Raw genomic sequence first — 144,179 nt, 5'->3', positions numbered from 1 at the left:
GTGTACCTTTGGGTCTAGATGTTGATCTATCTTAGAACCCTTGAGTTAGATTACTTTTAGAATTTCCTAGACTTAGAGAGTACTTGTGTTATGTGATTTGATATCTTGTTTTGAACTTGAGACTCTCTCTTCAACATGGTTGGATTGGGCCATTTAGGTTCCACATGGTCGGGTGGTAGTGCTTTTTACTCTTACCAATCAGATCTGTCCATAGTTTTTGTGGCTGGAGCTTCATGGGATGCTTGTTGATTATGTTTAGAAGATGGTATTTATGAATGCTTTTCCTTATATTGATGATTAGCATGTGATAGGTGGTGTTATCTACTTTGTAGGATCATCTTATGCTTTATTCTAGTATGTTAGATTTTTTTATGCTTATCTTGTAGTATGTTTAGTAGTGGCATCCCTATTACTATAGTACCGATGATCTTATTGATGGCTAGGGCCCATGATGGTCTTATGATGCTATTGACAGTTGGGAGAAACTGCACACTTAGTTGTGTTTTATGTTGGATAGATGTGTTTTATGGTGGATGGATGTATCATGTATGGTGGATGGTTTCATTTATTTTATTGTACTTTGTATCATGGATCCAAAGAGGATGATGTATTTCTATTTCTACATGTGTATATTCTTTTAGCCTTTCATACCCTGTGACATGCACAGTGGATGATTGAGCATTCTAAATTTTATTTGCCAAGAGGCATTCACAAAAAATGTATATTATGGACATTGGACTTTCTATTATTCTTTCATGTGGATGTGGTAGTTGTTGGACTTAGTATTAGATTAAATTTAAATGTAATTCAACATCATGGGATCCTTAAGGAATGCAACCTATTGTGTATGCATATAGATGATTGTATGTTATTGCTTCTACTAGTATGTTTTTGATCTGTATGAGTTATCTTTCTTGTTTCAAAAAAAAAAATGTTTGGCAAACTTAGTAAAAATTTAGGTTAATTCTTTTGGATTCCTTGGTAGGGCATTACAGTTCTCTTGTTTCAGAGTAGACAATTCCTTCTTTAACATACTATTTTCCTCTTCCAATTTCTTCACATTTTTTCTAAAATTTTGTTCTTTTTCTTAGCATCATAAAAAAAAATTAACTTTTCTTCTAATTCTTTATTTTTCTCTCTAAGCTTGCATGTTTCCTTCACTTTTCCACTATGTACTTCTTCAACAACCTTTAACCTATCCTCTGGCTTTTCCATTATCTCTTTATATTCACTAATTTCATTTTAAAGTCTACATTTTTCTTTTATCCTCTCTCTAATCATTGCAAAAAATTTTGTCTCTAGTTTTAATAATTTTTCTTTTAAACAATCCATCTCAAGAGTCAAATTTATATTTTTCTTTAACACCCTTTTACTTTGTTTTCCCATTTTAATAAACTCAAATCTATCAAATGAAAACCTAAGCTCCCTCTTAAAACACAAATCTGAAAACCTTTGTCACCATTAACTATTAACATCAAATTTCATACTTACCATGATTTTATTCTCCTCAATGAGTGTGAGTGTGATCTCTTTTCATAGACTCAATGTGCTCTACAAAGACTTCAATGCTTTCTTCACAACAATAGTCTCTTTCACGGAAACAATAGAAATCCTCCATGAAAAAGTGCCTCCAATAAAATGCTCACTCTTTTTTTTGATGGGAGCAATGTTTTTCTTCTTCTCTAAACAATTTTCTCCACACCACCAATTCTTTAGAACTTCCACATGATATGACTCATTGGTTCAACAACAACAATCATATACTTCCCCATTTCTGAAGATATTATCTTCTCCATATGAACTTCACAACCTAGCTCTAATACCAAATTCTTAGGGGTGGATGTATTGGATCCACAATGATAATTAAATACAAAATGCACACGACAAGTACTTATAGAAATTATAAAATCATTTCGCTTCGTAATTATCAAAAACCATTGCATTGTGTCTCTTTTATAGATGTCTTTGATTTTTTTTGAACATCTAAATTAATCAACATAAGACAAATAGACTTTTCTAGAGCTATCTACACATAAATGACTTCTAGAAATTTATAGAACTAAATATTAATTTTACCTAACCCTATTTGGTAATCCATATGGAGTTTCTAGAATTCTCTAGTATTATTTTACATTTCATTTGAGGGGGAAATTATACATTTCAACATTTTGTAGATGAGAATACACTTTCTATTACTTTAATTATTTCTTAAACATTTTCTAATTGGTATTCTAAAATTTTTGTAGATACGTACTTTTCCTACTATGTTTTTTTTCTTTTCTTTTCAATGCTTTTACTGTATTTCAATTTCCTATTTGCATTGGCTAACATATATTAGTTTTCCTTATATCTAAAACACTTAAAAAGCTCTTCCATTTGAATTGCATTTATATTTTACAATGAATTTAAATTTTTTACAATAAATTATTTTAAATTCAACTATACCAATAGCAAAATTTATATAGATTATTATATTTCTAATCGATGACAACAAATTAATCTAATTATTATAGTTTTAGTATTATATAACTATATTATATATTTATAAATACAATAAGAAAACTAGATCATGTGAAATGAATGAGAAACCTCCCATCTATCTTGCAGATCCTACATGTGAAAAGACAAGAACCCTGTTGGAATATTAAATGCAATGGTTGTTTTGTCCCTGGAGCCAAATGCCCACCTACCCCTGACAGATTCCAGAACAAACATAAAACATAAATGCGGTGGGTGAGTTTTAAAATTAGGAAAAGAGGGGGGGAAATATGACAAAATGAATGTTTTCATTTCATTCATTGACTATGTGTTCAACAGAACAAAGAAGACATTCAGTTCAATGTTTAGCAGAGTAGAGAAGGAAGAAGAAGAAAGTGATTAGCAGATCCAATCTCTCCAGTTGCACATGTTTCGTCTATTCACTCTGTAAGTTCATTGTTGTTGGATTTGTCCTATTGAAGAAGTGATTGCTCCAGGCACCATTGTATGCAGCCATTAGAGCTGCAATTTTAAATTTTATTGAAGTTTGAAGTTTTTACCAGTTTAGGGTTATTTTAGGGTTTTTTGGTTGAATTCAAATGCTCCTAGATTTTGTAATGTTATTAATCAAAGTTGAATATAATGTGAGCTAGCATACTTGAATCCATTGCTCTTCTTCTATTCATTGCATTTGAGAAGTTTTTTTAGAAGCTTCAAGCATTGGCTCTATGGTTTTAATGGTGAGCCGAGCTCACTCGGCATCCATTATTTCCGAGAATTGCCTTTGAGTTCCAAGCTCTTCTTGTGCCAAGCTAACTCGACACCTACTACCTATCACTTAGCACCTTCAGATGTTGAGCAACCTATCACTCGGCACCTTTACGTGTTGAGACAACTGCCACTCAGCTCCTTAAGGTGTCGAGCAAATTGGCACTCGGCACCTTCATGTGTCGAGTGAACTTTTTGGTTTTGGAGTTGTGATTTTTAATTAAATTTTATATTTCTCACATGGTATTAGAGCTTTGAGGCCCCACATCCACATTGAGTTAGGGCATTTGTTTTCTTTGGACATTTGACATGGTAGTAGATACAAGAAAGTTATGGTAGCGACCACCACCATTCAATGGGAAAAATTATGATACATGAGCAAAGAAGATGAAAACCATAATGGTTGCAAATGATTTATGGGAGTTTCTAATTAATGGATTCAATGATGTGATAGAACCAACTCAGTATGCTACTCTCACCAATAATAAAAAGACTCAATAGAAGGAGTCAAGAAGGAAGGATGCTAAGGCATTAAGTTTGATTGAAGCAGTAATGATAGTATTCTTAAAGATTGCAGCAAACAATTATGCAAAGGAAGCATGGAATATCCTTGAGATGAACTTCAAGGGGACTAATAAAGTCTATATAGTAAATCTATATAATATAAGGAGGGAGTTTGAGAACCTTCAAATGAAGGAAAATGAATCAGTTGTAGATTTTAGTTCAAGGACCTCCAATGTGATTAATCAACTAAAATCAAATGGAGAAGACTATCAAGAGTAGAGGATAGTGAAAAAGATATTGAGGAGTTTACCTCATAAATATGAAAATTTGGTTATGATCATAAAAGAGACAAAAGACCTCATTATTTTGACAATGGATGAGTTGATGGGTACTCTTCAAACCCATGAACATATGATCAAAAGATCTACATCTTCTTCTTCCCAAGAGCAAGCATTCAAGGCTTATTCAAATCTAAGAGGAAGGGGGAGACAAAGAAATGGCTCATGAAGAAACCTTAGAGGCAGAGGCTGAGGTAATGGAGGACAAAGAAATACTATAGTAGAAAGTTCAGGAAGAGTAGATGGAGCAAGTAGCTCACAAAATACTTCAAGAGGAGGTAAGAAAAACTACAACTCAAATATGAGTAATGTAGAATGCTACTACTATCATAAATATGGGCATTATGCAAGTGAATGCTGGAAGAAGCAAAATGATTAGTTAGGACAAGCACATGTGGCTGATGTGAACATGGAAAGTGGAAACAATGCCACTGCCTTCATCATGTGTAATGTTGGTGAAGAAGGAAGCCCTAAGGTTTTGAACCTCGACAGTGGATGTAGCAACCACATAAGTGGTAATGAAACCTTGTTTTCATTCATTGACAAGAGTTTCAAAGATAAGATTAAAATGGATAATAATGGAACCCTACCAATAGTGGGCAAATGATCTATTATGGTCTGCACCAAGCAAGGTGAGAAGAAAGAAATACAAAATGTGTATTTTTCCCTTGGTATGAAGCACAATTTGATGAGAATTGGTCAGCTCATTCAAAATGGATACAAAGTGCTGATGGAGAATGACAAGTGTGTCATTCATGAAAAGGATGGGAGCAAGAACTTACATGTAGCAGTTCAAATGAAAAAGAACATAATGTTTCCCTTGAAGATAGAGACATGTTTCTCATCTCAAGTTGGTGCTGCACCTCCCACACAATCAGCTCTAAGGAGTATGATTGAAGAGCCCTCACAACTATGGTACCTTAGGTATGGTCATCTTGGCTATGTCGGTTTAAATTTTTTATCAAATAAAAGAATGGTAGAAGGTTTTCCACAAATAGGAAATTCATGTGACAAGTGTGAGGCTTGTATTTTGGGTAAACAACATAGGCTTCCTTTTAATTTTGGAAATTCTAGGAGGGCTAGATATCTATTAGAGTTAGTGCATACTAACCTAGTCAGTCCTATTTGAGTTACTTCCATTGGGGGGGAGTACTTATTTCATGACATTTATTGATGATTTTAGTTATAGGACATGAGTTTATTTTTTGAAATCTAAATCTGAAGCATTTGATAAGTTTCTTGAGTTCAAAGCCCAGGCTGAAAGAAAATGTGGACACTGTTTCAAAGTCCTAAGATTAGATAGAGGAGGGGCGTATACCTCCAATTCTTTTGTAAATTTTTGTAGGAAACATAGTATAAAGAAAGAGCTCATAGCTAGCTATACACCACAGCAGAATGGAGTAGCTAAAAGAAAAAATAGGACCATTATTGAAATGGCAAGGAGCATGATGAAAGAGAAAGGTCTCTCAACTAAATTTTGGGGAGAGGATATGGCAATAGGAGTTTACCGAATTAATAGGTGTTCTACAAAGGGAATCTGTGATAGAATTCCAATGGAAGCATGGTCACAAGGAAGAAAGATAGATGAACACCTAAGGGTGGTAGGATGTGTTGCATATGCACATGTGCCTAAAGAGCAAAGGAAAAAATTGGATGACAAAGGTGTGAAGTGCATCTTCATAGGGCACAACTCAAAATCAAATGCATATAGATTATATGACCCATTGAACAACAAGATGATTCTTTCAAGAGATGTGGAATTTCTTGAAAATCAGTCTTGATATGGTCCAACTGATGAGTCATTGAGCACTTCAAGTAAAGTACCAATTATGAGTGAAGAAGATGTTGATGAATAGCAAGAAGAAGGAGTAGATAGAAGAAAAGGCAAGCAACCTTATTCATTACCGAGCTCCTCTAGGCATGACTAAGTATCAGTGATGAGTACTAGTGAAGATCGAGCTGGTTGACAAAGTAGTAGCAATGAAGATTCTAATCCCACACTCTCCTCACTATTACCAAGAAAGACCAAGAGTCTTAGGGGGATATACCAATATGTAAGGTATGAAGATTATGATGAGAGTGTTAATTTTGCAGTATTTTCTCATAGTCATCCAATATATTTTGAAGAAGTTTTTAAGGAGAAGAAATGGTGTAAGGCCATGGATGAGGAGATAGATGCTATAGAAAGAAATGAGACATGGGAGCTAACTGAATTGCCTCCCAAGGAGCAAGTGATTTTAGTGAAATGGGTCTACAAGACCAAATGTAACACTGAAGGTAAGATTGATAGGCATAAGGCAAGGCTGGTAGTCAAGGGCTACAAACAATAGTATGGCAGAGATTATGATGAGACATATACCTTGATTGTAAGAATGGAAACTGTGTGTGCTGTCATAGTAATTACAGCTCAAGACAAATGGATGTGAAGTCTACCTTCCTAAATGGTGTATTGAAAGAAGTATATGTTGAGCAACCACCTAGTTATGAAGTTTTAGGTGAAGAGAATAAAGTGTATAGATTGAAGAGAGCTCTTTATGGGCTCAAGCAAGCTCCATGGGCATGGTACAGTAGGATTGACTCATATTTGATGAGCAATGGCTTTGGTAAAAGAAATGGTGAGCCAACTCTCTACATCAAGGAAACCAATCAAAATGTGTTGATTGTTATATTGTATGTAGATGATTTGATTTTTACTCATAAAAACAAGGCTCTAATTGGTCAGTTCAAATAGATCATGAAAACTAAATTTGAGATGATAGACCTAGGTCTCTTGAAATACTTTCTAGGCATAGAAGTAAAACAAATGCATAATGGCATCTTTATCTCTCAAGAAAAATATGCAAGGAAAATCTTGGAGAGATTTAAAATGTAGAATAGTAAGGCAACCCCCACACCAATAGTAGTAGGTCTAAAGTTGAGCAAGGAATACTCTAGCAAGAGAGTGGATCCAACACTATACAAGAGTATGGTTGGAAGTTTAATGTATTTGACTACAATTGGGGCAGATCTAATGCATGCAGTAAGTTTGATTTCCAGATTTATGGAAACACCAAAGGACTTCCATTGGTAAGCAGGAAAGAGAATCCTAAGATATGTGAAAGGTACCAAGGGATTTGGAATTTTGTATACTGCATCAAATGAATTCAAGTTGGTTGGTTACATTGATAGTGATTGGGCTGGAAGTATAGATGATAGGAAGAGCACTTCTGGATACATGCTTCATATGGGATCAGGTGCAATTTCATGGGCATCCAAGAAGCAACCTATTGGTGCTCAATCTATAGCAAAGGTTGAATACATAGCAAAAAATGAAGTGGCATGTCAAGCTCTTTGGTTAAAAAGGATCTTGACAGATTTGAATGAAAGGCAAGAGGATGGAACCACAATTTATTGTGACAAAATCTCATCAATTGCATTGTCCAAGAATCTAGTCTTCCATGGTAGAAGAAAACACATAGAGATTAGATATCACTTCATCAAAGATTTGGTGGAGAATGGGGATATCAAGATGGAATTTTACAGGTCTGAGCAGTAGCTAGTAGACATTTTCACAAAGCCATTAGGCATTGGAACTTTTGTACACCTAAGAGAGAGTCTTGGTGTAGTTGATTTGGATCAATAGTGATCCTTGTTTGTTTGGCTCGGTACAAAGGGGGAGTGTTGGAATATTAAATGCAATGGTCATTTTTTCCCTAGAGCCAAACACCCACCTACCCCTGATGGACTCTAGAATAGACATAAAACATAAATGCAGTGGGTGAGTTTTGAAATCAGGAAAAGATGGGGGAAAATATGAAAAAAGGAATATTTTAATTTCATTCATTTAGTGTGTGTTTAGAAAAACAAAGAAGATAGTTAGTTTAGAGTTCAACAGAGTAGAGAAGGAAGAAGAAGAAAGTGATCAGCAGATCCAATCTCTCCACTTGCACATTTTTTCCCTGTTCACTTTGTAAGTTCCTTGTTGTTGGATTTGTCTTGTTGAAGTAGTGATTACTACAGGCACCATTGTATGCAGCCATTAGAGCTGCAACTTTAAAGTTTATTGAAGTTTGAAGTTTTTACCAGTTTAGGGTTATTTTAGGGTTTTTTGGTTGAAGTCAAATGCTCCCAGATTTTGTAATGTTATTAATCAAAGTTGAATAGAAAGCAAGCAGGTAGACTTGAATCCATTGGTCTTCTTTTATTCATTGCATTTGAGAATTTTTTTAGAAGCTTCAAGCATTAGCTCTCTGGTTTTAATGGTGAAAGCATTCCCATTGAAATTCTTCTAAGTTATATTTATTTTTTCAATGTGAGCCGAGTGCACTTGGCATCCATTGTTGCTAAGCATTTCCTTTGAGTGTCGAGCTCTTCTTGTGCCAAGCTAACTCGACACCTACTGCCTATCACTCAGAACCTTCATGTGCTAAGCAACCTATCGCTCGACACCTTCACATGCTGAGAAAATTGCCACTTGGCTCCTTAAGGTGCTGAGAAAATTGGCACTTGGCACCTTTATGTGCTGAGCAAAGTTTTAGGTTTTGAAGTTGTGAATTTTAAATGAATCTTATATTTCTCACAAACCCTCCATCTTGTATTTTGTTAAAAAGTCATCACCACCTCTTTTGTCCTTCCTTTGTCATGGTGTTTAACTGTAAAATAAGAGACATTTCACAATTTCACAATACGAAAGGCCAATCATTCCTTCCATGCAATGTACATCCAACATGTTTATTTACACTTCAATTTCCACATAGAGGAGGACTTTTAAATCTCGTAAATATCGAATAAAGTTCACAACAAAAGCTTTTGTAATCTTTCATAATTTTACAGTTGCATTTAATCATGTGTGTTTGGTTTCCACTGATCAAGTTTATCATTTGGTTTGTTTTTAGTAAAGCATGAATTCAGTTCAACTATCAGGGACAATTCTTGGACAATAAATGTACTCCACATGAATTCTTGTTAATCTTTGAGGAAGGTGAGGCATAACAAAGTTAAACAAGAAATGTAATGAGTCACAATTTCTAAAAATAGTCAGAGATGAAAGGGAAAAAGTAGAAAGGTATGCAATAGATGAACATTGAACAATGAGAGAGGAGATTGAGAGAAATAAATTTAAAAAAATTGATAGTTCAATAGGAAGTGATTCATAGAGACATGTAGGGATATAAAAATTAAAAGTATGAAGCTTTAAAAAAATATAAATGTTTGTATCATTGTAAAAAATAATTGAAGTATAAATACGACTTTTCAATTAGTTTCTATAATTTTATAATATAGTAACTTTTCGTTTTATTTAATATGGTTTTATTTTTACAAATCAATCTTTTTACCACTTAAATATAACATAACTAAAAATATATACATACATGCCTAGTTAATAAGTGTCTAGACAATTGAAATCACCTAGTTAGTAGGCAACAATAGCTCAATAGGATCCAATGTTACACTTGCTCTTCATTTTTCAAATAGAACTTCATTGGATGTTCAATACTATATGCAATAAAAGAAAATAGCACTTGTCTTTGCACTATCAATTGTACTATAAGCCTTTTGAAATTTATAAGAAGTGTTTGATGCATCACAAGAAAATTTAATATGGTTAGATGGAAGCTTATGGTATTAGAACTAGTTGACATTATCATTATTCTAATTATAATACAATAGTAAATTAAATTAACTTTATTTTATTTTATTTTGTTATCTATCAAAGACCTAAGTCCTATAGATTGAATTATAAAAATTATTTTACGAAGTCTCCATTCAAACATGCACTCATAGGAAAGACTAGAGAAATAAAAATTATGATCTAGCTGAGGACATTAGTATATACAAATTACATGATTAAAAGGGGAATACCCCCAATTTAATTTTGTTGATACCATGCTTCATGAATTCTTTTAATATTTTATATATTATGTACAAATACCCCTTTTCCATATAGGGATTTTGGAAGCTATTCCTTCCTTTAGTTGGTATTATAAATATCTTTGCCCTAATATCCAATATAAAGTACATATTTAAAAGAGGTATACCCCAGTTTTCATAATCTACTAAAGGCTTTATGTTAGGATTAAACCATGGACATAAATAACAATTACATGAAAGTATAATCAATATAAGAAAATAATAGATCACATAGAAAAGAACACAAGACACCAAGATTTAACATGGTTCACCGAAACCTTGGGCTACATCCACCAAATAGCAAGTCCAATAGTTTACTATCCAGTGATTACAACCTAGTTACAATTAGTAATTCCTTACAGCTCAATACGACTACAAGAACCAATTTTTGTGTCACCTTATGAAACAATCCCTAACCCTAAGCCCTTTTATACATGTATTTTTACTGCTTTAGAGTTATAATTAATAATTACATGTATAGTACTTTCCTAATCAATCACCACAAACTAACACTTTATCCACCTTTTACAAATGGTTTAAATTCTTATATCAATTTCAAATTCAATTGTCTTTGTTCCTAATTTGTGTGCCCATGTTCTTTTTGAAATCTTGAGGGATATTATTTTTTTCTTTTTTTTCTTATGGAGCCCTTCTTGTTAATTTTTTGTCCTCTTTTGGGCCTCAAATGGTACCTTGACATATTCAAATTATGTGTTCTTCTCATTTTTAAACCCTTATATATGAAATGTCAAACTCACATAAAATCATTAGTCATTAGTAAAGTGACTTTCCTTTTAAATTCTCTATAGATTTATTTTACCTATTTAATTCCTTTCTTTGCAACTATTATTGAGTTAACATTTAATATTTACACAATTTTATTATAATAATAAGTTCTAGTTAGTATGTAACCTTATCTTTTGGTTTGAAACCCTTATTTAGTTTTTCTCTATCATTCTATTGCAGTCACTTGTCTTCATTTTAGCTTTAGGAAAATTACCACAAGCTTGTTCTAGTCCTACAATGCACACCTCATTTTCAACTTCAGAAATAGGGACTCGCTTTTTTTGGGCTCACAAAAGGTTGTTCGTTAGAATAGGGTATCTTCAAAGGTTCCTTAGGGTTGGAAATTTTGTAGTTTTGGTTAGGAGTCTAGTCAGTTTGCATCATTTTTAACCCCCTCACCCCAATATAATGATGTTTATCTTTTATGTAGATCATTATGAGATCATCACCATTTATAGCACAAATGAATACCATAGTATTGCATGTGCATTTTCTAAAAAGGTGCCCTAGGATTTCATATAGAAGAAGTAGAAGAAGTTCAAGTCTATGACAATGTTGGGATATAAACTAAGCCTAAATCATTAAAAAGATCAAAATAACTACACTAGAGTGCTCGTAGACCCTGTCTAAGGAAAGCTCATAAACCATTTTCAAAATTGGGAACTTTGATTTTTTTGGTTGAATTGAGCACTTTGTGCACTTCCCTTAAGGTGCACAATTGTGAAGGTGGGCAGGTAGATAATTTTATGATTAGGTGAAGGAATTTTCTCCAAAAGGTGTGCAGGTGCACATTATAATTTTGAAATGTGCATAAATTGAAAGACTCTAGAAGATGTGCAACTGAAAAAGTGTGCATGTGCAAATGTGTGGAGGTGCACAATTCTAAAGTCTTTAAGATGCCCCAAGTCCCAAAGAATCTAAGTTACACATGTGTGCAATTTTACAAAGTTTTGAAGGAAAAAGTGCATAGGTGCGCAAGGTGAAAAAATGGACCTAATTCATCAAAAATATCAAAATAAGTACACAAGAATGATATAAAATACCATTTAAGAAAAAGGCAAAAGTTGTTTTCAAAATCAAGAACATTGATTTTTTGAGGAATTTAAGCACTTCCCTAACGGTGCGCATTTGCATAGTTTGAAGATTTAGTGAATGAATTATTTCTAAAGGTGCACAAGGGTGCATATCTAAAACATCTAGAGGCCCTCATAGTTTGGAACATTACCATGGCTTCTTTGTCTTCTACAACAACTAAGATCACACTCTTACCCATGACTTTCAAGTTCCAAGGAATGCTCAAGAAGTCACACTTCATGATTTCCATAGCGAAGTGAGGGAAAAGTGTTGGTGTTTCAAAACTAATAGGATGTTAAAAACTCAATATCATGATACAAAAGATACAACAAGGTCTAAGGATTAGCTAATTCCCATATTCAAAAAAAATTATCTTATATTTATACCTGCTTCAACAAAGTATGAAGACTCTCTACACTTAGGCTTTGCAGGCTAGGGCACATGTACTTATAGATTCTATTATGTGACCAGTTCCTAAAACCATAAATCTGAATCTATATTTAGTATATGAAAACCCCTTAATCTTCTATGCTTATGCAAACAACATGGACATGAAATAGCTAATAACATGAATCATGAAAATGATAAACTAAGTAAGGGCAAGTCTTTTTAGCTATTCAACATAAAAGGAAAAAGACTTTTATTATAAGATTGATTTTAGCATAACCAAGACATGAACAACAAAATATATAGATCTTGTAGCTAATTAGTCCCTTATCTATTGGACAATTCCACAAACCACAAACATACATCCTTGGATATTAGTAATACATCTCATATATGAAGACTCCATATCTATCCTATTACTTTGTTGATTAGACATCGACATCAAGCTTGAACCTCATACTTGACCTATCCCTTCATGAACTCTGCAACCAAATTATGGTAAATCAAGCATTTACATGACTCCTTGAATCATAAGAAAAATATACAAAAACATACAACCTAAAAAAATTGCAACTAGATTTTTTCTCTTTATTAACAAACCACAAAAAATTATAGACATCATCAACATGAGATAAGAATCAAACTGAAGATAAACTTTTTGCCTCTTATTCATTTCCTTCAAACAAACACATAGGATGCATGAAAATAATTCAAAAAATAACTGAATAGACTAGAAATATCTTTGTAATTTCATTAATGGATGTTCATACAAGAGAAATGTTGGGCATGAAGGTTGGGATCATAGATAGAGCTCTACTCAATAGTCTAGAAAGTAGCCAACCATCAACAACCAAGTGGTATCACGGTAATGGAAAAGTATCCAATAAATTGGAACCAACCCTAGAGAAAGAGAAGAGAAGAGACTAAATAGAATAGAAGAACTCCTAGATTTTCTATGATGCTGTCATTTTTCCATTAAATAACTTTTATCTATTGATGTAAAACTTCTCTCTACTCTCTTCATGTAACTAAAAATTAGGTCTTCATTATTTTTGTCGAAGAATTCTTGAAATATCTTCAAAATGATGGAGAATACAATTGATTTGCATGAAAACTCAAAACTACAAGTAAAATTTAGGCCAAAACCCATGCCACATGGTTTTTAGAGGTAAACTAATATTTCAAAGAACATTTTCCCCAATCTAGAGCCAAAAGACCCCTTCGTCTGCTTTCTAACTAAATTTGAAGCTCAATGACGAAAAATGCTTGTTCTATTGAGAATGCCCCTAATTTTACAAATATGCCTATATATTTTACCAATAAAGACCTATACATATTATGAATTGAAATTTAGAAACTTATTCTTCTCCCCTTTCCAATGGTATATTATGCTCCATATTTTGGACAAAATATTCTCCTCTAGTGCCCATTTGAAAATTTAGCTCCTTGGCCATGAACAAGGCTTTTTACAAGTTGATTTTTAAAAAAAAAATCATATAGTTTTAACTATATAGTATAACCAAATCTTTTTTAAAAATGAAAATTTCAATGTGAGCATTCAGCTTTGAGAATATTTATTTTCTATTTTTCACTATATTTTCTCACTTTATTCCTCCAATCCCTAAGCACCACATGTTGAATCCCTAATTGTTAAATCACCACATTGTGGGACCCAAATATCCTGAATCTTAAGTTCAAAACATTAATTTTCCAGCCTCTAATCACACAATCCTCCCAAACTTACAAACTACCAGACTTACAATTTTTCGCAGCTTTATATCTCTAATTTTTCTATCTCCTGATCTCATGAACTACTCGTATCATCATAACTCTCAATTTTTTTCCTTTTGACTACACCCCTTCACGTAGCTTTGTAAGTCTAATTCTAAGGGATTCATGATCATAAATTCGTTTGTATCATTGTAACTCAAATTTCTTAGCTATCAAATCTCATGATTTGCCTTTGAATGGTGTGCCACATGGCCCCCTCTTACTTGTGCACTTTGTCAAAATTAGTCTTCCGCAGTGAGTTGTCTACTCATGTGGGCCCTCATGGGATCCTGTGCCTCCAAAATCCATGTGTTTCTTAAAACACTAACATATCTAGTGCTTAGTTATCTAAGAAACAAAAGTTTTCACCATGTGAGCAATGCAAGACTAAGTGATTTCACTCTCTACAAGGAACATATCTAGTGCTTAGGTATCTAAGAAACAAAACTTTTCCCCATGTGAGCAATGTAGGACTAAGTGATTTCACTCTCTACAAGGAAAAATAAGAATGACCTACAGAATGATGATGGCTCTGACATTTTGCTAATGCAAAACTCAAAAATTTGCTTCATTTTTTGGGGATGATCCCTCTCCAATGCTCACAAAAATTATGGATTCTTCAAAAGGCATCAAATGACTCTCCTACTTAGTGCTAAAAATATCACCTGATGGAGAAACTTTTGTGTAACTTAGTTTCATGGGAAATGAATTTCATGAAAGAGAAAATTACCTTAATATGTGATGTTTACAAAATATTTTAATGCTGCGAACAACAAGAGATTCAAATTCTATCTCAATTTAGTAACTCTTGCATAACATCTCACATAATCTTTCCAACAATTGCCAAGAACTTGAAATCATTTCTTCAAATTTTCCTTCCAATTGTTCTATCCTTCACAATACCTTCAACTTCACCATTCACTGGTATAGAGCTATAACTTCGAGTCACCACTCACTTATTCAGAAAATATTTACTCAGCTTGCACAAAACAACAATCAAATCTCAAATTGACAGCAAGTATTTGAAAAACTTTACACACCAACTTTGGAATTTTGTATTCTTGATAAAGTAAAAGAAACTTAATCCTTGACTCTTAAATTTATAGCAGCACTTCATGATCACTTGGATTAAAAGATGAGAACTCGCAAGTTGTCTTATAGAATTACTTATCGCCAATCTTCAAAGTTACTGCTATCAAGAATAAGGTATAATTGGGAGACATTTATCTTTAGGAAAGAGATGGAAAACACCTCACAACTTTTTTGCTATAGTAAGTTCTTCCTATTTTATTGAATCTTTTATAGAGTCTAAAGGTTTGTCTATCATATAGATTCAAAAAATGTATATATTATATTAGAGACTCTAGTACTTGCAACAATGAATTTCTTCAATATACTCCCCAATAGAGTCTCTATTTTGTTGATTTTTTAAAACAAATAGGTTGCAAAAACCCAATACTAGGATATATAAGACAAAATTTAGTCTAAAGACTAGCTAATTCCCATATTCAACTAAATTCATTTTCAGATCTGGACCAGCTTCAATAGAGCACAAAGACTCTCTATACTTTAGGCTCTACAAGGCCAACATGAGCACATCTTAGGGATTGAAATGTCTAATTATTCAATATTCTTCTTCAAAACTCATTCACTCACACTCTTCTTTTTAGATCTATCCCCTATAGTAGAAAATAGTCAACGATATTCTTGGATTTTTAATTAACTCCTTTATTATAGTACCCAACTATAACTCAAAATAAAAGCTAATACAAATAAGTAATTAATAGAATTTTATCTCTTCATTATATAAAGAAAATATTGATTTTGATTTAAATGTGTTTTATGTAACCAAATAATTCCATTAGTTTGTGTGACAACTTATGACCAGTGCCTTAGCGATTTCTATACAAAGTCACACCAGTAAATAATTGACCTATTTAATTGACTTGCAATTAAAATCGTTAGGTGTTGACCCTTGACTCCATTCTTATGATATCCCTCTCATATGCCTAGAAACCCTATCAATTTATGGAAGCATTTACTTAATCCCTTGAATTAAAAGAAGTAATAAATTGACATAAAACCTATCCCAACTGCATTAAATTGCACAAACTATTATAATTCAATCGCAAAATAATAGGTGTATAAAAATGGAGACAGAACCTAAATACATAGATACTTAGAACTCAGTCTTTGTATTAATATTATTTGAAAATAATACATCACTGGTGTAATTCTAAGAATATAACTCAAAATATGACAAATTATGTCTTTTACTTTTCATTACATATTTACTATGAAAATTTGAAACAATATACAACCGACACAAAAAATTGGACCGACTATAAATAGCATAAGCACTAAAATTCTACAAAACTTGGACCCTCACTCCACATCTTGGAAATATCTTTATAGAAGGATTGCAACAAGCTTCTAATCAGAGGATAGATGTCAAAATTTTATTAGAAAGAAAATACAAATATATTTTACATGTCAGTTTTATAAACATTCTCTGACCTTTAATGAACACTAGGATGCAATTTAGTTAATCAACATTCTCTATCCTTGTAGGTAGCACTTTTTGTAGGCTTCTTCAACATATTTCTTTCACTTTCCATACCTTTCCTATACTTTTTCTTTTATGCCATTTCATTGTAGTATTTCAACTGCTTCCTATTGGAAGAGCCTTGATTTCCCCAATTGCCTCCCAAATATATATCTCCCTTTTTGTGGGCCATTCCATTCCTTTATCTTCATATAATTTTTTTTTCCTTATTCCACATGGGACCTGTGATGGTTTTTGCTTCTATTAAAAAATATTCAAGTCTATTTCAACCTTGAACAATGATTCAATCAATTATTAAAAGGGATGTCACTATCATCTTCAAAAAATGATGTTGTGCCTACTTGAGTTAACATTGAATCAAAAGAATTTGACAACTCTTGCTATACCTTCAGTTTACTATCAGCATCCAAAATTGATGGGATACACGGCTCAATCCCTTGTGACATGATTATCATTTTTCCTTGTATTGTTTGAAACTTCTAGTAAAGAAGCCTATTAATTCTTTCACCATCTCTAGCCTAGTAAATTTGGCTTTGTTGCCACTAACATAATTAGCCTTTTTAAGGATTGTGTATATGGCTCCCATAGACTAAAATTCAGTGATAGCCATGCAAGTGTTTCATTACAAAACATGCACACGATCTTGCAAATAAATAAAGAGAGCATGATCTTGTTGAGAAATATTCTTTAGAGTTTCTACTCTATGGCCTATCATGCCTTTTAGGAAAATTTTCCTTACATCATGGGCTTGCTATGGGATTTCAGCATCAATTCTCATCCTTCTAGACTATTATTCTTGTTGCTCTAGCTTTGCAGTTTGAGTGGGCATTTCCATTGTGACTCTAGCAAGTTTTTCCTAGCTACTTTGTTCCTTATTTTGTTTGGCATCATTTAGTTGCTTCCTCAAGGATGTAACTTCCACTTCTAACACCTGATCTTTGGCCTCTAGTTCTTCTATCCTCTATTTATAAAAATGGGTCTTCATGAGCTCTTCTTATAGAGTTTCCTAACATTTATGTAGTCATGGAATTCTCTAGCTAGGTTAGTCTCTATTTCTTCCACTTCACCCTCATTCATGAATGAGAAATGTCTCATTGCCTTGGAGATTTTTGTACTTGAAGTGCCTTGCATACTCCAAACTATCATGTTCCCTTGGCCAGTACTCTATACATCAATTAACTAAGGCTTATTTTTTGCAAGAGCCATGCTCCATACTACTACAGACTTGCAATCAATATTGAATCTTGATCCCCTCTGAAGTCCATCAACTCTGAATGCTTCATAAGATATAGCATTTTCTTGTTTTCTTATCTAGTCAAGCATGAAATATTGTTCAACATCCTAGCCAAGCACTAGAATCATACCATTTCTTTGTACTAGGTTTCTTTCATTTTCAGGAGTCATCACCTCACTCTCTAGGTCATAGGAAGGAATCTTATCAACCAAATCTTGTTTCTATTCATCAAAATTCTCCTGGTTTAAGTTTCAATACAAGTTCACTCTATTTTACTTTGTAGAGGAAACTTTTAAACTTAGTTGATTTGATGAACTCATCATCCTCTATAAATTGCTGAGCTTGAATGATCCTATCATCCAATCTTGTTGCTTCCTGTAGACACCTAAATACCTTTAGAAAATAAAGTATTTTTATTTTTTGAAAAATTCCTGATGACATCATCATTTATTAATTATTTAATTATTTAATTAATTAATTTATATTTATGCCATTAAATCCCTTTATCTTAATTAAAAATATTTAATTAAGGAATCCCTCCCAAAAATCTTTAAATCTTATATAAACATTATTTCCTTATTTATTAATTATTTAATTAATAAATTCACCAAAAAATGCAAAATAAATAAAAAATTTATTTTTTGCCCAAAACTTGGCCAATTTCCTTAAGACCACTAACCTCTTCCAAAATCTTCTAATCCTTCTTTAATTTTGATTAAAAGCTAATCCCATCATTTCCTACCCCTAATCCCAACTCAAAATATTTGATTAAGATTAAATATTAATCCTCATGTTTATTTAAAAAATTTTAATAAATATCTCCTCAACCCAAACCCTTGAAATAAACAAAACTTTATTTATTTCCTAAAAATCTAATTTATCCTCATCCTAAGAAGTTCTAGACTCTTCTAGAAAGTCTTCATCCTCATCCTAGGAAGTTCTAGACTATTCTAGAAAGTCTTTATTGTCATCCAAAGTCTAGACTCTTCTAGAAGATGTCTTTAAACCTAATCCTAATCCCCTCCTAACCTTGTCACATTCTCTAAACATGGGTTAAGACTTACTAACCCAAGCCAAAGTTAACAAATATCTCCTCCTTCACCCACCCTCATTAAATGCCATCCACTTTCCTATCCCTAAGCTAATCCTAAACCATCCTAATCCATCCTCTACTCATTTGCACAATCCTAAGCAAGCTTAAAACCTTCCTAATCAAGCCCAAGTCGAAATTCCTCTCATCTCCCTCAAAATATCCCAACCATAAAACTTTATGAAGCCCACTAGGCCATAAATGACTCTTCCAAGCCCTTTTATTTCTCTTACAAGCCATTATGAGGGTCTTTATGAAGATTTTATCCCTTGAGCCTTCTTTGTTGACTCATACTTCCCCTTTCCTCCATCCTCTCACCCTGTGACATGTGTCACTCCCTGATTGGCTATAAGAAAGCACAATCCATGTGCTCTCTTCTCATGCAATCTGAGCCCTCCATGAGCTTTTTTCCATCCTTGCATCTTAGCCCTCAATTCCTCAAGCCTCTTGCCTATAAATTGGATCCTTCCCCTTTGCAAAATTACACAATCCATGAAGTAAAGTCATAATGCCATTTTAAGAAGCCATTTTACATCAAAACCATACACTCACACCCAAATTCTAACTCCATTTGAAGCCCTTTTTGAAGCATAAAGCTTGATCATACATCCTATCTATTTAGAAAAAGCTACTCAACAAGAGAGCTTCTTATTGAGAGAGTCCATTAATGGCTCATATTCTCAATTGAGATCTCATCTTAGTCTATCTTGAAGTTTATGAATTTTGTTTAGTTTGTAGAAGCTTTATTTAAATTTGGTTTCTATTAGCATACTAACATTGCTCATATACATTTTGGCACGCCCGGTGGGACCCCGCATGGGTCATCTTCATTAGCTTTTTTAGTCAAGTTTTGTATGTCATTTGCTAATTTTGGCTTATTTTGCTTTTTTTTGTGATTGGTAGGATTGTATAAATTGGTTTTGTAGGTCCACATGAGCATGAAAAAGAAAAAGGAACTCATAGTCTATCTCATAGTGTTTGCATATTTTTCAAGCTTATAGGTGGACAAAGAACTTGGAATTCTTCTTCCTCTTCTTGTCTATATTCTTCTTATTCCATCTACTTCTTCTTCTTCTTGTGGAACATCTTGGCCATTTTTTTTTAAGGAAGCAAAATCATACACACTTCTTTTTAGTGCTTAAAATGAACCCCTAAATCATACTTGAATCCTTTAAAAACTAAATATTTGCAAAAAAAAAAAAAAAAAGCCTTTTAACAAGTGAAACTAAACCAATCCAATCATTTGCATCCTTGCAAAATCAAGGTTTTAGATGCATTCATGCAAAGTTAGGAGCACTTCATTTTTTGAAATTTAAAAAGAACTTCAAGTTTCCATTTCAAAAGGTTCAAAATAAACACTATGTGTACACTAAAATGTAAATCAAATTCAAAGCATCAATCAAGGATAAAATTAACCTCATTTGCAAATATTTTAAAGTTCTTTTAAAAATCTCATAAAAACAAATTTCCTAAATGGTTGCCAAAATTGTCCTAAAAGCTTTGTTATTTGTTCCAAACAAATGTCTTGTTGCAAAATCTTGAATGTTTCTTAGGTTTTTCATGCATCAAAACAATCTAGGAATATCATTTTTGGGCTTAAAACATGCAAACTAGAACACAAAATCTTGAATGAAAACCAAAGACCAAAGATTCATTTTCACTGTTGAGTCCAAAACAATCTTGAATGATCTAAGGTTAAAACAAAGCACTTCAAAGTTCTTAAAACAATACACAAAATCTCAATCTTGAATGCTCAAAGGAAAAAACTTGAATGTTTAATCACTTGTCTTTGAATGCATGTTGCTAAAATCACTCTTGAGTGCCATGGATTAAAATCAAGTTTGTTTTTTTTATGAATGCATGATTAAAACAACAAATCCAATCTTGAATGCCAGAGATCAAATAATCATCTTTTGGGGCATAAAAAGAATCCACATTTTTGAAATCTTCTAAGTTATAAAAACTAATAAAGACGCTTTGAGTAAGTTTGTAGTTGGACTCACCCTCTTTAATCACCCATCAATTTAATCATTGGTTGCAATCTCAGTGCCATCTATGGGGATGGGTCTACCTAAGAGGGTGTTAAGTGCTCCACAAAGATCAAACTCCACTCACTTGGGTCTTTAGTGATTTTTCTAAGTTAGAAAATTCCTTGAATGCGCATTAATCTCGCTCACACTTCATTTGGGCATAAAAATTGGACAAATCTTGATGTAGAGGATCTCCGAGCGTGCGCTTGGCAATCGAGTTTCACACATCTTTGTTTTGGGCTTAAAACAAACTCACACTCAATCTTGAATGCCTAACAATCAATGAACATTGCATAGTTTGGACACATTTTCAATGACGCTTGCATTTCTTATGTTGATGATCTCTTGACTTTCATTATGCTGACAATGCTATAAAATTGGAATGAACATTGTATGCCATGATCACAAGTGTCTTCAATCATTTCTTACAAAATCTAAAACGTCAATTGGAATAAACGTGTGTCTTTTAAAGCCCAAGATCATGTATGTGGTCTTGTTTTACACTTTTTAGGACGGCCTGCTTGGAGATTTCATCACCTCTTGCGATGACCTCAACTCCAGTGTTTCGGTGGAGTATAAAAATTGGGAGGTGAATCCAAAGACACCTCTCTTGGAACCAAGATTTTTTTCACTCAGGTTAAGCCTTAAGGAACTTTATACCCTTGAGAAGTGAAAGAGGAGAAGTGGGTTACCGCTCCTCTTGGCTGTGTGAAATATTTTTGGTTTCATCTACAGATTTGGGCCTCATGTACCTTGCGTATATCGAGGACTCCCTAGCTATAACAAATTTCATCCTTGTAGAAAGCTTCCTAGGATATTGGTGTGTTTAACGTGCTTGCTCCAAAATTTTGTCTGCTTGTTTGTTCATAGCTTTTGAATGAATGTTTGCCAACTTTGGTCAAAATCCCAGAAAAGAAAAAATATCCCAACTCAAGGCATACTTAGCGTAGTCACTACCTCATCAGAATATCATCCAAGCTCCCCTGCCGCAAATGAATCTATCTAGTTCTTTTCTTTAGAAAAATCCCAAATCCAAAGTCCATCCAAATCATCCCCCTAGCCAGCTAGCAACCCAATCCAAAATCACACCCAAGCCTTTAGAGAGTTGTTGTCATTCTACTAGAATTTTCTATCCAATCAATTCGAAAAATCCACCAGCCTCACCAAGGTTATCCCTTTGACAGAGCTTTTTCTAGGGTAATCTAGCTTTGTCACTTGTTATCCCTCATCACCTTGAGCTAAAGGTTGGGATCCACAAGTGGTCAATCTCATGTCATGCCCATAGGATCATTAGTCTATCCTTAAGTTGACACAATCTCCACCAATCCAATGCATAGGAAAGAAAAACTCTCACTTTTTGACAGCATGCCCTTGAAGTCTTCCATCCATAGGAAAGCCAAAAATCTCCAGCCAATCCTCCTTAGGTTTGTCATACAACTTTGACTCTCCCTAGGAAATCCTTCATCAGCCAATCCAAAATTTGCACTTAATCCAACCATGAGATTCCATGTTCATCCATATGCAAGACCCCATCCCCATCCGACTCATCATCAAAACATGAAATCCCAAACCTATCATGATGTGTTCGATCATATTGTCCTTGCTCCTGCCACCTCCTATTCCAATGATGATGAAAATCTTGTTGACTATGATAGGTATCTTGAGAGCCTTAGAGGCCTTCCACCAACCAGCCCCCAAAATCTAAGAGTTATTCCAAACTATCTAGTCATGACATCTAATATCCCAGCTTCTCCTCCATCACCCAATCAACCAAGCTTCCAATCTTCCACCCTCATCACACTAGCTATTCCTATCAATCCACCACCTCCACTTCTGACACATGAGTCTCCAAGGAATCTCCTAGAGGAAATACAAGAAAAGCCACCTCCAACAGTCGATAAGCCATGTCATCTAATCCAACCATGTGAAGTAGTCAGTGATGAAGCTTCCCCATCTATAATATCACCCCCATCTCCCATAGCTATCATCCCCATACCATCCATCAAATTTCTTAAAATCCTTCCACTTCCTGCAAGCATCAAATTCCCACCACCCATCGAATCACTCCAAATCCCATCCACATCTCCTCCTCCAAGCATTATCCAAATCCCATATAATGAACCTCATGCATCCACTCCCATCCATTCTTGTCAAGATCTTGTCCAAAAGCATGTTGAAATATCCTCTGACAGAATAGTAGATCCCACCATCCCACTTATTCCCCTACATGATCCACTTTTACCATGCCCTCCATATCTAAATCCTACCATCTTACTTACTCCATCTCAAGATCCCTTTCCCTCAACCCACCCAACTCAAGATCCTATCCTCCCATCTCCTCTGCTTCATGATCATACATCTCCCATAATCCATGATGATAGATCCATCGAAAAAGAACTAATTATCATATCCAAAGCTCCAACTCCTTCAGCTAGTAATGGACTCACATCTTGTGTTCCAAATAATGAACATCATATTGAAAAAAGGAATGAAAATGTATTTCTAGATGTTGCTATCCCCACTATTCCTGCATGGTCCCAAGTCCTTACATCTCCACCCCAAGGTTCCCATCCATCTTATTCTGCATCTATTTTGGGCCCTCATCCTACTCCTTATCTCCAACCCTCCATTTTGGGTCCATATATCCCTTATCTAAATCCCACACCCTTTCCATCCATTTTGGGTCCTTACATACCTAATATGAATCCTTTATCCCCTCCATCTATTTTGGGACCTACACCTTCCCCGTTTCCATCTATTTTGGGCCCATATCCTTCCTTCCCTCCATCCATTTTGGGAAATTATATCCATCCATATCCTATGTTCCAATCTATCCTTCCATCCCCTCAAATCCACCATCTAGATCATCAAAGGCACTCACCCTTGAATCCCTTCCAACCTTTAAACCCTATCACTCCATCAATTGTCCCTCCATCTCCTCCATGCTCTTGTTCCCATCCCATGGCTAATAGAAGCATATTGGATGCCAAAATACAAAAGCATAAATCCAAAAATCCACAAAAATCCAAGTCTCAACATGTCCCTTCTAAAATACATGTTCAAAACAAGAAACATTTAATCCCAATCAAAGAAAAAGTCAAGAGGCCACAAAAGCCCAAGCTAAAAAAGTCAAAAATCATGTGGATACACAAGATTCTCATAAAAAAAATGTATCTCAAAGAAAAATCTCAATTGGCATCCCTTCATGCTACTCAAAAAGCCTCATCCATCCATCCTTCATCCAAATCCCCATATAAGCATCCTTCATCACCCCAATCCACTTTTAGTCCATATGCTTCTTATCCTAAATTTCCCATCCTCCATCTTCCAACTCTACTTTTAGTCCTTATCTTTCTCTTCCTCCATTTTCTCCTCAACCTCACTCAAAACCATCTTTCCCACTACTTTATCACCTCTCAAGGTGTGTGCCAATGATGATCTTTCCATTTTCCTCATCCATTTACCCACAAGCCTTATGTCTTTGGATCCATTATCTATCAAATTCCCACCCACCATTCCACCTGTTCAATCCAATGCTTTTTCATCCATCCTACCAACATCTATGAGCCAAAAATAGCTGAAGAAAGCCAAAATCATTCTAGCTAAGTCAAAAGTCAAAATTAAAAAAATAATAAAGAAAAATAAAGCATCCACTGGTGAAAACTTGGCAATTCAAGCACCTTGGACAAGTACCATGATGAAAACTTGGCAAACAAGCGTCATGTGTAATCTCGCCATCCCCAGCTTAGCCTATCACCCTCATGCTTTTGGTCATCTCTTGACATCCAACTCCATCTTCCATCTCACACCATCCACTTATCTCCTGCAGCTTCAGCCAACCATCCCAGCTATCATCCATCTCCCTAGCCCCTTCAGCTTTTTCCATCCTAGCTTCAATCCTATCACATCCATCATAAGACCTCCTTCCACATGTTATCTTCTGATTGGGGGCACTATATTCCTTGGAGATCTTGTCTTGTCCATCCTCCCTTGTCATTGGTATCTAGCTCTAGGCTATCCTCATGCAAACCCAATGTCATCTCTTTATATCCATCATAATCCTAGCTATCTACCATCCTATCTAGCCATCTCATCCTGCTCCTCTAGCTATCCTTGGTCAAAAAATCTCTCATCATCCTTGGATGCATCCTGCCAAATCCATATCTTTCACTATCAACCCACCCTTAGCTTTTGCATCTTGCACAACATCGAACCATCCCGCTATCCTATCATCCTGAGCTTTTGCCTGCTTTTAACTATCTTGGTCTGTCAGCTTGTACATCCTCTTTAGCTTAGTACCATTGTATCTATCTAGAATCTATGTCAGTTCATCCTTGATCAGCATCTTGCACCCACCGCACATCTTGCTTAGCTATTCCAATGTATCCTTTAACTAGATCTCCTGTCACCAAAGTGTTATCCTTCTTAGTTTAGCTTGCCAGATGCATCAATCATCTAGATCCATCAGCTTAGGTGCTCTCCAATAGATCCTTGTAGGATATAGCTTTCCTCATGTTTGATCTTGGTCCATTAGTGCCTTGTCCTACCCATCTCGTTGGCAAATAGTTCTCTTTTGGATTTTCACTTTCTTTCAATTTGGAATCTTCCCTTTTGGGTCTTGAAGTATCTTTTCCAAGCAATCCTTTTGTTCCCTCCTCAAGGTTGCCATGATCTTCCATATCATGGTATACTGTGAATGGGGCAATCTGAGCATAAGGTCTTGATTAGGTCTTTCATTTGTTTTTCTTTTCTACTTGTGGGTTACCCAGTATCGGTTCCACGCTGCTTCCTTTAAGAATCATGTGTGATGCTGGGGCAATCCTTGTGTGTTTGTTTTGAGTTAGTTCTTTAGTCCTCTAGACAATTGGTGAAAAGTCCTTGATGTTCTTGGTAACCTTGGCAATTAACCAACAATCCTATAGCAAGTCTAGTGCTCAACTACATGGTGGTACTTCTCTTTGAAGTATCCCCCTACTCAAAAAAGCTTCAATGGTTTTCCTTCATCTCCATTATCCCCCATCCATATCCAACATCCGTCTCTCCTACCCCAGCTTATGCATCAGTATCTCTTTGAATCACTCCTCACCTTTAGCTTTAGGGATCCACAATCCTAGTCTTAGGGATCCACCAATCCAAATCAATCCACCAAGCCTCATCTTTCGAGATCCACAATCCTAGTCCTAGGGATCTCCGAAACCCATTTTCCGCCAATCTAACTCTTTGAAATCCTATTTCATCAGTGTTTTAGTCCCCTCATCCATCTCCCCATCCTAGATTCCTTTTATAGCGCTCTGCTCCTTCATCCTCTGCAATCCCTGAGAACTTAAGCTTGCTTCCTCTTGTGCCTCTAATTCTCCTTTTATCATTCTCCTGTAGTGAGAGTTTGAGCTAACTAAACCTCTTATGTTAAGCCAATCTGAGTCTTCTTGCCCATCTCAGATTCTTGTACTTTTCAAGAAGTTGTTGAGCCTCACTTTCTCTCCCTGCCACCTTTTTGAGGGGGCATCTTGCAGTCCATTCTCTCCTCTTCTGCTCTAGCCTTGGGCATCTTATTTTCTTATCTTTGATGTCATGCCACTTGCGGCATCACATCAAAGATGGGCAAAATGTAGACACCTAAAAACCTTTAGAAAATAAAGTATTTTTATTTTTTGAAAAATTCCTGATGACATCATCATTTATTAATTAATTAATTATTTAATTAATTTATTTATTTTTATGCCATTAAATCCCTTTATCTTAATTAAAAATATTTAATTAAGGAATCCCTCCCAAAAATGTTTAAATCTTATTTAAACATTATTTCCTTATTTATTAATTATTTAATTAATAAATTGACCAAAAAACCCAAAATAAATAAAAAATTTATTTTGTGCCCAAAACTTGACCAATTTCCTTAAGACCACTAACCTTTTCCAAAATCTTCTAATCCTTCTTTAATTTTGATTAAAGGCTAATCCCATCATTTCCTACCCCTAATCCCAACTCAAAATATTTAATTAAGATTAAATATTAATCCTCATGTTTATTTAAAAAGTTTTAATAAATATCTCCTCAACCCAAACCCTTGAAATAAACAAAACTTTATTTATTTCCTAAAAATCTAATTTATCCTCATCCTAAGAAGTTCTAGACTCTTCTAGAAAGTCTTCATCCTCATCCTAGGAAGTTCTAGACTATTCTAGAAAGTCTTTATCATCATCCAAAGTCTAGACTCTTCTAGAAGATTTCTTTAAACCTAATCCTAATCCCCTCCTAACCTTTTGACATTCTCTAAACATGGGTTAAGACTTACTAACCCTAGCCAAAGTTAACAAATATCTCCTCCTTCACCCACCCTCATTAAATGCCATCCACTTGTCTATCCCTAAGCTAATCCTAAACCATCCTAATCCATCCTCTAATCATTTGTACAATCCTAAGCAAGCTTAAAACCTTCCTAATCAAGCCCAAGTCGAAATTCCTCTCATCTCCCTCAAAATATCCCAACCATAAAACTTTATGAAGCCCACTAGGCCATAAATGACTCTTCCAAGCCCTTTTATTGCTCTTACAAGCCATTATGAGGGTCTTTATGAAGATTTTATCTCTTGAGCCTCCTTTTTTGACTCATCCTTCCCCTTTTCTCCATCCCCTCACGCTGTGACATGTGTCACTCTTTGATTGGTTGTAAGAAAGCACAATCCATGTGCTCTCTTCTCATGCAATCTAAGCCCTCCATGAGCTTTTTCCCATCCTTGCATCTTAGCCCTCAATCCCTCAAGCCTCTTGCCTATAAATTGGATCCTACCCTTTTGCAAAATAACACAATCCATGAAGTAAAGTCATAATGCCATTTTAAGAAGCCATTTTACATCAAAACCATACACTCACACTCAAATTCCAACTCCATTTGAAGCCCTTTTTGAAGCATAAAGCTTGAGCATACATCCTATCTATTTAGACAAAGCTACTCAACAAGAGAGCTTCTTATTGAGAGAGTCCGTTAATGGCTCATATTCTCAATTGACAGCTCATCTTAGTCTATCTTGAAGTTTATGAATTTTGTTTAGTTTGTAGAAGCTTTATTTAAATTTGGTTTCTATTAGCATACTAACATTGCTCATATACACTGCCAGCCCTAGATTAGTCAGAGAATTCTTTACTGCATTCACTTTATCCTATATGTAACTTTACCTCAGATCAAAAAAATACTGATTTCTTCTAGGCATGATCTGAAGTGTCCTTTTTTTAACCTTTTTAGGTGTATGGATATATGAACTACATTCTTCCTTATTTTATGCTTGGTAACCCATGATGATTTAGCATGATGATCCTATTCAACTTCCAAAGTTACATCTAGCTCTAGGCTATCAGTATTTACCCTTTCTTCCTCTTTAATTAGCCTTGCAAGAATTTATGCCATGATCTTATCATGATCATTCACCATCTTCCTTATTCTTTGTGGATAAGGGATATCCATATAAAAACCTTTGAAATTTGGGTTTTCTTTATTCATCTCTTTTTCTACCCTTAAAACATCATCAAATTTAGCTCATTTTTCAGTAGCTTCCCCCTAGCTAAAATGTTTGGAATCAAGTCCTCATGTGGTAATTACTTTGTACTTGGAAACACATTATTCCTAATTTCTTTCAACATGTTCCTCATGTAGCCAATATTTCATACATCCTATAGGGACCAGTTGACAAATTATAGTGGTAGAGGAAAGAATGAATTTGGTCTAAGGATTCTTTTCCAATTGAAAAGTCTTCTACTTCAAAGTACCTACAAAGACATGTTCCTTTATGCACCTTAGGACCTAAGTACTACTTATTTACCAAAATAAATTGCCACATGAATTCAATGATGGCCAATCTAGGAGGGATATATTTGGGCAATATGTGGGGTGGCTGAGGACAACCATATGTATTCTCATGAGTGAAAAGGGTTAGGAACCATAAAATGTCTCCCCAATTATGATCTCACCTTTTAATTTTAGGAAGAAGGGCTATTCTCAATAAAATTTTCAAGATCTTAGGAGCCCTAAAGAAACTAAACTCTAACATTCTCATAATCATAGAACTAAAGTTATGAGAAAAAGAAACACAATCAAAGTAGTGATAGAATCTATCCCATACTCATGTCCACAATTGAACTGATAGCTTTGCATTGGCATTTGATGTTTGATCAATGAAATTTTGGATGATATACCCCATATTATTATTCAAAATCAATTGCATAATTAATGATTAATGGTTGAACCTGAAATTCCTCATTTCTCCTTTCTGTACCAACTCAATATTACCTTTGATTTTCTCTAGGATAAAATCTACATAATCATATTATACACTATGATATGCATCTTGTACATCTCTAGCCATAATGTCTATTGATCCATATACCATATTAGAATCATCTCTACCTACTACTTTTTGGACACCATAAACAATCTTCACAAAGTAATTTTTGAATTTGTCCAAGGGTATCATCTTATCTACCTTCTTTGGATAATCCCCAACTTTCTTGAGGTCTATTGGGATGTGTTTCATCCATTTTTTCTAGTGTAGGCTTTTTTATTTCTCTAAAACTTCTCCTTAAGTTCTTCTAAGTCTAGTGATCAACCCATTGTTTCATCTAAACCAAAAGCTTCAGAGAAAGAATCAAGATCCAGTGTGCAAATAATAGGCCCATAATGGCTATGAAACTATTTAGTGGTAGGGTTGTAAGATCTGATTAGGATTATTAAAAGATTAACATCTATAAATACCTCTGGGAAAATAAGCTTAGCTAGATTCTTCTTCCATGGATTACACATAGGAACCTTATCAAATTTATCATTGTAGAAATATTTGAACAATTCATAACCATCAATGCCAGTGCAAGTAGCATCCATGCAAAATGCATATAGATCTCTAAAATCATAGTCATTTATAGAGATAGTTTTTGATGAGTCCGGGAATAAATTTATCCATTCATCTGCAAATTTATTTGGTTTCCTTGGCCTATTTTTTCCTCCTTTGGAAGTAGAAATCTTAGTAACTTCCATATATGCAACTTGAATTTCCTCAACTTCCTTATCAAACATCTTGACTATGAATGTTGATCTCAATTTTTTTTGATATATGAGTGTCAATATATTTAATTCATTACTAACAAGTACTTAGTGCATGTCAAGAAAGTAGTTTATGCTAGGCATAATATGTTAGATATTGCATGCCAAGAAAAATATATAGTATGTGTCGAGCACTAGTATGTGCTATGTAGACAATTAGTGCTGAGTCACTCTAGTGATGATAAAACTAATTCATGTTGAGTGATTCATATGCCGAGTGAAATAGTGGATGCAAATTCATTCAAGAGATGAGTAACAACATTGAAGATATAGTGGATTCTGAGCATCAAAGATTTCAAGTACAGAGTAAACAATTATGGACATAGTTGTTTGTAATGGAACAAACTCCTATGTAAATCATTTTTGGGCTGACTTAAGGATTGTTTGACGATTCTATAAGATACATACAATGGTATATTGAGAATCCCTATGCAGTGCATGAAACTAGCCAGATAAAGGGATGAATTAAGTGGTAAAATGGGTGAATGACAATCATTAATTTCTACCTAACCCTAGCTCACCTAAGTCTTTTAAGGAGGAAAAACCCAAAAGAGTATTGTGTATGTGTGAATGAGAAGAGAAGGGTAAATGCTAAATATAATCAGAGCATTCATGGTGACTAAGGAGGTTGTGAGAGAGATATGAATTACATAATCACTTAATAAAAACATAACAGAGAATTTAAATTACAAAAGAGATACATCTAATCAGGAGGATCAAATATACATTAGGAAAGAGGAGATATGATATCTAGCAGGGAGGTCCTAATTGAAGGATCAAGGCTAAAACATTCTAATAGGTGAATCAGTAAAAATCTCTTGACCACGTAGTCCTAATAGGCTTTTGTAAATCCTTTAACTAGATGCTTACTTTATTCTATATTGAATTCCTCTAACCAAGAACACCTCTAATAGGGTGCTGGAATCCTTTAACAAAGTAAGACTTAATAGTATTTGTAATCCTTTAATAAGGTAAACATTTCACAAGGTAGATCATAGTTTATGATCAAACTTATTGTAACCTTCATTGGATACACTTTACAACTATAGTAGTATATATTTTTGGGTGGCATCCCCACTCCAGTTTTACATTCCCATTGGTAACAACCTTACTATGTTATGTGTTGTTTGATTTCATGCTACGGATGAACATGTTTAGCTTGCTATTTCAATTTACATGCAAATTGTGAGATGGATGTGTTGCAAATATTTTTGTTGTTTAAATTTTGAAGTACTAATTCACCCAACACCTCCAACCCCCTCTCAGATTTTACTTTCCCTACTATTTATTCCAACAATGAAATACAATCTAGAAACTCTACAATTAGCACTAAAATCTATGAATCCTTCACACTAAAAGCACTATAATTGCTAGAAATATTTTCTTTCTATAAGTGGTAACCTATTACTAGCCTAGAGAATATCTTTATGCTACGTGTACTTCATCAACAATCTCTATGCATTGAATTCCTACATGCATTAGCTTTAAACTCTGTCTTTTCTATCATCTCAATGGAGTGTTGACATAACTATCTAACTTTGCATCTCTATAGTTTACTCAAATTTTATTGGTCGAGAACTTCTTTCATTTTCAAGATTCTTCTTCCATACATTACACACAAGAATCTTATTAGATCTGTTGTTGTAGAAATATATGAACAATTCATAACCATTAATGCTAGTAAAAGTAGCACCCCTGCAAAATGCATACAGATCTTTGAAATCGTTGTCATTTTCAAAAATAGTTTTTAATGAGCCTAGGAATAACCTTATCTATTCATTTATAGATTTAATTGGTTTTATCTACCTAGTTTTTCCTCCTTTAGAAGTAGAAATCTCAATAACTTCCATTTTTGCAATTTGAATTTCCTCAATTTCTTTATCAACCACCTTGGCTGTGAATGGTGATCTCATTTTTTTTTGACATATGAATGTCAATACATTTAATTCATTACTTAAAAGTACTTAGTGCATGCCAAGAAAGTAGTTTATACTGAGCATAAGATGTTAGATAATGCATGCTGAGAAAAATATATAGTATGTGTCGAGCACCAATATGTGTCATGCAGACAGTTAGTGTTGAGTCACTTGAGTGACAAGCAAGCTAACACATGTCAAGTGATTCATATGCCAAGAAAAATAGTGGATGCATTTTCATTCATTACATGGGTTAAAACATTGAAGATATAGTGGACGCTCAGTATCAGAGCTTTCAAGTAGAAAGTAAACAAATTTGGACATAGTTGTTTGTAATTGTACAAACACCTATGTAAACCATTTTTGAGATAACTTAATGATTTCTTTATGATTGCTAGGAATATTTTATTTCTATAAACAATAACCAATTACTAGCCCAGAGAATGTCTTTATGATACGTGTACCTCATCAACCATCTCTATGAGTTAAATTCCTACATGCATGAGCTTTCAACTCTATGTTTTCTATCATGTCAATGAAGTGTCAGCATAACTATCTAGCTTTGAATTCTCTATAATTTACTCAAATTTCATTGGTTGAGAATTTCTATCATTTTTCTAGCTCAAAAAAAGGAAAAATGATCTTTCATGTCTTATTTTAGGGCTTGCAATCCTATTATTCACTTTAAAATTTAAACCCTTCATATCATCTTTAGTAAGGAATTTGGCCTCAACAATCTTATGATCACTTCCTTATCATATGATCCAGCGTGCCTTTCAAGTCTTCTACAATATTATGATCAATAGTTTGTTGTAACATTAGAAAATCAATCTACAATGTCTTCTCCATAGCTATGATCTTATGCTCAACATTTTATAAACCTATTCTTAGCTTCTTCTCTTTGCACATAAACCTTTACAATTATATGATCAAAACTTTGTGTAGCATCGAGCCTTGTCTTTTCTTCTCTCAATCTCTTAATTGCAGTCAACTAATATGTATCATGACTTTAAAATCTTTCCTTTAACTACTATTATTAACTCTCGATCATGCACTAGCTATTATCTCCCCTTTTTCATAACTTCAAAGACTCTTGGATTCACTTTATATTATCCCTTATGACCATACACTCACCTATATTTCATGGTTTCAAAAATCCTCACTACTTTCTCCCATGTTCTTATGATTCACTTCTCTTCATATCTTTGGAAGATTCAATTGCCACATGTTTCAATCTATTTATGCTTATGTTCCTAGCCCCACTTCGCAATAGCGTATCCCTCAACTTTGACATTTCCTTTCTTAAAATCTTGCAATCTCCTTAACTTTGTAGCTTCAAAAGTTTCTATGAAAACCTTTATACTTATATGATCTTGGATTCATTGTAAGATCATAACTGTCCATAACCTTAGTAGTTTATGTCCTACAATGTTTTGACCCTTTTCATTTTAAATGGTTCAGAGTTCCATTTTGACCCTTTATGCTTATATTCTTTGCATCTTATTGTAACATCGTATCACTTGTTATTTACCATGAGAAATTTATGATGAGATGATATGGATTGATCATAAGATTGAAAACTTCCAAAAACACACTCGTGAAGCTATGATTACATTGGTTATCATAACATTGGGAGACCCAACACTTACTTTTATTATCCTCCACTAGACTTTATTTTATAACATTAGAATAGGGAAAACTTAGGCTTACAATTAGATACTTAAAACCTCAATCATAAGATCATAATATAAGATGGAAAATATGAAAATCATGTGTGATCTCCTCCTTCAAGACAAAACCCATGGTAAAGGTCATGCCTGATCATGAATTTAAGAAATTTCTTAATAATAGGGTCAAGACATAATCCTTAGGACATAAAAATATCCTAGTAGGCCAAAATTCCTACACTGGGCTAGGAATTTTTTTTATTAGGTTAGGGTTTTAACTGAAAAATTGATAATAACATAGAACAAACCCTAATCAGTACAAAATAATTCAAGATATTTTCACCTCCACCATCTATAAAGGTTTATAAAAAAATTATAAAGGTTTATACTTGTTATCTCCTTAAAAAATCACCTCCACCATCTAAAAGTTTAAAGAGTAACATCTATTACAAGCTAGAGTTGTTGCACCAAAAGATTGATCTATTAATGCTCGACACAACCCCTAGACTTATAGAAAAAAGGAGGTGGTTAAACCATTTCATGAATCCTAAAGGGGAAGGTTGGTAGCTAGTCCAACAATTCCCCCTTCAATTTTACCTATGTCCAAGCTCTAATACCACATGTTACAAACTAGAGTTGTTGTTTCAACAAAAGATTGAACTGTTAATGCCCGATACAACCACTAGATTTATAAAATGCAAAAGACAGTTAATCCATGTCATGAATCCCAAAGGGGAAGGCTAGCGGTAGTCCAACAACATTCACACAATATTTTGGTTGAAGGTCAACAAGAACAAGATGATGGAAATTGAAAATTTGTTGAGTTCAAAAAAATGTCACTATGAAAAATTGTGCAATTAGATAAATTCTTACCTTGGAAAATTGTAGAGATAGAAAAAATTTGTCAATTTTTTGGGCCCATCATTAAGCTGTGCTTTTTAGAGGTGTGTTATTTAGAGGTGCTCTTTTTCAAGGTGCAGTTTTTAGAGGGGCACAAATCAAGAAGTGCCAACAATTTTGAAGAAGAAGTAGTGCATTGATAGTTAACACTAGTTACTATTTATGATCATTTCATGCATAAAAAACATGTCCTAACAATAGTTCAACTCCTAGAAGCACCTAGAGAAGGCTAAGCTTGCATTTTTAGAAGTCTTACTGATTCTCAGATCATCTCATGATTTCTCTCTTCTTATATTCTTCTTCTTTCATCGTTTCGAGTCATGTAAAGGCCCATACACCCATTAATTGATATAAGTAAGGGTGGAAACCTACTTAGTAGCTTTCAGAGAGTCATTTTGTATGTAATTAGCTTTATTTTATTAGTTTTTTAGCATGAGTTTGCATTTGAATAGATCTCAGGGTAAAAGCACAAACCTGTGTCACCCTTTTATAAAGGAAAAGGATAACAAAAGTATAATTGTTCATCTACAATGAAATAAAAATGGTAGTATTATTTAGAATTTGATAATGAAGTAAACTAATGAAATGTGTCAAAATGGAAGAATTTTAGGATTATTATTCTTAATAATTATTTCGAATAAGAATTGATACATTTTCCTAATTTTTAGAGACAATTTTTTACTTGTTGAAAAACGCTAAAAATTAGGGGTCTAGTTTCCACCACAAAACAATGAGGAAATAAACTTATTTCCTATTGATCTTAGATTATGTTATAGATAACACATATATCTAGAACAATCAAAAATAAAAATTAGTTTTAGATATAAATTTTATCTTTTATAATGATTCAAATTTAACTCATCTAAAATTGATAGTTTTCATCTTCCACCATATTTTTCAAATTAAATATTTTCTAACCCAAAGAAAAATTATAGATTCTTCAAGAGGACTCTCTTCTCTAGAACATCATGTGATTTTTTATTTATTTTTATATGATTTAATATTTTTTCCTTTCTCAAACTTAACATCTTCTCAAGTGATAAAATACGTACCTGTAGAATTTTTTAATTACAATATACTATAACTAATTAAAACACTATAAACTCTACATGAGAATATTCTTGACTTTGAACTCTATAAAATGGCATTGATATGTTATTTAAAAAATATCATAAAAAATAGTAAGAGTTATTGAAATGTCAATTTTCTGAAATAATTTTATTTTTTTAGTAATTGGATATAAACTAGAATAAAACATGCATTTAATAGACATTTCCAATTGGAAAAGTGTGAGAACATATATAACTTAGCTAGAGTGAATTTTTCGAGACCATATATTTGAATAAAATTCATTTTTAGGCAGAAATACTCAAATTTAGTCTTTCTAATAAGTCAGCCTGAAAGGTAACACAACTTTGTACTTTTACCCCTCACTCCTAACACAAAAGAAGGAAAGGATTTATTTTAAATACATGGATGTAATATGTACTCCGGGCCATTATTTTAATGCAATAATATATGCTATTGGTTCTCTCATTTTCAGTATAGTAAATCTTGTTGAAGTGCTATTTTTGTGAATGCATGATCATGAATAATAATAGAGCTAATGGTTTTATTATGTTATTATGATTGTATGATCTTTTATTCCTAATGTTTTCCTAATGTTTTCCTCATGTTAACAAATTCCACTATTGTGATGAATTGGAAAAAGGATCACTATTGTTCTTACTTGTTTCATGTGAGTCCACTTTCTGTGGCTTTGCAATTCGATGAGATGTGAAATATCTTTAATTTATTGTTGAATTTCACATCGATGATTGCCTCAGTGGAGTTAAGGAAGTGTTGCTCCTAATTTCATTGGTTTAATACCAAGATACTTTTGATAATTTAATTCACAGACATGTTGTTATTTGTCTTATGTCCATTAGGAATTTTTCTTTCAGTAATTTTCTTGAGATCCCTCTTTACTCTAATTTTTTTAATTTTCTTGTCAAACACTTGGTTAAAATAAGAATTCATATAGTTGCATTGATAGCTTGCATTCATTATAAAATATAAAATAGAAAAAAAATATTTCCTTTGTGGTTACATTTTAGCAGAAGTTGTGTAGATTGGTTGGTATGAGCAAAGGCCACCTTGTGGACATACACATTTATCTTCAACTGAGTCACCTAGTAGGTTGAAAAAAAGCTATCCAGAACCTTGGACTTGGTCATTAATCAACTTTTCAAGAGAGAGATTCAAAAGGATTTCTATCGTTAAGCATCATGGAAAATGATTGCTCAAAAAAGCTTAGTCTCAAAGTATATTGATTTTAACATATACTTTTTTATTCTTTGATTCAAGGTTTGAGGAATAAAGAATAATTTACTACATTCAATTTAAGAGGAGATCCCATTTGGCTTAATTTCTTTTTTATACTTTTGTTTTGTTTGTAGTAATTCATTGATTATTCAACTTCCCATTATTGTACTTTTGTATATCCTTAAACACAAAATTTTGATTTTAACAAGTGGATTGTGAGGCTTTCATTTGCCTGCTCTTAAGTTGTTATCACTTATTTTCCTTCTAGTTCCTTAAAAATTATAAAAGCACAATTAAGAACTTAATATTTATTAATATAAGAAAATGTAGTTAGTTATTTATAATATAAACATAAAATTTATTTTAATATATTGTTTCATATGCAGTATTTTATAATTAATTTATTAAATTTTTAATTAAATGTAAATTTTAATATTATTATTGTTTTATATAATAATATTTTCATCTACCTTTTTAAGTGTTCTATTATAAAAGGTCACCCAAAAATATAATATTATAATAAAGAAATTACCCAAAATAATTAAAAACCAATGATTTAATGTACGTGAGGATTGTGTGGAACAAAAGAAATAGCTACAAATGAAATGGACAACAATAAATTAATCCTATTTGCATTCATGTAGTGTTGTTGAGAGGAAACTAATTCATGTATTAAAAATATTCTTAGCATAGCCATGATATTCTAAACATAAAATAATTCAATTCTAACATTAAATTTATAGGTACTATTGGTGTAAATAAGTATTTACTTATTACACTTACTTAAGTTTACTTAGGTTTATGCATTAGTTTATTATTTTGCATTATTTTATTTCTAAAGCACTTAGGAGTTTGTGCATTCTTGTGAATTGTCTTGATGACATCACAAGGGGTCCACACCTCTTTTAAGCACATGGTATCTACAACACAAGAATCTTCTACACACTTTGCCATTCTTATTCATTCAGCTAGAATGTTGGATAAGGTGTTTAGTTGTCTTATCTTCTAGTTGTTTCTAGAGACATTCTAGGTGCTTCTTGAGAGGCCTTTATATACAAGCTCTCCTAGTGTACTCTTAAGCATGACATATTGAATACATTGTCATTTTGATCTCTCTCTCTCTCTCTCTCTCTCTCTCTCTCTCTCTCTCTCTCTCTCTCTCTCTTTGGTCTACTATGTGCTTGTGTTTGAGTTCTTAGTTCCTGGGTGAATTTTGCCCTTAGGCAAATTCTTATAGGTACAAAGGGAAGGTGTGCACATTGATTATATTAATGAATCAATTTGTAAAGAAAATAAGAAAGAAAATTAACTTTGTTTATTATAACATGATGTATCATTGTTATATAAATCGCATAATGAAAGTCATTTAATTTTAAAACTTCAATTAATCATTCAAAAAATCATAACAACTCAAGAGAAAAAAATAAGGAATTACTTCTTCCAAGCTTAATTGTTGTCTTAGCATGTGATCTTTAAAGGAGGCCAAGAAAATGTATATGCAATGATCTAGTTTGTGTATATTATTTTAATGAAATATGAATAATTGCATATTTTTAAATAAATTTGGAGGTATTTCATCTATTTTATACTGTGTGGATGTCTTAAGAAAGTCATGATTGTTGGAATTGATAGCTAACCCCTTAGCTCCAAAATCGCCTACAACCAAAGTGCATATCACATTTGAAGGGATAAAAGTCATGATTTTAATATTGTAAAATATTGAGAGAGAATTTTTTGAAGATGGAAGTAAATTGAGATAAAAATCTAAATAAATTGGTTAAATAACAAGAATTTTTATAACAATATTTAGATGAAAATTTGGATGGAACCTAAAGGGAAGATTAAAAGAGAGTTGTATAAACGACCACATCAAAAAAATTAAAACAACCTTGTTAGGAAAATGTTGTCTTGAACTTGCATTTACATTAGGATACTATTTATACCAAGTTTACATTTGACCATAATTTTTTGTTAAACATTAGCCAAAATTTTGGATGGAGTACATAAGCATGCAAGTAAATATTTTTGCAAGATCAGGTCCATATTTTATGATATCAAGGTTTATGTATTTGAAGCTACAAAAGTCAATGCTTAAGGTCCAAGAGTTCCCAAATTTCTCAAAACATTCCTTAGCCTTGTGACTTCTCTATGTTTCATTGGGCTTTATATGCTTTTTATCAGCCTTGGTTTTTGTATTAACTATTGGGTCTCAGGATCGCTATAAAACCTATTTTTCTTATCAAAAACATAGGTGGTTCTCACTAGATAGAACATACCATGAGATATATAACACTTCAAAATATTCATCAATTGTAAACTTAATTCAAAATTCATTGTCTTTAGAGATTGAGTCTCTTAAATTACAAAATATAAAATGTGTTGGACACATATGAATGAAGTATAAAAGGGGGTTGTTGAGTTTTTATCACCAATAGAGCTTTGGGATAAATTCTCTATTATAAGGTTCCTTTACATAGCATTAGCCCTTACAAAATTGACCAAAAAGGCTAACAAACCCCTTCAAAAATATTTTTTTCTCCAACATGCATTCACGTGTCTTACATTTTATATGTAAATGGTGATCACTAGTCACAGTAACATAAGGTGACCTCTAGGTGGTGTGTTTTGGGTCACTATTTCCTTAGTGTTGGTTACTGATGGTGCTAGATTTCTTTTGTTGGTTGGTGGTTTCTGGTTTGGTTTGTTGTGCCAGTAGTAGTGTTAAATGGCTATTGGGATCATTGATGCAGATGATTGTTGTTGATTAATTGTTTTATCTTTTTGTTTGTGCAAACATGGTCTCTTTTTGGTGGTAGTCAATTTTTTGGCTCATAGCTTGGTTAGTGGTTCTAGCTGGTAGGTGACACTTCTCAAGTGATTTCATCATTTTCTAAGACTACATAATAGTAAAAATTCATTTCCCACAAAATGGAGAAATAAAGTATCTTCTTAGTATTTTGCACTAGTGCAATTTTAGTCAAACTCATTAGAGAATAAAAAAGTAAAGGTCACCGCATGGTTTTGTGAGTCCATATTCATAATACTAGTTATGGCTTAACACTATTTTTCAAATGGTCTAGTGGGCCCATTTGTTTTCACTTTCAAAATTTACAACAATTGTCTTTTCACCATTTCACATAATGCCTTCTTGATCAACATTCCATTTATTTTGAAATAGAAAGGTAGGTTGGGCATTGATCAGATTTCTCTGACATGTTTTACTTAATATGACTCAAACTCAAGTCAACATTTGAATTCCATGATTAGATCAGAGTTATGCCTAAATTATTTAAAACTAAAATTTGTACATTCTTTTAGCTTCTTTTATTTGTTTCTTTTCCATTATTATATTTTGTAGTTATAGTTTTTTTTTCCCCTATTTATAATATAATTCAAGATGTTGACTGCTTCTTTTCTATCTAGATAGCTTTTGAAGATTTTTCTAACTTATTATATGCCATGGTTATGTGCAAGGTCATGATGTGCCTAAAAAGTGATCTAAAAGTATGTAGTTTAAAATACCTCAAAGCATTTCAAAATCTATTCCAATTTTTTTCCCACCCATCTTGATACCAAACAAAAAAATTATTACCTTTATAAGGCCTAGTATATCTTTGGATACCAACCCTACTTGGTCAACTTTTAAAATGTCCCAAGAAAATTTTTTGGCCTGTTCTTGTGTGACTTTTACTTCAAACATGTATCTAACTATTTTTTTTTCCACTCAAATTTGATAAAATGAAAAGGGTTTCTAAAGAATGTTCTTAGCTTTTCATAAATGTAAAGTCTATCAAGTTATGAGTTAAGTAATTATTCTTTATTTTCTAATTGAGTTACGTATAAAGTGTTGATTGACACACTAATGGATATAACCCAAAGGTACTTGGATTGGACCTATAAAAAAAGCTAGGAGCTCATGGTAGAGGAGAACTAGAGAGTCTATGAAGTTGCAGAGACTATCGAAGACGTTGAAAGGTAGGTGGGGAAGTAAGTGAAGAATTTTCAAGCTTTGTTTTTGGTTTATGTAGTCTCTGTAGGTCTTTGTCATTTTGGCTTTTTGCCTATGTTTTATTTTGGCTTTTCTGTTGGCTGTTGTTTTGTTAATTTGTAGCCCCTTGTTATGTAAGAACTTTTGGGTTTCAAGATCCCTTTAAAAGATTTATTTTAATCAAAAACATTTTTGAAATCCAAAATATGCATCACATTCTATGCTTATTCTACTATAAGTAAAAAGAAAGAAAAATTAAATTTCACAGAGTTTTGAATTAGTTAAGGTCATTTGACATGAGAGTTTTTTAATTCTGAAAATATTATAGTACAAATTTCATAATTAATAATTTATTTAGAATAAAATACCCAAAAATATGCATCACTTCTGGGCATGATTCTACATCTTATATCTAGAATATTATTAAAAGATATTATCATTTGATTTTAATTAAGGTGGTGAAACATATGTCTACTTCTTATTTTTGTCCTAAATGTTTTTTATTATGACATTAAAATTAAAAATTGAGATCAATCATTTTTAATTTTAATTTTTTTTAGGACAAGGCCTAGTAGTTTAGAAACCAAATTCATTTCCTAGAGATTCCTTACTCTCAACTTTTTGATAAAAAGTTCATAAGAACTTGAAAATTGTACGTTAAGTTGACATAACCTTGATTTTTTGATTGTTTATTGTGACTTAAGGTATAGTTTGGTTGACAATGATCCTACACATACCCTCATTCATCATCTATACAATTATTTTAGGGTGTTAATCTAGTTTTTTCAAAAAAATTAATGAACAATTATATTCCTCAGAGGTTTGTATTGAGATTTAATGTTCATGTTTTGATAATGTTGATAAATATAGGGAGTAGTGTAGTTTTTTAATAATCATTATTTAAGTCTAACTACAAATATAGGTAGGAGTAGATTGAGTTATTTATTTGTGTATCACTCCTTCTCCCTTTATTTATGTTCTTATCCATTTTCCCTTAAACTTAGTACTTATAGGTGTATTCTAAATCATAAAAGAAGTTAACCTTGTCTAGGGACTCAACCTCACCTTTGAACTCTCGAAATGGAATTTGTTTTCAATGTTTCACAAGTTTGTTTAGTCCACTAACCATCACCTAAGAAAGGTTCCAAAATTTTGTGACAATGGTTTTTTCATGCTTGCTTGAACCCTATTCAATAGTACAAAATGAATCCTATATATTTTAATAATCCAAGAAATTATTTCAATTTCTATATTGACCATATAACAATGCTCTTAGTATTCTAGCCTTCAAGAGGATCAAATTAGAGAACTTTAGCAACTCAATCTCTATATTTCAATTCTCCAACCAAATTTCCATAATTCATGCCAAGAATTCAAAGAAGGATATATTAGAGAGGTCATTTTTTGTTTTCTCAATTTTCATTTTCAAGATCTAGAATAAGAAAAAAATATATAATTTCTCTATCACCAGTTTAGGGTTTATAGGTAACACATATACCATCTAATATTTTTTTCCTTGTTAGCTAAGAAAATAATCTAGGGTACCATTTCCTCATTTGAAAAGATCATTATTTCATATGTTTGTCCATATAAATTACATTTTTTCTACATTTAATTGTGGTATTTTATTTTAAACCTAAAGAGGTCATATGCCAATGTCAACACTTACCATCTTACCATACTTTAGTAGTGAAGATTATATTTCCCTAGTAAAGCATATACAATTGGTTTCCAATGCCTTAAATATACATGATATTATAAATGATAATATTGTTGTTAGACTTCTAGATTCATCACTAAAAGGAAAAGTTCTATAGAGAAATAAAGGATTACCACATAACTCCATCAATTTTGAAGATAAAAGTGATCATCTATCAATTTTACATCTTGTACCACAATCATATAATATTTTGTCAGTGATATTTATACTGCATTATGGGCAATGGATGGAGATACTTTATCTAATGTATATGATATAGTTAAATGGTAGAGAGTTATGTAAATAAAGTTGGAAACTTATCCCAAATGTCATGAAAGGGCCTTTATTTCTATAGATTCATACATATTATATTATAGTGAATCACAACCCTATTATGAATATAAGTTAATCCATAAAAAATGATTTTAATTATAGAATGAAGACTAATGGAAAAGCATGGTGATTCTAGAGAGAAAACAAGTCCAAAGTAATAGGAATATCAACCAAATACTCATAATATTTCATTCAATAGGCCATCAAATCAAGGAAAAGACTCATTGAACCAAATAGGCTCTTGACTAATCATGCCCCTTCAAATTAAAATATAAAATAAAAATATAATAGGGAATTTTTTCTCTACACAAAATAATATTTCTCCAAGGAAACAATGGTATTCTACTTGCAATCATATTTACTATCACTCTACTACTAGAGGTAGATATTTCTCAAGCTCCAACTGTTAAAGATAAAGAAACAATATCAGTATTTAAGTATGTTACAAATTAGTTTAATACCATATTTCAATCCCAATACCTAGGGTATTCTTCTCTTGTTAAATAGAAATAAGAATATTTTGGTAATTTTATTCATGAGAGTAAATGATTAAATAGCTCATAACACTATAAGATAAATAATAGAGGTGGCTATTGTTTCACATTATCCATTTAATAAAGCTTAAAATTCAAAGGTACATACTTATAGTACATTAGAAGGTACACAAAATGAAGTTTCCCCCAATTGAAAAATGATGAAATAATCAAAGACTAAAGAAGATAGAAAAGTCTCAAGCTACCCCAAGTAAAACATTGGACCCAGTGGATGTTAAGGATTCTAACAAGTTGGAAAACATCTGACACTAGATATTGGATGAAATGAAGAAGACCAAAATCAATGGGTCTACATTGGATGCTATTGTAGTTATGTCTTTGTTAGAAATTCTACAAGAACAGTTGAAAACTATGAAAGAGTGAAAAGAGGCATAAATAAAAAGTGGAAAATCAAAAGAATCAACATGAATTAAGCAACCAAGAAAGAAAGACTGTACCAATAATAAAGATAAACCTTTCCTTTTTATCACTCTTTAATCGTAGAAGCTCAATTATTTCACAATTGTAAGACATCCTTACAATCTAGTAGTTTAGACATGCACAAAATGTAGTTTATTGGAAATATTCAAGATATAATAGGTTACTGAGAGGGGAGGGGTGAATCAGTAACAATAAAACTTTTAAGTCAATTCAGAATAACCATATACAACATTCACTCATCTAGCCTGCTGCATAAAAGAACTATTAAACATTTAAACCATATATGCCCAGAGATTTGGTGACCTAAAAACCTTCCAAAATAGAAAGTAAAACTAGGGTGGGGATGATACCCACAAAGCTTCGTTACTACAGTATGAAGTTGGCCAGTTAAGGCTTACAATGATCACTTCTGGTGATCTTCCCTGTTAGGAGCACAGAGGATTGCTAGATCCACCTTGTTAGAGGATTTACAAACATACTTTACAAGTATGCACTCTGTTAGGAGATTTGAATAAAGACGTTTAAGTCTACCTCGTTAAAGGATTTACAAGAATGATTCACCTGTTAGGATGAACCAACAGATCAACTTACAACTTGACTGGATTCTTTATTGTAGATCACCTTCTGTGATTGATGAAATCATTTCTGCTCCTTGTAGACCTTGTTGAGTATTCTTTATTGCTAATGAATTCACATTATCATAATTCCATATATTCCACTTCTCATATCATATCTTATGTCCCTTTTTTTATGCAATATTCTATATCTTATATTTCATATTGAATGATATAATACATTACATATATATACCATTCCAATAATTATTCATGCAAGGTCGGCCAAACAAAAGTAAACAATATATAACTGAGTCGACCAAATAGTAAAATAAACTTGGGTTCTTCAGATAGACTTGATGACCTTCTGATATGCGACATCCACTACGTTACTTGGCATCATTATGCACTCAGTAGAGGTAGGGGCTTGATTCATACTAGTCATACAACATTGCCTAGAACTCAGTAACCATTGGTGACTCGGTAGATATAGTGTCACTTGGTAGAAACTAACTTCTTTGTTAACCTCCTGAGCTTGGTTATCACTGATTCCTTCCTCACTCGATTAATACTGAGTGCATCTTCACTCGGTTAACACTAAGTGCATCTTCACTCGGTTAACACTAAGTGCATCTTCATTTAGTTAACACTAAGTGCTTCTTCACTTGGTTAACACTAAGTGCTCGGTTTGAACTGTGTCTTCAGTGCTTGGTGTGGACTGTATATTCGACGCTCGATTTGAATTGTGTTGTCATCACTCGGTCTGAACTATGAGATGAGTGTTTTCACTAATAGCAAATAACTTTATGCCAAAGATCTCCCCCTTTGGCATTAGTGACAAAAACAATTATGATTCAAAGTTTATGTGCAAAAATTGACATATAGTTTTGAATTTTCAAAATTGATCTTTGCAAGTCTTATTACACATATCTTTCTTACATGTATCTCCCCCATACAATATGCACAGTATTTACAAGTCATTACACATATATCTTGCACAATTATCTCTTGGAGTGTGCTATCTCCCCCTACAATAATGCCAAATTAAACAATATATATTTACACAGAGATTCGAAAATGAGAGATAAACTCAGAATGTACCTTGAGAATAAGAGCCAATGTCTTATCCCAATTTTCTTGCAAAAGTTTGCTAGTGGAGAGTGCTATTTGAACTTCTACAGAGAGTTCAATCATATGATATGTAATTGAGAAGTTTTTGTCATCAATCAATGTTTTGGAATGGGCAATATGCTTCTGCATTGTGTTCATGATAGGAAGGATCATATTTTGGATGACAATCAGAGTACACCTAATCCTTGCTTCCTCTCTCAACAATTCTGCCTATTTCTCTGACAAAAATCTTATTCTGAGATGATGGGATGAACTTGAACTGTGGTCAAGCTGCAACATTTGGGCACTGACCTTCATATCCTCATCAATTTTATTCAACTTTTCTTTGATTTCCTTAGTATACTTGGTAACATCACAAAGTTTTCCAAAAAGTGAAGTTACATTATTAAAAGAATGTTCAAAATTACTCAAAATTGTAGACAATTCTACCTATTTTAATGCAATATGCTGAGCAATGTGCTCAAGCACCTTATTGTCGAATTTCTTCTCTACCTTTTCAATCAATTTTTCTTGGTTGGAGGTATCCTCATTGAATTTATATATAGCCTCTTCTAACTGAATCAAAATGTGTTGAGTAGAATATACTTCAACACCTATAGCCTCTGTTAGAATATTCTTAGCACTTTCAATAATACTATATTCCTGGTCTCTCTAATGCCTCAGTTGTTTTTGCCTTGCCTTTTGCTCTAATAGCTGACTGATCATTCTCATTTCATTGACTGATGTAGTATCTAGATCTATCTTAGGAATGATAATGTCCTTATCTAAGTCTATTTCCTCATCCACTGCCTTGCTGGAAAACATGTATCTCTTTTCTTTTCCTGCAGTGACTTCACATTTTCCCTTTGAAACTGAAACAATAGTTGATGAGGCTGGACTGGTTGACAAAACTGGAATAGGACTAACTAGCGGAAGACTAAGAGAAGTGCTAATATTATCAAAAATTGATGTTCCTCCCAACATTGATGTACAGGTTGGAATGGGAGAACTAACAAATGCAAAAATTGGAGCAAATGAAATTGTCAAAATTGAAGTACTAGTGGGTACATTTACTATACACTCTGCAGTAGAAGTTGATATGCTTGATGAACTTACTGCTGTAGCTAATGATGACTCAGTCAATGAAGATGGTTGTAGCTCAATTGATGAAGTGGTAGACACTTGCATAGATGGTACTCAAAGCTGAGAGGAGACAGGTGAAGATTGAGCAATTGATGAAGGTGTTGTGCACACAATCTCACCAGTAGAAGCTATCTCCATAGTTGATGTAGATGCTTTAGGTGGAGAGTGAGGAAGAGATGCAATGACTTTGGCTGCAATTTTTACAGGATCATCTTCCTCCTTAGCTTCTTCAGCTTCTTCTTCCTCCATTTCATCTTCCTTGTCTTCTTCCTCAATATTTATCATCACTGAACACAGATCCCCTGGAATATCTTCAATATCATCATCATCACTGTTGTCATTGTCCTTGATTTCAACAATATCCTCACTAGATTTATGTAGATGATAGATATTTTTCCACATTTTTTTGCATTATTTACAACATGCTCAATGTCTTTGATTAGTATCAAACAAGTGTGGAATCTAATCATCATATTACCTTCATGATCTTTTAGTGATTTCTTCACTTCTGCATCAATGAGACTCGGTAGGAGATTCTTCAGGGTCAAAATTTTAGGTGGAGTCTGAAGCCTATTGTTCATTATTTCCTTAAAATCTTCGAAGTAATTATCCAAAACACTGTCAAAATTTTCACCTAACTCTGCAATGAACTCATTTATTTGATAAAGAACGGGAATATCTTTTCCCCATACTACTGATCTTTTTGATGGAAAAGACTTTTGTATATAGAAAAATAAACAGATCAAAAGTGAATCGAATTTGCAGGAGTTGTTCTTTGAAGTCCTTATGCTTTCCATATTTTTATTAAATTGAGACAAAAGCAATTCAAATAGATCAAACTCAACATTCTTCTTTACTACCTTATATGCTAAATCTACTGCTTCACAAGGTACACTATTTGGATAGCTCAAACTGTAAATTTTATTATCAATGATGTGAATACCAAATCTTAATTCAGCGTCAGCTACTGTACTGAGCTTAAGTCCTCTACCATCCCATTTTGCTTGGGTTAGCCTTTGCAATTCTTTTCGACCTAGGGTTTTGGTAGACTTAGCTTTTCTCAACATGGTAAGGCCATTAATCTTGTTAATCATTTTCTTTGTGATAAGCACTAGTTTCTCTAACCACAATTGCCCATTATGAACCCAACTGAGTACATACCTAACCCATTTAACTTGAAAATTCCTTGGTAAATGTGAAATGTGGGTTAACCCTTTTGTTTCAAGATGCTTATGCTCGGGTTTCAAATTTCCATCTATGTTCATTTATCCTAGGGCATTATCAATTTCTAGGTTTCCAAGTTCTTGAATGGAACATTTGAAATGAGAGCGAATGTCATTTAAAAGGAGTACCTTTGGAGGAATTTGAGACTGAGCACTGTTAGGATCAAGTGATTCTGCAATTGCTGGTGCCAATTTGAAGTTTGGCGCCTTCCATTCCACATATTTAACCAGCATTTCTGAGCCTCTCTTTGCCTTGTAGCTACTACTTCCGGATGCCATTGGTGCTCAGTAAGTGAAGAGAAATTCTAAATAGATTCTTCGCGCTTTAAAATTTTCTTAAAATTGCTTTAAGCTTGCTCTAGAATCGCAGAAGATAACTTAGCTCTAAGTTTGTAGTGAAGAATGAGATCAAATTTTTCCCTTTTTGATGAAAAATTTGTCATAAATTCTTGGTAGACAGTAGATGAAATGACAGGTTGTCATCCACTTGCTCGGTAGATACTATCAAATCGGTGATCAAAAGAAAACATTAATGTACCGACCTAACTCGGTAAGGTCACGAACTGACCTTGCTCGGTTGATATAACTCGGTAACTAAAAAATTATTGCACCCAACCGACTTGGTTAAGTCTAGGATCAAAGTGTATCTGAATACTATTTTGATCATCTTTCTTCTTGTGGAACTGTTTAGGATAATTCTTGGAGGATGTAGTTCCATACTTTCTTTTATGAATATTAATTAGAAATGGTGGAGTCTCTCATTTCTTGAGTGATATTTGCATTTCTTAACTAATCTTGTTTGGTAGATTTTGGAATCCATTGTTGCTTCATTTGCTTCCGAATGTTGTCTGTTTTGATTTTCTTCTCACCTTCAACTCTTTCTATAATCATGCAATTTCTAGCTATATGACCAAGTTCTGTACATGTATAGCACCTTACAGTAGTGTCCTTCTTCCTTAGGTGATGTCTTGCACAATTTATGCCAGTATGTCCATATTCTCCACAGTAGTGACATCTGCACCAGGTGTTGTAGTCCCATCCAAATATGGCTTTGACAAGTTTTTTAGCTAGATCGAATGATTTGGATCTGCATTGGAATGCCTTGTGACCATGTTTTTTACATTTGTGACAGTTGCCTTCAAATTTTGGTTTTTATTTGCACTCATTTGCTTTGTGACCATGCTGATTGCAATTGAAGCATTTACCATTGAATTTGTCTTTTCCATTGCTCCAACATTTGTTTGATGTATGACCTAACTTGCCACAGTGATTACAAGTGGGTTTTTTATTCCTTTTTTCACTTTGTTTGGAGGATTCACCTTCTTCCTTGTATCCAAGACCAGCTTTACCTTTATGTCTATAAAGATTTTCCTCATTTTGTTGATTTAATTGATTCATATTTGCTTGAGATTTCATCATTCTTTCATTGACTTGCCTTTCAGAGATTAGATCATTCTCCAAGATTTCATTGATTTGTCTCTTAGTTCTTAAATCATTCTTTAGACTTTCATTGATTTTCTTTTCAATGTTTAAATCATTCCTTATTCTTTCATTTTGTACTCTGAGAATCCTGATTTCTTCATTTGCATTAGAGAGTTGGTCTATAAGGTCTTCATGTTGATGGGATTGATTATGAATTTTATGGCTTTTATCTTGTGATTCTTCTTGTGCTTCATTTTCTTTGTTCCAAAACTTCACATAGCCTAATTGACTATATTTCTTGCTCTCTTTTAAGCTTTCTTACCTCTTCTTGCAGAGATCCATTCTTTTCTAAAAGTTCTTTGATTGCCTTGCCATCTTCTTCTAAACTACTTGACGGTAACAAATCTTCAATCTTTTCTTCAACATAGTGATGGTCATTCATTTATCTTACAAGTTCCTTTCTTCTTTTTAGGGATTGAGAAAGATGCTCCTTTTCTTCTTTGAGTTGAACCATAGCCATTTCTAGATCTAACTTTTCATTTTCAATAACTATCTACAGTTTGAATATCTCCATAGCTTAGTTCTTTGCTCAAGCTATCAAACTTTGTCCTGAGAACCAAAAAGATCTGATACCAATTGTTGGAAATATTCAAGATATAATAGGTTACTGGGAGGGGAGGGGTGAATCAATAACAATAAATTTTTTTAAGTCAACTCAGAAGAACAATATACAACATTCACTCATCTAGCTTGCTGCATAAAAGAACTATTAAACATTTAAACCATATATGCATAGAGATTTGGTGACCCAGAAACCTTCCAAAATAGAAAGTAAAACTAGGGTGGGGATGATACCCAAAAAGCTTCATTACTACAGTATGAATTTGGCCGATTAAGGCTTACAATGATCACTTCTGGTGATCTTCCCTGTTAGGAGCACAGAGGATTGCTAGATCCACCTTGTTAGAGGATTTACAAACATATTTTACAAGTATGCACTCTGTTAGGAGATTTGAATAAAGACGGTTAAGTCTACCTTGTTAAAGGATTTACACGAATGATTCACCTGTTAGGATGAACCAATAGATCAACTTACAACTTGACTAGATTCTTTATTGTAGATCACCTTATGTGATTGATGAAATCATTTCTGCTCCTTGTAGACCTTGCTGAGTATTCTTTACTGCTGATGAATTTGCATTATCATAATTCCATATATTCTACTTCTCATATCATATCTTATGTCCCTTTTTTTATGAAATATTCTATATCTTATATTTCATATTGAATGATATAATATATTACATATATATACCATTCCAATAATTATTCATGCAAGGTCAGCCAAACACAAGTAAACAATATATAACTAAGTTGGCCAAATAGTAAAATAAACTCGGGTTCTTCAAATAGACTTGATGACCTTCTGATACGTGGCATCCACTATGTTACTTAGCATCATCATGCACTCGGTAGAGGTAGGGGCTCAGTTCATACTAGTCATACAACATTGCTTGGAACTCGGTAACCATTGGTGACTCGGTAGATATAGTGTCACTTGGTAGAAACTAACTTCTTCGTTAACCTCCTGAGCTCGATTATCACTGAGTCCTTCCTCACTCGGTTAATACTAAGTGTATCTTCACTCGATTAACACTAAGTGCATCTTCACTTAGTTAACACTAAGTGCATCTTCACTCGGTTAACACTAAGTGCTTCTTCACTCGGTTAACACTAAGTGCTCAATTTGAACTGTTTCTTCAATGATCGATTTGGACTGTATCTTCGACGCTCAGTTTGAACTCTGTTGTCATCACTTGGTCTGAACTGTGAGATGAGTGTTGTCACTAATGACAAATAACTTTATGCCAATTGTTGACCATCTAGTCATTAAATATGAGCCTATGTCTAGAAGGTTTATTCAATTAGATGGTACTTCTCTCTAAATAGTAGTAGTATTAAAATAAGTCAAAGTGGCCATCCATGTATGCCCCAATGGTAATATCATATATCACATATCACTTATTAATATCCCCATACAAATTTTCATTTTCCTTTACACAGGCTTCACTACCAAGGAAGGATGTCTATAGTGCATGTGATTAGCCCTACATGTTATTTAGATATTAAGTAGCTATTAACTAGGTATTAAATAGATATCAATAAGATATTAACTAGATATAAACCTATACACCTATCCACATGAACATGAATTATATTAGTGAATGGGGTAATGTTTTTTAATGTGATCTATTGCATGAGGTTGAAGAGGAAAGACTTGCAACTTATTATATGTTGGAGTAGGATGATCCTATCCATAATATTATAAAAGAAAGTGAAGATACTAATGAATAATGATATATTTATTTGATGTCTCAAAGAATAAGACTATATCAAGTTTTAGCATAATTCTTATTTATCCAATGTTGTACAAATACTAGTTTTCATTTATACTTGATTTTAATTGTACTAATAATGTGGATGATTATGAAGCTGGATTTCTTACGAGTCTTTAAATAGAGTAGGTTTTCTATTAATTAGACTATAAATAAAAGGTCACAAATAAACACCTTCTCAAATCATACAAACATAGAGTTTGTAAACTACTTGAGTCATTTCAATTGTTCAGAATTCAACCTAGTGATTTTATTGTTCATGTTATTGACAAAGATGATGATGGTGATGAGGAATATGATGTGGAAATAAAATATGACAAAATAGATGATGTAAATATGGATGATGAGGAGGAAGAAGAAAAATCTATTGGAAAAAATCTTCTAGCAATTCAAAGCATTGAGGAAATTGATGCAAAAAAGATTGCAATAGTAGTAATGGCTTCATTCCCTTATTCTCTGAGCAAAGCCCCAATGCAATGTATCTTTGAGAAAGCTTCTATCGAGTTATATGTGACCACCACTACAACACCATGCACCCAAACAAGAACAAGTCCTAGTTTATCATAAAGTTTTATCATGCATCAATAAGGTATTTCTACTATCAGTGCCATATCTACATTTTTTGCTGGCCTCTTTATTTCTACTATTGTTTCTATTTGACATAGAGGTAGTATAATGATAGTTGAGAACAAATCTTAACCAAGTACTAAAGTTTCAAATAAGGATAAGGGTAAAGAAGAAAATATTGATATAGATAAGGATATAGTTATTTTGAATTGGATATCTCTACTCTTAATCCTGATCAAATGAACACCATGGGTGAATTATTACAAAAGAGAGAAAAGGGACACAAGCTTAGAGAAGAAAGAGAAGGAAAGCCCAATTGCTTTAAGATTTAATAGACATATTTGTAAATCCACTAAGTATTGAGGTTGATACTGCACAACCTATTTTGGATCAGTTAGCAAAATTTGTCCATAAATTCATTGAAGAATTGAATGGATAGGATAATTTTCTACAAAGAGAAGAAAGAAAATTTGAGAACAAGGTATTGGAATAAGTGGTGTAGAAAATTGCAATAAACCAAGTAGAATTGTCTACTACTTTTTTCATTGGAGACATCTATAAATAATGCTACTACATTTCTTATTAAGTTGTGTGATACATCTATCTTCACACAAGAGATTAAAAATAAACTATCAAAGATAGATGAAGACATTAAGGCAAGTGCACACTAGTTGCCACTTGCCCCAGGTTATAGTTCTGCTCATTATTCAAAAATCACATTTCTAAAAAAATTCCAAACAAGATTACTAAAGGAAGAAGCCAATATTAGGGCCACAATTGTAGTAATCCAAGGCATGATTCTTCCAAACATGAATGTATTGTAGACACACATTGCACATTCTAAGACACTCATCTATGACAATAACTTCTCCATAGATGATCACATGATGGAGTCATCGACAGAATTTTAGATTGCATTGCATGTAGGCAAGGTGTTACAAGAAAATTAGGACAAGACAATGGTATTAATCCTAAAGGTACACTATGAATTCTTGTCACATTTTTGTATAAACATATAATATACACCTTTGGCATTTATGTCAAAAAGGGGGAGAAGTATAGATGAACACATACATACATACATACATACATACATACATATATATACATACATACATACATACATATATACATACGTATATATACATACATATATACATACATATATATACATACATACATACATATATATATACATACATACATACATATATATATATGTATGTATGTATGTATATATGTATATGTATATTTATATGTATATCTGTGTGTGTGTGTATGTACATACATATGTATGCATGTATGTATAAAGATAAAGAAGTATATGTAAAAATATGTAAAGAATACATGTATTAGGGAGTAGTACTCTAGATATATGTATGGGAGAACAATATTATATAGATAAGTATAAAACATCCTTTACAAAATCAATTTTGAAAAATCTGAAAAATAGAGTATGTTACTGAGTTATAGATACAAAATGGAAATGAAATAATGTTCTCACTTCCAATTTTGAGAATATAGTTTTCTAGATGATAAGTATTTTTTTCCCTAATGCCAAAGGGGGAGATTGATTACATTAAGGTCAATTTGTCTATTAGTGACTCACACTTAGTCAATATATAAGTTCTACCAAGCTTCAGAACCTATGTATAGGTTATGTTGAGGGTAGTAGTTTTTATTGTTTAGAGAAACACAAATACAGTAGACAAAGTATTGTATGTATATCTATTCTTCTGAAAAACTAAATTGTATAATTGCATGTTAGGGAAGTGGGTTCTTCCTGCATACATTGTATTTAATCTACCAACTTATAATAAGGTTGAGGCTTCTAATAAGGCCTAGTCCTCTAACAAGGACTCGAGACACTATATGTACTTCATGGACTCATAACAGGGTCAATAACCTTAACAAAATTGATGCAGGAGCATCCAGAGGTATAAGGGCAATCCTGTGTCACCCAAAAAAAAATGTACTTAGACTTAGTTTCTGTTTTATGTCTTTACATTTTTGGATACCCATTTGGCTCAAATAAAGGTTCCAACTCTCATAGTTCAACTATCAGTGCATTTAAAAATCCCAAAAAAATAGGAGCATGCAATTTGGCCATCATTTTGGTGACCTAGAAGGTGTGACTTGGCCAGATGAAGGTAATTGAGATTTAGAGCATTCCAGAAAAAGAATCAGGTCAAAAGGCCCCACGATTTGAAAGTTATTGCAATTTTTTGGGTTTTGGAGACCTCCTAAGAATGCTTCAAAGTCAGGTTTGGGGCATTAAATGACCTCGAAAAGGGTCAAAAAATGGGGGACGAGCGAAGCTGGTCCATAGGGCTATAGAGCGCTTCGAGAGCTTTTTGAAAATGTAAACGGTTTGTCAATCGGAGCTACGGTTCAAAAGTTATGCCTCCCGGAAGTTTGGCTACCGTTTCTGGATTCTTCTAGATTTGCACCAACTTCTAACCCAGCTTCTGGAACCTTCTATTTTGTCGGTGGATGCCTACTAGAACTTTTTAGAATGTACTCCTAGTCCTTAACCCTTCGAGGTCTATTTAAGGAGATTTTTGGCATTGGAAAAGGCAGTTCGGATTAGAGCTTGAGAGGAGGTGCTAAAAGGAGAAATACTCTCCAGAGTTATTCTATTGTAAGCCCGTAGGGCATGTTCTAAAGTTTATTTTCTCTGCACTGTTTGTAACAGCTTATTTTCTCAATTAATATAATTTCCCCTTTCTATTGTGTCTATTCTGGTTGTTGGGTTGTGTCCCCATCAAGTGGTATCAGAGCAGGAGTTCCTGAGTGTGCGGACAGATCGCCGAACGTGAGGCAGTTTGCACCAGGACCTTGAGTTGGGTGAAGTTTGTGAAGAAGTTCTTGATTGTGTAGACAGATCGCCGACAGTGAGGCAATTTTCATGAGGTTCTTGTGTTGCACTAGATTTTTCTTCTAAAGACTTGATTATGGAGAATAGAAAGAAGAAGATGACTTTTGTGATTGGATGGATTCTAAGGATTCCTCGACTTGAGAAATTTAGAGCAAGAAATCAACAATCATTGCTAGTTGATTTGCAGAAGCAAGTGAATGAATTAGAAGCTAAGTTGCGGAAACAAAAATCACATTACCTGAAAAGAGATGTTGATAATTCCTTGGATGTGGAAAAGAAAGATGATCCAGTGGAAGAGCAAGTGGATGAAGAGGAAATCATTTGCGAACCTAAAGTTGGAGAAATAGAAGTTCTTCAAGTGAAGCTCTTCAAGTAGAAGCTCTTTGTATGTAATCTCTTGTAAGGAAGTTCAAGAAATAGAAGTTCTTGCATTGTAAGCTCTTCAAATGTAATCTCTTCTAATGGATTTCAAGTATTAATGGATGATTCTTTTATGAAGCATTTTTTTCATCTCTCTATCTCCATATTGTTGCATTTTTGGTTGTGAGTTGGTAAGGGTGGTGTGGCCTGTCATCAGTGCTATCAGAGCATACCTTTGTTAGTGGTAGCAGAGCAGTACTACATCAAAAATCCTATTGGGTATCATACCCATCAGGGTTTTCCATCGGCCAGGGATTCCCTAGTGAAAAAATAATGGTGTTATGAGTTCTCTATGTGTATGGTTATATTTATTATTCAGCATTGTTGGTTTTCTTTCACATGCAAGTAAATCATCTAGTGGGTGTCATCCCCACTGGGGTTTTCACTTCGCCAGGGTTTCCATAGCAAAAAAATAATGGTGCTATGAGTTCTCTATGTGTATGGTTATATTTATTGTTCATCATTGTTGGTTTCCTTTCATATGAAAGTTATATAGTAATTAACAATATTCAGCTATGAGAAATTTTTTATAGAATACTAATTCACCCCCCCTCTTAGTATTATCCATTTCTAACATTGGATGGCTAGTTAATGTTGATAATAGATTAAAATAGAGACCAAGAAATAGAATGATGGGATGTGAAGTTCTTTAAGTTTTTTTTTGTTCAATTAGTATATCTAGACCTTGGATAACTGATTCATACCCCCCCCCCCCCCTTCCCCCCCTCTCAATCATTCTAAATATTCTAACAGTTGGTATTAGACCATTAGTGCTTATAGTGAGAAGTTTGAAGGTACTCAAAGCTAAACATCATGGCATACAAAAGTAAGGTACAAAGTATGAACAACGATAATTTTCCTACATGGAAAATATTGGTGACACTTCATATAGCTAGTATCAGTGATGTTGCATTGGATATTCCTAACAATGCATGTGTAAACATAACAATAGTCCATCTAACTACTCAACAACTTAAACAAAAAGAAGAACACAATCAATAAATGTTGGAGATTATTTCATCCCTAAGCTATGCTGAGTTCTATGGCATAAAAGAGTGTGAGAATTCAAAGGAAATGCAAGAAAAAATGAAGAACATTTATGGATGAGATGACAATGTCCTAATAGCCAAATCAGAAAGCCTAAGAGATGAGTTTGATGAAATGAGAATGATAAAAGGTGATAACATATCTTAGTACTATACAAGAATCAAAGAGGTTGTTAATACTATTAGAGGAGAAAATGAAAATATTGAAGATGAAATAATAATCAATAAGCTATTGAGAAATCTACTTCGTATATATGCTATTAAGATTTCTACAAGACAAGAACTAAGATGTACAACGGGTAATGACCTAACTCTAGAAAGTGGAATTGGTAGGCTTATTTCTTTTGATATGTCTAATTTTGATAACTACACTCCTTCTACTATTGAATCTTCTTTTAAATATCAACTAACTCTTAGAAAGAAAGGTTAAGGAAAAATTAAGAAAAGTGCCAGTGATACTTCTCATGATGAACTTGATCAACTTGAAGCATTACTAGCTAGGAGATGTAGAAGAGGAAAAGGAAAATAAAAAAATTAACTTCTCATAATCTTTTATAATCTATTTTTCATGCAACAAAGTTGATATATTCCTACTAGGTATCCTAACAGAGAAGACAATGATGAAAGGAAGGAAAGTAAGTAAAAACATAGAAGAGATGACCAAGACTTTAATAAGAAAAAGGACTACAAATACAAAGGTAAGAAATCTTGATATATTTTTGAAGAAGAAACTCATATTGAATTTGAAAGTAATGATAAAGAGGTAGTCTATATTCCTATAAAGGAATATTTAGATGAAGATGAGAAAACCTCTTTAATCTCACAGTGTGAATAAAAGTTATAGATGGATAATTTCTAGCAATTTCTTTAATCACATGACTAGTGATAGAAGTAAATCTGAGGATGTTGGACCATATAAGGGTGGCTATGCCAAATGTGATAATGATGTTTCATGTCTTGTGAAAGGTAAATGGTCAATTTGACTTACTAAAAGATCAAATGTGACAATATTAATTGGGTTGAAGGACTTAATTATAATCTCCTCATTTTTTCAAAGTCAAACATATCCTTCTATCTTAGAAAGGAAAAAATATTTGATGTTGATGGTAAATTGATTGTAAGTAGTGATCAAACAATAGGTAACTTGTTCTATCTAGATTTATTTGATAAGACATGTCTCTTTGCACAACATGAAAATATTTGGATATGGCACAAGAGGTTATGTCATCTAAATTTTGACAATTTGGTTAGCATTGGTAAAATGAGAAAAGTAAGAGGTTTTCCAAAATTGAATAAACCTGACAATGGTATGTGTAAACAATATCAATTGGGAAAAATGAAGAAGTCTTATTTCAAGAGAAAAACATATTCATTTGTTTAGATTTTGAATTTTTTTCATATTGACTTATGTGGACCTATTAGTAGTCAAAGCCATTGTGGAGAAAATTATTTCATTATATTTGTTGATGACTATTCTAGAATGATGACAATGATGTTTCTCAAAGAAAAATATGATGCTTTTTAGTTATTTAAGTGGTATTTTGATGGGGACACAACCCAACAACTAGAATAGACACAATAGAAAGGGGGAATTATATTAACTAAGAAAATAAGCTGGTACAAATAGTGCAGAGAAAATAAACTCAAAACATGCCCTGCAGGCTTACAATAGCAAAAATCTGGAGAATATTTCTCCTTTTAGCACCTCCTCTCAAGCTCCAATCCGAACTCCCTTTTACAATGCCAAAAATCTCCTTAAATAGACCCTGAAGGGTTAAGGAGTAGGAGTACATTCTAGAAAGTGCTAGTAGGCATCCACCGACAAAATAGAAGGTTCCAGAAGCCGCGTTAGAAGTCGGTGCAAATCTAGAAGAATCCAGAAACGGTAGCCGAACTTCCAGGAGGTATAACTTTTGAACCGTAGCTCTGATTGACGAACCATTTACATTTTCGGAAAGCTCTCGAAGCACTCTATAGCCCTATGGACCAGCTTCGCTCGTCCCCCATTTTTCGACCCTTTTCGAGGTCATTTAACTCCCCAAACCTGACTTTGAAGCATTCTTAGGAGGTCTCCAAAACCCAAAAAACTGCAATAACTTTCAAATCGTGGGGCCTTTTGACTTGATTATTTTTCTGGAATTCTCTAAATCTCAATTACATTCATCTGGCCAAGTCGCACCTTCTAGGTCACCAAAATGATGGTCAAATTGCATGCTCCTATTTTTTCAGGATTTTCAAATGCACTGATAGTTGAACTATGGGAGTTGGAACCTTTATTTGAGCCAAATGGGTATCCAAAAATGTAAAGACATAAAACAGAAACTAAGTCTAAGTACATTTTTTTTTGGGTGACACAGGATTGCCCTTATACCTCTGGATGCTCCTGCATCAGACACCCAGGGTAGATTGAAAAGTGACCCTGTCACTTTATGGATGGTAGAGGAAATCCCAAATGGGAAACCTCAGCTGCTGAAATCCAAGTTGAGTCTTCGATCGGTCATCCTTTCCATTTGACCAAATACTCTTCATACTGCCTATTTTTGGTACTCCTACCCACATGATGATCTAGAATGTCTTCTATCTCCTCCTTCTTAGAAGCAGGAATTGGGCATGGCTCTAAAACTAGCTCCTGATTTGCACCATCATCATGATACTCTGTTAAATCTGCAATGTTGAAAATGGGAGAAATGTGAATACCATCTGGTAGCTCCACCTCATATGCATTTCCTGAGTTATGTTTCTTCAAAACTTTGCAGGGGCCAAATTTCTTCATTTTTAGCTTGTTGTAAGTACCAACTGGAAATCTTTCTTTTCGTAAGTGCACCATGACTAGATCCCCTACTTGGAATTCCTTATGTCTTCTCCTTGCATCAGCCCTAGCTTTATACTCTTGATTCATCTTGATAATGTGTGCTTGAACCTCCTCATGTAGATGCTTGATGTTTTCAGCAAATTCCTCAGCTTCAGCACTTGTTCTCTCCCCTTGTTCTATCTTCCTCAATTCTGGTGCAGTCCTTGGGCTATTCCCATATACAATTTGAAATGGTGATTTTCCAGTACTCCTATTTACAGAATTATTATATGCAAACTCTGCCTGTGGTAGAATCAAATCCCATCCCTTGGGCTTATCTCCAACTAAACATCTCAGCAAATTGCCCAGACTTCTATTTACCACTTCTGTTTGGCCATCAGTCTATGGGTGATGCGTGGAACTAATTTTCAAGTCTGTTCTCAACTTCTTCCACAATGTCCTCCAGAAATACCCCACAAATTTAGTATCTCGGTCAGAAACTATACTCCTTGGAAGACCATGTAGTCTTACCACCTCTTTGAAAAACAAGTCTGCAATATGGACAGCATCATGAGTTTTGTGGCATGGAATGAAATGTGCCATTTTGGAGAACCTATCAACCACCACGAATACTGAGTCATTACCCCTTTGTGTCCTTGGCAATCCAAGAACAAAATCCATACTTATGTCCTCCCATGGCCTTGATGGAATAGGCAATGGCTGATATAGGCCAGTATTTTGACTAAAACCCTTGGCAACTTGACAAACCTGGAAACTCTGTACAAACTTCTTCACATCCTGTGTAATTTGAGGCCAAAAATAATGTTCTCTAAGAATGGCAATGGTCTTATCTCAACCAAAATGTCCTGCCATCCCTCCACTGTGTTTCTGCTTAATCAGATTTTCCCTCATGGAACTCCTTGGAATGCACAATTGACTACCTTTGAACAACATGCCATCCTGAATCAAATAGTCTAACCACTTGGTTCTATCTACAGCAACAGGTTCTTTACAAGCTTTCCATGCTTCAGCAAAATCAGGATCCTCGGGGTACAAATTCTTGAGTTCTTCAAACCCAACTACTTCAACCTGCATTGTTGTAAGCAACAACTGTCTCCTACTTAATGCATCTGCAACCCTGTTAGATTTTCCACTTCTATGCTTCAACACAAATGTATAACTCTGCAAGAATTCTACCCACTTCATATGCCTCTGATTCAATTTACCTTGGCGATTTAGGTACTGTAATGCCTGATGATCAGTATACAAAACAAATTCCTTTGGCAATAAATAATGCCTCCATTTCTTTAAGGCCTGAACTATCGCATAGAACTCTTGATCATAAACAGAATACTTCTTCTTTGCATCATTCAATTTTTCACTAAAATATGAAATAGGCTTACCTTCTTGGCTTAATACAGCCCCAATAGCGCTAACACTAGCATCACAGTCCACCTGGAATACTTTTCTGAAATCTGGAAGTGCCAACACAGGCTGTTCAGTCACCTTCTTCTTCAGCAATTCAAAACTTCTCGCAGCTGCTGCAGTCCATTTGAACTCTTTTCTATCCCCTCTTATTGTATCAGTTAGAGGTACACATATGCCACTGAAATTCTTAATAAACTTCCTGTAAAAACTAACTAGACCATGAAATGATCTTACCTCAGTAGCAGACCTTGGAGTAGGCCATTCCAAGATGGCTTTTACCTTCTCTGGATCCATTTTGAGACCTTCAGGTGATATAACAAATCCTAAATAGACTAACTCCCTTTTTGCAAAGACACACTTCTTTAGATTAATTAACAGTTTCTCTTCCCTTAGCCTTTCAAGGACACTACGAATATGCAGTAAATGTTCTTCCAAAGTCTTGCTGAAAATTAAAATATCATCCAAATAGACAATAACAAATTTTCCCAAGAACTTCTTAAGTACCTCATTCATGAGCCGCATGAAGGTGCTTGGGGCGTTCGTCAATCCAAATGGCATGACTAACCACTCATAAAGACCCTCCTTGGTCTTGAAGGCTATTTTCCACTCATCTCCTTCTCGAATCTGTATTTGATGATAGCCACTCTTCAGATCTATCTTTGTGAACTACTGAGCTCCGCTCAAGCAGTCCATAAGATCATCCATCCTTGGTAAAGGAAACCTGTACTTGATGGTTATCCTATTTATAGCTCGAGAATCTGTACACATCCTCCACTCTCCATCCTTCTTTGGTGCAAGTACTGCAAGTACTGCACATGGACTCAGGCTCTCTCGAATCAAGCCCTTCCTCAACAGCTCCTGAACCTGTCTATTTAGCTCCTCTATTTCAGTAGGAGTCATCCTATGAGCAGCCTTGTTAGGAAAACTAGCTCCTGGAATCAGATCTATCTGATGACTGATTTGCCTTACTGGTGGCAATCCATCTGGAACATTATCAGAGATAATATCTCCAAATTCTCCTAGTAAATCTGAAACTTCAAATGGTATTTCACTACTACCTTCTTTATCTTTCCTAGGAATCAAAGCATAGCACATACGCTGATGTTTCATGCCATCTAAAAACTTCCTTCCATCAACAAGACAAATCCTAGCATTGCTACATACCTTTTCACCTTCCTTTTTCATGGGCTTCAATTTGTGGCGAACTCCATCCTTTGTTAGAGAGTATGTCTTTGCATGTCCATCATGTATTGCATTTCTATCAAACTGCCATGGTCTACCCAACAATAGATGGCAAACATCCATCGAAATAATATCACAGAGAACTTCATCATGGTAACTCCCAATTTTGAATTTTACTAAACATTGTTCACTTACCAGGACCTTATGATCATCTTTTACCCAAGAAATTCGATAGGGCTGGAGATGTTTCTCCCTCTTGAGCTTCAGCTTAGAGACCATCTCTTCGGATACTAAGTTATCAGTGCTACCACCATCAATGATCACATCACAACATTTATCCTCACACTTGCATCTGGTACGGAACAAACTCCTCCATTGTCCTGGTTCATTTTCACCACTTAGTAGGACTCTTTCATTTACCAAGGTCTCTCCTCTTTCTGCATCCTCTGAATGTGATGATTGTGCATCCTCATCCACATGAGCAACCCTAGCTTGGCCCTCAGCTCTCCTATCTATCCTTCCTTGTCTTTGAGGGCATTCAAAGGCACGATGACCTTCTTCATTGCAATGGAAACAGGTACCACGGAAGCCTCCTCTTCCTTGCCCATGTCCTCTACCTCTTCCTCTTTGATTTCCAAAGTCTTGATCACGGGAGCGGTTGAAACCCTCATTCCTCTGGTTCCTGCTACTACCCTCATCTTCATTTTTCTTTTGAGTTTCATTGCAGCCTCCAGATGATCTACTGCTTCCCCTTCCTCCTTGACCATGCCCTCTTTGTCTTCCTTCAAACCTTTTACTCAGCTTCTCTTCAACTCGTAGGGCAAATTGGTATGCTTCTTCAACGCTGGTCATTCTTACCAGACTTAGTTCCTCTTGGATGCTAGGTCGTAACCCACTGATATAATGAGCAACCTTCTCCTTATTTGCTTCTGCATGCCCTGCTCTAATCAGGAGTCGGTAAAACTCCTCTGTATATTCTTGGACTGACCTTCCTGCTTGCTTTAACCCATGCATCTTCTTAAATAGATCAAGCTCGTAGTCCACAAGAATGAACTGCTTCTTCAATTTGTCCACCATGCAATCCCATCTTGTGATCTTCTCCTTTCCTCTTCTAAGTCTTTCCAGTTGAATCTCTTGCCACCAAATTTTGGCATGGCCTTTCAGTTTGGCCTTTGCAAACTTAACCCTATCTGGGTCCCTTATATCCTCATACTCAAAGTATTCGTCCAGTTCATTGATCCAATCGATCAACTCATCTGGTTTCAAATTTCCCAAAAATATACCCACTTCAATTGTAGGTCTTTTCCCAAACCTAGAAATGGCCCTAAAAAGCCTTTCCTCTACAGGATTCAGAACTTCCCCGTCAACTTCCATTACTTCCTCTTCATTGTCATCCTCACTATTGTCATCTGCGGCAATATTTGCTCCTCTACGAAGCTCCTCTTGCAATGCTTGTACCTATCTCTGGAGGGCTCTAACCTCCTCAGGATCAATAGCTTTGGCCCTCCCACCATGCTCTCTTCGTGGAGGCATCTTCTAACTCGAACCCACAACCACACAGTCCTGGTGCAAACTGCCTCACAGTCGGCGCTCTGTCTACACACTCAGGAAAACTGGCTCTGATACCACTTGATGGGGACACAACCCAACAACTAGAATAGACACAATAGAAAGGGGGAATTATATTAACTAATAAAATAAGCTGGTACAAACAGTGCAGAGAAAATAAACTCAAAACATGCCCTGCGGGCTTACAATAGCAAAAATCTGGAGAATATTTCTCCTTTTAGCACCTCCTCTCAAGCTCCAATCCAAACTCCCTTTTACAATGCCAAAAATCTCCTTAAATAGACCCCAGAGGGTTAAGGACTAGGAGTACATTCTAGAAAGTGCTAGTAGGCATCCACCGACAAAATAGAAGGTTCCAGAAGCTGCGTTAGAAGTCGGTGCAAATCTAGAAGAATCCAGAAACGGTAGCCGAACTTCCGGGAGGCATAACTTTTGAACCGTAGCTCCGATTGACGAACCGTTTACATTTTCGAAAAGCTCTTGAAGCACTCTATAGCCCTATGGACAAGCTTCACTCGTCCCCCATTTTTTGACCCTTTTTGAGGTCATTTAACTCCCCAAACCTGACTTTGAAGCATTCTTAGGAGGTCTCCAAAACCCAAAAAACTGCAATAACTTTCAAACCGTGGGGCCTTTTGACTTGATTCTTTTTCTAGAATGCTCTAAATCTCAATTACATTCATCTGGCCAAGTCACACCTTCTAGGTCACCAAAATGATGGTCAAATTGCATGCTCCTATTTTTTCGGGATTTTCAGATGCACTGATAGTTGAACTATGAGAGTTGGAACCTTTATTTGAGCCAAATGGGTATCCAAAAATGTAAAGACATAAAACAGAAACTAAGTCTAAGTACATTTTTTTTTGGGTGACACAAGATTGCCCTTATACCTCTGGATGCTCCTGCATCATATTTCTCCAAAGTTTTAAAAGATATAGGGAAGAGTATGAAGTGGTTGATATCTGTCAGAGGTGGTGAATTCATTTCCAATGAGTTCTGTTGGACTAACCACTAGGCTTCCCCTTCAGGATTCATGACATGGCTTAACCACCTCCTACATTCTATAAGTCTAGTGGTTGTTTCAATCATTAATAGGTCAATCTTTTGGTCCAACGACAACTCTAGCTTGTAACAAGTGGTATCAGAGCTTGGTCACAAGTTTGAATCCCCTCAGGTAATGCTAAGGGGGGAATTTTTTGGCTAACCATAGCCTTCCCCTTAAGGATTTGTGACATGGCTTAACTACCTCCTATGTTCTATAAGTCTAGTGGTTGTATCATGCATTAATAGGTTGACCTTTTTGTGAAATAACAACAATAACGTGTAAAAAGTTCAACATATTCTACAATGAAAGATGAATCAAAAGGTAGATGTTTGCACATAGGTTCCCTACTTAGAATAGAATAAATCAATCATATTTTGTGTGAGAACATTAATGATGGAGAGAAATGTATCACAAATTTACTGAAGAGAAGCTATAACTACAACTATTTTTACTCTGATAAGAGTGCAAGTCAAAAAAGGTAAAAATGCTACACCTTTTGAATTATGGTATGGATATGCACCCAATGTGAAATATTTCAAAGTTCTTGGAAGAAAATGTTAAATACTTAAAGACAATAGGAAAATAAAACTTGATGTAAAAGTGATGAAGGTATATTTCTAGGATGTTCCACTATGAGAAAATCTTACAAGTGTTTGAACTCTAACACTAACAAAGCTGTGGAAAGTGCAAATGTGAAAGTTGATGAATATATAGAAAAAATAAAGTTTAATTTAACATAGAACTTGAAGAATACAACTCATTCATATATGTGAATGATAGTTCTCCAAGTACTCCACCTAATCAAGAAAAAAAAGCTCCATATACCAAGCATGCTTGGAGCTAAGGAAGTGTTATGAAAATAATTTGTTGATAAAAGTAGAAGGAATTTGAAATTTCAATGTTTGGTGAGATAATACTCTTTGTTGGTTTACAAGTGTATCAAATGAAGCAAGGTATATTCATTACTTAGTCCAAATACATCAAGGAGACACTTTTTTTTTTTGGAATGGATGATTCAAAACTAGTGAGTAAACCTATAGTTACTGGACACAAACACTGTGATAATTATGATTCTATTGATGTGAAATAAAAACATTATAGGTCTATGATTGGTAAACTATAAGATGTTTTTCACAGCAGACCAGATATTGCACTAGAAGTTGGGATAGTTGCTAGATTTTTAGCAAGTCCTAAAGAAAACCACATGACAAAATTGAAAAGCATACTGAGATATCTCAAAGGAATAAAAGACTATAGATTGTATTATAACAAGAATGATATGTTTGAACTAAAGGTATTCACTTATTCTAATTTGGAAGGAAATCTTAATGACAAGCACAAGTCATGATGCATTCTTTCTAGGAAAAGGATTGATTTCATGGAGAATCAAGAGGCAAAAATGCATTTCCCAATCAATAGTTGAAGCTAAGTATGTAGTAGGAGTAGTGAATTGTTCAAATATTTGATGGATCAAAAAATTGGTGAAAGGTAAAAAGGAAGATATTATTGATCCATTGGTTATCTATTATGATAACGGTAGTGCTATTTATTAGAATATAAAGTCCACCAATATAACAAAGAGGGGAGTGGGGGGGAGTGAATTAGTTATCCAACTATTACAATAATTATAAACCTTATTAATCCTTAACCATACAAGAAATATGATCAGCAATCATAACAAGATACTCATACACAATAATACTAGATATGTTAATTAGGGAAACCCTTGATTAGGGGGAAAACCCTAGTGGGGATTGTGCCCACAAAATGATCTACTAATATAAATATTCCTTGTTAGAGGATGGACCCTATTAGGAGTCAATAAAAACATTGTTGAAATAGCTTCAAGGGCAAGACCAATGAACCCACTATCCAAATTATATCTACATTATTCCTTGTAGAATAATAGAGATGAACTATACATTTTCTTTTTCTTCCTCTCTCCTATTAACCATACTTCTTCTCTTTCAGGTCTCCATACCATCTAACCAAAAATGCATCCAACAATCCCTTAGATTGCTTCAAATCTAATGAATATATGGTTTTTTGTGAGAATATGGTATAACCAGATCCACCTCTTCTCCATACCATCCACAAGGAAATGGGCAGGCTAAGTCAAGAAAAAGGACCTTGTTAAAAATCATTAAGAGGATCCTAGAAGAAAATAAAAGGGTTTGGGATTCTAAATTACCATTGGCACTCTAGGATGATAGAGTAACAACAAAAAAAGCTATAGGATGTGCACAATTTGATATGGTTTATGGAATACAAGTTAGATTGCCTTAGAATAATTTAAAGGGTATGCACAAGTTTGTTCAACATTATGATGATGATCTCATTGATGAGATGCAAATCAGAATGGATGACATTATGTAGTTAGATGAGACAACAATAGATTCCTCTACTAGGAATGCAAGATTGCAAGTTTACATTAAACATTTGTATGAAAAAAGAGCAGTATCAAGAATTTTTTTTCTAAAGATATCATGCTATTATGGAATTTTAGATTAGAAGACAAAGGTAAATATGGTAAATTTGATCCCATCTAGTTAAGACCATATCTCATTTATGACAATTGGGGTGAGATCTCTTATTTCATAAGAGAGTTATCAAATTGTATTCTAGAATTTCCAATTCATGGACAATTCTTAAAGAGGTATTTCTATTGAAATTGTTATTTTTCCATGAACATTAGTTTGGTTTTCTCCTATATTTTATGTCCCTATATAGTTTAGTGTTTCCTATTGTTATTTTTCTTTCTCCTACTTTGTCAGACATTGTTCTCTGAAGTTCTCATAAGTTTCCATGTGTGTGATCTGCTCACCCAAGAATTTTGAAATTCTTGCATGGATACAAGTTGTCTACCATCCCCAAACATAGCTACTAATGGCTTGATTTTCCATCCAATAAAAAAGATTTGTGGTATTCTATGAAAATCAAGAACAAATTGTGTTTTAATTTCTTAGGGTGTCTAAAAATGTGTGGGTAAATGCACAACCCTATGTCACCCTTTTGTAAAGGAAACGGCTAACAAAAGTATAAATATTCGCCTTCAATGACATAAAATTGGTATTATTATTTTGAATTTTGAAATGAAGTAAACTAATGAAATGTGTAGAAATGGATGAATTTTAGGAGTAAAATTTTTATTAGTTATTTGAAATAAGAATTGATATGTTTTCGTAATTTTTATATATAATTTTTTAGGTATTGAAAATTGTTGAAAATTAGGGATCTAGTTACCACCACAAAACTATATGAAAATCAATGTTTTTCCCTTTGACCTCAGACTATGTTATAGATGACATATATATAGAACAATCAAAAATAAAAATAATCTTTAGAACTATATTTTCTCTTTTACAAGGATTGAAATTTTAACTCACCTAAAATTGATAGTTTTCATCTCCCACCACATTTTTCAAAATAAATCTATTCTAACCAGAAGAAAAATGACTCTCTCCTCTAGAATGTCATATACTTTTAAGAATTTTTTGATATGATTTAATATTCTTTCTTTGTCAAAATTGACATCTTTCTGAGTATTAAAATGCATGGTTGTAGAATTTTTCAATTTCAATGTACTATATCTAATTGAATCGCTACAAAGTCTACATGATAATATTCTTGACTCTATGCTCCATAAAATGGTGTTTATATTTTATAAAAAATATATCATAAAAAATAGTAAGAGTTATTGAAATGCCACTTTTTTAGAATAATTTTATTTGTTTAGTAATTTGATATAAACTAGTATAAAACATGCATTTAAAAGACATTTCCAATTGGAAAAGTGTGAGACCATATATAACTTATCTAGAATGATTTTATCTATAGACCATATGTTCTTTAAAAAATGAATTTTAGATAGAAATACTCAAATTTAGTCATTCTGATAAGCCAACCTGAAAGGTAACACAACTTTGTACTTTTACCCATGTAATACCTCATTAAAAATCCTAGGGCAATAGTCAATGTCATATTTTTATCGATTTGTTTGTAAGTTGGCATGCAAGTATAAATAGGTGTTACAAGTTAGATTTGTTGTTGCAGCAAAAGGCAGACCTGTGAATGCCTAATACAACTGCTAGACTTATAGAACACAAGAGGTGGTTAAGCCATGTCATGAATCCAAAAGGGGAACATTGGTGGTTAGTCCAACAATCTCCCTCCCACCCCGCCCTCCCCTCTCACCATTACCCAAGGAAATTCAAACCTATGACCAAGCTCTGATACTAGCTGTTACAAGCTAGAGTTGTCGTTACACTGAAAGATCAAGCTATCAATGCCTAATACAAGTACTAGACTTAATAGAATATAGGAGGTAGTTAAGCCATGTCACCAATCTCAAAGGGGAACATTGGTGGATAGTCCAACAATAGGGGTATGACAAAACTTTGGTTAGATGTTATTTTCTTTCATATCACTAAGTCATTTTGAGCGTTTAGCACATTATTTTTCATGCCTTTTAGTTCTTTTAAGTTAAGATGTTGTGGAAGTGTTTTAATCACAACATCACTCCTTTATGATTACTAACTATGTTGAAGCATGCAAAGATTTCAAATAGTCATCAACATGGTCAGTGTGGCTTCACAAAAAAAAGGTTAGATATCAAGTTTGGGTTGCAAAGAGGAAATAAGATGTTGATTGCAAGGTCACAACTCACATCAAGCTCATGATATTTTAAGTTTCAAAGAAAAAATTAAGATCCATGTAGTCAAAATTTGAACCATCGCTCCATCACAAGTAGTAAAATAATCTCTAATTTCTAAGTTGTGAAGGTGCAAAAGCTAGTAGCAGCTATTAAGTCAAAGTTATCACTCCATTGCAAGTCATTAAGAGTAACCCAAGGTTAAGATGGTGAAGTGATGAAAGCATGTAATTGTGGCTTTGCAAGGTTAAGAAATGAGTTAAGATTTCATGTTGTGAGGTTGCAATGGAAAGAAATAGTTAACTTGAAATGGTTATCGCAATGTCACATCTTACAAAGAACTATTTCATTTTAAAGTTGTGAAGCAGTGATAAAAAATTAATACAATTAGAATTTAAATATTTGTAGCTTTACATCATAGTTGTGAAGTGGTGAAAGTTAATGAATTGTAGTTTTGTATGGTTAAGCCCTAAGCAAAGATTTTGAGTTGCAAAAATGTGAAGAGCATTTGATAGTTAAAAGAAGTGGTCATCACACCATCAAAAGACTTTGAATTATGGTGAAAATTGACGTTGCAAAGGTGCAAAAAGTAATCAAGGAAATTAAGGTCTAAGTAGTCATAGCATCGCAAGGATTTAAAGCTAGCCTCTTGTTAAAGCAGTGAATTAGGGAAATGCTCATGATCACATCTTTGTGGGGTTAAATCTTTGGTTAAAATTTGAGGATTTGAGACTATAGACAAATGATAGGGTTAGAGATTAAGTGGTTATTGCATGATCACAATGTTTTAGTGGCAATTAAGTTCTATAGTCATGAATCTATGAAAGAAGATGATAGTCAATTATAATATTTAATTGCAACATCACATTGTTAAAGTAAACCTTGTGTCATGTGGTTGTAAAGAAGCAACAAGGTAGCTATTTGAGTCATCATTGTTTTGTAAGTGAAAGAAATGCTAAGTCTTGGAACATGGTGAAGATACAAAGTGGTAAGTTTGATGGTCATTGCTAGATCACAACGATTGCTAAATTGAAGTGGTATCAGTTGTGAAGAAGTGATAATGCATAAAGTAAATAAAGTTCAACATTGTAAGCTTGGCCTGCCACTTAGGAAAAAGCATAGTGAAGCCATGAAATAGTTAAGGATAACCCATTTTGCATGGTTACAACCAAACGTAAAGAAAGAATGAAAATCATGCCGAAGCAACAATATATGATCATTGCATCATTGTAACTCTCAATTTTAAAAGGTATAAAATATTTTTAAATAGCCATGTCTAAAATAGAAAAGGGAGGTATGAGTTTGATGTATGAGTTATGAAAAAGTGAAGATTTTGCCAACTTTTTGAGAATTGATAGGTTTTAAATACCATTAATGCAATGCTCTTTTCCAAAAATAAATAAATTGTTAGAGAGATATAGATTTCATTTCCAATTGCCTAAGTATTTGAGATTTCACAATAGAGTCCAAATTACTGAGTTAAATTCCAATGTATAGCATTCATAGCTATCGAGATAATGTTGTAGAAATGACATAAAGGGAAGGAAAATTAATAGCACAAGCTGTAATTAAGAGTCTACCTTGATGAAAAAAATTACTAGATTATTTCTAGAAGAGTGGATGCATATTCTACCTAGTTCTCCTAATGCATAGTCTACAAATGACCATTCTTTTAGAGACCCTTATGTCTTCTATAGACATGCAGAAGTACCTAATAGGAATGGTAGTGCACTAGTTTGGTATTTCTACAAGAACATAACATAGAACATTCTAATTTCGAACCCTTAGACAAGAAATCTAGGAAATTTGATTACATGTGAGGTCTTCATTGATGTTAACCTAGTCAAAGCATTGATCAAATGCTATAATCCAGTCAACAACTCTTTTGACAAGAAGGATAGGAGCATCTTCTTAGCATTGGATAAGGAAACTTTCATAGAAGGATTTTATTTAGGAGGTCCAATGTCATTTCCTATTGACTTGAAAAAATTGAATGAGAACTTCAAAAACTAGAAGAGCTTCTACATGGGTAGAAAAATGACAAGGAATATCCCTATATCAAGGAAGGATAAGGAGAAATTCCGAAGAAGGAGGTACAAGAGCTTATGCCCCTATAATTCTTCCAAAGATATATGCAAAATACTATCTTTTGTCTTAACAAAACCCTATGTTTAGATGGAACCATGAATGCTCTGGGTGGCCACTATGTCATGGCTTTGAATATACAAGAGTCTAAGACTCTATTACCTCATATTCTAAAAATATATATCCCAAAGGGGTGAGGCTTTCTGGAAGTTTTTTGGCAACTGATCTTATTAAATTGAGAATACCTGGGCATAGCTATCAAAAAGGGAACATTTATGTGTACATGTGCCTCACTAAGGTAGGAATTTGGACATAGGAAAAAATTCTACAAAGGAAACTAATACATTCCTAGGCAGTTTGAAATTTCCAATGGGGCCAACAAGAACATATGACCCCTACAATGTAGTCAATATGCCTTAAAGAATATGATGGGTTATACTTTACATCCAAAAAAATGTCTATGGGAGGAGGATGCTATTATAGATAGGTTAGATGAAAATGTATGCAAACAAAGAATGATCAAGTATAGGGATGTTTTGAGTTTTGAATAGTAAATGAGAAAAGTAGATCCATTGTATAAGAGATTTTATCCTGAAGAAGATTACTAGTCTAGGCTAGACAAATGTGTGCAAAATTTTGATGAGATATCATCACAAGTCCCTTAAGAAATAAGGAGAAAGGTTGATCTTGAATCTTCTAATGAAGATATTATTGTAGAAGTCACTAATGAAGAAGAAGAAGAACCAAAAAGTTCAGAGTTGGCTTAGTAGAGAAGAAAGAAACATAAAAAATCTAGGAAAAAAGCCTTGCAAATCCTTCCAAGAGGCAGGCAATATTTTGATATTGAAAGAAGAAAAGTTTTGATCACCCAAGCCACTAAGGAATGGAAAAGGGCCAAAAAGTAGGAGCTTCAAGCTCAAATGATTGATGATAGGATCATCAAAGATAATGAATTTATAAGTGACAAAATTTTTATCAAGACTAAAGAGTTTAAAATATTCTTATTCAAAATGAAACATAATGAATTGTCTATGCAAATAAAACCAAGTGACTCTAATGAAGTAGTTGCTGAATCGGTAAAGAAACTACAGGAGTATGATCCTGCCACTAACACCCTCACTATGGAAGAAGCCAAAGAGTTGATTTATAGAAGCATAATTATTGTATTCCCTTAGTGGGATATCAATTCTTCACTTTTACTTAACCAAATGAGGAGACAGGACAAGACAATTTCATTTGACAATGAAAATCAGTTGGGAGAACTAAGAGGGTCTGGGCATAATATTGATGCTCAAACCATGGCAATATGGACTTTATCTATAGAGAATCATAAACCCACTCTTATGGAAATAAAAGAGTCCCCAAGGGAAAATTCCACATTTTGGAATGTGTACTCAACTTCTAGTAGTCAAATCTATGGAATGCTAACTTTAATAGCTCTATTGGCAAAGAACAAGATTGATGTCCTAGAGGACTAGCTAGAAAAGGCCTATGAGAGGTATATCAAAACTAGTAGGAACTATGAAGAAGAAATGAAGAAGACATATATCTTGGAGTAGAACAATCTCAACTTAGAAACTAAGATAGTGACACTAAAGAATACTGTCAGATACACTATAGAGTTTAAAGACAAGGGAATACAAATAGAGGGCCATGCATCAAAGATGGAAGATACATCAAGCCAAGATATGGTAGTAGATGAAGAGGAGTTAGAGTCCATCAAGGAAATTAAAGTTAGAACCATCAAAATCTTGTTGGCTCAGAAGTTAAATCCATTAAAATTGGTTTCTCAAAATGTGCATGACAATTATCTTGATTTACATGGGGCAAACTACAAATATCTTGAGGCAATTGCGTTGTTATCTCCTTTATTTACCATATGGGGACCTTACACCCAATTATTTGTTAATATTATACCTATGCTAATAGAAAAGAAGGATTTTCCAAAGATAATGACTACCACTATCATAAAAATGATTAATAAGGTTAAGGATTTAAATGGTTTCTTTGTGGGAAAATTGTAGTTGATCCAAAAGAAGATGAAACTAATTGCCACAAGAACACCTAATTTTTTCCCCTCCATTTTAGATAATGATGGAGGAGTTAGCTATTGTATGGAATGGTTATATTCTTTTTTCAATATTTTCTATCCTGCCATTTTTTAGACATATTGCAATGGTGATGTAAATATTGTGATCTAGTATATGATTTGATAAATGTGCTATACAAGTCAGAGTCTTAGATTAGAAAGGTAAAACTAGAGGTTAAGGCTATAATAGATGAAAAGTGGAGAAAAATCCATGAAGAACTAAATGGAGTGATGAATGCCACTTGGCTAGATTTGGACAAAGATATAGCTATCTAGGAAGTTATAGCAGCGATAAAGCCCCTACCATCAGGAGACATTGATTGAGCAGTTAAAGGTATAGCTAAAGGTAGAAAAGACAAAAGTAAAAGGCTAGGAAAGTGACAAGAAGTTAGAAGATAAAAAAAAACATGTTGAAGACACCTATAGAAATTGTCACTTGCTATTTTTGCAACTACTTCCCCAATTTTTTCTGAATATAGAGAATGCTTCAAATGTAAAATTATAAGAAATATCATTGTATTTGTTTTCCAATTAGTTTTTGATATATGTCCTCCTATCTAAATCTTGTTACAATCCTTATACAAAAGGATTTCCAAGATGTGGAGTGAGGGTCCAAAATCTGTAGAGTTTTAGTGTTTATTGCTATTACAGTTGGTCTACCTTTTGTGTTATTGGTATGTTGTATTTAATTTTACAAATCTAAGAATACAATGAATGTTGAATGACTAAAAATGTTAAGTTTTGAGTTATATTATGAGTCTTATATTAGTAATGTATGATTTTCAAAGAATTTTAATACAAAATGGGGAGTTCTAAATATTTGTGTCTCTAAATTTTGTCTCTATTTTCATGTGTTTTCTATTTTGAGATTGATTGAATAAACTTATTTTAGTTTAATGTAGCTGTGATAGGTTGTATATAATTTCATCATTCCTTTAAATTCAAAGAATTAAGTAAAATCTTCTATGAATTAACAGGGTTTCTAGTCATATGGGAGAGATATCATAACAATGGGATTTAGGGTTAACAACTAATTTTTTTAATTGCAAGTCAATTAAATAGGTCAAGATTCTACTTGTGTGACTTTGTATAACAATGGATAATGCACTGGTCATAAATTTGTAAAGCAAATTGATGTATTCATATGGCTACACAATACCAATTTAAATAAATTTTCCTTTAAATTAATGAAGAACTAAATTATTTTTCATTATTCCTTTGTAATACCTTTCCTCTAAATTGTAGTTGGCTACTACATTCAAGGAGTTAATTTTAATTCCAAGAAGTTTGTTGAGCATTTTCTACTATAGAGGCTAGATTTGGAAAGAAGAGTAGATGAGTAAATAGGTTTTGAAGAAAAATATCAATGAAAAAATCATTTCAATCCCTGAGGTGCACACATCTTGTCCCTAGAGAGCCTAAAGTGTAGAGAGTCTTTAAGCTCTATTGAAGTTGGTCCAGATCTAAGATAAATTTGGTTGAATATGGGAATTAGCTAATCCTTAGACCTTGTTGTATCTTTTGTATCATAGTATTGGGTTTGTGCAACCTAGTTGTTTTGAATCACCAACACCACCATTTCTTAGCTCTATATATAGAGTGACATCTGTGTTTTACCTAAAATATGATCTTGTATTCTTCCTTCTATCAGCCATTCTTTACTTTATTATGAACACTAGTTAACAAAACCTCAGACTAAGTTTCCACCCACTAGGGGAAAAATAATTAAATAATGGATAAAAAAAAATAATATTCATAGAAAATATTTCTAGAAATAGATCTAATAGAGGTCCACCCTATTGGGACTCAAAATTGAAGCACTAATTTTGAGTACCATTCTAACATTTGAGTCTAATTGAGCCCTTATCAACATTTTTAATTCATGTGTACCCAACCATCATTTTGAGGCCTATGAAGTTTTTTATGTTTATAAAACTTTGAATTTAGTATATGCATGCTTCCCATGATGATAAATTACCTTTCTGAGTCATTCTATGATGTTTCATTTTGAGCATTGTTCAAATTTGCATTTTTCCTAAATGTCAAGCATCAATAGGAAGACTAGATTGCAATTGAATATCTCACACATGCTAAAGTTTCATGACTCACCAGATGGGGAGTGTTTATTATACATACCAGAGAACCTATATTTCACCTTTCAAGTCATTTTGATATGTTTTGACTAGGTTTTGAATCTTTTCAAGTTGGTTGTTTACTATTATGAGGCTGATGCATATTTCCCAAAATTCTGGAAAACCCTGTTTGACCAGTTATAACTTTGACCTAGTTAATCAAAATAGAATATTTTTTTTTCTTTAGATTCTAGGGGTGAGTTGATTTCTATGTTCTAAATTTGAGCCTATGATGAATCTATTTGACTAGTTTTCAAATGTGATTCCAAATGCAATTTATAAAGTTTCACTAGTGTCTAAAAGTGTAGATTGATCAGTAGTCCTATTCGGGCGATCATAATTCTGAATCCATGATTTTATAAACAAAATGAATTGTACCAATATGTTATAATCTAAAAATAATTGAAGTGTTCCAACTTTCAAGTCTTCACAATTCCATCTACACACTTTCCTAGGTCTATTCCATTTCTGAAAATCGTTGTCCTATGAATGTTCCCAATTTAGTAAATCCAAGTACCCAACTTTGCATGCTTTCCAAATGTGCCCTATTATTTTTCATGAGTGCAATTCATAGATTCATACTCTTCTAATTTAATTGAACTAATTTCCTAGTGTCTAAGCCCCCAAGTGTCTATTTGACCTATTTCCAAATCCCAAATGCATTTTATGTTTTTTAGACATGTTTGTTTGCAGGCAATTCAATGAAGGTAATTTTGATGGTCAATATATTTTGACCTAGATATTGTTATGATATGAAATCTGATAGGTTAAAATAATTTATAATAAAGAATTAGTATATTTATTGTTAGGGCTCAATCGGGTGGTTTAGCTAATTTTTAAAGCCAACTTATAGGCTTTCATGTCAAAAAATCATAGTTTACAAAGAGGGGAAAATAAGTTTTAAACAATGCAATAATGATTGAATATCAATATTGTTAGTGCTAGGTGATTAGTTGAGAGGTTTGAGGGGTTAGTTATTTTAGTTTGAAATTTCTTTAGTTGGACCTACTTTGGGGCTCGACTAAATTCCTCATATTGCAAAGTCATACTCATAGAGTAAAAATGTATTGATAAGATATTATGAAGAATTGAAAAAGTTTGAGAAGTTCATAATTTTTTATGATCATTAATTCATGATTTAAGGATTCTATTAATGTTGGTAATTTCTTTCACAAATTAGGAGAATGGACCCATTGTCATTATGCAAGAATGCGAAGGAAATTGGATGGTAGAAAAGTAAAGATGTAAATGAGTTTATCATTCTAGTGAAGCACATTTCCTCCTTGGTTTGAAAGTATCATCTATTAGCTTGATAACTTAAGGCATGAATAAAGTAATATATGTGAGGTGTATCCTCAATGACCCTCTCCAAGTGAACCTATCATTCAAGGAATTTGTTGACTTTTATCAATCCACCTTAAATGGAAAAGATGAAAATAAGAAGGTATGTAGCTATTTCATAGAGAAAAGTTGGAGAGGCTTCATTTAATCATGAATGTGAGCACTAGAATTTGTATAGTTTGAAGAGGACCTAGTGGCCTTTTATTTTCCTATGTGCTTTCAAAATTGGGTTATGAGAATGTTACTATGTTGGAGAAACATCACACTATTGGTGGCATGTGTGAGTCTATAGAAATCCAAGGAAAAATACATAAATTGGGTGGGCAGGTGGTGGCAATGAACTATGCTCCAATAATTACAAGCTTAGTAGAGGAATTAGAAAATGTAGAATTCCAAGACATGGAGTCTCACAAACTAGTTGTGAGAGATTGCAACAATGACCATTTTCAGGATTTGGATGTTCAAGCAAGTTACATGTCTATCATTCTTATTGCAATAGAACTCCAAGTAAAAGAAAAAGAATCTGGTAGCATGGGAGTCCATGCAGTGAGCCAGTTAATGCTAGATCAAGCATTGGAATTTTTCAATGAAAATAAATTGAAGGGAATTGATAAATTTGTAGCATATGGGTATAGAGCCTCCAACTATGGATTTGTAGAAGATACTTCATATGCTTACTTGCATGAATTTTCCCAGATGTCCATGTTGGGTAAAATTTGACATGTGAAGGCTTAGGAAAATAGAAGGTGGCTCTCTTAAATAGTGAAATAAATCATTTTCTCAATCTAATCTGGTGTTTCATTGAGGCACCCCATGGAATAATGTGCCCTTCATTCGTCTGATCACTAGCTTTCGTACGTTCATTCCCACTAGGGCTTGTTGACCCTTAGGTAGAGTAGAATAACCAAAGGGAGCTCCAATCTAATAATTTTAGCTAACATCATGAGATTGATGAATTTTTCTTTTAGAGGTGGGTCATCTACTAGGAAACATTATAAAACATTAGTCCCAAATTCACTGTGCAAAGGAAATATTTATTGTTCTTATACAATAAAAAGTTAGAGTTAAGTTTCTAAAAGGCCATGCCTTTTGAGACACAACAAGGCATGATTCCATAGGCCTTAACTACATGGTGACCAAGTAGGAAATTTTGACCAAAACACACCAAAAAAGGTGATGCCATGAATGTTATGAAAATAACTAGGACATGCCACATCATAGTATGCAGACAAATTATAGAATGACAAGTGACATAGGTTTTAAGGAAGTGCACGACATGGTAGGTTTCAAGACCGAAGGCACAAGATTATGGAACATGGAAGAATTGATGGCCATCACTTTCTCGCATTACAAAGATGTATTATCATTAACCAAAGTTCTAAAGTGACAAGGTGCCATGTGTTATGGGAAATGATGTAGCAATGTCCAAAATTAATGCATAGGATCATGACATCTAGCATAATAAATGGTCCTCACTTTCTTACAATATCAAGATGTATGTAAGTTAACTAAAGTGGGAAGGTGACATGCTAACATGTGGAAGTGGGCCTGGATGATTGTGTGATAGATCAGACCAATCAGGTGATGCCACATAATGGTGATATGGTAGGGTGCATGACAAGTTGATGATGTAGCAAGGTGACTATGCAAGGAGATCCAATAGAAGTTTCCACATGGTGATGTGTTAGGTGTCATGTGGCACCTAGGTGTTGATGACTATGTGAGGATTGATGAATTAGGCAATGCAAAATGTTAGAGGTGGTCAACTAGGTTTGACTTAGATTTAGAGATAAAAGGAAAATTTTGAAATCCAGAAATACATTTTTATTATTTTCTCTTTCAATCAACATGCAAGGTCATTTAAATCTTCTAATATGTTATATCATAAAATTTTGACTTTAGGCCAAGGTTAAATATTTTCATAAAATATAGACCTATGAACCAAATAGGAACTTGGTTTTAAAATGGATCTCTTGGGCATCTCTAATAAGCGAACATATGACTATCATATATCAACGAAAAAGTCTTGGAATGAAATCTCTATATTTTTAGTTTATTTTTTCACAAGAAGAAACATGTGTGAGATATTGAGGGTCTTTTTCTAAGGTACCTATTTTTCAACTACATTTTAGTATGGCAATTCAAACTTGGTTTTTAGTGAAATGGTAAAGTGGGTGTGTGCCAAAGTTAGTAGAGATGCAACTGATGATGTCTTTTCACCTCCAAATTAGTTTAGTAAAGGATTTATTAGCATTTTAGATGTATATCTAATGTTTTTTTATCAAAGTAAGGGTTTCTCATTAGTTGGAGGAGATATTTTGAGTTTGTTAATACTAAAAGATGACATTCTATTTAGATTTTAGATGTATAGAGAAGAGAGAATCTTTGTAGTAGCAGGGGATGGAGATTCAAGTGGACATATGTCACTTCTAGATTAGATCTCAAATTTCTTTTCTCTACTATATCTTTCTTTTTTCTTTCTTTTCACTGGTGTAGTTTGGAAAATATGTGAATATGTGACTAAAGCATTTAGTCATGCCACTAAACAATTTAGTCACTTGACTAAAATTGATCAAAATCCACTACTTTTTTTATAATTTACAAGTACAGGTGACTAAATAAGTGACTAATTTGGTCACTAGGTAAAATTACAAGATCAATCAAATAGAAATGACTAACTAAACTACCAAAGAAAGGGCTAATCAAGTTATTTGATAATTAGTCACCTAAACATAAGTGATTGAATAAACTACCAAATAAGTGACTAAAGATGTGACTGGATAATTAATGGCAACATATATATATGAGGTCAAGTGCCAACTCATTTCATGTGGTCTCCCTTCATTTTTAAACATTATGCAAGGTTATAGGAACATACATTTATATTTGAATTATGTATCAATATTTATATATATTTGTTGGTAGTAATAATGTGATTATTCAACGTTGATTCATTTCTCCCCAATCCATGATGACTTGTAATGGTCTCATGGCATAATAAAGGTGTTACGATTACAAGGGTTTCCCACTAATACTCAATCATTTCTTGTAATTTTATTGACTCAACAATGTTCAATAATTTTATTACCTCATTAGGATGACAATATATTTAAATATCTAGTGTCTTCTATTTGTACTACAGGTCTTCACCATCTTCCTACCTTTTATAATAATAAAAAACTTGAATACTTATCATTTTTATATATAATATATATTAATGATAATATTATATTTATATTTTAGTCATTCAATATATTATTATTATATCTTTATTTAATTTTGTTGGTGTAAATAAGTATTTACTTATTACACTTAAGTTTACTTAGGTTAATGCATTATTTAATTATTTTGCATTATTTTATTATTATTTTAGGTGAGACACTTAGGAGTTTGTGTACTCTCGTTGAGTTATGCAACTCTAATTATGCACATGGTGTCTACAACATAGAAGTATGCATCATTCATTGAGTTTTCATGTTGACAACATAGTTATCCACACTCCTTATTTAGCACATGTTGTCTACACCACTGATTTGCATGCTACACCATTGTAGGCTTATCCTCACATCATCACACTTAATCCCATGCTCAATGGAGGATAGCTCATATCTTGTGGACATGTGTCTGGTTGTATGACATATCATGTTGCTGACTTCTATGCACTCTAGAAGCTCTCCTAAGGCCTTTATATACTCTAAGTGTACTCTCAAGTAGTTATTGAAGGAATATCATCATTCTGATCATACTTTGTCTATTTTGGTCTACTATGCACTTGTGTTGAGTTCTTTACTTCTTGGGTGAATTTTGGGCTAAGCCAAATTCTTACATGGTATTAGAGCTAAGGGAGAGTCTCATCACATAGCCATTCAAGATCATTTGTGCTTCAGCACCTCGACATGATTCAAGAGGATCCATAGAAATTGGGAGCATCTAGAGCCAGATCTGACCTAACCATTACATCTGAAGCATCAATTCGGTGAAGATCGAGTATAAATTTGCCTATGTTGGGTGAAAGTTGATCGTGAGGCCATTTTTTTTACAAATCAAAACTCAAAGGCCTCGATTTGCAGATCGAGTATGGTCAATTTATTGATCTGATTATTTAAATTTTGGATCTGCATGCATCTCTGCAATTTTGGGCATTTTTTTTGAATTTTTTTTTCAGATTAATTAATTACACAAGCAAAGAATTTTTTTTTGGTTGAACCAGGTAGTAACACCCTGGCTTGGCTCTATATTTTTCAGTAGAATTTTGGTATTATTGCAGGGTCTAATTTATTAATTGGTGGGCTAATTAAATCCTGAGCCGGTCATACCCTTGCAATTCAACATATACAAATTGAGAGCTATACTTGCTAAATAGGGTAGTACACTGTAGATATCCCCATTCTGCAATTTTAGCTTCGGCAATACCATATTACCCGCTCTGACTGGCAGCCAACCCCTTCACTGACGAGATTTTGGTATTAAATTTATGTGCTAAGTCTTTTAAATGCTATGTTCACCCCAAACCCATGTAATGTGTGATTAATTTGTAGTTTTTCAGCAATGGCGCCTAGTCTCCAATAGTGACAATAAATTCCTCCGATGGCAACCATACAAATTCTTGCACCCGCCCATAGTTTCAATACTTCTAGCGATGGTTTAATAGTCAGACCTACTAGGGGACACATGGCACAAACTCTTTGCATAGTTTTCTATGGTGGAAATCACCATATTAGTAGCCCTAGCCTATTAGCAGAGACCTAGTCAGCAGACATGTGGCAACCCAATCACTTACAATCCGAGTCAATGGTTGAGTCACCCCATGCATAAATCCAATCAACATTGACTATGCATGCTAGCTACATAGCTCAATATACCCACATGGCTTCCACTATCACCAGACATGCAATCAAAATCCGTACATGCATATAATATGATCCAGACATGGCATCTACCACATCATCGAGGTAAAAAATTTTGCTTGCATGAAAATAATTAGTAGGCTAAATTTGATGCCCATTTGGATGTCATTTCAAGGAAAATTACAACTGCTGTGATGGCCATATGACTATCAAATTTAGCCCTGCCATTCACTAATGCAACCCCTCTTCAAATTCATTTTCATTTTTGCAGTCCAACTTCAAGAGGCCATAACTCAGACATCCAGATTCCAAATCATGTGTGATTTTTTTTTGAAATTGGGTAGAATTTTCTAAATTTTTCAGTGGTGTAGCTATTTTCTAGTTTTGGTGCACGAATTATTCAGAAATTGAATTTTTTGGCGGCTATACCTGCATAATCCTACATTTTGTAACTTCAAATTCTCCGTACGGGCAAATTTGGAATCAAAAATAGGTTTCATTTTTTTTGAAAGTACGTATTTTTTCATCTACTTTCTAGATCTAGCATCAAATTTAGTGTTGTGTGGACAAAATTGTCACTTTCAGCAATAGGGCCTTTCTTTGCTTTGTAATGCTTCAAAATTGTAGCACATTGTAAAGTTTTAGGTTTGTACTCCATTAAGAAGTTGTAACAATCAAAATTAGAAGTCCATGAAGGCCAAATTGGCAAGTGGCCCATTGTAATCACACTACTGATAAAGTGCCCAAAGAATCTATTTTGGGGGGGTTTTCTTGATTTAGTGAAAAGGGGGGGTGTTCCTTGTGTTGTGTTCTCTCTTTTCTACACTTTTCTTTCATTTTTTGCATTATAGAAAACTTTAAGTTTCCTAAATTAACTCCTCATAACTATGCTTCGTGGTCAATCAAAATGTTGTATCACTTAATGCATAATGGAGTTTCGCAATATGTAGATGGTACTCTTCCTAAACTAGCAGCTAATAATGTGTTTGCAAGTGATATTTTGTTAGTAAATAGATTTTTCCTCTCCAAAAACACCTTTACAATTGACTCCTGAATGCCCAAAAGAAAGATAAACTTTGAAATTAACAATAGAGTCACTTGCAATTATCTTGTCAAGTGCTCTTTGAATTTTTAAATGAAGGTACAGCTCCCTCCTTTTGATTTACAATAAATGATTTTTTGGTTATGCCTTTAACCTAGAAGGCAATGAAGGAATACTAACATCCATTCGTCAAAATGGTTGACTATTAAAATAAGAAATAGATGGACAATTTTAACTTCCTCCCTCAGAACCTTTAAACCCCAAAATACGTCTCCAGTATGCAACAAAGGAACTTGCTAAACTTTCACATGCAATTAATATCCACAAGAACATGAATCATAGTAGAGTAAATAATAGTATCTACTCCAGAAAGTTTAACATAACATATAAAACTATAGAATCTTATATACTTTGCCACAACTCTAGAAATTATATTCAAAGTTTTAAAGCATAGAATACTTGAGAAAAAATAGTTTTGACTCAATAGTCTATGGAGAGATGAACTTTTTCTGATACAACATTAAAAACCTAAATTCTCTTCCCCTTCCTTCAGAAGTGCAAACCTCTTCAAAAATGGGAGGAACCCATTTACAATAGAATTTCCTATTTTTAAAGAAATCCTATCCAAGTCGTTTCGTAACTACCCTAACTCCCTATTACATTAATAATTAATTCTTTAAAGAGTTAATCATTTTTAAAATCTCTTTCCAATTTTCCCTACCAATACTAATTACAATAATAATAATTAATTCTTTTAAAAAAGAATTAATTGTTTTAAATCATTCTTTTCTAAATATAATTCTTCTACTTTCACCCTTGTATTATAATTAATTTGTTATAGAATTAATAATATGAGAAATTAGAGTAATGGTTTATTAATTAATGACTTTTCATTTATCTTGGATATATTTAATTCATTAAATAATTAAATAATATAAATACAAAATAATTTGTAAGTTCTAAAGGTTTCTAATTTCTCATGTTGTTGAGTTAAGAGGGGAAATATTTAGGGTTCCAAAACCCTAGCTAACATATTTCAAATTGGGTAGCCATGGATAGGAAAGCCCTGGGTGATATATGTTTGGGGGTAGATGATAAGATCATGTATCAAATCAAGAAGTGTACTACATCCAAAGAAGCTTGGGATACCCTTGAAAGCCTTTATGGTAAAGTGTCCAAAGAGGATGTGTTCAAAATTGAAGATGACCTTGTATCCTTAGATCCTAAGTCATATGACTCAATATAGGATTTCATCATCAAGGTGAATTAAGTAAGGACAAAGCTTACTGATTGTGGGAGTTTTATCAAAGATGACAGACTGATCTATCTAATACATAACAAGCTACCATCAGAATATTCCACATTTGTATCTTCTTTTAACACCTCAAAGACTATCTTAGGATCTACCTACAAGAAAGTCACTTTTGATGAATATGCTAAACTATTGGATGATGAAGAAAAGAAGTTTAAATTAGTGGGGATTCTCAAATCACCTCAATCCAAAGCATTGGTGGCCAACAATGAGGGTTCTCAAAATTCAGCTTGACAATCTTCTAATAAAAGAAAGGGTAAGAAGAAATGGAAGAAGGAAAAATCCAAGGATGCAGAAAAGACAACACCACAATCCAATCAACAAGGAAAGTCCTTGAATTCCAACAAGAAATGGGACAACAATAAGGAGAAGAAGAAGTGCACTTATTAAATTGGGTCATGAAGAGCATGAGTGCTATCTTAAATAGATTGATGAATTGACCAAAATCATGAAGAAACATAATGTTCCACTGCCTAATGCTTATAAGGACAAAGGGTCATCTTCAAATTCAAAGGGCAAAGGGAAAGCACTCATGGAAAATGCAAATTCTTCAAAGGAATGAATATTTGACTCAGGTACCTCATATCATATGGATTCTTCAAAGGAGGATTTTTCTTTAATGAATCACTCAAAGGTACTCCACATCTTCATAGGAAATGATAGAAAAATAGAAGTTGAAGGAAAAGGAAATGTGGAGATGGAAAATGGAGAGTTTCAAGAGGTTCTCTATGTTCCAAACCTAAGTTTAGATCTCCTATCAATCTACCAAATCACTCACCTTGGAGATGGACATAGAGTTGAGTTCCTTACAAACTTAGTAAAGGTGCACAGTCTTAAAGACAATTCTTTAGTTGTAGTGGGGAAAGTGGATGATAACAAGAGGATGTACTCTTTCTCTTATTTTTTACCCAAGCCTCCTTCAAAATCCTTATTATCACAATCAAATTCAAACATGCAATTATGGCATGAGCGGTATGGTCATCTTGACTACCGCTACCTTCAACAACTTTGCACATACCACATGGTGAAAGATCTACCTCAAATGAACTTTTCTAAGGGTGAATCTTCAATAGATTCAGTGGATATGCATCCAGAGGGGAAGTTACAGAGAGGGAAGTCTTCTAGAGCATCAAGTGTTCTTCAAATGGTTCACATGGTATTAGCAGGTCCTTTTTCATGCAACCAGGGTCGCTACATACTCACTTTTGTTGATGACTTTTCAAGGTTCACTTGGGTCTACTTTCTACATAATAAGAATAAAGTGTTGGAAAAATTTCTAGACTTCAAACCTCATGTAGAATGGAAATCTAGGAAAGCCATCAAAGTACTCTGAATGGAAAATGGAAACATGGATGTGAATAGAAGACTTAAAGACTTTTGCAGACATGAGGGCATTGATCTTTAGACTCCTTCATCATTTAGTCCTCATAAGATAGATGTTGTAGCTTTGAGGATTCAAACTCTTAAGTCTATGGAAAGTTGCATGATTCATGCCAAGTCTCTAGATCCATCATTAGAATTCAAAGAAATCTCCAGTGCCACTCACATACTTAATCATTCTCCTCACTGAACCTTAGATGGAAAAAGTCCTTTTGAGGCATGGTGCGGCAGAAAACCTATTGTGACACACTTTAGAGTCTTCGGTTGTCCTACATGGGCAAAGAGATCTTCCAAGGGATGCAAGGCAAAGTCATCTTGACCTTGTACTTTCATTGGTTATGAAGATAGTGTGAAGGCATACATACTTCTAGATCATGAGACACATAAGATATTTGTGGAGAAGGATGTACATTTTGAGGAAAGTTCTCCAAGATTGTCCTCTGCTCCTCTTCACACATCATATAGTGTGGATACGGATAGTCATTCCAGCGATAGTGCTTCAAAAAATTTAGATACATGGGGTTCTATCAATAGTTGCAGTGAGAGGTCACTTTATCAGTTCAGTCCACATGCATACATCACCACAATGATAGGTCCAAAATAGAAGGGTACATCCAATCTTCTAGATATAGGTTCAGTGATAGATTTGGGAGATAGAATTCATGATCTACCTCTTCTTCTTGATGTATAATTACCTTCTTTAGTTGTCATGAGGGCTCCATCAAACTCTCTTGTTCATTCTCTACATGATCGATCCTCATAGGTTGAAGTGATTGTGGATAATTATGATCAGTAGTTGCAGCAAGGTTCTTCATCAATTGTAGAGATAGACAATTCTTTGGGATAGGTTCTTCAGCCAGTTTAGCAGATTTTAGAGACATCACTTATCCATGGGATTCTTTCCACACATAGTGGAAGCATCTCATTTGTACCCTTGGCATTGTTTCTTCCTAAGGGGAGGAACACAATTTTGCAGTCTTGGATAAGCTTCTTCATCAAAGCAGTCATAGTTCAGCATTCTTCTTTGGGGGGGGGGGGGGGGGGGGGGGCTTGATTACTCCATCCATCTATGCATCCCTATTTATCTCTCTTTTTGGGGGAGGGTTTTTCCCATGAGGTTTTCCCTCTTTCCTCGCTTTATGGGAAATTGCACTTCATTATGTACATGGTTACCTAACATGGCCTAGTAGCTAGGACCCATCCTAGATTTTGTAAGCTTGAGGACATTCCCCTAAGTTGCACTTAAGGTGGGGTGTTGGTATAAATAATTATTTACTTATTACACTTACTTAAGTTTACTTAGGTTAATGTATTATTTAATTATTTTGCATTATTTAATTATTATTTTAGGTGAGACACTTAGGATTTTCTGTACTCTCATTGAGTTACACAACTCTAATTGTGCACATGGTGTCTACAACATAGGAGTATGCATCATTCACTGAGTTTTCATGTTGACAACATAGTTATCTACACTCCTTATTTAGCACATGTTGTCTACACCATTGATTTGCACGCTACACCATTGTAGGCTTATCCTCACATCATCACACTTAATCCCATTCTCAATGGAGGATAACCCATATTTGGTGGTCATGTGCCTAGTTTTATGACATATCATGTTGCTAACTTCTATGCATTCTAGAAGCTCTTTTGAGGCCTTTATATGCAGCCATTGCTAGTGTACTCTCAAGCAGTTATTGAATAAATATCTTCATTCTGATCATACTCTATCTATTTTGGTCTACAATGTGCTTGTGTTGAGTTCTTTACTTCTTGGGTGAATTCTGGCCTAAGCCAAATTCTTACAAATTTTTTAATCATTAATAATGGTGAGATTTAATTTTAATAGGGATCATGACAAGTGTTTCACAACTTATTCTCTATTTAGTATCACTTAGTTTGTAATATGTATGACCTTTATGATCTATAAATCATATAAAAATAATAATAAGATAAGAAAATGACATGAAAATAAGTATTTATATTATAAATAACTAAATGGAGATAATTGATTCTAGTCTTATTTGCCAAAGCAAAATTGAAGAAAAGTGCCCAAAAAATGAAATGTGGAGAACAAGAAAAATCAATGATGTGTTTGTTAGCATTATATTACCCATTTCTCTATAGGAACTTGTATTAGGGGACCATAAGGGAGCTCAAATTTTCTGGGTAAGAAGATTCATAATGATCGGTATTTGACTTAATTTTCCTTGTTCTATTTAGTTTTAGTATTCTCATTGCAAGTTGTTTTCTTTGTGATTATCTTTTTGTTTTGTTCTTATTCTTGTTGGAAGAGATGAAGATTTGAATCCTCTATAAATAAATCTTTGTTTCATTACTTATTATTGAGAAATGATAAAGTTATTTCAGCTTTTTAAAGAGAATTTGAAAACCGTTGTTGGATATCAGTGGTTTGTTAAATGTGAAATATACTATCTCCCGCACACATTTATTGTCTACCTTGATTGTATGGATAGTTAGAGGTTGTATTTCACCTCCCCAAAATTGCAAAATATCATGCAATGAAGAACACATACTTTAGTGAAGGATAAGTCTAACTATAATTGATTGTAGAAAATAGTGCACTACAAGTTGGAGCATGCAATTGGATCACATATTGGTTTGGGAAAATAATGAGTGGTGTAGGAAAGTAAATATGGAATATTAAAGTTATTTTAGTGATTGGGAACTCAAAAGATACCTTGTTTATAATAGTTCAAGTGACTATCTCTATAGTACACATTTCCTATCAAAACTTACCAGAGGTATGGATTAGGGATTGGTAACAATGCAAGTTTGATATAAGAGAATCATAGAGTGGAGAGATAAATTATTTATACTAATTGAAAGTCAATGATTAAAGGATGATGGATTGATCCAAGGAGTGAACACATGAGAATATGTGTTGTGATTGTAAGTAGTAGTGGGTTCATCACATAATGATGTCAATATGTTGACAAAAAGAGTACAATATGGACAAAAAGGGAATTGGGCATGACATAATCTTTATGAATGGGTGTATATAGAGTCCTAATGAGCTAAATGAGAGTTTAGGATTTCAATAGACAATTAGACACTTAGTATTATCCTGTAGAGTGGCATGTAACCAACGGGTACAATAAATTAAAAATATGGTTTTAATTAGGATGAGGGAGATCAACAACTGAACAAGAGAGTGGAATTGTGTGTGTGAGTAGTCCAAGGTGAGGATATTGTAAGAATTTTATTTAGGGCAGAATTCACCAAAGACTAAGAAGAACAATAACTAGCACAAAATACCAATAAAGTATGATCAAAATAATGATATGATATTCAAAATTGATTTTATAGTACACTAGAGGTGCTTGTATACCCTTCCAAGAACATTTGAAACTGAGATTGACCGGTAAACACTTTTATGATGCATCTAGAATGACTAGGAGTTACCAAAATGATAACTCTTACAACCAGGCACATGTCCACTAAGTGTGGATTGTCCTCCATTAAGAATAGGAGTTAGTGCAATGATGAGAGGATAAACAAAGGTGTAGCATGTAAAATTATGTTGTAGACAACATGTGCTAGAATAAAAGTGCTAAAAACTATGTTGTCTACATGGTGACTTAGTTGTTTATGCAAACTCCAGTGTTGTAGACACCATGTGATAAATTAGAGTTGTGTAATCTTGTGTTGTCAACATTATGACTCATATGAGTGTGCATACTCTAAAGTGTCTAACCTAATAAATAATAAAATAATGCATTTAACCTAAGTACACATAAGAAAACATAAGTAAAGTGTAAATAATAATTATTTACACTAACACCCCCCCTTAAGTGAAATTTAGGGGAATGCACTTAAGCTAACAAAAGCTATTATGAAATGCATAATGGGTCTCGACTACTAGGCAATGTTAGGTACCCAAGTTCAATGCAATGCTAAAATTCAGTGAAATCTCTCTGCAAATAGAGAAAGAGGGAAAACGTCATGGGAAAAACCCTCCCCAAAAAATAGAGATATGTACAATATAGAAGAGAAGGATCATGTGACCCCTTGGTGAAAATCCCTCACCCACAAGAGATCTCACAAATGAATATGCTTGACCTAGGTGAAGATGTTAGCTATTTGGTGCTTAGTAAGACAATACTATAGTGCAATGACTTGCTCATGGATAAGCTCCTTGATATAGTGCATATGAACCTCAATATGTTTGGTGTGTTGATGTTGCATTGGATGTTTCAAGATCTCAATAGCACTCTAGTTATCACAATGGATAATTGTGGGTCAGTGTAGATCAGATCCAAACTCCTTCAGGATCTATTGTAGCCAAATAGCCTCTGTCACTACATTCATAACTCCTTGATACTCAGCCTCATTTGATGATAGTGAAATGGTGTTTTTCTTTTTGATTTACCAAAAAATGGGGCCAAAACCAAGATGAAACACATATCCTAAAGTAGACTTGTGAGAATCAAGATCCCTTGCATAGTCTAAGTCTATATATCGTACTAACTGAAGACCTGTTCCAGCTACATAGTGTATCCCATGTGTATGTGTACCCTAGATGTAATGTAGGATGCATTTTCCCACCTTCCAATGAAGTTCATGTAGCTCTTGCATGAATTTTGAAACCATGCCAACTAGAAATGAGATATCATGGAGTGTGTGTGTTAAGTAGACGAGGCTTCCCATTAATTGTCTATACAGAGTTGCATCAACAAGTGGAGAGGAACATTTTGTTTCTAACTTAATGCCTAAAAGAAATGGGGTGGATGCGGCCTTGTAGTCACTCATGTGAAACTAAGCTAGAAGATCAAGAGCATACTTGGGCTATGATACTGTTATCCTTGATGAAGACTGATGTATCTCTATACCAAGGAAATAGTGTAGTAGTCCCAAGTCTACAATCAAAAACCTATCATATAAATTAGGCTTAACATTGTTGATGATGGATGTAGTACTTCCTATAATGGTCAAGTCATCCACATAAAATTCAAGGAGCAAATGTGAATCATCCCTTTCAAGAATGTAGACATTCATATTAGAATGGCATCTAGTGAACCCTTTGGCTAGGAGGAAGGAATCCATCTTGGCATACCAAGCTCTAGGAGCTTGTTTAAGTCCATAGATAGAATTCTTCAATTTGAAAATGAAGGAAGTATCCTATGTGTATCCATGTCACTGCTCCATATATCTCCTCATATAGATCACCATTTAAAAATCCACTCTTCACATCCATTTGATGAACAACCCATCTCTAAGTTGTTGTTATAGCTATTGTCAAATGAATGGAATTCATCTTTACCACTGGTGCAAAGGTCTGAATGTAATTAGTGCCTGATACTTGAGAAAAACCTTTGGCAAAAAGGAGAGCCTTATGTTTATCCACACTTCCATCCACTACAAATTTGGTCCGATAGATCCACTTACACCAAACCAATTTTTATCCCTTAGGAAAAGAGACTAAGTCCCATGTATCCTTTCTCATAAGAGAAGTATACTCTTCCTTGATTTTATTATCCCATTCTAGAACATTTGATGCTTCTTTTAATGATTATGGATCTGAAGCAATTGCAATATATGCATGTGGGAGTGAGTTGTGTTGTGATCGTTTCCTCCTTCTATTAGAAGGATTCCTTGCCAATGGTCCTATTACATCCAATGTCTTCTTAGCCCATCTAGGTCTAGAAGAAGATGTAGTGAGAGGATCCTCGACTTCAAGTAGTTGATGCCTCAATGTAGGTCAGGGATGAACATGTTCCAAGTCACTATTATCACTATCACTCTCTTCAATGAACATGTTCCAAGTCACTATTATCACTATCACTCTCTTCAAAATGAACACTCCTCTTATAGAATATATCATGTGTCTCTAGATCCATTAACTTGTAGGCTTTGTATGAGTCTGCATATCCAACAAAGATGCAATATTTTCTTTAAGCTTCTAATGCCTTGCATTTCTATGGAGGTATTTTTTCCCATGCATGACAACCAAAGACTATGAAGTGCTTAATTGTAGGTTTCCTACCAATCCATGCTTTAAAAGGAGTTATACCATCCAAAGCTTTGTAAGGACTTCTATTATGAATGTAGTTAGCACAATTCACTACTTCAGCCCAAAAGACTTGATCAAGAGACTTGTTTAATAGCATGCAAGTGGTCATTTCTTTGAGAGTTCTATTTTTCCTTTCAGAAACACCATTTTTCTTTGGTGTATATGGTAGTGAGTGCTAAAGATCAATAGTATCCTGAGTGCTAAAGTCTATTAGTCTTGGGTTCTTGAGTGCAAAAGATCATGTGTCTCTAGATCCATTAACTTGTAGGCTATATGTGAGTCTGAATATCCTAAAAAGATGCAAGTTTTTCCTTGTGCTTCTAATTCCTTGAATTTCTATGGAGGTATTCTTGCCCATGTAAGAGAACCAAGCACTCTAAAGTGCTTAATTATAGGTTTCCTACTAGTCCATCCAAAGCTTTGTGAGGACTTCTATTTTGAATGTAGTTAGCACAATTCATTGCTTCAACCCAAAAGACTTGATGAAGATACTTGTTTAATAGCATGCAAGTGGTCATTTCTTTGAGATTTCTATTTTTCCTTTCAGTAACACCATTTTTTTGTGCCATATATGCTAGTGAGTGTTGAAGATCAATACACTCTTGAGTGCAAAAGTCTATTAGTCTTATGTTGAAGATCAATACCCTATTATGTTCAAAAGGAGTTACACCATCCAAAGCTTTATCAAGACTTTTATTCTAAATGTAGTTAGCATAATTCATTGCTTCATCTGAAAAAGCTTGATCAAGAGACTTGTTTAATAGAATGCAAGTGGTCATTTCTTTGAGAGTTCTATTTTTCCTTTCAGCAACACTATTTTTATATGGCATATATGGTAGTGAGTGCTGAAGATCAATACCCTCTTGAGTGCAAAAGTCTATTAGTCTTGTGTTCACATACTCCCCCTCCCCATTATCTGTTTGAAGAATTTTGATAACTTTCCTTGATTGTTTTTCCACTTGAGCCTTGAAGTCATGAAAATTTTCAAACACTTCACTCTTGTGAGCCCCGATGAAAACCCAAGTAAAGTGAGAGCAGTCATCTATGAAGGTGAGTGCATAGTGAGACTTGCCAAATGATGGCACTAGAAATGATCCCACCACATCACTATGAACCAATTCAAGAACACATTGTGCACTCCAAGTCTTCCCTTTTTCATACAATTTTTTTGGATGTTTCCCAAGTGAGCAACTTAAACAAACACCTTCTAAAAATTGAATTTGAGGTAGACCATTAACAATTTTCTTGCTACTAAGTTGTTGAAGATATCTATAGTTGAGATGTCCAAATCTCTCATGCCACAGTTTACTTTCTACATTTGAATGTAAAAACAAGGCTTATGCATTCGATGCTTTCACAAAGGAGGAGAAAATATAAAGCCTTCAATCATTATTGGCCTTACCAATTGCAATCATTGAGTAATCCTTAATGCTTTTTACTACCACTAAATTTGGAAGAAGATCCACTTTATTTCCACCTCCATAGTGAGTCATTTGGTAGACTGAAAGAAAATTAGAGGTAAGGTTAGGAACATATAGAACATCCTTGAACATTCCATTTTTCATCTCAACTTCTCATTTATCTTCAACTTCCAACTTAGTATCACCATCTACAAAGATGTGTGGTACCTCAAACTGTGTCATGGAAGAAAAATCTCACTTTGACACACCCATATGATTTGTGGCACCTAAATCTATGATTCATTCTCCCTGACTAACAATGCTTGTGATGAGTAAAGCATGCCCTTTTCCTTTAGAATCTGAGGATGAATTTCCTTTTTGCTTAAAGCATTACATAGTAGAACATTGTGTTTCTTCATGATGCTCTTCAACTCATCAATCTATTTTTGGTAACACTTATGTTCATCATGACCCATCTTCTTGCAATAAGCACACTTTTTCATCTCCTTATTAGTGTCTCCCATTTTACTGGTATTTGAGGAAGACTTGCCTTGTTGATTTGATGGTGTTTTTGTCTTTCTTGTATCCTATTTTTTGTTATTCTTCTAGTTCTTCTTTTTTCCCTTTCATTTATTTGAATTTTGAGCAACTAAATTTTGAGAACCCTCATTATTAGCCACCAATGCCTTAGACTTAGATAACTTGAGAATTCCTATTGATTTCAACTTCTTTTCTTCATCGTCCAATAGTTGAGCATAACAATCAAAAGTGAGTTTCTAATAGGCAACCTCTAATTTATTCTTTGTGGTGCTGTAAGAAGAAATAAATGTGGAGTACTTAGATGGAAGCTTATTATGAATGAGATAAATTAACCTATCATCTTTAATAGGACTACCACAATCATGAAGCTTTATTCTTAATTCATTCACCTTAATGATGAAATCTTGTATGGAATCAAATGTCTTAGGATCTAGGGAGACAAGTTGATCTTCAATTTTTTAAACATCCTCATCATTTACTTGACCATATAGGTTTTTGAAGGCATCCCATGCTTCCTTAGATGTCTTATACTTCTCAATCTGATAGAAGATATTATCTTCAATCCCCAACATAATATCACTATTGGTTTAGGAACGGTACCATCCACATATTGAGAAAACTCATTATCCATTAATTAACACCACATTTAGTTAGACCATGTAGCACAGTTATGTTGTGTTAATATTGGAAACCTAAGATTTCCCATGATGCAAAAAATGAAAGATAACAATAGAAAAAGAGGGACACGACATCAAGAGACACCCCCCTTTTCACTCAATCAAGAAACCCCCCCAAACGAAAGATTTTGGTAATTTATATTTTGTTACATTTGATAGTCAAACTATGAGGTTACATTTGATAGTCAAATGGTTGTCACATCTGTTCAAATTTTCCAGTGGATGATAGTCATATAGCCATTAATTTTAACTTAACAAAATTATGATGTTAGTAAAATTTAGGTACCCTAGCTGACATGGAAGATTACATCATGCTAATGTCAACACAATACTGGCGATATAGATGGCACAAAAAAACCATGTGTCCCTATGCACTACTATTGTGTCTATTGACTTTTCTTCTTGCATGTACTTGTCACTAGCATATCCACTAATTTGCATTACTGATTGTGTAGGTTTGACCTCAGTGATGTGGACTATGGCAGAGCTAAGTCACACACTCAACATAGTAGGTAGGAGGTCTCTACACTACAAGTCCATGTGGAGGGCTTTGGAACACTGCATGGTGGGTCTTTAATGCACCGTTATTGGTGCAAGGGTTCATTGGGAGTTAGAAGTACTATAGATGGAGGTATTTTGAATCTCTATTTCATTTTAGACTCAAAAAACTTTATCATTTTATTAATGTCATCATCTATGACATTCTCCAGCTTAGATCTGTAGAATTGAGTGACCAATTTCATTGCACACTCATTGCTATCCCAATTTGTTAATCTTGGGAACTTCCTTGTAACATAGATTAAATTTTCTTCTTTTAATTGCCATCATATAGGTTGCATGTAAAAATCTAGCTGGTATACAGTTAACCCTAGAGGCATGGCTAAACTTGTACCCTAATATCTTACTCAACAATTTTACTCCTTTGTCTTGGATGGAGTCTAACTTCATGTTCCTTCGATTGAATCTTGTATTCAAGTTTTTCTCAACCATCTTTCTTTCATTTTTCTCATTTACAAGATTTCATCCCTCATTGCTCAAGCCTATTAGCTTGTGAATTAGATCATTATCAATTTCTATTTGTGTATCACCTAACCATAACATATCATCATGTACCCTACTTAGAATGAGTCCATTCATGGTTGTCAAACTCCATATAAAATATATACTTTACTAGATTCTAGTCATCTAGGTGTGCATTCTTAGACTTCAAGGCTAGATCATTATTACACATAGTTCCCAAGTCCTTATGTTATCTATATCACCTTTTCTCTCAATCTTACAATGTATATAGCTTCTAACATCTTCAACATGAAGTATATTCTCCACAATTTGCAAAAATGCACCCAATGGGTCATCCATAAGTGAAATGAATGGATGTTTCTTGAATACATATCATAGCCTTTCACTCACATCATAAACATTCTAACTAGCCATTGCAAATTGACAGTATTCACTAAGAAATTTAGTTTTAGCTCTATAAAATACCTTAAAATTACATTTTTAGGGCTTCTACAAGTTTTTCCTTCAATAACTTCTTTTCACACTTTACTTTGCTATCAACTCACTCTTTAATTTGCAAAATATACTTTGCTGGTACACAAAATCTTGTTTATGATCCTTAAATCAATTCAAATCATACTATGCACTAAATGTATATCTACCACAAATTCAAATACTATCATTGTTTAACTATAAACTTATTTTCTGAATTCATGCTTACTACAATCATATATAGACTTGTGCACTTGACCATAGCTTCCTCTCAATGTCAACTACCTCCTATTAACTGCACAACTTCCAACTCACTCTCCAACATTAGTTCTAACCAATTGATGCAATAGCTTTTCTAAAATTACTTAATTCAAGTAGGATGAGTCACAAACAATCCATGACTTAAATTTCTCATTAGGTGCATCAAAATAATACTCCTCCAAAACTATACAAGATCTTTCAAGATCTTAGCTATCAAAAATGCTTCTTTTAGTTCACAAACATGTTCTTTTACTACTTTGTTTTGATTACTATCACTACCATTATAATTCCTTCTATCATTCCTATTGTTGTTTCTTCTACAGTTTGGATTCCTATTGAAGTTTCTTCTGTCCATTCTATAATATCTAATTGTGTGTCTGAAGTTATTACATAATTGACATACAAGTGCACTTCTTCTCTAATTTGTTCCATTCTAACTTTCAGGTGCTCTATAATTCATTGCAATATGTCTAGGATTATTACACATGTAGCACACAAACTAGTTTATTTCTCCATTATATTTCTCTCATTCTACTCTATGATCTCCTACCTTTATTACCTACAAGGTTAGTATTCCTAAACATTCTTTCATTTTGTATTACTACCATCAAACATAGGTTTCTTACACTCTACTTCTTTATGTCCATAACCATGATAATTATAACAATACAAATTAGTAAGAGCTTTTAAAGACTTACCTATGCAATCTCTTTTCATGTATCCATATTCATTACATATGAAGCATCTACCTCTAAACTTGCATCTTGCTATCTTGGGTGGTTTATCTTGGTTATATTTATAAACTTACTCTATTTTCTTAGGTTCATCATGTTTCACTAACAAATAAATTAATTCAACTTCCTTTGATACTTCAATAGATCTGTTTGATTCTACCTTATTCTGATTAGATTCAATAGGGGATGAAATAAGTGGATCTAGTTCTCTTCTTATTTCAACTTTCTTGGATAATTTTTCTCCAATAAGATATCCAAGTCTTTTCTTCTTATAAAAAGGTCTCTGGTGAAATATCTATTCATCTATCTTCTCACTACTAGAATAAATTTTCTCTAACTATTTCTTAGCTTGTGTTGATTCTCCTTTCACACTAATATTGTACTTGTCTAATTCTACAAGCTCAATTTTGATAGTATCTAGTTTAGATGTACCTTGACTTAACTAGAATCTAAGGTCTGAATTCTATTTTTTTAGTTCAAGTTCTTTCTTGCCACCATTTCTCTTAAGACTCAACTTCAGTTCAAAAAGTTTCTATTCATGTTTCAAAATCTCATTTTCTTTCTAGAGATTGCCTACTTCATCATTGTCACTAGTTTGCATAATTGGTTCCTTTATGGATTTCAGATCATCAATCTTGTATTTTAGTTTACCTATGGAAACTTTTTCTTCTTCATATCTATTTTTAGCTTATCTCTTTCTTTAGTAAGAAGGTCAATTTTCTCAAGAGCTTCTTTAAGGTTTTTCTTCAACTATTCCATATCTATAGGGATCTTATTGAAGCTATTAAGCTTATTTATATTAACTTTCCTCTAATGCCAATTTTTAGAAATAGATAATACTGAAAGGAGAGGGTGAATCAATATTCTAAAACATTTTTTGCATAGCTAAATATTGTTAATTACTTTATAACTTTCATATGAAAGTAAAACAACAATGTTGAATGGTAAATATAGCCATAAATATAGAGAACTTATAAAACCATTATTTGTTAACTAAGAAAACCCTATCGAAGGGAAAACCATGGTGGGGATGATACCCACAAGATGATTCACTAAACAAGAGGATCTTACTAAGGATATTGACCTTGTTAGTAGTCTATGAATTACATATAGTCTCTCAAGTCATTGTTCGAGGACAAGGCCTTGTTAGAAGCCTCAACCCTATTAGGATTTTCTTCATCTCTGTTAGGAGTTAGTAGATCAAATAAAAAGTATGCAGGAAGATTCCTTTACCTAAAATGCAATTATACAATTTAGTCCTTCACAAGAATAGATATACATACAATACTTTCTGTCTACTTTATTTCACACTTACTCTGATTATACATCAAATGTAGTTCACATATCATCTCATGGACTTCACATCAATCACAAATATAGCATAGATCATACATATATTACACATCTTATCTTCACAAGATAAGATCTTTAATTATACCTCACACATTCATAATTCATTGCTTAGCCCGCCTTCATGCTTTCACAAGCCTAGCATAATATAAAATAACTTGTGGAATAATATCTAAATAGTTGGCTCATCATGACTTAGTAATTATTTTGTAACCAAAATAACTCGTAAAGTTGTACAATCTAATTCTCTTCTATACTATATTCTGCATTGTTTAATATCTATACTAGTAATTCAATCATATCTCACACTGTAGTACTATCCACACACACTTGCACAATAGTATATGTCATTGTCACACTGTCATAAAAGTTTCCTCAACTACACCATAAGATAACTATTAATGAGTCATCTATACACATAACATCTAGTCTCTATGCTACTACAAACTCTCTAACACTTAGAAAATTTTCTATCTCTAAATGTATAAATGAAATGTTAAATATATGTTTCCATAAATGAAAACTCTCAAAACATTTAAATGACCATATTTCTAATAGGGGGAACCCATTTCATAATGGATATCACCAAAATTAGATGAAGCTTGAGGATTTGAAATATTTTTAAGAGGGGATAAGTCTAGATTTTGTACCTAAGGGTTAAGGACCTTATGAAATCTATATATAGGAAACATAAGAGTTTGGTGGTCAATGGTATAGGTCTTTCCATCATCCCTTTTCTTATGCACATTCTAGAAATAATCTTCAATAAAGTGTAATGATAGGTAAAGATAAGATATAATTTCACTATTCCTAAAGTGATTGAGGATGGGAAAGTTATAATAATACATGATCTTATACATGTCTTCAAGAGTAATCCACTTCATGATAGCATAGAAGATTGTTTCTCAAGGCTTTGGATACTTTTCACAAGCAAAACTGCCACAAAAATATTCAAGTTCCCCATTGATTCAAAGAACTTTCTCAAACTTGCTTCATCAGTGACCTTAGTGTATTTCATCCAATTCTTCCCTTCCAAGGATAGCCCAGTAGCATCTAAAAATAGCTCCTCACTAAGTTCAAATGAGACACCATTAACAAGTCAACTATCAATCCTTTTGAGAGTTAATGAGTTAAATGGAGATCCTTTTGTTGTAGCCCTCAATGCATAATATAAAAGAAATCTAACCCCCTTCCCATAGATAAGTCATAGAGGTTTTCTCCTTTCAAATGAAGTCCTCAATCCTTGGTTGATCAATATTAGCAGTGTTACTCTACATGGCCGCATCTTCACACAGCTCAACTACCTAATCTTTAGAAAAAATTTACATACACATAGCTAAGAGACCAAAGAAACCAAAGTAAATTGGAAGATTCCAGTGACTTGTTGAATTAACTCCTTTTTAATCTTAGTTGGTTGATCATTAAGCCACAAGAATTGATCATGAAATTCCATAAAGTCTTTATACTATAGAAGGTTAATCTCTTTAAGTTTCTATAATTCATCTTTCAAGATTTTGTAAGAAAAGTCAGGTGCAGAAACAACTTCCTACACTAATCCCTTAAGGAAAGTATTTTACAAATTCCTATTAGATCCTTCTAATTTTAGACTAAATATTATGTAAACAATAATATTGCAGCTAAGCATGGATACCAAAAATACATAAAGAAAGAAAACACATAAACACTAAGATATGCCAGTGGGGAAAAACCTTTTGGTAAAAGAATGCCACCCCTCGAAAACCTGCATAATGTATTATCTTCAACATGGAAGGTTACAACACACTTGCCATGCAAGTTCTTTTAGGATGTAGAAGACCAATCTAGTAGCAACATACCATACAACCAATACACTTTCTCACTCTCAAAACTAGAACCCTAAAATTTCTTATATCATGTACTTTCCCTTTTAGGGAAACTTCAAAAGAGCAACCATATAACGATTTTACCATTCTTTAGAAAAATAGGAGACTTGAGTGTACAATGCTCAATGATCAATTGTGACATGTTTTCACATTTTCATGCATCATCAAATCTTTTAAAGATAGCTCTTACACATCATAGGAATCCATCATAATCATTTCAGCTATGATCTCCTAATGCACAATTCAAGATGTTGGCACATACAAGTGGAATGACATATTAACATGCCAACTAGACATGTGTACTGACACTTAATTAAATTATTTGCAAAAAATACATTTACAAAGAAAGTAATAAGAAAAGGAACTAGTATAGATATCTTAATAAATCCATCTAGAGGAATGTTGATAGATATCCACTACAAAATTATTAAAATTTAATTTATAACACCCAAAAGTATCTATATTTCCTTTATCTCTATTTTTTCTCATTAACTTAAGCTTTTTATTATAATTTTTAAAGAAAATTGATGGTTTTAAAATCTCCAAACATTATAATTTTATCAAATATTTTATGTGCTATTTATTAAATTATTTTTAAAAGTATATTATGTTTATAATCAAATTAAAAATTTTGACATGTAGATGATTGTAAAATTTAACCTTAAAAGATAAAAGTTAAAATTAACACACTCACACTATCCCACTCCACCAATTTTTCCATTATAGAATGCCTATCAGCATTAATTAACCAAGGTTGAGACACCTTATTTCTAACATTCTCCCACTTGTCGAACACCTTGTAAGAGCAACACGAACATAACACGAACGAACTGCTATAGGCCAAAAGGCCCATAGACTCTAAACACCATCTAAACTTATCTGTGCTCAGTAGTTTCATAAATGCATCTAAAAAATTATTTATAGTATCTACCTTCTCCAAATTTACCTTTCTATCTTCCACCATATCTCTCGCAAAGTGAAACTGCACATCAGTGTGCTTCATTGTAGCATGGAAAGTTGAATTCTTTGTAAGGAAAATAACACTCTTACTATCGCAACAAATAGTAATTTGTCTTGCATCAACACCAATATTAGAACATAATCTCCTAATCCAAATGGATTCCTTACAAGCATGAGTATCATCCATGTACATAGCTTCTTTAGTGGATGAAGAAACCATGGGTTTTTGCTTACTCAAACAATTGATGACACCACCAAACTTAGTGAATACCTAAGCACTGGTGGATCTCCTTCTATCAATATCACCTACCCAATCCAAATCCACAAATCCATGAATACAAGTTGAATGTGTACCTCCAGAAGAGTTACCATGATAAAAAATGGAGTAATCTAATGTACCCCTCAAATATCTTAATACTTGCTTAACTTCATCCCAATGTACCCATCCATGTTTAGCCATAAACTGGCTTAGAACTCCCACTACTTGGGAAATGTCTAGTCTAGTATAGACCATAGCATAGATAATACTACCAACTACACTAGCATAAGGTACTCTACTCATGCCCTCCACTTCACTAGGAGATTTTGGACAATCATCTAGAAATAAATTTGTTCCCATAGAAATAGGAACACACAATGGTCTACAATCTACCATGTTCAACCTATCCAACATAGACTTCACATACTTACTCTAACTCAACCAAAGTTTTCTGTTAGACCTATCTCTACTAATTTCCATACCCAAGATGTACCTTGTTGCCCCAAGGTCTTTCATCTCAAACTGTACTAACAAGTGAGATTTAAAATCAAAAATCATACCCTTACCCTTCCCAAATAACAACATATCACCAACATATAATGCAATAATAAGAAGGAAATTATTTTCAACTCTGAAATAATCAAAATGATCTAATTTTGATCTTACAATCCAATTGACAACACAAAGGAATCAATCTTAAGGTACCACATCCTAGGAGATTTATAAGTAGGAAATAATTTCCATAGCAAGTCAAATTGTGATATTAATATCATGATTTAACTATGTGATTTTGAGTCAAACTCATTGACCCATGTTTCATGAGTAGATATTCAACATGAATCCATCTCTCATGAGAATAAATGGAATACTTAGCACTCATTGGATCTAGGTGATGCTCAGAAGGGTGAAGCACTGGGATTTCACAAGAGGTCACCCATCCTAGTACTACTCTAACCTAAGTGCACTTAACTACAAAGTTTTCTCCATGGTTAAGCCCAAAGATTTCAACCCCATTTGATAAATGTTTCCAAGTGTTGTTCCTTATGAACCATTCATTAGAAATATCCTTAAGCTCATCAATTGATAAGTAGGAGATTGTTTCAAACCATAAAAAGACTTTTTTAATTTGTAAACCAAATATTCTTTACCTTTAACAATGTAGTGCTTAGGCTGTGATATATAAATCTCTTCCTTCAAATCACCCCGAAGGAAAGTTGCCTTCACATCCATCTATTCTATCTCTAAATCATATGATACAACAAGAGATAACAAAATCCTAATTGATCTCAACTTTAAAAAATGAGAGAATATGTCAACATAATATTTTTCCTCTACATGTGAGTACCCCTTCAAAACTAATCTAGCTTTTTACTTTTCAACACTGCTATCTACACAAAATTTCTTCTTGAACACCCATTCACTACCAATAGGTTTCGATCCTTTAGGAAAAGGTATAAGGTCCCAAGTTTTTTTTTTATACAATAAAGCCATATCATTATCCATGGCCTCAATCTAGGAACCTGCATCTTCCATATTCAAAGCCTCTTTCATAGATCTAGCTTATCAGTGTTAGTAATCAAAGCGAAAGCACAACTAGAATCTAACATAGAATAACCAAACCTTTCTAGTTGCTTTCTTTCTCTCATGGGTATCCTCAAGGGCTGAGGTTGAGGTTGTTCTTCCTCTTCTTCTTAACTATCAAAGCTACTAGAGCTCTCCTCATCATTAGACCCAACATGGTCTTTTTGTTCAGTCTTCTCAAGGGTAGGAGGCAACTGAAAAATATCTTCTTTCTTTTCTTTTTCATCTGGTTGTAGCATAATAGGAGATGTTCACTCTCTAAAAATATCATTTCTTCTATACAACTCCTTACTAGTCAAAGGGTCTCAAAGCTTGTATCCTTTCACACCAACACTATAACCAATGAAAATACATTTGATAGCTTTGTTTTCCAACTTTGATCTTTTCTGCTTTGGAGCATGTGCATAAGCTTCACAACTAAAAACACCAAGATGTCTAGTTGAAGGCTTCTTACTAGACCATACCTCCATGGGTGTCTTACCAACAAGGGCTAATATAGGAGATATACTAACTAGATAGAAAGTAGTGGCCACAACTTCAACCCAAAACCTCTATTCAAGACCAACTCTACTAAGCATACTCCTAGACTTCTCCATTAGTGTCTTATTCATTCTTTCTATAACTCCATTTTGTTGTGGGGTATAAAGAGTTGTCTTATGCCTTTCAATACCTCATTCTTTATAGAATTCTTCAAAATCTACTGAGAAAAACTCACAACCATTTTTAATTCTCACGCACTTAATCTTCTTACTAGTCTTATTCTCTACAAAGGCTTTAAATTCCTTGAATCGACAAAAGAATTGTCTCTTCCATTTTAGGAAAAAAATCCATGTCCTTCTTCTATAATCATCTATGAAAGATAAAAAAAATATGGACTTGGAGATTGAAAAAACTTTTATAGGACCAAATACATAAAAATGAATAAGACTTAACACATCAGAAGACATGTGAGAACTACAGTAAAATTGAAAATGATTTTGTTTACCATAAACACAATATTCGTAGAAGTTAAAATCAAGATTACAATCATTTAACCCCTTAATGAAGTTCTTTTTTTCATCATTGTGAGACCCTTCTCACCAATGTGGCCAAATCTCATATTCCACAATATTGTCTTTTCTATAGGAAGGTTGCCTTCCAAAGTGATTGCAGCCTTAGGTACACATGGTGCACTTCCATCAGAACCAATAACTATAGTCTTCTTTAGTACTCATTTAGATGGTAGGCATGAAGTGATAGTTGGTCTCTTCTTTGAAATAGAATAACTATTGTACTAAAAAATGCATGCAAAATGATGAAACAAAGTACCTCTCCTGGTATCCTCACCAAGAACCATAACTCTTCTCATCATCTCACATCCATCTTTAGAAAAAATAACTTGCACACCTACATCATTTAGCATACTTATAGATAATAGGTTTTGTGCCAAACTAGGGATGTGCATTACCCTATTGATCCCCTTTACTTTTCCATCAAGGAATCTGATAGTGAGCCATCCTTATCCAACTATCTTTAGGTGTGAATCATCACCCAAGTATAGCTTTCCACCATTGAAAACTTCATACTTTGAGAACTAGCTTTGATGATAGGTCATGTAGAAAGAAGCACTCTAGTCTATCAACCACACATCATCAAATGCATGCACTTCCAAGGCTGTAATGAAAGGGTTTCCATCTTCTTGAGATTCTTTTGATCCTAAATCTGAGGCCTTCTTCTTCTTCTTTGACTCTTTATAGTCTTTAAGGAAGTGCCTAGACTTATCATAGATCCAAAATTTTGTCTTGGACTCTCCAAAAGTCTTTGGTTTTCCAAATGATTTGGATCTACCCTTTTTAGACTTGTTGTCATTTTTCTTCTCTCTAATGATGGATTTATTGGTGTTTTGAAACATCCTGATTTCAAATTACCCTGATGAGAACATAATACATCTAGGAGCAGATACTTCACATTTGTAACGTACCCTTTCAGACACTGGGCCAAATATAAGACTAGACCCTTCTTCTACTTTAGGCTCTACTAAACCTAGGCAAGTGGACCTATTAGATTCTTCATATGGTACTGAATCTCAACAAAGAAGATTAAACCGTTATATCTTATGTACTTATGCTAAGATCATAGACATGAAATAGCTAATGACATGACCTAAGAAATTGATAATCTAAGTGAGGGAATCCTTTCAGCTCTTAAACAAAAAGGAAATGGATGATTATAATGTTTATTTCAGAAAATCCCCAAATATGCAACAATAAGAACAAGTTAATCCTGTAGTTCATCAATGCCTTATCTATTGGGTGATTCCACAAATCACACACATACATCTATCATACCACTAACATATTCCATACATCAAAATATCAAATCTATCTTATCACTTTGTGAATCAGTCATCGGTGTTCATAGAGACCTCATTCTCATGAAGTATCCTTCTTGAATAACCAGCAACCCTGTCAAATACATCAAGTATTTACTTAGCTCTTTGTTCCAACAACAAAACATGTCAAACATACAACCTTACAGGGATGCAAATGGGTCTAAGCTCTTTTTCCCTAAACCCCAAAACATTCTAGATTACAAAGTTATTGGACAAGAATCAAAATGAAACTAAGAAGATTCTTGCTCATTTTATTCATTTCATTAAAACTATATATTCAAGATGCATACAAACAACTCATGAAACCATTAAATAGATAAGAAATATCTATATTAGTTTAACTACTATTATACATACAAGAGAAATATGATGAAGAGAATGGCATCATAGTAACAGACATACATCAAAACTAGAATTTAGGTTTCATAAATTTGAGAAAACTCAAGATTAGAACCTGCATGGTATCACAGCAACAATAAATCCTTTCCAAAATTGGAACACTTACAATGAATTAGAATGAGAGAGATATAGGAAATAAATGAAATCCCAGATCTAATTTGCAAGTGACATGTGTCCACTTGAATCTTCATTTCTTGTCATTGTAAAGCATCTCTCATCTTTCTATAATTAAAATCTAATATGATTTTCATCATTATATGTAACTAACTTGAAGTATCTCTTCTTCAATGATGAAAACCCTTGTTTTGCCAAAATATCTAAAATGCTAATAATCCATCTATTGATTTGACTTGGAGTCAACAAAATCTACCACTAACTACATTCATACTACCTTTTATGTTCATTCCGTTCAACATTCATTAGAAATCAAAGCTAAACTATCCTAACTAAATGAAACTAAAAAAGGGATAATTGAAAAAAAAAACCTCTCATAACTTGAACCAGTGGCTTCCTATGTGAAAAAAAAACTCAAAATATAGAAAGTTCATTCTCTCCTAGTTCTACCAATATGTAATATTGCTATATTGGTGCATCAAAAATTCCCAGAATCTCATTTTGAAAAGTAGGCTCCTGTCATGGCTCTGAAACTACATTTTAGCAAATATTTGATTTTTACCTAAAGTCAAAACTATAGGCTAAAAACCATTTTGATTTTTTTTTAAATGCACATGATTTCCAAGGAATAATAATAAAATATTACTTTCTTCATTTTTTGAAAATTTCCCTCTAGAATTTCCTCTAGGTTAGTTGGGTTTGACCTTTATGTGGCATGTCACATTGTGATTTTCCCAATTTCTACCTTGTCATTTACCTCCACCACCTAGGTGCCATGTGTCATGTTGTAATTGGACCCTACTCTTCGATGTGGTAGCCTTTGATTTCGTCATCATGTCACCATCCTACCTAGCATGGTGCCACATCATCTTGGAATAGTGAGGTTGCAACACATGACACATCAATCCACATCATCCTACAACATCACCACCTTGTCATCATGTTGCATCATCCTCCACATAACTAGTCAGTATGTTGCTTTCCACCTTAGGATGGTGCCACATCATCATGACATAAAGACATCACAACATGTGGCACTATTTGTCACATCATCACCTCGAGAAGCATGCCACATCTAGAGTGTCTTTACATGTGTTATTATTAGATTCAACCATGTAGCACCACTTTTTGCCTCATAGTTTATCTTTACCTCCACATTTGTGTCATCAATCTATGTGCATGTTCAAAAACATCCCCGAGGTCACCAAGCTAGCTAGGTGGGCCTCTTGCTAGGCTTCATTTTTCTCAAAAGGAGATTCCTTTTAGACATCACATAAATGTGCCTTTGGATATTAAAATACATAAAAGGTCCCCCATTTAGGAAATGTGGGACTAAACCCTCATTTGTTTTCCTTTGGCTTTCATCATTGGGCCTACATTTAAAAAGTTTTTTCCTACTAAAAAATGGATATGAATCTAAAGAAGGTGCCTAACAAGCTTGCCAAGCAATCAAATCACTACCAATGGAGGTGGGAAAAATAATAGTGACCTTGATTAGTGCCTTAGTTTTTGACTGCGAGAATACCATGCATGATAAAATTAAGCTATGTTTATGAGCATGATGGATGTAATGCAACAGCAATAGGAACCTCCTCCATGCCATGTCCTCCAATGCCATCACTCTAAAATAGCTCAAGGGTCTCATGTTGGCATATTTTATTGCTAGAGTACCAAAGACAACCACCTTACACTCCAAACCACTGCTCTACCACCTTTTGTAATTTTTAGGTCTCTCTAATTTGGGCACAAACCATGAATTGATATGAAATGGGAGTGGAGTGAGATGATTTCAGATCTCATTATCTATGCATGGAAAGAAACAAAGGATCTTTCTTTGTTGAGTACTCCTTCAGTGACATATAATTTCTCTACAAAATCATTATAAGTGTTTAGTCATTGGCATTGTTGTGTAGTTGTTAAGAAAGGAGGGGAATTGTAAATTGTATGTCCATGAGTGATATTGGTGGTGTTCTAGTTCTGGTGGTTTGTGGTAGGTCCTTGGGCTGATCTAGAGTAGGATGTCCATGCTCAACTTGTGTGCATTTAGGTAGCTCTACTATTCTATGGTCACTCAACTGACATCAGTGATGATTAGGGTTCTGATAACCCATGCCTAGCAGCATCACCACCACTAGAAATGTCCAAGGAAATAGAGTAAGCAACGTTTATCTATAGAGATGTAGTAGAAAAAACAAAAAATATTAGTCATGTCATGTCACATCATGGATAGTTCCAATTGATCTAGAAAATCAAAAATATTTAAAAACACTCTGATTAACTCTATTGTGTATGAGAAAATTGTACGTTTAAAAAAATGAACTCCTAGTTGTCTCCGCATTTCTTGAGACCATTAGGATGTTGCACTTTCTGACAACCTCAAAATTAAGCCCCTCCTGACATACAAATTAGATTTTACAATGTAAATCATGGGATTCTCATTACATTATGGTGGGGCATTCTTAATGAATATTTTGTTTTGAGTAGTGCTCTTTTTTCATTCTCCACACTCCATTACAACATTTGCCAATAGAGTGCAATAGTGGTTTTAAGTTAGAAATCTAGTCTTTGCCAAAAGTAGCTATTTAATCCTAGCAACAATTCGAGCATATCACTTGTAGTCAAAATTGTAATACCACAAAAAATAGTTATATTCCACTTGCACCAACTAAAGGTTTTGCTTCCTAAGCTTCACAAAACCTATCCCCTTCAAACAAATGGAAGGTTTGATCCTTTCTAAAAATAATATAATAGCCTTTTGGAGAAAACCACATTGCTCAAAAATGTATATCCACATACTCAAAATACAAGAGAAGGTTGCATATATCTAAGGAAGTATATAATCCTTGGAGATTTTATGATGGGAAAAGCAACATGGTCAACACAATTTGTGCTCCACATCATGGTTAGGGAAAAAGAAAAGACCTCCTCAATTGGAAGTTGTATTAGAATCACACTCCACAAGTTAAAATTCTAGTAAAAATCTTAACCAAAGTCATGCCCACTTGTTAAAACAATCACCTTGCTTTTAAAAAATATTTGAAACTCACATTGCTTTTTTAGGCCACTAAATTTAGTCAAATCACAAAGTGGATCTGGCTTGATTTTTTTTTGAATTCAAACACCTAGTATCTCAAACAAGCCTACTGAACATCCTACACTGACCAGATTCAAATTTGAGCACTGATTTTTCATTAAAAACTCATTTCACCTCTTATCTACAAAGTGAGATTCTTTAAATAAGAGGCCTATAGGCTAGCTATAAAAGCTAACTAAAAAACATAACTGGTCCCTAAGATCTGAGATGCTAACTCTCTATTCTACATTCTCCTACCCTATCAAACATTGTCTCATGATGAATTCTTAGTCAAAGGATATTGACTATAAAATTTTCCTTCTCAAAACTACCTATACGGGTTTTAGAGTTATGACATCTCGAACAGGGATACTAAAAAATCTACACTTTATGACACTAGTAAAACTTTACAAATTGCAAATGGAATTGCATTTGAAAATTGATCAAATAGATTCATCATAAACTAAAACTTGAAACATAACAAGTCTCTGACCTCTAGAATGCAATGCAAAGGAAATAATCTCATTTCTGTCAACTAGGTCAAAGGTATAACTGATCAAATAGGGACTCCCAAAAATTTGAACAATTTACATCAGCATGACAATAATAAATGATTGAATTTGAGGGATTTAAAACCTATTCAAAACATGTCTAAATGACTTGAAATCTTAAACATAGTTTCTTTGATAGGAATAATAATCACTTCCAAAGCATCAAGTCATGAAACATTACTGGATGCAAGGTATTCAAATGCAAACTAGGCCTCCTGTCATTGTTTAACACTTAGTCAAAGATGCAGATTTGTATAGTGCTCAAAATGGAAGTTTATCTTCATGGGATAAGTGGATATGCCAAATTCAAGCTTTTAGGAAAATTAAACACCTCTTAGGCTTCAAAATGATAGATGGGTATACGTACATTAAATGCACTTAAAAGGGTTCAAAAGCTTGGAATGGTACTTAAATCAGGAAGATGATTTTGAGTAGCAATAGTGGCTCTATCCAAGGATGCATATCCCCTATAGGCATGGAAAGGATTCAGATCTTTAAAAGAAGCAGACCACACACTTGATAGAAAAAACTTCTCTCAAATAATTTTATTGAAAGAAAAAACAACTACTCCTAAACTGTACAAATGATGGCCCCAGGCCACAAAATTTCAACAAAAACTTTTATCTATATCATAGATCTAATTTTCATCTAAATATTCATGAGGTAATCTAGAAACATTACTTCTACTAGTTTCACCAATCAGATTAGCTTTCTAAATTAGGTCACTTGGAAAAATAGAATATACATCTTCAATTTCATAACACATATAAACTTAGCATTATTCTCTACAACTTACTGATTATGAAAGTCTGGATCAACATGCTCAAACATATTGAAATCAAACTAAAACTCCTCATCATTAAACGAATCATGCATTCTATCAGTCTTGAATATTAAAATTTCATATTCAACTTGGGGAAGAAGATCACACATACTTTAATTTTTTTAATCTTTATGTATAACTAGATTGTACTTGAATGAGCAATCAAATTTATACTCACAAATGTCATCCATGTCAGTGTATGAAACTAATATGGAGTCCTCCAATGATTCTATGCAATCAGCAAAAGGATTAGCCACCATATTAGAATATTCACCATAAAACTCAATGCAAGGTGCATGTTGATCTTCAATAACAACTTTGTCTAACACCTTATTATCAATCTCATGAGATGCAACATCATTATCATAATCACTACCACATTTGGAAGAAGAAAAATCTAATCTCTTACAATAATAAGACATTGTATTACCATTAAACTCATCCTCAACTAAATCTAAACATTCCATGTGCTCTTCAAAAAATGAGTTGACAACTCCATGCAAAGCTCCTTTGTAGACATTATAACAAGTGATGTGTTGATCAATATCAAATGCTTCACCATAAAATGGATTAGTGAAAACCTTGAAACCATTTCTAATATCACTATCATGGACATTTTCAGTAGATGCAGAAGAAAAATCACAATCATCTCATAAAGACACACCATCCACTATATCAATGAAACATGTGGAATATAAATCAATATTACTTTCATTGTCTTCACTAAGATGATTGAAATGTCTTGAAAACCAATCATTTTTTATTTTATCAATAGGTATTGATGCATTAATCTTAGAATCACTTATATATTATTGATTACTACTACATACAACCTTATGACATTCATCTAGACAACTAGGTAATTCATCCTTATAAATGATCTCTTTGTCTTCATATTGTGTAGATGACTCTTCTTCAAAAGTTTTGGCCACAAGATAATTTGTATAATTCTGAAATGGAACTTCATTTTTAGATTTAGAAAATGAATTCACACCTTTACTTTTATAAGAGTACTCACTTCCATCATTGCTTACTTCTCCCCAATTTGCATCAAATTTATATGAAGAAAAACATGTGCTATCATTGTCCTCCTCTTGACTCAAGTAACCACTCTCATCATTGTCTTCACATGATACTTCTTCATAACATATTAGATCAACAACCTTATCTTCATCACTTGAAACATAATTTTCAGCCTCTTCATCCTCATATTGAGATGAACATCTTTTAACTTCAAGGTTAATAACATTCTCAACACAATGCAATCCATCAATATGAGAAGGAATGATTGAAATTATTTCTTGCATATCTAACTGATGAAGTGAACTAACTCTATCATATGTTGCTATGATACTACAAACATGTGCACTATTTCTAGCAAGAAAAGGATCGACTTTTCTTTCCAACAAAAGGAATTCATCTTCACATGTTTTTACTTTTGAACTTTCAACAAGATTATTTACAACAACAATAGTATCTACATGTTTATCTAAAATTGAACACTCTTCATGACATTGATTTATTCTTACAACTTCATCATTCTAGAAAAGACATCTAGAGAAATGACTCTTAGTTAGTTTGTACTTTATATTATTTTCATTCTCCATTGTTTTCATGAATTCCCAATGCAAAGTGTTAGGTTCTTTATCTCTCAATAGATAACTCATATTTATATCAAATGCATCAAGATAAACCACTAAACACACTTGATCATCTGGCCTACAATTTTTAGGAATCTTACTTAAAACTTTTGCAAATATAATATTAAATTTAGGAATTAATTCATCATTCCTTATTTGTATCTTCAAAAGCTTCTCAAAATAAATAAACATGCTTATTAAATCCTTGAATAAATTCAGAAGGTTGAATGTAATTCATTCCATGATGAAATAGAACATGTTGGTAGCAAGGAAAACCAATCTCTAGCATCACCTTCCAAAGTTTGAACAAACAAATTCATATGCACATCTTCATGAGAAATCTTGAAATCACCAATCAAATTAGTAAACATCTGAACATGACAACTGATTGAATCTAAATGCTTCCCACCAAACTTAGGCAAATACTTTCTAAGATTATACAAAATAGTGTTTGAGAAACCATGAATGCCATAAAAAAGCAATGGCATGTATCCCTTGGTAGAAATAGATGTACAATCTTTATTTATAGGTTGCATACTAGGTTAAAAGAAATTTTCCATTTCTTGCAAACTTATAATTCATTCACCAAATGCACTTTCAGATTTTATTACTTGTAGTAGATATGAAATTTCTTCTACCAATTCCAATCCCTAATATACTTGAAAATGTTTCTAAATCTATACTTCATAAAGTATGTTGAGATGCATGTTCAAACAACTCTCCTATTTAGTGCTGAAAATACCACTTGATGGAGAAGCTTTTGTGGGACTTAATTTCATGGAAAAGAAATCTCATGATAGTGGAGAATACCTTTTAATGTTGATTCTTACAAACCATTTCAATGCTACAAATAATAGTGTATTCAAATCTCATCTGGATTTAGAAACTTTGGCACTACATCTCACATAATTCTTTCACTCATTGTCAAGAACTTGAGATAACTTCTTCAAATCTGCATTTTGACTATTGTATCCTTCACAATACATTCAAATTCACAATGCACTAGAACAAAGATATAACTTTGAGTCACCACTCACTTAGTGAGAAAAGGAATTCCTAACTTGCAAAACATAACAATCTGGTCCAGACTTTATAGTAGGTATTTGAAAAACTTTACACAACAACATTGGAATTTGACACTCTTGACTCTTAAATTTTTTGCAGCACTCTATGGTCAATTGAATTTAAACATGAGAACTCACAAGTGATCTTAGAAACATTATTCGTCACTAACCTTCAAAGTTATTGGTGTCAAGAATAAGGCATAATTGGGAAACACAAAATTCAACAAGGATATGAAAAGAACACCACAATTCATCACTACTATATTACATTCCCTATGCCTCTCCCCAGAAGAGTTTCTATTTTTTTTGTGTTTTGAAATGTCATAGTTTCAAATTACCCTAATGACAAAAAAATACATCTAGGGGTAGATACTTCCCATCTGCAACATATCCTTTCAAACACTGGGCCAACTATAATGCTAGACCCTTCTTCTACTTCCAGCTCTGCTAAACCTGGGTGAGTGGACATATTAGATTTTTCATATGGTACCAGTATTCAAAGCATAGACTAAATCTAAACAAAGTAGATTAGACCCTTATATCTTCTATACTTATGCAAAGATCATAGACATGAAATAGCTAATGACATGACCAAAGAAATTGATAAGCTAAGTGAGGGCATCATTTTAGCTCTTAAATGGAAAGGGAAATGGATGATTATAATGTTGATCTTAGAAAATCCCAAATATGCAATAGTAAGAACAAGTTGATCCTATAGCTAATCATTGACTTATCTATTGGGCAGTTCCATGAATTACACACATATATCTATGATACCACTAACATACTCCATACATCAAGATATCAGATCTATCTTATCACTTTGTGAATTAGGCATTGTTGTTTATAAGGACCTCATTCTCATGAAGTATCCTTCTTGAATAATCAACAACTCTATCAAATACACCAAGCATTTACTTGGCCCTTTGTTCTAATAGCAAAACATATAAGACATACAACCTTATCGAGATGCAAATGGGTCTAAGTTCTTCATCTCTAAACCTCAAAATATTGTAGATTACAAAGATACAAGATGATAATTAGAATGAAACTAAGAAGATTCTTTCTCATTGTATTCATTTTTTGAAACTATGCATTCAAGATGCATGCAAACAACTCATGTAACCACTAAATAGATTAGACCTATTTATATTAGCTTAACTACTAATGTTCATACAATAGAAATATGCTAAAGAGAATGGTATCATAGTAATGCAAATATATCAAAACTAGAACCTTGGTCTCACAAATCTACGAAAACTCAAGATTGGAACCTACATGGTATTACGACAATGAAAAATCTTCTCTAGAACTAGAACCCTTACAATGAATTAGAAAGAGAGAGATATAGGAAAAGAAAGAAATCCCAGATCTAATCTAGAAATGACATGTGTCCATTTGAATCTTCATTCCTTACTATTGTAAAGTATCTCTCATCTTTCTATAACATAAATTTGATATGATTTTCATCATTGTTTGTAACGAAAGTTAAATGTCTCTTCTTCAATAATGATAACCCTTGTGTTGCCAAAATATCTAAAATGTATTTGAAATGGTGATAATCCATCCATTGAATTGACTTGGAGATGACAAATTTTGCCCCTAACTACATGCATACTACCTCTTATGTTCATTCAGTTCACCATTTCACTGGAAATCAAATCTAAACTATCCTAACTAAATAAAACTAAAATGGGATACCTAAGACAAATCCTTGCATAACTTGAACTAGTGGCTTCTTGTGCAAAAAAAACTACAAAAATAGAAAGTTTGTTCTCTCCCATTTCTGCTGATATATAATATTGCTATATTGGTCCATCAAAATTTTCTAGAATCTCATTTTGAAAAGCAAGCTCCTATCATGGCTTTGAAAGTGCATTTTAACAAATATTTGTTTTTACCTAAAGTCAAAACTATAGGTTAAAAACCATTTTGATTTAAAATTGACTGCATGTGATTTCCAATGAATTTAAAAAAAAAAAAAATTCATTTTTTGAAATTTTAACTCTAGAATTTACACTAGGTCAACTAGGTTTGCCCTTTGTGTAACATGTGTCACATTATGATTTGCCCATTTTTTACCTTGTCATTTACCTCTACCACTTGGGTGCCATGTGTCATTCTATTATTGGTCCTTGTTCTACCACGTGGTAGCCTCTAATTTGGTTGCCATGTCACCATCGTACTTAGCATGGTGTCACATCATCATGACATAGGGACATCACAACATGTGGCACCTTAGTCCACATCATCTTGCCATATCACTAGTCACTATTTTGATATCCACCTCAGCATGGTGCCATGTCATCATGACATAGTGACATCACTACACATGGCACTATCTACAACATCATCATCTTTGGAAGCATACCACAACCAAAATGATCTATCATTTTTCATTGTCACATTCATCCATTTGGCAACACTTGTCACCTCTTGGTTTGTCTATACCTCCACATCTATATCCTCAATCTATGTGCTTGTTCAAAATTATGCTTGAGGTTACCTAGCTAGTTGGGTGGGCCCCTTGCAAGGCTTAACTTGTCTCAAACGGAAACATCTTTTAGACATTAAATAAGTATTCCTTTGGATATAAAAATACATCAAAGGCCTTGCACATAGAAAATTTGGGAATAATGTTGGAATTACAAGAGGAAAAGTAATATTTTGAGAGGGGGCATGTGAATCAGTAATTTAAACTTGGACCCATAAAACTTTCACCATTCATTCATCTCATGCATTCAATAATTAAGCTGAAACATAATGTAAAGCATATGCATCTAAATCATATAACCATGTAAGCATTCACACACATAACACCAAATATTGTTACCTAGAAACCCTCTAAGTGAGAAGGTAAAACTATGGTGGGGATGACACCCAAAAATTTTCACTACTACAGTAATAAAATGTTTCCAATGAAGGTTAGAATGTTTTGACCATGAAACATGATCTACCCTATCTTGTTAGAGGATTTCAACATCCTACTAGAAGTTGTTAAAATTAACAAGCGGGAAGATTTACTTTTGAGGGGGGAGGTTGAATCAGAAGTAACTAACTTTAACCTTTTCAAATCCTTTTTCTAAAACCATTTACATGCATCGAATTCATCTAATAAACATGAAAGTAAAGACATGCACAAAATCTAATAACACACAAATTTGGTAATGCAGAAGCCCTCAAAAATTAGAAGGTAAAACTAGGGTGGGGAAGACACCCACAAAATATCACTGCAGCAGTGCGTAATTGTTCAAGGTTACAATGTTTGACCACTTCCAATGGTCTGCCCTATGAAAGGCTTGTCCTACTAAAAACTTTACACCCTATAAAAAGTGAACTAGTTAAAGGATATCACTACCCTAATAAAATTAGGCCTGGTTAAAGAACTTTAGTACACTCACTTGGAATGCCACCCTATTAAAGGATTTACAAATGGCTTCTAGGCCAACCTAAGTCCATAGCATTTACATTATCTAATACAATTACTAGAGAGTATTAGAAAGTCTTTGACCTGATAGCTTTGTAATCTTCAATTTTTGATTCCATATCCTTGTTCTACTTTGACTGACCTAATCCTTCCTTGATCTCATATGTCCCTCTTCAAAGTTTTGATACTCTATTCTTAGTCAACTGAGTTCTACAGTGTTTTTTTGTTCCTCACTAAGTCTTTTAAACTCCCCTCTAAATTTTTCTATAGTTCACTTATACACTTCTCTCATCCACACATACAATGTGATTTCATCCTCCTTTTAAATATTTTGAAGACTTAGGGTTATGTATGAATCTATGATCAATATTAAATCTTCATTTCTTGCACTTTTCTTATTGGTTGCATGCCTTCCCCATTTTTCTTATTGGTTGCATGTTGACTACATAGGTAATGTAAAAGATTCATTCTTATCTTCAAGATCCTTTGAGATTCATCCTATGTAGGCTCCAAAAATGGTTTACATTTGAGTTTGTGAAGGCACAAACTCATATGCTAATTCTGTGTTACTTGGCACATACTAGTTGATGATTCTCAACACATATAGGAAAACTGGCTCACTTGGCTCCTATAGTAATTATGTTTCACTCAACATCTATAGTGACTCGACATCTATACTTCTCTTTCCACTTGAGCTTTTCTCTACACCTAAAGTTCACTTGGCACCTATTGAATTTTCTAGCTCAACATACATTGTAGCTCGGCTTCTATATTATAGTTGACATTAACTAAAGAATTGGTTAAGTGTATTAACACTCGAATGTCAAAACCAATCCAAGAATAACAATCTAAGACTAACAATCTCCCCCTTTGACATGAGTGGAAAAAACACTTAATTGAGCATTATAAATCTGATCTCTATGAGTATACTACATATTCTATTCGACACATATACAAGACTTCAAAAAAAAATTCAAAAATTTTATATACCTCAAAATTTTGTAACTCCCTCTAAGCTATTGTGCCATTTCCTTTCCTATAACCAAAATTCTTGTGTAGAAAGTTTCTCATGCTGATGTATCTGATACTCTTTGCCTTTTTAGCCTTTGTTTCTGTATCTTTGTACATTGTTTCTACTTCCAGTACTTTGTATACTTCCATAAAATTTGGATGTCTCCCCCTTTCTATTTACACACTATATCTCCCCCTTTATTATTTCTACCCCTTTTTTACACTTATGCCAAAGGGTCCTAAGGGTGAATAGAATACTTTTCCAAACATTTTTTATTTATGTCCATAATCATCTTGAGTGAAGCATCCTAATTGTTCAATGTTATTTCCAATGACTTGTGCTAGATGGCTATCTCTACTACAATATGGACAAGTCCTTTTGAGGTAGAAAGATTAGGATCTTTCTTTAGAACATTCTCTGCATAGGCTTGTTCATTATGGAGTACATCTAGATTGGGCTAATGGAAGATTGATTTTGCATCAATTTGACCTTAATATTGGCATCTTCTGCTATCCATACAACTAACTCTTTCTATGTGCGAAGCATAGTTACAAAATGCTTCTCACTCTAAGCTAAATCTTTAGGTGGCTGAGTGCTGGAAATCTTTAGATTGTGTTCCAAGCTCAATATCCTTTGGCTAGTTTCCTGTGTGAAATATGATGAATCACATAACTTGGTGTACAATGAGAATACATTCTCAAGTGCTTTCTTCACTATTTCAACCTTCTTCGCCAATTCAACTTGTGAAAGTGTTATTTCACTTGATATTTTATCCTTTACTTTCATTTGAAATTTCTTCTCTAACCATTCTAATAATTTAACATTAGTGTCAAGGTCCTCATTCTGTACCTAGTCCATAATGTTGGACAATTGCTCCATGACAGGCTAGGTTTCATCAGGTGCTTGCAAGCTAAATGTATCAAGAAATATGTCCTTGATTTCCACTAGTGCTTGCTTCTACCTGTACTCATTTCTGAGTATCTCTTGTCTCTTCCTTCTCTCTAGTTCCCCTTGCACTTCATTTATCTATTGTAGGTTCATAATTCTTGAGTGATAACTAGCTATGACTATTTCTTCATCAATTGTAGGGTCTTCATAGTGAAGTACCCTTGCAACCTTTGTGGAACTCAAACTTGGTGCAAAAATCTACAATGGGATTGCATCAGTGCTCGACTTCTTATTGGGAGTCCCTAAGGTAGGAAAGTTCACCAATGTCTATATTGCCTCTTGTTCCTTAAGGTTTCTCTCCTCTTGTTTCTCCTCTTCTCTACTGCCTTGATCAATAATGATAATTTGAGGAGGTCCACCTTGGGTTTGTGCTGCATGAACATCTTGTCCTAGTTTGTTCCTTGGTTGGCTCCTTGATAATTGTTGTTGTTGTAACTATACTATCAACCATAGAAATTTTGTCTAGTTCTTCTTGGTCTTTGGGTTCATCAACTGTAGTTGTGGGAGGTTATGTAGATTTTTCTTGTGTTCTTTCTTACTCCCTTGTTATCTTTGCTACAACTCTCTAAAACTCATCAACACTAACCAAAACTAGATTTGCATAAAGTTGTGCTTGCAATGTCGATTGGTGAATGATCTTTTTGAGATCCTCTATAGTTAAAGGATTGATGTTCTAAGCTGAAGTGTCAGGAACATCCTTTACAATTACTGTAACTATAGGTGGTGTATGTGGAGGACTTGGTGGTGGTATTTGGGTGTCTTGGACATTCTATTAAATCTACTACTCTTCAGCTAGTGCCTATTTACCATGTCTCTTCTCCAATGTCTCCTCTTCTATCTATTTCTCTCCTTCATCTATTTCTTTCTCTCCTTCCTCATCTTTCTCTTTTTTCTCTTCATCTTCATCATTTCTACCCTCAAATGGGTCTTCATATCCCTCCTTCATAGTTGTCCAACCATATATTAATTTCCACATTTGTGTCAACTTTTGGACATCTTCTATTTGGTTTTGCAAAATTTTAAAGGCTCTATATTTGGGTGCAAATTTTCTCCCATGCTTTTTGCTAGCCTTTGTTGTTTGAACTTTAGTAAGGTTTTGCATTACATGAGCCAATGTGGACTCCCTTATTTATTTCTCCATTTTGAGACAGTAATGCCATTTGTTCTCAACTAATGAGCTTAGCTCCTTAGGCATTGAGTTGTCTAGTTCAAGTGGGGTGGTCTTGAACTTAACCATCATAGTGTAGATGGACTCTTCCACTATGTTTTTTTGTTCCTTTGAAAACTATTGAAAATCAATGGTTTTTAGACCAATCAGGTCTACATTATCTCTAATATTATTACAAATGCTTTCCAATTTAGATGTGGTAGAATAGCTTACAAATCTAAATTGATCTTCGTTTGACTCTAGCCTCTCTTCATCTGATTCAAGAGGTGCAACATACTTTCTTTACTTCTTTGGTTTTGTAGGCCCTCCTTGTTTTGTTTCCCTTTTCTTCTCCTATTATTTTTCCACTTGAGTTGTAGCCCTGGTATCTACCCTTGTAGTTTTCTTGGTAGGCTTGGCTTTTTTGGTTTCTTCTTTCTCTTGGGCTGTGTAACTGGTTGTTTTTTTACCTTTCTCTTCTTTGGCTTAGGCTTTGGTGCTTCTTGCTCAGCACCTTCATCTTCATCTGCATGCTCCCCCATACCTTGGGTTAAGGCAAGTGGCCCCTAATCTTGTTCTTCTTCATCACCCTCAACATCTTCACCTTCCTCTTCTACTTCTTCTATAGTACCTTCCCCAAATTTAGCTCTTAGCTTCTTAACAAGCTTGTCCTTCTTTTTTAAAGTGGAGGTAGTATTCAGCTCCATATCCACTTTTGATCTCACCATGTCATAAGTTCTAAAATGTTGTCCATCCTTGTCTATTTCCTCTACTGATAATGCATTTATTTTTGTTGATGCTTCATCTATTTTTATTTCATACCGAAGAGGTCTCAACCATGTCACTCTTAGTATGGCAGCTTGTATGTATGTATAGTCTATATATACAAGAAAACATACATCATTTACATGTTTTTCTACTAAGGAAATTGGAATTTTGAGCCTTTGTTTCATTACCTTTTTAAAATCCTCAAAATAACTAGTCACTAAGGTCTCAAAATTAGCTCCCATCTGCTCTATGTATTTATTGACTTGAGCTATGATTGACTTATTAGTTTCCCATGCAACTTTTCCAAAAGAAGTAAATTCATTCTAAACATAAAAGAACATACATATCAAAATGGCACCAAATTTTCATTGGGATCCCTTATTTCTCCTGATTGCTACTAGATTTTCATTGATCTATTATAGTTGTATTTCTACAAGATCATAGGTGTGTTACTTTTTCACTACTTTGTATCCTACATCCAATGCAATGCAGGGCACACTGTTGAGTCTGCTGGATTGCTAAAATTTTTGTGTTATAACCATAATAGCAAAATCAACTAGAGGGTCTTGGATAGTGTCAATTTTCATCCCTCTCTTATTCTACTTAACACTTATATTTTTCTCAATTTCCTTCTTAGAATCACTCCTAAGGGTCTTCGACTACTCTAGAGTTAGGTACCCTATCACTCTATGTACAATTATTTTTGTGACTTTTATAGGGCCATCCTCCAACCATAAGCTACCACCATGCATTTTCCTTAACACTAGTCTAATCCATTCAGTCTGGAATATTGTAGGTAATTTTGGGGCTCACGTTAAACCCTTGTTTTTGAAAATTTTATACTCTTCCTTAACCACTCCATTTTCACATAATTTCTCATATGCCTCCCTCATTTCCATGTCACGTATAGCTCCAATCTTGCAATTATAGAATTTCCTAACAACTTGAACCATTATAACCTTAGGGTGTATGATGGATAGGGCTCCAGCTAGGTCATTCTTATATACAACTTCATGTATTGGAAAGAAATCAAGTTGTTTGGTCTCTTTCGACACTAACTGGACTTCAAATGATTCATTCTCCTAAGTTCTTGTAGAGCTAGAAGCCATTTTGCGCAATCTAGAATTTTAACACGAATGAAACATGAAATTGCATAGCTTAGAATAGTTTTAAATACCTTGAAATTGATGGAATCATGCTAGAATTCTATTGAAATCTTCTTATACACTGGATTCTCGTCTTTTCTCTTTGTTCACAATGAGGAAAAATTATTGAAAATATGATTATATACCCCATTTTTGCTACATTTAATGCTTAGTGCAGATACAACTATCTTCTCAGCTTCTGAAGGATTACTGTATTACTTGGCTTCCATTTCCTTTTCACCGCTCGACTTCCATAGGAGTACTCTTTACTTGACTTCAACTAAAAATTTCTTCTTCACTTGGTTTCATCTACCAACTCAGCTTAATCATTTGGTTCCCACTATCATTGACAATCAACTTGACATGTATTTGATTTTTACTTGGCATCTGAGGGCAACTGAGTAACACTTGCTAAATCTTGAAATTTTAACTTCACATCTTTGTTCATCCTGATCTTATCTTTTCTGTTCTTTCTTGTTTGGGGAATGATGTATGATAAAACTTTGTAAATCAGTTCCTCATGACTTTTCTTTTCTTAGTGTGATGAAGTGTGATCACTTGACCTCTTAGGTGAATTGATCCCTTCATTTGATGTGCTACACCCATCTTTCTTCTTCCATGTCTTATTCATTTCTCCTTTAACGTGTTCAACATCCACCTTCTCTTTACCTTTGTTGTTCTTTGGTGCCTTTGACCTTGTAGGGTAATTCTTACTAATATGAATGGTCTTCAAGCAAGCAAAACATGTGGTTTGGCTCAACCATCTACTTTAGTTTCCTCTAAAATGTGTCTTTATGGAATTTTTAGGAATCTGTCCATATTCCTGACAGTAATGACAATTAGACCTGGTGTTGTAATCCCAATTGTAGTGATGTCCATGATTTTCTCTTGCTGGCTAATTTGGTGTCCACATAGGCTTTGATCTACACTCAAAAGCTGTATGTCCATACTTCTTGCAATTGTAGTAGTGACCTTCAAATCTTGGTGTTCTGATAGTCTTTGTCCTATAGTTATGTGCTTGATGACTTTTCTTTTTGTATTTATGAAAATAACTTGCATTCTTAGGTTTGTCATGTTGATGGGCATTCTTACTCTTGCATACATTAGAGGTATGTCCATTTTTATGATAGAAATGACAAGTAGGTTTAGTGTTCTTACCTTTCTTACTCCTTTCTTGTGTAGTCTTGGAAGATTTTCCTTATTTAGTATTGGTGTAACCTAGTCCTAAAGTATCATTGCTAGCCCTTGGTGATTTTAGTAGCTACTTAAAGTACTTGATGGCTTCATTAGGTTTGTTGAAGCTTTCTGCAATCTCCTTTTCTCTTTTTAGGTCATTTTGTAGTTGATCATTTTTCATCTTCAGTGTAGAGATCTCAATATCCTTGACATTTAGTTTATAATGTGCATTCATAATTTGGCTCAAGGTGTCTAGTTGCACATTTGAGATTCTTGCAAGCTGAATTGATTTTTCTTCTAGTCTATTGGCAAGGTTTCTCTTGTCTTCTTCTAGCATAGTCTTGTCTTTAATGGCTCTTTTCTTCTGTTCAGACACTTCACAAAGCATTATGGCTTCTAATTCTTGTTCAAGCTAGAGTGTACTAATTTCTTCTGCTTGAGCTCTATTCTTCTCCATTAGGTCTACTATTCTTGCATCAAATTCCTTGAAATCTCCATTTGAAAAGAGATTTGAGGTGTCAATCTCATTGTACTGTGTGTCATTCTTAGCTATGGAAATCTCTCTTCTTCTCTTTAATGATTTTCTTAGTTCCTCTATGGCTTCTTCAAAGACATGTAAAGCATGTTGTATATCAATTGTAAACCAAGTTTGTAAACTTCCATTTTCATATCTTTTTCTCCAAGCTATGAGGCTCCTTCTTGGGAGAACTTGGCTCTGATACCAATTGTTGGAATTAACAAGTGGGAAGTTTTACTTCTGAGAGGGGGGGAGGTGAATCGAAAGTAACTAAATTTAACCTTTTAAAATCTTTTTTCTAAAACCATTTACATCTTATTCATCTAATAAACATGAAAGTAAAGCCATGCTTGAAAACTGATAACACACAAATTTGGTAACCTAGAAACCCTCCAAAATTAGAAGGTAAAACTAGGGTAGGGATGACACCCACAAAATATCACTGCAATAATGTGTAACTGTTTGAGGTTATAATGTTTGACCACTTCCAATGGTCTACCCTATGAAAGGCCTATCCTACTAAAGATTTTATAGCTTATAAAAAGTGACCTACTTAAAGGATTTCACTACCCTACTAAAAGTAGGCCTAGTTAAAGGAATTTAGTACATTCACTTGGAACACAACCCTATTAAAGGATTTACAAATGGCTGCTAGGCCAGCCTAAGTCCATAGGAATTCCATTATCTTATACAATTGCTAGAGAGTATTAGAAAATATTTGACTTGATAGTTTTGTAATCTTCAATTTCTTATTCCAGATCCTTATTCTGCTCTGACTAACCTAATCCTTTCTTGATTTCATATGTCACTCTTCAAAGTTCTAATTCTCTATTCTTAATCAACTAAGTTATGTAGTGTTGCTTTATTCTTCACTATCTTTTAAACTACCCTCTAAATTTCACTATAGTTCACCCATACACTTATCTCATCCACACATACAATGGGGTTTCATCCTTTTAAAGATTTCCAAGACTTAGGGTTAGGTATGAATTTACGAATCAATATTAAATCTTCATTTCCCACTCATATCTTGGACTTTTTTTATTGGTTGCATGCCTTCTCCATTTTTCTTATTGGTTGCACGTTGACTACATAGGTAATGTAAAATATTCATTCTTATCTTCAAGATCCTTCAAGATTCATCCTATGTTAGCTCCAAAAATGGTTTACATCTAAGTTTTTGAAGGCACAAACTCATATGTTGATTTTGTGTTACTCGACAGATACTAGTTGTTGATGCTTGACACATATAGGAAAACTTGCTCACTTGGCTCCTATAGTAATTCTATTTCACTCAGCATCTATAGTGACTTGGCATCTATACTTTTCTCACCACTTGAACTTTGCTTGGTACCTAAAGATTATTCGGAACCTAAAGTTCACTTCGCACCTATTAAATTTTCTAGCTCAGTATACATTGTAGCTCGACTTTTGTATTATACTTGACATCAACTAAAGAATTTGTTAAGCATTTTGACACTCAAATTTCAAAGCCAATTTGAGACTAACAGAAGTGTGCCTTGTTAGAGGACTTCCACTTATTACTAAGTAAGCACCCTATTAAAGGATTTCATATAACTTGTTAGGACTACTCTATTGAAGAAATTTAGCTAAAATTGCATGTTAAAATGTCTCAGCATAGATCCTATGGTTGTCACTTTCTTTCCTGATAATAGATCACATCTAAATAATATCTTCTTGATCCTTCATGATCTAATGTTTGAATGTTGTATCCTTTTCTCTATACTCTGTTCTTCTCTAACTAATTCCACAATTCACTCTTTCTTTATAACTTCTAGGTCACCTTGAATGCTCTACATGCAAACTATCTTGTTTGCTCCTTCAATTCCTTTCTTATTCACTCTAAAGAGTTTAGGGCTTCATCCTCCTTAAGAAGACTTGGGTGGCTTAGGGTTTGGTATAAATCTATAGCTAAGATTCATCCATTATATCAATTAATGCTTCCCATTTTTTGATTGGTTGCATGTAAATGCATAGGGAATCCAAATAAAGGTTCATCCTTATATCAAAAATATCAAAATATAATCTTAAGTCAGATAAAAAATGGTTTACATAGTTTTTTGTGCCATTACAAAAAAAATTTCTATATTATATCACTTGGCATGTGAAGTGTCTAATGCTCAAGATGCACTCTTCCATATATCATGACTTGGCTCTTGCATTACTTGGTGTCCATTATTTACTCAGATCCTGAATCACTCAGCATGGTCTATCTACTCGACACTTGAGTGACTTGGCACCTATTGTAACTCGACATGGTCTAATATTTGCATATTGTGCTCAACATGTTTTACTAGTTCAACATGAACTACGTAAATGACTTAAGTGTGTTGAAAATCACTAGTCAAAACCAATCTGAGATCAACAATCTCCCTCTTTGACATGAGTGCCAAAAACACTTGAATATACAATATAATCCTTAATTTATCAAGCATAACATATGCATGACTCAACTTATATTAAAAATTTCAAAATGTTGCACTAACTTGTATACCTCAAAATTTAATAACTCCTCCTGAGTTAATATATATATTTTGTATCCAAAATTATGTCCTCCTTACTGAGTAAATGTGTCTCTAGTGATACACATATAATTTCATGCACTGTATTACTAATACTCTTTCATCTGATATGCTCTCTCTTAATTGATATCCATCCCTTTTCATAGCTATCCCTTTTTTTTCTTTTTCTCCAAAAACATATATCACTTCAATGATATACCTATGCTCTATTGTATTCTCTTCTCCTTGCCACTATGCTCCCCCTTTCTTATTTCTGTCCCTTTTGTTCGTACTCCCCCATACTGTATTTCTCCCCCATATTATATTTCTCTCCCTTTTCAACACTTATGTCAAATGGCCTATACAACTATGGTTTGTTTTTCTAGAAAAGATTTATGGACATCCATTATTATCCTTAGATTTGCATCCCAGTTATCACATGCAACATCCAATGACTTTATTTGGATTGCAAGCTCGGTAGCAAGGTGTACTAGACCATCTAAAATAGAAAGATTGGGGTCTTTCTTCAATAGAGTTTTAGCATAGTCTAGCTCCTTGTGCATTATCTCCATATGTGTGGTGAGGGAAGCTTGAATGCTTGTCAGTTTGGCTCTAATGTTAGCCTCATCTTTTGCTAAAATAGCTAACTGACTTTGTGTCTAAAGCAATGTCCTAAAATAATTCTCACTCTAAGTTGGATTTGATGGTATTTTTACAGCTAATGCAGATATTTGGCTTTCCAAGCTCAAAATGTGTCTTCTAATCTCTTGGGTGAAAAGTATGGGATTGCATAGTTTTGTGTACAATGAGAATCTATTCTCAAGTACCTTGTTCAAATCCTCAACCTTTGTTGCCAATGCAACTTGTTGTAGTCCTATCTCACTAGATATTTTATCATTTACTTTGCATTTGTATCAGTGTCTTCATTACTTACCTTCTCCACTATATCTATCAATTATTCTATTAGTGGCTTTGTCTCTTTAGGAGTTTGTAGACTAAATGCATCTAGAAATATGTCCTTGATGTCTTGAGTGCTTGGTTCTATCTATGTTCTCTCCTAAGCATTTCTTGATGCTTTTTCCTTTCTAAGGCTTGTTGTAAAATGCCTATTTTTTCTAGTGTCATAGTATCATAATCATACTTTGGAATAAAAATGACTTTATCAAGGCTTATATCTCCATAATGTATTACCTTTTCAACCTTTGATGAGCTTGGGCTTGGTACCGAGATCTACAATGGAGTAGCATCTATGCTTAGCTTCCAAACAATTTGTGTAGAAGGAGTGTCAAATGTTGGTAAAGCTACTAGTGCTTGGATGGCCACTTGTTCCTTCACCTTTGGTTCTATCTCTTCTAGCTTTCCCTAGTCTATCACTATGACTTGGATTGCACCTTATTCTTGTGTTGTAGGTATAGATGAATCTATTTGTCATGTTTGCTTCTATTGTCCTATAGCTATGTCTTGTTCTTCTCCTTTCTTTTCAATTGTATCAACCTTAGTAGATGTATCTACTATTATTTGGATCAAAGGTTGTGCATTAGTAACTGAAGGGATGATGGAAGGTGGTTCTTATGGATTCACCTTTTCCATTGTGACATCAGTTACTACTTTTGCAGTTCTTCTATACTAAACAAATTAGGATTGCCACATAGTTTGGCTTGTAAGGTAGATTGATCTAAAGTATTCTTTAAATCTTCTATACCAAGAGGATAGATGTTCTAAATCGATGGATTAGAGACATCATTAATAGTTATAGTTTTAGTGGTTTTGGTTGTGATGGGGAGGATTGACACTTGACACTTTTGTGTCCTACACACTCTATTCATCTTCTTGTTGTTGAGTTATTTCCTTGTCATCATCTTGTTTTTTGTCTCTCCTCCAAATGTATTGTCTTTGTCATCATCTTTACCCTCTGAAGGGTCAGCTTCTCCTTTCTTGATAGTGGTTATCCCATAAATGAGTTTCCATATTTGTGTTGATTTCTTAACATCTTCAATATTGTTTTGGAGAAAGCTAAAGGCTTTCTATTTAGGTGTGAACCAAACTACATATTTCTTTATTACCTTAGCAATTTTCCCCTTTTTCAACTCTAGCATTACTTGGGCTAGTGTTGTTTCCCTAATTTCTCTTTCCAAATCTAGACAATAATGCCACTTTTTCTGAACAATGTCACATAGGCATTTAGATATTGAGTTGGAAAATTCTAGTGATGTGTTTTTGAACTTTGACATCATGGCATGAAATGCCTCTTCAACTTTTTTTTTATCTTCTTTCCCCAATTTATCAAAATCAACATGATTAAAACTTGATAAATCTACATTACTAATGACATTTTCACATAAGTTCTCAAGATCTAAAAGAGTATTGTAAATTACACTTTGAATTGGTTGTTATCGTTTGATTCTATCTTCACTTCATCAGAATCTTGTTGAACCACATACTTCCTTCTCTATCATTTCTATTCCTATCATCCTTGTTCTATTTTCTTTGACTTTTCTTTGGCCTTTTGGGTAGTTTCACATGAGCTTGCCCTTGTAGTTGATGTAGTAGGCTTTGGCTGACTTTGTTTTACAATTTTCTTTACCGGTGTCACTAGTTGTGCCTTTTCGTTCCTCTTCTTTGACTCAGCAAGAGTAGGTGCTTCCTTGACTTCTTCTCCCTCAGCACTTGCAATCTCCTCCTCTTCTTTGTCTTCTCTCATGCCTTGAGTTAAAGCTAAAGGTTCTTGAGTTTGTGTTTGGTCTTCCTCTTTATCCTCTTCTTCTTCTTCCTCTTCCTCTTCAACACCCTCTCCAAATTTTTCTTTTAACTTATTTACTAGATGATCCTTTTTCTTGATTGTAGAGGTAGTTTCCAGTTCCATGGCAATCTTCAATTTAACCATCTTATAATTTCCAAAAACTTTTGCAGTCTTATCTACTCCTTCTACAAGTAGAGTTGTTATGGCTACTAAGGCTTCATCTGCATTTACCTTGTAACCTAAGGGTCTTAACCATCTTACCCTTGGCATGGCAATTTGTACAAATGTATAGTCAACATCAACAAGAAAACATACATCATTATAATGTTTTTCAATCAAGGAAACTAGTATTCTAAGTCTCTACTTCATTGACTTCTCAAAGTCTTCAAAGTAACTAATCATTATGGATTCAAAATTTTCTTCTAGTTACTGAATGTATTCTCCAATCTATGTTGCAACTGATCTATTAGTCTTGCATCCTACTATTCCAAATGAGTGAAATGTTTTCTATACATACAATAATATACAAACTAGTATAGAACCAAACTTGCATTGTGCAATCTTGGTTTTCCTTATTGATCCAAAGTTCTCCATAAGTTGTTGTAATTAAAGTTCTGCTAGATAATATGGATGATCTTTCTTAACAATTTTATAACCAACATCCAAAACTATGCAAGGTACACTATTCAATCTACTAGATTGATATAATTTATGTGAGATTACCCTTACAAAAAAGTTGATAAGAGGATCTCTGATTGTATCTATAGCCATACCTCTTTTATTCTAGACTGCTCATTTATTCTTCTCAATCATTTCTTTGGAATCACTTCTAAGTATCTTTGGCCGATCTAGGGTTGGGTAGCCAATAACCTTATGAATTGTTCTCTTATTTATTTTAATTGGTCCTCCTTCTAGCCACAAGGAACCATCATGAATTTAGCTCAGTACAATTCATATCCACTCAGCTTTAAATACATTTGGAAAATCTAGGGCTCATGTTGAACCCTTTTTCTTAACAATTTTGTATTCTTCCTTCAAAACATCATTTTTGTATGACCTATTGTATGCACCTCTTATTTCCATGTCAATAATACTTCCTATCTTGTAATCATATCATTTCCTCACATCTTGCACCATTATCACATTTGATGGGGTCATAGACAATGTGCCAGAAGGGTCTTGTTTGTAAGCGATGCTAGGAATGACTTTAAATATAGGTTGTTTAACTGCATTAATAACTAGCTGAACATTTAAAACTTCCTTTCCTTCAAGATTTTTTGAACTTGATGCCATTGTGACAACCTAGGGTGTACAAAAATTTAAACTACTTAGCTCGACTCTTGATAAATATCTTAGAAAATTTGATGAATTGGCAATGAATCACTGCACAAATTTTTTGCAACCACTTTTGATAAATTTTAAGTCACTTCTAGCTTTTCTCTCTCTTTCCCAATTTCAAAATGATAAAAAAATGAGCTCAAATTAATCATATACTCTTTGAAAACCTTACATTTAATGCTAAGTGCTTACACAACTGTAATCTTGGCAATAACTAATTTTGGGTTCATTTGGCATCCATTGATATTTCCATCACTCAGTAGCTACTATGAACTTGACATCAACTAACTGGTTTCATAACTTGACATCAACTAACAATCCATTAGCACATATATGAAACTTTTCATACTTGGAAACAATATAAAAAATTTAAATATTTGTCATGAATTTCCAATAATATCTTGCATCTTTATTCATGCTAATGTATTCTTTTCAATTCTATTTCCTTTTGGAATTGATGCATGATTTAACCTTTAAATATTAGTGTCACATGCCTCTTGTTTGCCTATCTTGATGAAGTGTGATCAGCTCACCCATTGGGTGAAGTGATCCCTTCTCCATTTGATGTGCTACAAACATCTTTCTTTTTTCATGTCTTTTTCATCTCGTCTCTGATATGTTCAACATCCACCTTGCCTTTACCTTTATCAAATTCACAACTTGGTGCCTTTGACCTAGTTGGACAGTATTTACTAGTGTGACCAATCTTCAAATAGCTAAAACATGCAGTTTGATTTAACCATCTTTTGTAATTGCCACTGAAGTATGCCCTAATACAATTCTCGAGAACATGTCCATGTTCTTGATAGTAATGGTAGCTATATCTTGTATTATAATCCCAATTGTAAGAGTTACCAATTTTTCTTACATTTTTCAGCTTGTTTGATGACCATGTGGATTTGGATCTATGTTCAAAAGCTCTATGTCCATCTTCTAAAAATTGCTGCAATATCCTTCCAATATTTGTGTATGCATAGTCCTGGTTCTGCATTCATGTGCTTGATGACCTTGCTAATTGCACTTATGAAATCGAATCATGTTCTTTGGCTTAACATTCTGATTTGTAATCTTGCTCCTACACATGTTAGTCATATGTCATTTCTTACATAAATTATGACAAGTAGGTTTAGAGTTCCTACCTTTGGTGTTCCTTTCTTCTATAGCTTTGGATGATTCTCCTCCTTTAGTGCTTGTGTAGCTCAGTCTTGGTGTATGATTGTTGGATCTAGGGGATCTCAATAATTGCTCAAAGTATTTGATGGCTTCATTTGGCTCGTTGAAACTTTCATAAAATTCCTTTTATCTCTTTAGGTCACTCTACAATTGTTCATTATGTAACTTTAGTGTAGTTATCTCAATGTCCTTCACATTTAATTAATAGTTGGCATTCATCATTTGGCTTAGAGTATCTAGTTACATGTTGGAAATATTAATTAGCTCTATTGACTTCTCTTCGAATTTGTTGGCTAGAATTATTTTGTCTTCTTCAATCATGGGTTTATCTTCCATAGCTTTCTTCTTTTTTTAGGTCACCTCACATAGCACTATAGCTTGTGATTCATATTCTAACTTGATATTTCTGATTTTCTTAGCTTGGACTCTATTCTTTTCCATTAGATCTGCAACTGTTGCATCATACTCATTGGAGTCACCATCTACAAATAGCTTAATAGTGTCTATCTCTTTGGATAGTGTGTTATTCTCCTCAATAGAAATTTATTTCCTTCTCTTCAAGGATTTCTTTAGTTCCCCTCTTGCCTCATTTAGTTGATGTAGTATGAGATGTGTATGAATCTCCTAGTTTTTAGTAGTCTTTCCCAACTTGTAGACTTACATTTTATGATCTTTCCTCAAAGCTACAGAGCTTCACTTTTAGAGAAAAACCTCTAATACCAATGTTTGGAATTACAAGAGGAAAGGTAAACTTCTAGGGATGGGGGGGGAGGGGGTGTGAATCAATAGTTTAAACTTGGACCAATAAAACTTTCACCATTCATTCATCACATGCATTCAATAATTAATCTGAAATAACATGTAAAACATATGTATCTAAATCATATAACCATGTAAACATTGACACACATAACACCAAATATCATTACTCAGAAACACTCCAAGTGAGAAGGTAAAACTAGGGTGGGGATGACACCCACAAATCTTCACTATAGTAGTAATAAAATGTATCCAATGAAGGTCACAATGTTTTGACCATGAATCATGATGTACCTTGTGAAAGGTTTGCCCTGTTAAATGCTTACAAAGACTGTTAGGTCTCACCTTGTTAGAGGATTTCAACACCATGTTAGAAGTGTTCCTTGTTAGAGGACTTCAACTAATTACTAACTAAGCACCCTATTAAAGGATTTCATACAACCTATTAGGACTACTCTACTTAACATATTTAAGTAAAATCACCTATTAAAATAGCATAGATCTTGCAGTTGGTAGTTGCTTGTCTGATAATAGATCACCTCTAAACAATATCTTCTTAATACTTCATGATTAGATGTCTCAATGTTGTATCCTTTTCTCTATCCTCTATTCTTCTCTAACTAATTCTGTAATTCACTCTTTCTTCATAACTTCTAAGTCACCTTGAATGCTCTCCATGCAAACTATCTTGTTCACTCCTTCAATTCCTTTCTTACTCACGCTAAAGAGTTTAGGGATTTTTCTTCCTTAAGAAGACTTTGGTGGCTTAGGGTTTTCTATGAATCTATAGCTTAGATTCATTAATCCTTCCCATTTTCTAATTGGTTTCATGTAATTGCATAGTGAATCCAAAAAAAGGTTCATCCTTAACTCAAAAATATCAAAATATAATCTTAAGTTGGCTCAACAATGGTTTATGTAGTTGTTTGTGCCATTATAAACAAATATGTCAAAACTGTGTCATTTGGCATTTGAAGTCTCTGATGCTCGACATGCATTGTTCTATAGACTGTGACTTAGCACCTGCATTACTCAGCTTCCACTATTTACTTGGCTCCTAAATCACTCGGCATGGTCTATCTGCTCGACACTTGAGTGACTTGACACATGAGGGACTCGACACCCATCGTAACTTGGCATGGTCTAATATTTGCATGTTGTGCATGGCGTGTATTACTAGTTCGGCATGAACTGAGTAAATAGCTTAAGTGTTTTAACACTCACTAGTCAAAACCACTCTGAGATCAACAATAAACCCTCACATCTTTTCCTCTGACTTTCATCATTGGGCTTGCATTTAAATTTTTTTTATCCTGCTCACATATGGATTCAAATCTGAAGGAGGTGCCTAATAAGCTTGCCAAGCAGTCAAATCATTGCAAGTGGAGGTGGGCAAAATAACATCAACCTTGATCAATCCCTTGATTTCTGATAGCGAGAATGCCACGCCATGAGAAAATGAAGTTGATTTTGTGAGCATGATGGATATAATGCAATGGCAATATGCACCTTCTCCATGCCATGTCCTCCAATTCCATTACTCTGTAATAGCTCACAAGTCTCATGGCTAGCATATTGTATTGCAAGAGCCCCAAAGACAATTGCCTTAGGCTCTAGGCTACTACTATACCCCATTTTATAATTCGTAGGTCCCTCTAATTTGGGTGTAAATAATGAATGCATAGAATATGAGAATGGGGTGAGATAAGTTGGGATCTCATTGTCTACACATGCAAAGAAAAAAAAGATCTTTCTTTTTTGAGTACTCCTATAGTGGCATATAATCCCTCTACAAAACCATTATAAATTTTTGGTGGTTGGTGTTGTTCTGTAGCTTCTAGGAAAGGAGGGGAATTGTAAAGGGTAAGTTTGTGAGTGGTATCAATGGTTGCAGTGGTGTTTTGGTTTTGGTGCTTTGCTGCAAGTTTGTGGGTTGATCGAGAGTAAGATACACATGATGAACTCATGTGTATGTAGGTGATCCTACTATTCTATGGGCACTCAGCCAGCATCACTAACAATTGGGGTTCAAATTACCTAGGCCTAGCACCATCACCACCACTAGTAACTTCAAAGGAAATGGAGTAAGCAATGTTTATCTATAGTGAAGCAGCAGTAACAACAACAAAAATTACTCACATCTTTTCATGTCACAGATAGCTCTAGCATCACTAACTGCGCATTTTTAAAAATGAGCTCCCTAGTCATCTCCACATTTCCCTAGATCATTGGGATGCTACATCTTCTAAAAAACTTGGAATTGAGCTCTTCTTGACTTATAAATTAGACTTTCCACTATAAATCATGGGATTCTCATTATATTACGATAGGGCATGGTTAATGAATATTTTGTTTTAAGAAATTCTATTGTACATTCTCCACACTCCATTACAACATTCAACAATAAAGTGCAATGCTGGTTTTAATTTGGAAATCTAGTCTTCACCAAAAGTAGCTATTTGATCCTAGTAATAATTCAAGCATATCACTTGTAGTTAGAATTGTAATGCCACCAAAAGCAATTATATTCCACCTACACCAAATGAAGGTTGTGCTTCCTAAGCTTCACAAAACTTATCCCCTTAAAACAAAGGGAAGGTCCAATCCTTTCTAAAAATAATCTTATAATGTTTTGGTGAAAACCACATTGCTCAAAAATGTATATCCACATACACAAAATACAAGCAAAGGTTGCATATGTTTGAGGAAGTATTTAGTCTATAATGAGGTTATGATGGTAAAAGTAATATAGTCAACACAATTCATACTCCACCTCATGGTTCAAGCAAAAGAAAAAACCTCCTGAACTAGAAGTTGTATAAGAATCACACTCCACAAGCTAAAATTCTAGAAAAAGTCTTAACCAAAGTCATGCCCACTTGTTAAAAGAATCACCTTGCTTTTAAAACATATTTGAAGCTCACACTACTTTATTAGGCCGCTGAATTTAGACAGATCCCAAAGTGGATCTAGCTAAAAAAAATTCAAATTTAAACACCTGACATCTCAAATGGACCTACTAAGCATCCTCTACTGACTAGATTCAAATTTGAGCACTGATTTTTCATTAAGAACGCATTTAACCTCTTATCTACAAAGTGATATTTTCTACTTGAGAGGCCTATAGGATGGCCTTAAAAACTAACTGAAATAAATAATTGGGCCCTAAGATCTAAGATGTTGACTCTTTGTTCCACTTTCTCCTACCCTATCAAATCTCATCTCATGACAAATTATAAGTGAAAAAATACTCACTGTTAAAGTTGCCTTCTCAAAATTTCCTATCATGGATTCAAAGTTATGACATCCCAAATAGTGGGACTGACCAATTTGCACTTTATGACACCACCAAAACTTTACAAATTGCAAATTGAATCGCATTCAAAAATTGATCAAACAAATTTTTTGTAACCTCAAAATTGAAACATAACAAATCTTTGACCTCTAGAATGCAATCCAAAAGGAATTATCTCATTTTGATCAACTAGGTCAAATTTATAACTAATCAAATAGAGTATCCTAGAAATCAGAACAATTTACAATAGCATGACAACAATAAACGATCGACTTTGAGGGATTCAAAACCTATTCAAAATATGTTGAAATAGCTTGAAATTTGAAACATAGGCTCATTGATAGCCATACTAAACACTCCCAAAGAGGTGAGTCATGAAACATTACTAGGTGTAAGGTATTCAAATGCAAACTATGCCTCTTGTCATTATTTGAAACTTAGGCAAAAATGACAGTGCTCAAAATACAACTTTATAGAATGACTCAGAATAACAAATTATCTTCATCCAAAGAGTGGATTTACTAAATGCAATGTGTCAGGAACATTAAAATGGTCTTAGGTTTAAAAAGGAAAGTTGCATACATGTGCATTAAATGTGCTTAAAAGGGCTCAAAAGCTTAGAATGGTACTGAAATTGGGAAGTGATTTTGAGTCCCAACATGATCTACCACAAATAATAAGAGCTTCCTTAGCTGAATCTGAAGACTTTCACTATGTCTCCTTAGATAATAGCGAAGACACAACATAATCCATTCTAAAAGTGACTAGAGTAATTCCAAGAGTCATCACAAGATGGTCCCATGAATTTGGCAAGGAACATAATAGGGTCATACATTGATCCTCCTCCTCTATCTTGGCACCAGATGATGTCAACTATGCAATCAGTAAATTAAATGCATTTAGATGATCTATAATAGATCATCCTTCCTCCATTCTTAGAGAATATAACTTCTTCCACTAGAACAACTTCTTCACCAAAGATTTGGCATGATACACAGACCCGAGTCATTTCCACTAATTGTTTGTGGTCTTCTCATCAAGAATATTAAGGAGAACTGAATTAGCTAGACATAGTCTAATGAGAACCTTAGCTTCCTGATCCTTGAGATCCCTATCTAATTGAGATATTGTTGTGGGTCTCACATCAAATGAAATTGCCTCCCATAGATCATGATCTTCAAGCAAGTCTTCCATCTTGAGTTTCCACAACTCGAAATTACTGCCATTAAATTTTTCCACCTCCATCTTTCCATATGATGAACTAACCATCTCAATTTGCAAATAAGATTTAGAATGCTCTGCATAAAACTCGCACTCAACTTGAGATTAGCTCAAAAAATCCTATCAAACAACTATGATCAAATTTTGAATAAGCTCTAATACCACTTGTAAGGAAACTCAGGTGCCAAAACATCTTCCTACACTAATCCCTTAAGGAAAGTATTGTGCAAATTCCTATTAAATCCTTACAACATCAAATTCAATATTATATAAACAATAATATTGTAGTCAACCATGAATAGAGAAAACAAATAGAGATAGAAAACACATAAACACAAAGATATGTTGGTGGAGAAAAACATTTTGGTAGAACAACCCCACCCCTCCAAAACTTGCACAATGTATTTTCTTCAACATAGAAGGTTACAACGCACTTCCAATGTAAGTTCTTTCAGGACATAGAAGACCAATCTAGTAGCAAGATACCATACCAACGATACACTTTCTTACTTTGTAGACTACAACCCTTAAAAATAATATCATGCACTTTCCCTTTTAAGGCAACTTCCAAAGAACAACCATATCAGAGCTTTACCATTCTCTAAAAAAACAGAAGAGTCAAGTGTACAATACTCAATGATCAATTGATACAGGTCTTCACGTCTTCACCCATCATCAAATCTTTCAGAGATAGTTCTTACTCATCAGAGGAATCTGTCATAACTGTGTCAACCATAATCTCCTTACACACAATTCAAGATGTCTACACATACAAGTGGAGTGACACATCAACGTATCAACTAGACATGTACACTCACACTTTATTACATTATTTGCAAAAAATACATTTACAAAACAAATAATTAAAATAGGAATTATCCAAGGTTGATACACTTTATTCCTAACACATTTCAGGTTATCCTCCATAGATTTGAAAGTGTGTAATTTGAATTCATATCTAGGATTCCTTAAAATACTAACAATATATATTATATCAATAGTTTTGTTGAAAGACCGATATGATTTGTTGTTGTTATAAATACCTCCTGAAAACCTATAAAGCTTGCTCATTGATATGATAATTGCTCGATGGTCTCTTATTCACTCTTTGCAAGCTCTTAATGTTACAATGTTTCTAATATAACTCATAATCTTCATTTTATTTCTTGAATTTTATCAATAAAAAATATGATAAAAATTCTATCTATAAAATTGAAAGAAATGCAAAATATATATATATATATATATATATATATATATATATATATATATATATATATTATAAAATGCTGAATGAGCTACTTATTTCCTGGATTTACATTGGCTTCCACGTTATCTTAGAGTGGAAATATTATTAGAAAACCCATAAGTCAATTTTCTTCTAGAAATTAAATTCGAAATGTTTTAAGAAATTTGTAATGATTGATTTTTTAAATTATTTTCTATCTTATGAACTAAAAATATAAGTAGATGACTGTCGACATGAAAATTCATTTTCGAGAGCATTCCATATTCAATATAGTAGATTATACACTTTAAATACAAAATTAATTAAGTTACTATAAATACACTATCAACTAATTTTAATTTATGTTTTTGATGTTAATCTGAATTGGCTGGGTCGAACTATTTTACGGTGAAGAGATCTCCAACACTACCATCGATGTGACGATTTAAAATATCACTGATGCTTATAAAATAAATACAGTAAAACCTGACAGCCTACATAATTACAAGCTTATCGTACGCTATGGAACCAGATTACCATATATCTAGTAACAGTCATAAAAGAGTTGAGACAAATTTGGAACATTTTGTGCAACCCATGTGAATCTGTCAAAAGAACTCTGAATTTCTAAACTATTGGACTGTAATGAATTGAATTTGAGGCAGTGAAAAGATAAGGTATTAATTACTACGTAATTGAGTCCATCTAAATGTTCGATGCCTCATTCAAAAATTGCAAACCTAATGTCCTTACATGGATATTAATGAAGAAGAAAGCAGTCTTGACCATCAATTTTTGGGCTGAGCTTTGTCAGATCATGCGGCGAATGGAGTGGGCCAGTTAAAAGCCAGCAAAAACTTGTTGGAAGAGATCAAAGTTTTTTTTAGAAGAAAAAAGGTGATCCCTACTTACTAATCAAAATAAACTTAAGTGAATATTAAAAATAGAGATTCATTTTTTCAATTAGTTATTGCAATGTATTTGAATCAACAATGAAAATACCGCTTTAACTATATTTTGAGCTTAAATAATGATAAAACTATGCTACAGGTTAATCTTTGTAATGGGCACTCTAGAAATGTTTAAAAACTGAACCAATTGTTGATAGAGATTTTAATATCTTTACATAGATTTGAAACTGTGGAGACTAAAAATTGCATGGTCAATTTTGAGCACCATTGGATAAATCAAGCTTTTTAAACGTTTTTTTATGCATTTGTACTCGGCTGTACTTTTGAGCCCCATGAGGTGTTTAATGTTTTTAACACCTTCCATTTAGCCTATCGACTCATTTCATGAAGTTAAATTGGCATTTCGAGCTATTTCATGAAGTCCTGTTTTGAGCATTTGTCAAATTTGCATTTTCACATGTCAAACAACGATAGGAACCTGTGTTTGTTGTTGAATATCTCGCACCCAATAACATTTTATAACTCACCACTTTGAAAATATAAAGTGTCCATACCTGAGAGCTTATGGTTCAGATTTTGAGTCATTTTGAGTCCGTTTGACTAGGTTTTGAATCCCTCAAAGTTGGTAGTTTACTATTTTCATACATTTGCAATTAGATCTGAATTCTGGGAAGCCGTATTTGATGAGTTATAACTTTTGACTAGTTGATCAAAATGAAAAAATTCTTATTGCATTGTATTTTAGAGGTCAGAGACTTGCTAAGTTCCAAGTTTAAGCCTATGACAAATTTGTTTGATCAGTTTTCAAATGCGATTCTAAATGCAATTTCTATCTTTTTACTAGTGTCAGTATTTGCAAATTTGTCAAAACCCATGTTCATGATGTCATATTTTGAAATCTATGATAGGTAAGATTGAATGGATTGTACCATTGCATTGTGCTCTGAAAATACTTTAAGTGTGCCAATTTTCAAGTCTTGACCAATCCATTTGCACACTCTCCTAAGTCCATTCCATTTGAAAAATTTGCTTTTCTACCATTGTTTCAATCTACAAAATTTTAGTAGCCCACTTTGACCGCTCACCATTTGCACCCAGTTATTTATCATGAGCCCAAATCGCAGATTCATACTCTCCTCATGATAGTGAACTAACATCCCAGTCTTTGTCTTCCCAAGTGTCAATTTGCCCAATTTTCAAAGCCAAATCTCAATGCGATTTGTTTTTTTTTTTTTGACATGTTTACTTGTAGATAATTATGATAGGTCAACTTTGGATGTCAATATCTTTTGACCCCAAATTCGTCATGATATGAGATTCGACAAAAAAAAAGTGTGAGGAATAAAGAATTAGTATGTTCAGTTTCAAAGCCTAGTCAGAGGTTTGGGTCAGTTTTTAAGGCCAGTCAAAGGACCTCCTAATGCAAAATTGACAGTTTGAAAAAGAGAGTTAAAATGAGTTTTATTTGATTATTCAGTGTTCGAATTTGTTTCAATTCAATGCTGGATGGTGAATGGGTCAGTTTTGCATTTCATTTGTTCAGAAACAAAAGAATTTTTTAGTCAGGCTTGCTTTGAGGCTCAACTGATTGCATAAGATTGATAAGATGTGCGGATTATAAATACTATAGCATCCACATAGTGAAAATGGTCTCATAGTGGTCATTAAAATGTGACAAGGGTTTTATGCTACATGCTGCTAATTTTTAAGGCAAAGTAATATGACCAAACAAAGCGGATTCAAACCTAATTGTAAAATCACTATTAAAGCTCCAATTGTTCTTTTGGTACTTCCAGAGGCGTCCAAATTGAAATATTTACATCACCTTTTGTTCTTCTATTGGTAAGAATCCAACTAAGCCTTAGATTAATTGAAAATGAAAAAAAAATGCCCAAAAAATTGAACCAAATGACTTATGATATAAAAGCTTCCTCAAGAAAATCAATTATGTCAGCTGATGATTGCTTTTGAATTGGTTTGAGTTTGTTTTTGGGTATCATCAAGTTACTAGCAATAAAGGAAAGGCAGCCAATGTTGTTAAACCAACATCTTTGAGCAAAGGTCACCATTGTGGTTAATCAAATATGTCAATGCATATAATTGTTAAGGGGAGCTGATGCGGGATAGAGAAGCATGAACTCTAAGAAAAGTTGTTGAAATTTGGTTTTTAACTTTCAGAATTTTTATAATGCTATTAAATTATCCTCCATTTATTATTGTGCACAACAACTTTGAGCAAATTGTTAACATTGTAGTGAGAACATTGGGAACATTGTAGTGAGAACATTGTAGTTGGAATTCATTGGGAACATTGTAGTGAGAACAGCAGGCCTGAATCTTGAGATACTCAAATTTGAAGTAATGGGGTGTGTGATACCATTCAAGATATGAAAACTTTAATTCCTATTGCAAGTTGTGGACAGCTATCAAAATTTGCACCTAATACAGTTTTTCTCTCAAATGATAAACTTATGCATCACTTTGCAAATTGGAGGAGAAAGATCTATAGATAAGCAAGATATGGTTTGCCAAGATAGGAGCCGCAAAAATGGAGAGCCAAGAGCAAACAAATTGGAGCAGCAATGGAGATGTATCCTTTGAGGATGACATGTGAAGGAAACGCAGGATTCCAATACGCATTCAAGGAACAAAGACATGAGACAAGGGCGGCTAAGGCAAGAAGCCTACACATGGAGAGCAAACCATGTAGTAGGTTCAAGCAGGATTTGTTCCAAGTGAAATTTAAGAGATGGGGATGCCAGTAAAGAAAAAGAGCGAGGCCTTTGTTATGAAGCCATGTGAAGAATGAGATAAGTTGTTGCCAAGCAAAAGAAGTCCATGCTAAGGGCAATATCAACATCAAGCCATAGCCAATCAGTGATCATGCCATAATAGAGAAAGCTCCCATGCCAAAGAAAAAATGCCCAACGTGGAAAAGGGAAAATTTCACACGCGAGTGAGAAAAGAAGTCCATGCAAACAAAAAGAGATGTCCATGTGGTCAAAGGCAGAGTGAGCTCTGAACATGGTAGCTTGGAAAATAAAAAACATGCAGTCAGTTTTGGAAGCCATGGCAGAAGGTGAGGAAAGGCAGACCATATGAATAAGAGGAAGCAAACCACACATGCGTTAAGCATAGAAAAGGAAAATGCCAAAGAAAAGATAAGGTAGCATTTTAAAACAAAGAACAACCCTATAGAGAGTAATGAAGCTATTAAAAGGCAAGTGAAGCACATGAGAAGAACCCACGAGTAAAGGCCAAAGCCACCCACATTAAACGGAGATGCCAAGCAATTAAAATGTACAGGGCAGCCATTAGTAGCAAGACCCACACATTCAAATAAAAGAGGTAAAATGCAGGCAATTAAAAGAAGATCCGCGCACAAGAAGGGGAGCTCAAGTTAACAAGGGTAGTGCTAGTCAAAAGAAGACCATGACAAGGGATAGATAAGAAGTTCATAGCAAATGAAAAGTCCCAACCCACGCATGTAAAGAAAGGGAAGCACCAAAGCCAGAGGTTTAAATGGAGCAGGCACTATGTTAAAGAAGAGAACACACACAACATTAAAATAAAAACCAAGCAGATACGTCCAAGACCCTCCATGCATAGGGAGCTTTCAAATACAAGTTTCTTCAGGCACAAGAGAAAATAAATTTTGTCTGTAGCTTTAGTCCCACATAGCCTGTGTGGGGTTTATTTTTGCTTTTAAAATACAACTCCACTCCAAAGGTAAGATGTCTTCAAGACTTGGAGCTTTTCGAAGAAGCATGAGCTCATGTGGGTCCTTGTGTTTGACCTGAAGGTGAATGCCAGTTGGAGGAAATAAATGCACAATTGAACCAACAAGTGCGATGATGTGGTAGTTTTGGGAGCTGACATGAGATCAGGGCATGTGTCCACATCCTATGGATGATGTAAGCCCACAAAATGAAAGTGATCGACGTTTAAAAAGTGCAGGAATGCAAGTTGCTACCATGTGGTAGTGGTTCTCGACTGGGGGTGAGATGGTGCTCTAGAGTAGGTTTAGACTAGATGCACCTAGATCGTGACACATGTCCAGATCCTAGGGTCTGCAGAATTTTGCAAAATAAAGATGTAGGGCCATTAACAAATGTGAGAATGCAGGTGAATACCATGTGGCAGTAGGCTCCCTCAGGTGATGATGTGGCGATGATGATGCAGGTGTTGTTCTACTGATGATGGCGACTTCGTGGGCCAATCAGAGGCTGCCATGTGGTGAAAGGTTTGGTCAAACCTAGTTTGACCCCAAAATTGGTAGTTTTGGGAGCTGACACGAGATCAGGGCATGTGTCCACATCCTATGGATGATGTAAGCCCACAAAATGAAAGTGATCGACATTTAAAAAGTGCAGGAATGCAAGTTGCTACCATGTGGCAGTGGGTCTCGACTGGCGGTGAGATGGTGCTCTAGAGTAGGTTTAGACTAGATGCACCTAGATCGTGACACGTGTCTAGATCCTAGGGCTTGCAGAATTTTGCAAAATGAAGATGCAGGGCCATTAACAAATGTGAGAATACAGGTGAATACCATGTGACAGTAGGCCCCCTCAGGTGATGACGTGGCGATGATGATGCAGGTGTTGTTCTAGTGATGATGTGGCAACTTCATGGGCCAATCAGAGGCTGCCATGTGGTGAATTGTTTGGTCAAACCTAGTTTGACCCCAAAATTGAAAGTAGAAGGGAAAAATATAAAATGTTTGAAAATGTCAATTGCCTAGTATATTTTCAAAAGCAAGTGTCATGTTCATATCTTTTTAAATGACAATAGGGTTATAATCTAAAGTTTGAACTTTAGATTAATTTAAATTTTTTTAAAACTTTAAATTTTAAAAGGTGTACAAACTTGAGATTTTAGCAGAGGGGAGCATTTGTTAAACTGAGATTTTGGAGGTTCTTGGTAAGTAAATATAGCAATATTATATATCGCCAAAATTGGGAGAAGACGAACTTTCCATTTTTGGAGTTCTTTCTTGCACATGAATTCATTGGTTCAAGTTATAGCCAAAAATGTAAAATTTGGGTCTTCTCAGTGAAATGAGTGAAAATTGAAAGTGCAATTATAGGCTTAGTAAAAACACTTGGTAAAAGGTCTGTTGGATCAATTTTGATGATATTATGTCATTCTAGTATAATTTGGCTCAAATTTTCAGTTAGAAAGAAAAAATGATCAAGGATTTGATTATTCAGTTGTAGAGAGAGATTAGATAGATTCTTTTTGTTGCAAAGGAGGGAATTTCAAGTGGACACATGTTAGATGTAGAATAGATCCAATAATTCATCCTTTTATATATCTTTCTTTCTCTCATTCTTTGTAAGGGTTCCAGTTTTGAGAAGAAAATCACTCACTACTAAGACACCATTCTTCAATATTTCTTCCTATATAAACATCAATTAAGTTTTTATGCAGATATTTTTCATTTGTTAGGTGATTTGTGAAGTATTTCACACATCTTTCATGTCTTTGGTTTCAAGGAAAACAAATAAAGCACAACAAAGGGATTTAAATTCAATTTGAATCTTGTCTCCTGATCATGGATATGTAATTTCTTCTAATTTGTGAACCAACAACATGAATTAGGTTGCATTCTTTTTAAGGGTGTATATTATTGAAATCTCTTGCTTGTGGAAAAAAGAGCCATGTAATTGCTTGATGTTTATCATAGGGTTTTCAAATTTCATGAAAGGATAGTCTAAGTATGGGACTCATTTTGATGTAGATGTCTATTCACAAGGTGAAAGATAGATAAGGGATCTTGATTAAAAAATATCTCAAAGATTTTTAGAAGGTGTATGGTTGTACATCATTTAATTGCCCAATAAATAACGAACTGATCAGAGAAAGGATCATTAGGTTTTGTTGCTTATACTTGGGTCTTGCTGATATCAACATCGTTTACCAAACATTTTCGCTTTCATGTTGAAAGTTATTTAATCTTAACCCACACTTAGCTTACCAAGTTTCATGAGTTATGTTCTTAGTTATTTCATACTTGTGATTTCGTGGTAAATTTTAGAAGATTTAGGGGTTTCATCTGCTATTCTAGATCCTGATTATGCTTATTGCACTAGTCACATAGTTAGATCTAAAGAGATTCACCTGCCTAGGGTTTGCAGAGCTTGAAGTAAAGGAGTGTAGCCTTATAGTTGGCCCGGGTTCTTGGTGAATTGTGTCCATTATTGGAGATAGCTACCCATAGATACAT

This window comes from Cupressus sempervirens, chromosome 10, assembly GCF_028749045.1.
Source record: "Cupressus sempervirens isolate cs-2001-9-10 chromosome 10, ASM2874904v1, whole genome shotgun sequence".
Lineage (NCBI taxonomy): Eukaryota > Viridiplantae > Streptophyta > Pinopsida > Cupressales > Cupressaceae > Cupressus > Cupressus sempervirens.
Note: the sequence above shows the minus strand (reverse complement) of the source record.